Genomic DNA, 143733 nt, shown 5'->3' on the forward strand with positions numbered 1-143733 from the left:
ATCAAGGATCAGATCTCAAATGATGACTATCAGCTGCATCACACAGGTGAGTCACACCTGCGGTCACAACTCAGATACTTCACTTTCATACATTTACTGTTGAAAACACCTCACACAGGCTCACACCTGTTTCTCTCTTTATTCCTGATTTCTCATCCAATCAGAGATCAGATGAAGCTGAAAATCTCACCAATCTCAGAGTTGTGCGTGTTTCATTTTTAACTGTTTAAGCATGTTGCCTATCAGTCAGCAAAACTGTGCTCACCACCATCAGATAAACAGGAAGAAACAGGTTGAACAGAGACAAACTGCAAGTCAAGAACGACAGGAATGAAGCTCAGACACGAAGAAGAAGAAGACAGACTTCATTCTGCTGCTGGGTGTGAGTGTGACTCACTATTGACCATGAGCAGAAATTAAACCACGACAGCAGCTACAATGCAAACTGAAGACACGATGAAACCAGTAAAATCATCAATGGAGAAGCTGAAACTGTCTTCATGAGGACAGCGGATGTCACAAACTAAAACCTAAACTAAACTAAACCTGCATCAGAACTCTGCATGTTTCAGTACTGCACTGTAAGAAGTACGGTGACTCTTTATTTAATAAAAGCACCAGGAAATTCATAGAAAAATACTTACATCTACTGAAAATAAAACAAAGTACTATCAGCTAAAGGTACTTAACTAAAAGCACTTCTGATAATCTGTCCAGTGACTGAAACCAGATTGGTAAAGGTCAGTATATAATTAAGTCCATGGGATATATCTTGTATATATTTTTATTAAACGTAAAAAAAAAAAAAACTAATGTTTTTATGTTCATTGTAATCATGTCTTTACAAATTCCATAATTATTTATAATGGAAACAATCAGTTATTAGTAAAAAATGAATGAATATCACTAAAATGTCATTTAAAAAACTGTCAGAATTTAACAACCATCTTCTAATTAGCTAAACAATCATAAAATGAGCTTATTAAAAAGTTGTTTGATTGTGTTCTTGGAATAGTGGTTACCACTTTTGCCTTGCAGCAAGAAGATCCCTGGTTCAAATCCCAGAGTGGGCCTGGGATCTTTCTGCACGGAGTTTGCATGTTCTCCCTGTGTATGCGTGGGTTTTAATCTAAATATGCTGAGGTTAATTGATTACTCGAAATTGCCCATAGGTGTGAATGTGAGTGTGATTGTTTGTCTGTATATGTAGCCCTGTGACAGACTGGTGACCTGTCCAGGGTGTCCCCTGCCTTCACTCGAGTCAGCTGGGATAGACTCCAGCACCCCCCGCGACCCTAATAAGGATAAAGCGGTGTATAGAGAATGGATGGATGGATGTGCTCTTTTTAACAAGTTGAGATAATCATGACAGATATTTATTTTTTTGGCAACATGTCAAATTTTGTGCTTGTGTACATAGTGATAGGTCAGGGATCCTAGGTCCTTCATTGAGTGCACATCTTTCTTGTTTGGAGCACAAATGTCTTGTGTTGAAATTAACAATTCTTTTTTATAGAAAATACTAAATGGTATCTTTGTCCGAGAAGTCCCTTTCAAGTAAGTTACCCATTCCAAAAACACCTCTCAAGGAAGTGTGTTAATTCCAGATCACATGACCTGCTCCACATGATGTTACTTCCTCCTGAAGAAAAGACTGTTGTTCTTTCTCCTCTTTCTTGAGTATTTAATATAAAGTAGTATGTGAGTCAAGTGTGGATTTATCGCATGTCAACAGACACCTCAACAATAAACTGGACTGGTCACACAACATAGAGGTCCTGTAAGAAGGGCCAAAGTTGTCTCCACCTGCTGAGGAGACTGAGGTGATTTGGAGTGTGCAGGACTCTGCTCCGGACATTTTATGACTCTGTGATAGCGTCTGCTGGGGAGCGGAAAGGGACAGAAAGAGCCTGAACAGACTGGTGAGGAGGGCCGGTTCTGTCCTGGACTGTTCCCTGGACTCCAAAGAGGAGGTGGGTGAGAGGAGGATGTTGGCAAAGCTCACATCCATCATGGACAATCCCTCTCACCCACTGCATGACACTGTGGGGTCTTTAAGCAGCTCCTTCAGCCGCAGACTGAGACACCCACCCTACAAGAATGAGCGCTATCGCAGGTCCTTCATCCCATCTGCTGTCAGACTGTACAACATCAGCATCACTGGCTGATGCTAACATAAACACACAAGCTCAGTTCCTTGCACTGCTGTCATTTTCTGCACTTTTGCATTTTATTCCACACGTCACTTTTTGCTGATGTCATTTATTTATAGTGTAGTAATACTCTATTTATTCTTTTTCATCCTTCATTCTTGTATATATTTTTGTTATTATAATTATTATATTTACTGTATATTGCTGCTTGTCCTTCTTTCCACTATCTGTGTGTCATTGTTTTCTTCACAATGAAAACTGTCTCGGATAGCAGACTACTACACTGAAATATTAGATTGTATGTAGATGTATGATTATAAAATTTAAAAAAGAAATAGACGAAATAAATACCGAGGAAATTAAGAAAAAACTTATTTTTACAAAACAACAACACTATGAAGTAGGTGGAAAATCACTAAAACTTCTATCGTATAGGTTAAGAAAACAACAAGCAGATAGAACCATACACAAAATAAGAAACTCCGCAACAAAAGAAATAGAATCTTGTCAGGAGAAACTTAAGCATTGCTTTCTAAAATATTACAAAGCATTATATTCTGAACCACAGCTGAGCAACGACAGCCAAGTTGATGCCTTTCTGGCCCAGATAAACCTTCCAAAGGTCACTGATGATCAAAATGAAAAACTAATATCGAAAATAACCAAAGAAGAAATTTAATTAGCAATCAAGAAAATGAAAGGGGGGGGGGGGGGGTCGCCAGGGACAGACGGCTATACCACAGAATGGTACAAAACTATGCAGGATCAATTAATGCCGACAGTACTAAAAACTTTCAACTGGATTTTGGAAAACAAAAACATCCCCCCCTCATGGAGGGAAGCAGTGATTTCAGTCATACCTAAGGAGGGGAAAGATAAGCTTCTGTGCGCAAACTACCGCCCAGTAAGTCTCCTAAATAATGACTATAAATTATTCACGTCCATCTTAACTAAAAGAATAGAACAGATTCTACCAGTATTAATACCGTACACAAAGATCAAACTGGCTTTGTTAGACAAAGACAGACCCAAGACAATGTCAGGAAAACACTGCATGTGATGAGACATGTCTCACAACACAAATTGGAGACATTAATATTAAGTCTAGATGCAGAGAAGGCGTTTGACTCAGTGAGGTGGTCTTTTCTCTACAAAGTACTTTCAAAATTTGGCTTTCATCCGAGTGTAATAAACACATTTGCAGCACTATATAACAAACCAACTGCTAGAATCAAAATAAATGGTGGTTTGACCAACTCATTTATTTTAGAAAGAGGAACTAGACAAGGCTGTTGTGCATCACCACTTCTCTTTGCCCTTTTTATAGAACCTATGAATCAATTAATAAGATAAAGACCAGAAATAAAAGGGGTAACAATGCCATCAGGGGAACAGAAATGATCTCTGTTTGCCGATGATTTATTAAGTCTAACCCAGCCTACACAGACGCTTCCTAAGTTGATGGAACTGTTAGAGGAATTTGGTTCTATGTCTGGCTATAAAATTAACGTAAATGAAACTCAAGTACTGGCATTTAACTATAATCCTCCGTCCTCAATTAGAACTAAATACAACTGGAAATGGGACGCTGAGTCTATTCAATATTTGGGCATCTTTTATCTCGAGACTTTTCAAAATTATATGATATTAATTATGGCCCGTTGATCTCAAAAGTAAATTCAGATATGCAAAGATGGAATGTTATTCCCTTTTTGAGTCTAAGCTCCCGCGTAGAGTCAATCAGGATAAATATTTTGCCTCGGATGTTGTACCTTTTCCAGTGTCTGCCAGTGAAAATACCACCTAAACAGTTCCTAGAATGGGATAGATTGATAGCAAGGTATCTGTGGCAGGGGAAAAAAGCCAGAATCAAACTCAAGACACAACAATTAAGAAAAGATAAGGGTGGAATGGGCCTCCCCTGCTTAAAGGAATATTACCATGCAGCTCAACTGAGACCTCCAGTCTGTTTATGTTCACCAACCTACAATGCAGCATGGAAGGAAACAGAAGGAACAATGATTAACGGAATCCCAACAACAGCTCTGCTTAGTGATAATAAACTACAAGTAGAACAGAAGATCCCAGAAGACTCAATCTCAGGCAGTTTCTTAAAGTCCTGGCAAGAAATTATCAATAATTGCAATTTGAGAGATGTATCTAAAATTATGAGGTGGTGTGCCTACGATTCAGATTTCACACCAAATAAAATGGATGGCAGATTTAAAATATGGATCTCAAAAGGTTTGACTACTTACTTCTCATTTACCCACAAAGGGATCTTTAAAGGTTTTGAGTCCCTACAAAAGGATAATGGTTTGGGAAAGGATGATTTTTTTAGGTACCTACAAGTGAGACATTATTTTAACAAATATCTTAAAGGAAAGTTAGAAACAGGGGATCCAGGGTTCTTGGAGGTATTTTTTTTTTTTTTATCATTAATTAAACCCAGATCAGACATCAAAATAATCTCCAAATTATATAATGGCATATTAACATCAAAACAAGAGAACACAGATTATATAAAGAAGAAATGGGAGAAAGAAATACAGATAAAGATAACACAGGAGAGTTGGGAGAAAATATGCCAGCTTCAATGGGTTTCAACTGGTTCAGACATTTGGAGGGAATTCTGTTGGAAAAATACAACTAGATTTTTCATTACGCCCTTTCAGAAACGTTATCAGGGTAATGGAGACGCCTGCTGGAGACTTTGTGGAACTGCTGGAGCCAACCATTTCCATATCTTTTGGGACTGTAAGACAATAAGATGTTACTGTATAGAGATCCACAAATGTATTCAAAATGTATTCAATGTAAACTTTCCTTTCAATTGTGAAAATTTGTATTTGGGGAATATTTTGTTAGAAACGTGGAACAGCGAAGACAAAAAACTATTGACTATACTTTTGGCAGCCAGTAAGAAATCTGTCAGGAGAAAATGGTTGAGAGTAGAACAAACCACCATGGATGACTGGATTGATGCTGTGTATGAAATATATGTCAGAAAAAATATCTTACTCTCTTAAGGTTGAAAAAGAAAAGTTTTATAGAATCTGGTCCAAACGGGTATGTAAAACCAATCAGATCTGAATTTACTTGAATAAGCTTTTGTTCTGTACAAACCTGTCCACTTTCCTTTTATGTATATTTAGATATTTCGAAATGGTGCGCTCCCTAATTTTGTTCTGTTTTCTAATTGTTTTTCAACAAAATAAGTGTTAGTCCGAGGAAAAACAAAAAACTAGAAAGGCTATATGGAAAATTCCTGTGAACGGTATATTTTCAATTTTTTTCTTCTTCGATCTGTTCTTGAACATCTAAGTCTGTAAGATGTATTTGATGGAAACTTGCCTTTGTAAATAAAACGATAATTTAAAAAAACCCAAAGGTGTGTGTGTGTGTGTGTGTGTGTGTGTGTGTGTGTGTGTGTGTGTGTGTGTGTTGCAAAACATAACCACACTCGGGTAAAATGATCTCTGTTGCTTAACCCTGTAAGTACGATGAAGAAATGCAATCAATTCAGTTACATTTTTTAAATTTTATTTTGTTTTCTATATCTCTATACATGTTTTTTTTAATCAAAATTCATATTGTTGGTTCTAAATTTTTTCTGCAAAGTCAATCACTTCTGTGTTTTAAACATTTTAAATAAGTATTACTTCCAGAAGTGACTGACTGGCGAACAATTTCGATTTTTTAAAATGTATTTTCTTTTGCCAGTCAATCACAGAAGTGATTGAAAGACATACTCCAGTGCCACCACTGTGGTGTTGACACTAAAAATATTTAAACAAATTCAAACTTCAAACTTTATTTATTTGTATAGCACTTTTCATGCAGAACAACACAAAGTGCTTCACAAGAATTAAAAACAAAGTAGACAATAAATAAATGTAAAAAAAAAACAACTCAATTAAAGGGTGGTGTTGGACGATGCCGACGTCAGTGTGCTCATTGCATCAGGAACCGTAGGACTCGATAGCTGGACATTTGTGGTCAGCTGGTGGCCAGTCTGGGGGCCACTCATACTACCTGGGTTGCTGATGACTCTTGTCTCTTGGCTGGAGCAAATACTTTTCGCTAGCTGAGCTGCTAGCTGAGCCTCTAAGCTGTCTGCCTGGCTAAATACTGGAGCTATGTTGAAAATTCATTTCTCCATCACTCACATGTATGAAATGACATATGAAAACAAACCCCAGGTTGAAAAAACCGAAGTTCCCCTTTTAACAACATGGAGCTGGTTTGGGATGAACTGGACAGAAGAGGGAAAGCAAAGCAACTACAAGTGCCACACATTTATGGGAACTTCTGCAACAGAGTTGTGAAGAACTTTCTGAAACACATTTCCACATTTCCATTGTGGAACGAATGCCATAGGTGTGTTCACCTGTTTTATCTGCCAAAGGTGGTTACTTTCATTTGCTTATTTGGTCTATGCTTGAATTTCAGAGTACAATCATAACATGCATAATTTCCAATGGAAAAATTGGGGTGTTCTAAAACTTTTGGTGTGAATTTGATGATATAAATGAAATTGAATTATCAACAAAAATATGACACATAAGACAGCTCTGCACATTTATTTCAGCTAAAAGTAGACAAGAAGCACTTTCCACACACATTGTCTCTTAACTTGTAGTTCTTGACTTTGCTTTGAGTGACTTCACGTCCACACTTGAAAACTGGAGAACTCTTCTGTCATCTTGCAGGTCTGAGGACCAACATCCTACCTTCACTACACCACTGCTTTCATGTGGTTTGGCTGCTGAGAGTATGTGTGAGTAAAATGGAAGTCACTCCTACTCCTCCTCTGCGGCCTCCTAAAAAATATGAAATCTGGTTGGTTGAGAGCAGTGTGGGACGTCCCACCTTCTCCAGTTTCTCCCAGCCTGACCTTCGATCCCTCCTTCCCAGTATCAGTCCAGTTCTCTCTGCTGGTTGGATTCAGTTTAAAGCAGGAACAACTTGGAAACCTGCAGCATGCTGATAACAAACACACAAGTCACATGTATGGAAGCTCATTGGTGTCAAAATGTAAATTCACACTCATCCAGGTCATAGTAATCCTACATAGGAGTCTTGTGGATATTTTATTAGGGGCTCGGGCATGAAATGCCAGAGCACCTATTTTGCTTTGTTCGTCATTTTGTTTCTCATTTTTGTCGTTTGTCTTTTTTTTGCTTTATAACTTTTTGTCTCATTTTTGTTTTGTTTCACGTCGTTTCTCATTTTTTGTAGTTTTGTGTCTTGTTTTTGTCATTTTGCATCTCATTTTTCTAATATGTTTTGTCTTGTTTTTGTTGTTTTTCATCTTTCTTTGTCTGACTTTTGTCATTTTGAGCACAAAGTAAAATACTATGTCTTTCATTTCCAGATGACTAAATGTTTTGTTCCCTGTAGTTATAGATAACATTACAACCTGTAGTTGTGATGTGTAAATGATAAACAGAGGCATAATGTTGCTGAAAGTGCACTTAATTTTCTTAAGAAATTTCAGGTTGCTCATGATGTTCTGTAAAAAGTTAATTCTTTAAATGTGAACATTTTCAGAATGTACTTTTTTTTACATTTAAACAAAGAAAAAATTTGGAGTTGTGATTATTTATAGGTTATGCTGTGATTTTACTGGTCTGACCCACTCAAGATCAATTTGACACCCCTTCTTTAAAGCAAACTGGTTTCAGTTTACTTTCATATAAACATAATTTCTGCAAGATAGAACTGAAATCTTCAGCAACTTTTGCCATTGTTTTTCTTTTCGGCAGTAGTATTTAAAATACTAAAAGCCAATATTTTTATTTGTTCAGTATCTAACTAATTAATGTACCGTTATCACTCGGGTGTAAAAATATTTGCAGCTGCATCACCAGCATATGGATTTTTATTTTGTCACAGCCGAGCTTCCATACTTGGACAGAAACACCCACAGAGTCAACCCAGGAATGAATGGCAAACATCTGCTGCAGCTGTCCGTCACTGCGATTCTGCTCGACGCTCAGGTAAGCTGCTGCTGCTGCTAATACTAATACTTTATGTCTTTTTTTCAGACACATTCAGTCTTTCTCGTTGCTCAACACGTCCTCTCGTGTGCATGCAGCTGCCCTCATGAATCCTGGGAAACTTTCAGGCTTGCTGTTTGTTAACGTGGCAAAGAGACGGAGCTGCACAGATGTTTGTGTTTGCATCCAGCTGCAGTTTGACTCTGAAAGTTTGACAGTTTGAGCAAAAACAGTTGGATTTAGTGTCAACTTTCCACTGCAGGTTGCCGCGACACACAAAACTGTGCCTTTAGTTTTTAATCATTAACACTTTCAGTGAGGAAACTGGGTTAGAAGTAATTTAATTCCATCTCTGGTCTTTCATCTGAGCATGTTTATTGAGTAGTAACAGAACTTTACTCATGTATCATGTAGAGACAAGTATAGAAAGCAGCTCCAAGTGCTGATGTGGAACTTTATAACAGTGTCTCGTTTTTTCTGCCTGTAGAGATCTTTCAACCTGTGAATGATGAGTACAGTGAGTTTCATGCTTTCCTTTTAGTTTGAATTCTTCAATTTTGCTGCTATATAAGTGCCTATGAAAATAAATTGACTCTTTTTACAACCTTCAACTTTTCTATAAGAATATTTTAAGAAAGTTTGAAACATTTTTAAGACGATTTTGGGTTTAATTACAATCTGTTAAATTGATTAAGTGGGACGTCAGAACAAATGACTGAAATTATGCTGAAGAGAAGAGTTTGAAAGCTGTGAAACAGTTAAAATATCTGGGGCGAGTGCTGTTCATAAGAGGTACTGATACTTCCAGCCCATGCAGCGTCATGCTTTAGCTGCAGCACATTTCAGAGGGAGATCCTGCAGTTTGTACAGCTCTACATTCACCTGCCAGCTGCCACTACTTTAAAGATTTAGTTTTGTGTCTGCATGAGAGACAGGTTTAACACTTTTCCCCCATTTATGTCTGTTTCCATCTTTTTTGGTGCGAATTTATTAACCCTTTGGACGTCTCTATTCGAGGCCCAACACAGCCTGCCATCAGTTATAAAGTTACACAGCGCTGTGCATGGCCTCCAGGTGAAACTGTGATTAAAATGAAAGCAGCTTCATTGCACTTCAATTCTGTTGCATTAGATTTGGTAGTTAACTTTAAATAACATCAGTGTCACACCCATTGTCTTAAAGCTGTTATTAACTCTCCAATTACAGATTGGTTTAAGTTGATTTAAAAAAAAAAAGGTCGGTTTCTGCTGCAGTTTTTCAGATATCACTCTGATGGAGACACATACTATTTGAGGTTGCAACTGTTACTGTGTTGGATTTTTTCAAATGGAAGCTTCTTAAGAGGTTAAAAGGAGACAAAAGTTCTACAAAATACAGGATTATTCACAAAGAATGAACCGATTTCATTACGCAATATTTTAATAAAGAAAAGCAATAGAAAACTCCAGCCAAGTCACAAGTGTTCTACTCAGCATATTTCTGGAATTTTCTATTGCTTTTCCTAATTAAAATATTGCATAATGAAATCGGTTCATTCTTTTTGAATAAGCCTGTACATAAAAATGAGGGTATTTAAAAAGGTTCAAATAGAAATAACAAAGCAGGCATTATTCTCTTTCATAGTCATCATGTTTTTATTTCTTTCACCTTGACACATAGCAGACAGTCCACTAAAGCAAGGGAAACCTGAACCTTCAGAAAACTTACTGAAGTTGTTATAAAAGGTTGGCAGGGAAACAAACAAAATGTGGCCGGGAAATCCAGTTAATAAAAAGAGTGATAGGCCAAACAAAGTCCAACAATAAAACCCCAAAGACTGAAAAACAATCCAAATAGAACAAGGAGACACACTGGAACATGGTTGAGTGGCCAAGGATACAAAAGAGCACGAGCTGGATTCTAGCAAGTCAAGAGACAAACTGGTAAAGGACAGAGAGAAACACAAAACTAAACACACCAACCTAAGTAAGCACATATGGAAACATTCACTGAATCACGGAGATGGGTATGAGACAAAAACGTGAAGTAAAGCCAGCTAAGACACACAAGAATGTAAGTATGAAATTTAGACAATAAGTGACATTAAAGATTAACCAACACAGAAAACATGAGGAAAAGGAAAACACTGGAAAGGAGAAACAAATGAAAAATAAGCAATGTGACAACAGTCTGGTCTTTGTTAATCTGAAGTGACTGCAGACAGATTTCAGAAGTGGATTTGTATTTTCATCTGGTTTTCTCGGCAAGTGTAAAACCAGAAATGAAGCTTCTCTTTTGAGTGCTTCAGGATCTGGAAGAAAACCAGCAGAGGAGGCTGAACACTGTCACACTGTCCACGTTTCTTCTTCTGCTCGTGATAGTTTAACCAGTAAATGATCAGACTGAAGATCTGGTGAATGTATTGGTCTGTCAGTAAACAGCACCATGTTTAACCCTCTTGTCTTTCAGTCCGATCACGACTCTCATCGTGTGTTTCGAACCTCTCGTTTCTCTCATTTAGCTAATTCGGAGATAATTACTGATCCTTCCTCATCAGGTTCAGTCTGTCTCTGATTTTAGCTGCTAGTGTGAAATATAAACAAGCTGTTAACTGATGCTTTCTCTCTCTCAGTCATGTTGTCCTTGGCCACCCTCTCACTCCGTCTCGTGGCCTCTGGTTGCCAAGGAAGCAGGCGATCAGTAGCAACCGTCGTCTCCGGCAACAAGACATCCAAGTACGACCACATCCGAATTCTCTCATGTTCTCCCACTATCTCCTTCCCAGTACTCCCAGTCACACCAGACAGGCTGGAGCAAACATTTTCAGTGGATTAAACTTGTAAGTGGTTGACCAGAAGCTGATAATGGGTCTGTGTGTGCAGGTTGGTGAGGGATAGACTGAAGACAGAGGTGGAGAGGATGAGGGGTCAGTTCTCAGGGTTCAGGCCCAGTCTGGTTGTGTTACAGGTGAGTCCAGAATGTAACTGACAACAAAACAATGCAAAAGACTGTAGATCAGGGGTGTCAAACATGTGGTCCGCGGGCCAAATCCGGCCCTCCAGAGTGTCCAGTCTGGCCCTTGAGACGACTTTGTAAAGTGTGAAAATTACAGACACGACAAGAACTGCAGATTGTAAATTTGTAAATTTAAAATAATTCCTAGAACATGACCAGTTGTTTTGATCATAAAGTAAAATACCATTGGTCACTGTTATTTTGCTATATTGTGTCTTTTTTGTGTTATTGTAATGTTTTGTCATATTTTGTTGTTTTTTTTTGTCTGACTTTTGACATTTGTCTCATGTTTTTGTTGTTTTGTTTCTCGTTTTTGTCGTTTTGTGTTTAGTTTTTGGCTTGCTTGAGTTGTTTTTCTATTTTTTGTCGTTTTGTAATTTTTTTGTCTCGTTTGTGTCATTTGTGTCATTTTCTTCTCTTTTTTGTTGTTTTCCATTTTTGTTGCTTTGTGACTTTTTTGTCTACTTTTTGTTCTCTTTTTGTTTTGTTTCGTGTCATTTATCTCGTTTTTTTGTCATTTTGTTTCTCACTTTTGCTGTTTTGTATCTTGTTTTTGTCATTTTGTTTCTCATTTTCTAATATTTTGTCTTGTTTTTGTTGTTTTTCTGCCTTTTTTTTGTCTGACTTTTGCCCTTTTGATCATAAAGTGAAACAGTACATCGTTCAGTTCCAGATACCTGTCACTTTATGTTGTGTTCTTTTGTAGACATTCAGTGATCCGTAGGTTATAATGTGTAAAGGATAAACTGAGGCACAATGTTGTTGAAATTGAACTAATTTTTCTTATTTATAAGAAAAAGGGTTATTTATAGGTTATTATGGTATGATTTTACTGGTTCAGCCCACTTGAGATCAAATTGGGCTGAATGTGTCCCCTGAACTAAAATGAATTTCACACCCCTGCTGTAGATGATTCTATAGCTGGACGTTTAGAGCTCAAAATCTGGACTCAGTCTGTGTATCCAGCTATGAAAAACAACAGCGACGTTTATTTAACCTGGCGTAATGCAACTATTTTCATTTTTAGTGACCAAAATGAAAAGAAAATTCAGTCTTTGTTTTATTTTAATGACTGACCAAAACTGTGGCGTCAATGAAAATGTGTGTCAGTCAGTATAGCCTTCTTTAACCCTTGCCTCAGGTTAAATCAGGACCAGCTCTCCGTTTAAAGGGTTAGATTCTATCTGCCTATTAGTATTCCACCTAACAGGTTTCAGCAGAATAATTAAGCTGGTGTCGAGGAATACTCGCCTATAGGTCCTAACTGTCTTCTTCCAAATGTCTTACCCCTCTTACTTCAATAAATACTCTCTTACTAAGCAGCCCTCCTAAGTAGTAGAATTGATTTATTGACCACGTTTGTTAACGACAGCTTTCCTCTTAAAACTGTGGCACTTGTTGATATTCCTAGGTTCGTTTTAGAGGTTTGGATAACTAACCTCAGGGGTAATGTTTAAATAACTAGTTGGATTAAAGTGGCCTTTAAGAACCATTAGATTTAATGCACACAATCAGCTTAACTTTTTACCACTATGCAGAATAGGTGAATCATAATAATCTCATAAGACTTCTCTTTAAATGCAATATAGCGTTTTATTAAGCAATTATTAGCAGGGGCACAGCATTAATTCATGATTAAACAATTTAATTATTTCTGATTATTTCTAACTTAGCTAAATTAAACTAAGCTGAGCGTACCTAAGAATCTTCTCTAATTAGTAAATTTAGGAGAGAGAGCGGACAGCGCGGCCAAGCTGTCACGCCCGGTCTTGACCTGCATCTAGTTGAGCCACTCGATCGACCAGTAGACTCGGTACGAAGTCTTCTTTGTGGATGGAGGGTGTTCTTCCTAGGCAGGGGGAGTGGAGAGGTCCCAAAAGCCAATCGTTGGTCTGGCAGTTATCTTTAGTAGCAGCTGGAACACAAGTGCGGGTGTCTCAGCTGTCTTCTCAGTCGGATGGTGGTGGTGGAAAGCCCCCGTCTCATCAGGCTGTGGTGGGTCACTGGGTCCTCCAGCCCCTGGAGTGGAGCAGCCCTCTGCTGCTGCCTCCTGTGCCTCTCTGGATGCCATGGGTGCTTGCCTCTCTTCATCTCTTTGGACAACTGCAGACCTCTCAGGACTCTCCGTCTGGCAGAGTGTGGTCCTCGCTTGTTGAACAAAGTCAGAAAAAGACTTTGCCTCCAACGATGTTCTCAGCGAACTCTGGAGCCTAAGTCCTGCGTTGTCTTCACGTCTCTTGGGCAAAAAGGTCCGGTGAAGACTCTTCAGAACTCTGGCGATGCTCTCCGGCAGCTCCGGCGAGCAGCATCTCTCCCCTCCGGGGGAGAACTCCGAATTCAGTGTCTCTGACTCTCTCTTTTATAGTGTCATCCTCTAATACACACATCTCTGGCTAGGTACGCCCCTGACACCGTCTAACTCATGCAATCAACTTGTTATCACATACATCAGTAATACAGAAGTCATGGTTTTACAGCAAATACACAGCATCCACCTTCCGTTGTTAACACACACACACACATTGCTTGAGACATGTTGCCAAGACCATATTTGGCCACAGAACTTCCTCAATGTCCTCCTTTCTGCAGTGTCATGGTGACTTCTGCTTTTTGCCCTGCACACAGCTCAGAACAGCACAGATTACTTCAAGTCAAAACTCATTTAGTTACACTGAATCACTTCTTTAAATCATTTTTCTTAGCATGATCAAATAACTTATTTTAAATCATTCTCTTCTATAGCAATCATCATTTCCAGAATATATATCAGCCTATTAAAATCATTCTTGCATCAAGCATAAGCATAATCATGTGGTTAACTTATATAGTTTCTCATTTTAACTTTTCATTGGTTTGCTTAAAGCTTTTATTTAGGTGGTGGTTGCTCCTGGGATCTCAAATAACTAGGCCCCACTTGACATGTGTCAACATCATTTTTAACGGGTGCTTTCTTCCTTTATATTTAATCCGTCATAACAGTTGCTACAATCCAACCTCTAGGGTCGGCTGGGTGCAACAAAATAACCAGATGTAATTGGTTCAGGTAAAAGAATTTATCGCCCAGTAGCAAATTAACACAAAAGTGGTCACAAAGAACACAAGACTGGTGGGTGTTGCCAAATTCAAGAACAAAATTAAACCAAACGAAGGCTGACAGAATTTGGAAAACTATCTGAAGCACAAGCTAAGTCACTAAACTCCCTAGCCAAACTTAAATACAGAAGCGACACCCACCACAAGTAACCGAAACTAATACAAGGAGTGCACAGAACAAACTAGACAAAGCTGGTGCCTCGAAACACAGACGTTCTACACAGAGTACACGAAGACTGAAATTACTAAACAGCTTCTTCACAAAGTGTTTGGCAATGGAGCAAACATGAAATAATTACTGAAGCACAGTTCAGTTGCTTTACCGACAAAAAGTCTTCTTTTGTATTTATTTGTATCATGCTGGAGTTGCCAATTTTTTGCCACGGTTTCATACTTCGGAAATGTTAACTTTCGCTTACATTTCCTACTGTGCTACTTTATACAGTAGCATATAATTTGTCAAAATAGAATGAGCTTGAAAGAGTCATTTTGCTTTTTTTTTTAAGTAAAACTGACTGTTTAGATTAACTCACTTGTGTGTAAAATAGTCGAAGCTTAACTGACATAAATATATTCATTAGTAGCAGCCCTGCTCTGAGCTCTTCTTTGTGTTGAAGATCTAATCATGTTATTCTGGTGACGTCTAGTGCTCAAGTGAAACTATCTGTTTATCAGGTCCTGACTTTGCTCAGCAATTTAAATAATAATAATAAAAAAAACAAGAGGCACAAGCTAAAGCTGAATGTCCTCTCCGTTCTGTTGTGTATTCTGGACATCTGATCATGATAGCGGTCAGAGGAGTAGCTGGCTCAGTTTACAGTCGCAGGAACGCAGATCAATATTCTGTATGTTCACCTGCTGCACTTACTGCAGCTGCTCCTCTTCTCATGAACAAACCTTCAGCCCCACAAACCTGAACCAGTCAGATCCACCTGAAACAGCAGATCAAAACCCCATCGCAGTTCATCCATGGAGCTAAACGTACAGTCATGTTGATCAGTAACCACCCACAGAGACTAACAGCTGTTCACTGCTGCTTAAAGCATATTTACAGTTATAGTTTATCAAGAACATACAACTGAGATTGACACATCCTTCATGAAGGTTTAATGTTCAGATTGTGTTGAAACTGTTTGTCGATGTGTTGATTCAACAGCATCATTCTTCAGAGGAGGCTTGTTGTTGAACTGCATTATGTTGCACAGAGAGGTGTTTCTGTTATTTAGTGAACCCCCACTGATATAAATATAAATATCAGAAATATCTCTCAGTATATTGCGACACAATTCAAGGGCAGCACAAACTACAGCCTAATTAGTGTTGGAACTGTGGAATCAACACACATCGAAGACACTTTTTAAAAAAACATTATCATCACCTCTGTTGAAGCTGCAGTAGTGTTAGCCAGGTGTACCTACCAAACTGGCAAGTGAATGCATGTCCTTGCATTATTGATTCTCACGTTATTCTCAGCTTGTTTACTTTTCACACAAAAAAGGCGTTGAAGTGACTCAAACTGCACTGAAACTGAAAGTGAAACCAACCTGACTTTATGAAAATGTCACTAAAATACACCCAAAATTATAAAATGACTGGGAGTAAAACGCACATTAAGAGACGACAAAAATGATAAATTGCAATGTGCAAGACAAAAAGAAAAAGAAGGAGGAACAAAAAAAGACGTGTTGATCTATTGATCACATTGGATGCTAAGAAGCTCCACAGACGACACAATAAAGAAACATCCATCCATCCATTGTCTATACACCTCAGGGCTGGAGGGCTGGAGTCTATCCCAGCTGACTTAGGGTGAAGGTAGGAGACATCCTGGACAGGTCACCAGTCTGTCACAGGACTACATATGGAGACAAACAGTCACACTCAGATTCACACCTATGGACAATTTAGAATCATCAGTTAACCTCAGCATGTTTATTGTACTGTGGAGGAAGCAGGAGAACCCGGAGAAAACCCACGCATGCACAGTGAGAACATTCAAACTCCATGCAGAAAGATCCCAGGCTGGGATGGGAACCAAAGATCTTCTAGCTGCAAGGCAACAGTGCTAACCATCAATCCCCCATGCAGCCCAGTAAAGAAACACTTTGTAGAATTTAAATAAAATCTTCTCTCTTTACAAAGAGGTTCACAATGTCCACGCACACAAAGAACTAAAACCTGAAGCAAACAGGCTAAAAATGTTTGCTATGCTTTTAATTACAGCTGAATATCAGCTATCAATTCCAGGGAATTAGGCTGCACAGTGGAGTAGTGGTTAGCACTTTTGCTTCGCAGCAAGAAGATCCCTGGTTCAAGTCCTGGTTTTCCTGGGATCTTTCTGCATGGAGTTTGCATGTTCTCCCTGTGCATGTGTGGGTTTTCTCCGGGTAGTCCGGCTTCCTCCCACAGTCCAAAAAATATGCCGAGGTTAATTAATTATTCTAAATTGCTCATAGGTGTGAATGTGAGTGTGCTTGTTTGTCTGTATATGTAGTAATGCGACAGACTGGTGACCCGTCTAAATTCCTTCTGGACAGGTAAAATGTATTATTGTATTATACTGCGGCTGTAGGAAACTTCACGAGTCCTACGATAGTTTCTGGAGGGGGGCGTTTCTTCGTAAAAGTTAAGAGGGGGGAGATTAGAGGGGGGTGAGGGAGAGGTTGTATGTGCGCATGCGCATGCTACGTTCAAAGTCGTAGGAAATTAAATCTCCTCTAATGCCTTTAATCCTCATTAGGGTCACAGGGGGCTGGAGTCTATCCCAGCTGACTCGGGGCAAAGACAGCAACCAAGGCATCTGTCTTTAGGTCCATTTGTTGCTTGAGCTGATGCCATTGCCCAAATGACTCGCCAATAATCACTTTTTTTTTTTGCATTCTTGTGATCCAGTTGTCTTTTATTTTCTCTGACCTCAAAAACTGCCTGTCTTTTACTGCTGGGTCCCCCTGGATCTTTATCTGCCATTATGTAAAAAAAGATGAGCAAAACAAGTCGCCAGCTACCTACGAAGCTATACCAAAGCAACACATACACAAAACACGTAAGTCCAAGGCGTACGTAATCTACGTAACTAGGCCTGAGCCGGAAGATTTTTGATTGACAGGAAAGGGAGCAAAGCAAACGTCTCGGTCCGAGTGCGTTGATTGGCTGATGTTTTTCAGGTCCTGCCATGTCCACAGTTTTTTTTTTTGTTTTTTTTTTATTCTTTTAGAAACCATACATACAAGTCCACTAAAGGTCAGTATATTCATTTTATGTGAATCAGACAAATTAAACAGCAAAAACATCCTCCATAATGCCTTTAAGCGGTGTATAGATGATGGATGGATGGAATATTTACTATGTGAATACTACTAGCAGCAGGGGGAGCTAATTCTCCAGCCAGTCTCCTCTACAAAAGCAGGCATGAAGTTTGATCTCCTCCACAGATGTTGAAGTCACATGAGTCATGTACGCCTTGGTTTTGGTTTCATCCACACCTTTTCAGTATTAGACCAGCTGTTTCCAAAGTCACACACATCTCAGCCGAGCATGTTATTATTCATTCAAATTACAAAAAAAACAAAACGGGTTCTCTTCAAATCCCACTAACTTTAAACAAATCTGAATAAATCAAACAGGTGTGATGCTTTTCACACTCATCAGGACAAGCAGCTGCTACACTAAACCAACATAGTGATGCTGTAACATCTGGAGCATAACGAGTCTCCGCCCACGTTTAGGAGCCGGAGAGAGAAGCCTCATTAGGACTGCGGGAGGATGCTCTTCATTAACTGTCATGTGTTTTTTCTTATCAGTGTTGATTTCATGGATGATGCGACAGATAATCAGCTTCTATGGGCGTTTGGAGTCACTGCCGTGAAATAAAGTGCACGACTGAAGTGTGTGTGTTTCGTGTCCTGACGGTGTAAACTGTGTTTCAGGTGGGAGACAGAGACGACTCCAACCTGTACATCAGCACCAAACTGAAGGCTGCAGCCGAGGTGAGACATTAACGAGAAAATAAAAAGGTTATTGTACATTCATTAGGTTCAGGAGAGTCACAGAAGGAGAAGTCAACAAACCAAGTGTGATATGTGTAATTCCTCTGATCCAAACACCTTCAACCCTGAGATGTTCCTTTATCATCAGTGATATGCACTGTAATTTATTTACACTTTAAAGTGTACTTAAATAAAAGTAGAATCTAATTGTTTAGGGGAAAAAGACAAGAATGAACTAAATAATACAATGAATAAATACAAGTACAAAAATAAATACAAGCACAAAATGAAAAGTTTAAAACTAATGAATATTAAACACCTCAGAAAATATATAGATTACAATGGAACTGAGTAAATGTACATTAAATACCGAACTGAGCACAAGCTAAAGAAAGAATTCAGAAACAGAACACAGTTAAAATACACAAATTTTTATGTGTCATTAGACCTGAAGTATGGAGTCACAGGAGTGCCATAATAAAAAATAGATCTCTAGGAAATATATGTGTAAATATAAAGTGGAATAAATAAAATAATAAATGTATAAATCTTTTGAAAAATAATAAAATAATGAATAAATATAAATAAAAATAAAAATAAATAAATTTGTTTAAAAATAACTAAATGTATGTGTAAATATAAAGCGGAATAAATAAAAGAATAAATAAATAATCTGTTAAAAGACATGGAAATGTGTAAATACAAAGAGGATTAAATTAAAAGGTATTAAAAGACACGAAAATATAAATTTTGCTTTTTTTTGCTTAAAATTTGCTTTTCCCTTTGTTTTTCCTTTTGCTTTTCCATTTTGCCATTGCTTTTTAGTTTTTTATTCCTCCCTCTTTATATTTACACATTTGTTTCCAGATTTTGAAGCAGATTTTTTTTATTGGTTGATTAATGCATTCCTCTTTATAATTGCTCATTTATTTCCTTGTTTTGTAACAGATTTACTTTGTATTTATTTATTCATCTTTCTGTTTACACATTTATTTCCTTATTTTTATTTTTTTTAATTTTTTATTATTTTATTTATTCCTCTTTATATTTACACAATTATTCCCTTATTTTTTTTAAAACAAATTTAGTTATTTATTTATTTTCTCTTTATATTTACAGATTTATTTTTTATGATGGCGCCCCTGTCATTCCATACTGAAGAAGTTTCCACACATCTTAAGACCAGTCCACTCACCTTTCAAAGCAACACGAACCACAGAACAGACTTCATGTGAATGTTAAAATAATCATTAGCATATATACTATTTTATTTTTTCTTTTCTGCAGATTGGGATCAATGCCAAACACGTGCGGCTGCCGAAAACAGCGACGCAGGATGAGGTTGGAGATAAAATGTCGTCATCTCTCTCTCTGACGTCCAGCTGTGATTAAAGTCTGATGCCTGCTGTTGGCTGTCATTCTGCAGGTTCTGCAGAGCATCATGTCCGTCAACGAGAACGCGTCGGTCCACGGTCTAATCGTCCAGCTCCCTCTGGACTCCGTCAACCGCATCGACAACGAGCTCATCACCAACGCCGTCAGTCCAGAGAAAGACGTGGACGGGTGCGTGGTGTCCTACGGCTCTTGTCATGTCCTGGATGTTTTTGTTCTCTGGTTTCATGTGTGTGTGTATTTGTGTGTGTGTGTGTGTGTGTGTGTGTGTGTGTGTGTGTGTGTGTGTGTGTGTGTGTGTGTGTGTGTGTGAAGTCTGAGTTGTATTAATGCAGGGAAGTTGTCTCGAGGTGATCTGAACGACTGTTTCATCCCCTGCACCCCCAACGGCTGCATGGAGCTCATCAGACAGACAGGTCACACGCTGGAAACACTGAAAAACTTCAGCTTAGTCCAGACACACTCACTTAATTTAACCCATCGAACATGGCAGATAAGTTGTGATAAATTATGTCTATTTACAACTAAACAGCAAACGAGTGAATCAAATATGTTATCAGTGAATATCTGAGGGTGTTTGTTTCTTCATGTACTTCCTGCAGCATTATGAAGCAACTCTCGAGTTCAGGAAAGATTCTTAGAACATAGTTTTTGTCACTGAATTAAACCCAGCATTTTTACGGACCCTGATGCAACGACAGGACTCGTGAACCTGGTTTCTGGTGTCACATTGCTAGACTTTTTCTGTCCTCCATCCACCCCGACCTCCGCCTACAGACTACTATGATGTAGCTCATACAACACAATTTAGCTTTGTAAAAAAGTTGCACACCCAGATGTTGGTTTATCGACTGAAAGTTCATTCATTCAAGAGATTTCTGTCCTTGTGCTGAACATCAGTGGATATAATCCATTTATTATATGAAATGATTGACTAAATAAACAAAGCTGTGTGAAAACAAGGTGTGAGGGTTAACTGAGAGCCGCTGGTGTTTTTGTTCTTTACAAGTAACTTCCTTTGAAAGTGACTCATGTTTGGAACTTGCTAAAGACAAAACTGAGCCAAAAAAGTTGAGGAGTTTCAGTGCATTAGCTTCTCCTCCACAGGCTTTATGAAATGTCTCACTTGCTGTTTCTGTGCAGGTGTGTCGGTGGCGGGGAAACATGCGGTCGTGATCGGTCGCAGTAAAATCGTCGGCGCTCCGATGCACGACCTGCTGCTGTGGAACCACGCCACTGTGACCACCTGCCACTCAAAGACACCAGACCTACCTGAGCAGGTGACAGCATGCAGACACATTCTGGCTTTTTTATTGTTCACAGTCTACTGTTACTGTCAGCAACAGTTTGAACTTGAAAGGCTTTTCTTTCACTGAGGCTCTAACAATGATTAAAATTGGACCAATAGTCCAGCATAGATAAAATTCCTCTGTTGCAACTTTTCTGAAATGAAGCCAGCAGTGAGAGCGCCGCTGCCAAACACCTGCGACACTTTTACATCAAATTAGAAGAAAGAAGAGGTGAGCTACCAGCACGATGCAGCAGGAGAGAGCTGCAGCGGTTCAGTCTGCACACTGGGATGTTCACCTGCAGCGTCCTGCAAAAAAACCGACGAAACCTAAACCTCATACAGAGATAACGAGCATCACAACTGTGTTATCAACCTTCCTTGTTAATCCAGGCTTTCTTCATTAAAAGCATAACTCTTCCTCCACACAAAATCAATCATCGGCTGCTTACTTCACTCAGTGAAGTACTAAAATAGTACTAGAAATACTGCACAGAAGTGTTCTAACACCCCTGGGTTCCATTCTACACAAACTTGTGTGATAACTTAGCAAACTGGAGCTTTCTAGGTACCTCAGTTTGGAAAATATGAGCTCCCAAAGTTGGAGAACCTATACCTAAGTTATAACTTAGGTATACCTAAGTTATACCATTACACTTTTTGAAGGTAGTCACCTTTAACAACTGACATTTCAAAAAGGACAAAACATACATAATACTACCATTGGAATGACTACTAATACTTGTATCCCAATTTAAAGTACTGAAAAGCAAAAAAAACGATTTTGACATTACCCATTTTGAGTAAGAATATCTCAGTAACTACAAATATAACCCTGCTGCTTTTTTGCACAGTGATAGAAGACAGATGGAACTGTCTTGTAGAAAAATTTGGGTTCTCTGGTACCTGTCCCACACTGAGATTTTTGCCACCAAAAATAGCCAATTAAAAATCTCGTCCAACTTTGGAAGCTCATATTTTCCAAACTGAGGTACCTGGAAAGCTCCAGTTTGCTAAGTTATCACACAAGTTTGTGTAGAATGGAACCCAGGGGTGTTAGAACACTTCTGTGCAGTATTTCTAGTACTTTTAAGGTCCCAAACCCCACTTGTGAGTAGGTATCTCTTAATTTTTAGCATTTTTAGCAAACCCCCATAGCCTACAGAGTGTAGGGAAACACCTGGGGATGTTTGTGGGGCACTAGCTACATGCAGAGGCCTTGTTTACCAACTCACAGCTCTCTGGTATGTCTAGAGGCTGAGAAATAACCACTTAAAGATGCAAAAAACGTTGGCGAGGCTTTTAATAGCCCAATTTCTGAAAATTTCAGACCCCCACAACTCAGAAACTATTTGAGCTACAGGCCTACAATTTTGCGTAGAAAGTACTTTTGTGACTATCTAATGGCATGCAAATTTAGGACTAATTTGAAAATGGTGCAGCAACCACCATCTGGTGAAACCACACGGAGTGACCCGATGTTCATTTAGGTTTGACAGCGCTGTTAAATGAAGGATACGTGGAAGTGATTTTCAGCAAATTTAGCGGTTTTCCATTTGGTTTCATTTGACTCTGATGGGGCCCGTCCTGTGTGTGACGACGTGTTTCTGGTGTGTGCAGGTGGGTCGGGCTGAAATCCTGGTGGTGGGGGCCGGCAGAGCAGAGATGGTGAGAGGAGAGTGGGTGAAGGAGGGAGCTGTGGTCATCGACTGTGGAATCAACTACATCGCAGGTTCATTCAATCAGTAGACAGATCAGTAAGTCGGCTGTCTGGAGGCTGTAGAACTGTACTTAATCGTACCTGCGTGGCCTCTGACCTCTATGACAGATGAGACGAAGGCAAGCGGGAAGCGGGTGGTTGGAGACGTCCACTACGCCTCAGCCAAAGAGAGAGCAGGATTCATCACACCTGTTCCAGGAGGGGTGGGACCCATGACAGTGGCAATGCTCATGGAGGTTATTTTATTTTCATTATTATTAATAGCTAGTGGTAGTAGTTGCAGTAGTAGTATTAAAACTTCCTATTTGTTCTGTTATGTTTTTTCCACTATGCTTTCCTTCTCATCATTTCATTTATGTTTTTAAGTGTTTCCTGTAAATATTTTGAATTTTAAATATTTTTGACGTTTATTATGAACTGTCAACCCGGTCTCACGGGGATTCGTGAAACTGTCACGTAAGTTTTAGTTTCGGTTTCGTGCGCACCAACACGATTTCGTCATGTTTTTCGTGGTAATCACATCTGAAAGTGGTTTATACCGGCGGATTCATGACGATCTAAGCTGTCCATCGGCGTATACTGCTTGTGTGATCGCGTTTGCGGCCGCCGGCCGCCGGACATTCTTGAAATTCCTATGCAAATTGGTAAGTGTACCACCGGCTTATGGTTAGGTTATGGTTAGGGTTATGGTTAGGGTTATGTTTAGGGACAATGTCATGCAAAATATAGCGTTGGATTCGCCACGGTTTTACATTAAAAATATAATATACACATTCTTTTGAAATACGTTCTGAGTGGCACGAAAAGTCCGCCGTTTAAAATACATTGGTGCGCATTTCGTGGTGAGCGGCACGAAAAACATGACGAAATCGTGTTGGTGCGCACGAAACCGAAACTAAAACTTACGTGACAGTTTCACGAATCCTCATGAGATCGGGCTGGAACTGTAGAGTGTCAGTGCACCACTGCGAGTTATACTCTCGGTTGGGATGGCCTGCTTTAGCCACCAGAAGGATCCATCGTTGGTATACTGTCATATACAAGGCAATACTTGGACTACTGCCCACCTACATTTGCTCCTTAACTGCATAGAAAAGTTCTGATCTTCACGCGCTCCGTTCATAAGATTATTTCTTGCTTTATGTTCCATATGTCCGTACAGAACTGGGTAAAAAGACTTCTGTTTACTCTGCGCCTTTTGCATGGAATATGTTGCAGAAATACTGGAAACTAACCTCATGGAGTGCTTTTAAATCTAAACTGCAAGTTCTTGAGGCTGATACCACAACATGCTCTTGTTTTTCATAACTTCCTTGTGAATGAAAATAATTTTGTTTTGTTTTATGTTTGTATTTTAATTATTTTTCAGCTCTATAATTTTATAACTGTGTTTTGAATTTGCTGCTGCCTATCTTGACCAGGACTCCCTTGCAAAATAGGTTCTTACTCTCAGCGGGATTTCTTCTGGTTAAATAAAGGTTAAATGATTTTTTTTAAAAACAAGCACACATTTAAAAGAACTACAGAAAAATGTCCTCATGAATACAAATATTCCATTGTGTACATCTTATAAGTAATAAACACTAAAAACTAGAAAATCACTCAGACAGCGCAGTACTCCACCAAGGCTGCTCAGTCATCGTATGACTTCTGACAGATCTGTCCCAATAAGTCCGCAGTACTGGATTTGTAGTAGAATCACAATCATGTGATCGTCAGAAGGCAGCTGACATACACTCAACAAAAATATAAACGCAACACTTTTGTTTTTGCTCCCATTTTTATGAGATGAACTCATAGATGTAAAACTTTTTCCACATACACAATATCACCATTTCTCTCAAATATTGTTCACAAATCTGTCTAAATCTGTGATAGTGAGCACTTCTCCTTTGCTGAGATAATCCATCCCACCTCACAGGTGTTCCATATCAAGATGCTGATTAGACACCATGATTAGTGCACAGGTGTGCTTTAGACTGCCCACAATAAAAGGCCACTCTGAAAGGTGCAGTTTTGTGTTATTGTTGGGGGGGAGGGGGGGTCACTACTCTTCAATGGCTGTGCGAAGTTGCTGGATATTGGCAGGAACTGGTACACGCTGTCGTATACGCCGATCCAGAGCATCCCAAACATGCTCAATGGGTGACATGTCCGGTGAGTATGCTGGCCATGCAAGAACTGGTATGTTTTCAAATTCCAAGAATTGTGTACAGATCCTTGCAACATGGGGCCGTGCATTATCCTGCTGCAACATGACATGATGTTCTTGGATGTATGGCACAACAATGGGCCTCAGGATCTCATCACGGTATCTCTGTGTATTCAAAATGCCATCAATAAAATGCACCTGTGTTCTTGGTCCATAACAGACGCCTGCCCATACCATAACCCCACCGCCACCATGGGCCACTCCATCCACAACATTGACATCAGAAAACCGCTCACCCACTCGATGCCACACACGCTGTCTGCCATCTGCCCTGAAGAGTGTAAACCGGGATTCATCCGTGAAGAGAACACCTCTCCAACGTGCCAGACGCCATCGAACGTGAGCATTTGCTCACTCAAGTCGGTTACGACAACGAACTGGTGTCAGGTCAAGACCCCGATGAGGATGACGAGCATGCTGATGAGCTTCCCTGAGACGGTTACTGATAGTTTGTAAAGAAATTCTTTGGTTATACAAGCCGATTGTTTCAGCAGCTGTCCGAGTGGCTGGTCTCAGACGATTTTGGAGGTGAACATGCTGGATGTGGAGGTCCTGGGCTGGTGTGGTTACACGTGGTCTGCGGTTGTGAGGCTGGTTGGATGTACTGCCAAATCCTCTGAAACGCCTTTGGAGATGGCTTATGGTAGAGAAATGAACATTCAATACATGAGCAACAGCTCTGGTTGACATTCCTGCTGTCAGCATACCAATTGCATGCTCTCTCAAATCTTGCCACATCTGTGGCATTGTGCTGTGTGATAAAACTGCACATTTCAGAGTGGCCTTTTATTGTGGGCAGTCTAAGGCACACCTGTGAGGTGGGATGGATTATCTCAACAAAGGAGAAGTGCTCACTATCACAGATTTAGACAGATTTGTGAACAATATTTGAGAGAAATGGTGATATTGTGTATGTGGAAAAAGTTTTAGATCTTTGAGTTTGTCTCATAAAAAATGGGAGCAAAAACAAAAGTGTTGCGTTTATATTTTTCTTGAGTGTAATATTTACTTGTTGTCATAGCTACAGTGACGACGTGCTGCTATCTCAAAATGATACTTAAATCCTTAACAAATTTGTGGTTCCAGACTGTAAGTCGCATCACTGCTAAAATCTAAGCAGTTGGTCCTCGTGTCATTTCTGACCTTCCCTGAAAATTTCATCCAAGTCTGTTAGTCGGTTTTTGAGTAATGTTGCAGACAGACAGACAGACAGACAGACAGACAGACGGACACCGATGGTCACAAAACTTTGCTGCGTTCCTTGGCGATGTAATAAAACAGGTTATGCAAGTTAATATTAAACACACTATAGAGTCATGCGCTGTGTGTCTATTAAATAAATAAATACATAAATAAAACTGATTTATGTGAAATATTTAAAGTCTGAATAGTTCCCGTGATCACTAAACAATGTTGTGTGCAATATGTCCTGCGTCAGACTCTGTTTTGTGTTTAATTAACTCTTAGAATCATTGAGTTTGAATCTGAATCACTCATTTTCTAATGTTTGGAGCTGATTGGTCAACGGGCAGCCAATCAGAACACAAGAGTCAATGAGTGAGAAATAACAGAACCACAGAACGGAAGAAGTAGACAAACTGTGATGGTTTAAAGAGTTTGGGTGTGCTTCAAATTAAAAGCTGTGAAAGTTCAGGAGGCAAAATGATGATCTGTGCTGGGTTCATACATTAATATTAAAACTTGATTGATCCAGAGTTGTGGTCTGGTTTTGTTGCAATCATCAGTGTTTTAACTGTTCGTGTTCTCCTGGATTTCTTTGTTTCAGAACACGGTGCAGAGCGCTCAGCGTTTCCTCCTGAAGAGTCAGTCTGGAAGGTGAAACGCCGACACTGACAGGTAACCTTTTATGTACACATGATGCTGTCAGCTGAAGGGGGGGTGAAAGATATTTCAAATAATAATACTGATTACAGCGCAGCTGCAGCGCTTTCTAATTTGACATATTTGTAGATTTTGAGTTGTTCTAAGAATTGCATTTGTATCACACAGACCTTAGTTCAGGTTAATGAGACGCTTGTCCACATGGAAACAGCAGCAGGGAATCATCTGTAGAGTTCTTCTTTCTGCTATAAAAGTCTCACCATTTGTTTGTTTGTTGGTTTCTTCCCCTGAAGGCAGAAAGGTGTGTTCAGGTGAGCAGGAGGAATCAGTGATGGAAGACATATTCATGACATCGTCAGATTTGAACAAATACCCTGTCTCAGAGGCTGATTGTCGTCAGTTCTCTGTTCCACAGCTTCAATGACCTCCTTTTATTTTCTGCTTATTTGTTTCACATTCTCTTTTACATAGTTTATTTTTTAATCAGTGTTTTTCTGCTTCTGCTCTGGCCTCCTACATTCATTATACATTCTTGTGTTCTTCAATTTAATTGATTGATTAATTTATTATTCACATTAATCTGCACAGAAAACATGATTTAAACTAGAAGGCATGAAGTTTAGAGACTTATTTAGCTTTCATTCAAACAAAATAGCATTATATCTTTACTATTGTCACTTTTAAATGCACCTTTGAGTTTACATACTGCTGTTTACTGAAACCCTCCATGCTGTTCTGCTTTTTCATGTTTCCTTTCAAAATGATAAGCTGTGAAAAGTTTGCCTCTATAAAAGGCATTCAGGTAACGTAGCTATAGAGTCAAAAAGATGGTGCTCGGAGGAGGTTGGGGTGGATGGTTGGGTCAACCAGCTACGATGACATACAGTACTGAAGCCAAACCTGAACTCTCCCTAAAGGTCTCTGCACACTGTGGAACTCTAGCAATCTTATAAAGTCACAACTTGCTACACTGTACGACATGAATCTACAAGTCTTCCGGCATGAAGTTTGTTCATTGCAGATTGCACAATGAAAGCGCAGTTGAATCGCAGCCTTCGATGTACCTGAGTCGACATGAATGAGCAAGAATAAGTCATAGGCGTGCGCCGTCCATCCATGAAAATTAAATAACCGAAGCAAAACATAGAGAGTCACATTATTTATGATCTAGCTTACAGCCATGGCCATAAGTTTGGACACAAGTACCATGACGCTTGTGAATCTTAGAAAATACCACAAAATTGTCACTTACAATACAGTACACAACTCCTGAGAACTATATTAAGTTTCATATTTAAAAAAAACATCAAAAGAGTTTGGTGTCATTTTGTTATTCTTACCAAATTCGGTTGTGAAAGTACTGCATTTTTTTTGTTATTTTCTTCTAATATTATGTTTTGGGAACAAAGTTGTTCCAATTGTTGGAATTTATTGATAATATTATATCTCTTGTTGATTTGTTGACTAGTTAAACTGGTGCTGTCAAAAAATATTAGTTATGTTCTGTAATAGACATCAAAACAGACATAGTAAATCATGCTGTGTCCAAACTTATGGCCATGGCTGTAAGTGCTGTGGACACTATTTACAGCAGTGTGTGTGTGCGTTTGCTAGCTGCTAATGTTAGCTTACTAACTTGGGAACTGCAATTCCCCCGCTATATCCTTCCATGCATCGTCCTTTATTGCCCGGTTGTGGTATGAGCTGGAGGACACGCCAAAACAGTGTCTGCTGCCACAACTCTGCTTGACTGTCTTTGCTTAAATCCCACATACTTGTTTTGATGCATTTTGCCATTGTCACCACAAACCATCTATATGAGTTTAGCGCCAGTACATCAATTCATACTGCATTTCTGTTGGTTAGTTAGATGTCGTAGGTCACAGCAGTAGTCACACTGTGAGACAATAACCCCAAGTTTCTGACACTGTCAGAATTTTATTGCAGCTTGTCTTTGGTTGCAAGACCATAACAGCGGCCGTCCTTGAACCTGTCTCTCTGTGCGACGCAGGTTTAAAGCCAAGACCAAAGATATTGCCACAATTCTCTCACGATTGTATCTCCTTACCTCTGGGGCTTCAGGTCTGTGGGTTCTCTATAGCATCTTGAGACAGTTTGACCTGTAATTGGTGCTATATAAATAAGATTGAAATGAATTGAATGTTTTGTCTGGGACGGCTGAAAGTCGCACAGTGTGTAGTGGCCTTAAGGCTGCATTCAGACCACACACTGCACGATTTGGAAAATAATGACACATCACACACTAAATAATGTTATTAAGCTTGTCGTGCCAGAAGAAGCAGACAGGGAGTACCGCCTCACGGGATCTCACAGGGAAACAGATGTAAACAAAATGGAGACTGTGGTGGAACAATCTGCTGTAACATTAATAATATTTTAGCTCAAAAACATTCATGTCTTCTTACTTATGCAGTAGTTTTGAGTTCTCCTCACCTTATGTCTGAACTAAAGAATTCAAAACTACTACTACTAATATTTTGCCGTGAGAAAAGCAACAAAAGCAGCATGTGTCTGAATTATAAAATGTTTGGCAAGATGTGGTCTATGCGGTTAATCTACTCTTCAGCGAAGACAAGGGATGAGATTTTGACTCAGTTTTAATATCTTTAGATAATATTAGTCTCAAGGAGTAGATTATTTAGTGTTGGGTTAGGGTTCGGCTGCTGTGGTAACAGTAACCACCCTGATTTTTACTCCTCAATATCAAACATGTTTGATATTACTGAGGTAACCCCAATTCAGTTTGGGAGGTTTATGACTGTACCGATGAAACTTTACCAAATAAACTGGATCAGACAAAGATCCTTTGTCAGATTTCTGTTCAGAACGAAGATTTGCTGTAGTCTGAGCCAAGTGTAAACACAACAAACAGTTGATTTATAACTGTTTGTGTAGTTTATGCTGCTGCGGGTTTAACTTTATTTTCCTTCTTCAGAATCTAGAATGAACCAAAGCAAAGCCTCAGTTTCCCTTAATTTTTATATATAATAATGAAAACAAATAGTTCTTTTCTCATTTTAAAACTAATAAATCTTGTAATGCTACCTTAATAAAAGCTGAGCGATTTCTCTATTTCTTAATAAACATGCTGATTTCTCATCATGTGTGTTATTTCTTCAAGATTTAAGAACTTTATTGTCCTATACATAGCAATTGTGAAATACTGTCATATGTAAACAGGAGAGGGATATGTGAAAAGGCAGGAGGTATGTTCAAAATATTGCTTTTTATAGATGTTGCAGGTGAGTCAGTGATTTGTTAGTCTGATGGCCTGTGGATAGAAACTGTTTCTTATCATACAATCTACCGGAATCTGAGGCATCTCTATTTGGGATTTCACTTGTTCTAGCTCAAATCTTAATTCAGGCAAACAGGCATTTCTTGTTGTATCATCCATATATTTTTTTTAAATTTTCAGTACAGGTCACTGGGGGCTAAATCCAGAGTCTTCAACATGTGAAAACGTTTTTAAAATGATCAGCAGCCTGTGACAAATCAAGCTAAAATCCATTAATACAAGCATTTTGTGTCTATTCGTCTTCAGCTAAACAAACACAAAGAACGAATTTAATCTTAAAACCTGTAACTCTGAGAGAAGTCCAGTCGATCTGAAGAACTGAATTAATTTCTCAAAAAGTAAAAATGGCAAAACTCTTGAGTTAAATGCATTCAGCAGGATAAAGAATAAACAGTGTTTGACCTGTAAACTCAGCAGCTCTGTTTGTTCAGGGTTCAGTGGGCTTTGTCGTCGTCATGGAAACAGAAGCAGAGAACAGCTGCTCCCTGCTTTAAAAACAGTTTTATTAATTATTGACAGAAAATCTCAACGATCTGCAGAGTTTAACTCATTGTTATCTTCTAAATATTCTGTTTGGAATGTAACTTTTAACTCAAGTCATTCTGTATTTGTTTCCTGCCACCTTTTCAGTGTGACCAAAAAAAGTTATCATTTCTGTTGGCGTTGATGTTTTTAGTTGAGAGAAAAACTTCAAGGACAGTTAAGGATGAAAGCGAAGAGGAAAACAGAAAGAAATGAAGAGTGTGTGTATAGTATGGACATTACTTCCTCTTCTTCCAGTAAAACATAGCTCAAAATAAATCGTTAAGACTATGGCCGTTTCTCAGTGCCGTAACTGTACTCGTGAAACGTCATCATGGAGACTGAATCGGACCAGACTAGTGTGCATAGATATGAATCAGTAGATAGTGTTATGGGCTTAGAAAGTTCACAGCCTGACTGTGAGATCAGGCTCAATCTGCTGCAGCTGTGTGATTGAGCTCGTCTGTGTGTTGTTGTCAATCAGCTGGGCGGGGATATAAGGAGGGATCTCCCAGCTGCTCAGTTAGTTGTGGGTAGGTGACCTGGAAGGTTTGACACCATCAGTCAGCTGTCTTTCCAGAAACGTAAGTGTCTTTGTGTCATCAATGCCCAGAACCCGGCACTTCTTTCTTTTTGTTTTAGGGAATGTTTTTTTCTTTTGAGGGGTTTCAGTTTTTGTTTATTTCAACCACTTTTGGTAGATTTAGTGGGGGATAGCGGTATTTAACCATACCCTATCCTCTTTTAGACCACAGACCCCATTTTCTGTTTGTTTGTGCAGTTTTTGTTCGTTTCACTCATGAATAACCTTAGTTTATTTAATTTGTCTGAGACCTGGGGGGTGAAACGTAGCAATAGATATATACTGTATCTATGGCTGCAGTTTCCAGTGAAAAGGAGGGTTTTATTAGAGGAAGAGAAACGTTAGACCTCACACTGAAACAGAGCTAAAGCTCTCTTGAACAGGATTTATTTTAAAAGCTACATGTGTGACGGTAAAATCCGTGCCAGAGCAGACATCATTAGCACTTCCGCTAGGTCGGCTAACTTCCGGTCCCTCCATGGATGCTGTTGTCCGTATGTAGCCAGAATATGGATTAATTTTTCATTTGAGCTTGACAAAGACAAGAACAAAAATATTCAGAGCAAGTGGAGCAGCTAGCTAACACTTATTACAGTTTGATTTACATTTTCAAAGTCACATTTTTGAAACCATGGAATTTTTTCGTAAAACAAATCCTGGCTTTTATTTTGTCGGAGTCCCCTGGAAACATTGTTTATCCATAATTCCGCTAACTTGACTGAACGTGGGCTGCAGTTCCTGTTATTCAAACGTCGATATGATGTATAAATGCAGATGAACTTCATATATTTCACTATGCAGACATTTTTATTGATGTCCAGTATATTTTATAGACATAAACATATTTGATAGAAATATTAGAAATGGATATCTGTTTCCTCATAATAGTTGAGTTAATGTCATTAAATGCTCATCAGTGATTCATCTTTAGTGTGAAACTTTTGCTTTGCAGCTATATATATATTTTTAAATGTAGGTCATTTTAAGGGAAGACATTAAAGGATGGTTTTCTTAGGTAAATGAATTTAAGGTTTAATTGACTGAAATCTTTCAGTCAATGCTGTGTTTCTTTCGATTTGAAATATTTCGACTTAATTTATCCAGCTCAGGGCTGCACATGCCTGGGATCTTTCTGCATGGAGTTTACATGTTCTCCCTGTGCATGTGGGTATTCTCCGGGCCCTCCGGCTTCCTCCCACAGTCCAAAAATATGCTGAGGTTAATTGGTTGCTCTAAATTGTCCGTGGGTGTGAATGTGTGTGTGATTGTTTGTCTGTATATGTAGCCCTGCGACAGACTGGCGACCTGTCCAGGGTGTCTCCTGCCTTCGCCCGAGTCAGCTGGGATAGGCTCCAGCACCCCCGCGACCCTAATGAGGATAAAGCGGTATATAGAGAATGGATGGATGGAACCTGTGTGAGCTGTATGATTTTATCAGCACACGAAAATAATTAAGCCAACAACAGGAAAGTACCAAACAGAGAATCAATAAAACCCTCAGAGGACTCTTTAGCCCTTTATCGATTATAATCACGTTGTCTTTGTGCTCTGTAATAAATGGTCAAGATCATCTCCATGCTGCTCTGAAGGAAATCAAACAGAATCTCACAGCTGTCAGTCACTGAGATGACTGACAGCTGTGACACAAGATCAGATCTTCAGTCATTAATTAAACTGACTGATAAATAAGTGTGACAGTCAGTCTGACCGGAGCCGCACCATCAGTCCAATTTATGTTTTTATTTCCTCAGTAAGAATTATGTTTTATAGGTGTGGAGCTTCCTGGTTTGGGGTATTTTGTGTTTCTATGTTTGATTCTTCAGGACAAAAATGTTTTTTACTCTTAGAGTCTGCAAACAGTCAATGGTGTATCTGAAGATAATTCACCTTCAGCAGCTCTGACCTTTAAAAATCTGCTTCTTCTCCTTTTTCTGGTTTCTGCAAAGCAAATACTCGTCTGTCTGCCTTTTGTGATCAAGTAAAGCAGTAAAACACTCAGTCTGACAACACGTTTAATTCTCAGAAATGGACAAATATTCAGTTTGTGCTGTAATTTTTTAAACATTTTAATGTGAGCTCAATGCTGATGAATTAATGCTCAATGTTTTCTTTTTTAAATTAATACTTTAAAACTAATGTAAATATTAAAGATAAAATGTAAGATATGATGAACATCACATTTATTTTGAACAAAGTACTGCAAACTGAGTTATACACAAGAGAATATCAAAGCGCATCAGATCTAATAAGAAGCTTCAGCACCTGAAAGAAATTAGCTTTTAACACAAATTACTCAGTAAATATTAATTATCGCAATTTAATTATTAAGCAGATTAATGAGCTGAATCTATTTTTATGAATAATTAATCATTAAAAAAATTAAACTAAAACATGCATTTTTTTCATTGTACAGTTAATGATACTGATTTCAGCAGAGTTTTTACCCTGAGCTTTGACTCTCAGGCAGAGACTGACACGAACTTTTAAACCCACATGAACTGATCGTATGTTGTCCAGATAGCAACGTTTCACTCATAAAATAGCTTGTAGCAATAATTTGTTGTTAATCAGCAGCTTATTTCAACAAGTAGTAGTTACAGCATGGTTCATTTGGAGAATTTGTGTTCATCTGGTGAATCTCTGAATCTAAAATCCCTCCATGAATTTGTGATGTCTCAATCATTTGTGCTGACAATTGTTGACGAAATCCAAGTATTATTTTATTGGTTTTAATGATAGGCAAATAAAACCCTTTTTGACAGATATTATGTTTTTATGCAAATGTTGGGACAAAAATATCAGTGGGCCAATATTATCGGGCATCCCTATTATAGTCTCTATACGTAGTTTAGCAGCTGTAAGTGACAACAGCTCTAAATGTCACGGAGTCTCCAGTCGGATTCTGTAATCAACAGTCAAAGAGTTCATATAAAAATACAGCATTTAATTACACATGGCGGGTCCTTTGAGTGTTGTGCATTGTGGTGGTTCACTTGCTACCTGTAAGGCTCAGCTCAGGAAAAAGGTAACCGTACATATTTCTATCTGCCATCTACTAAGATTAGTCTCAAACAAAGTTTCTTCATCTTTTGATCATCACTTGGTCTGAAGTCCTCTCCTGCTCAGGTTAAAATTTGATTCTGCTGGGGGACGCTAAGGTTAAACCGAGAACATCTCATGGTCTGGGAACACCTCAGGATCCACCAGGAGATGAGTGGATGGAAGCTTAGTAAACATGTGAGCAGTGGTCTTCCTCTGTCACTCGTCTTTAGGCGTGATCTCTGCAGTCCTGCGGCTCTCGGTGGACATAGTCAGCATCACTCTGCTGCTCTCTGATCAGCTGATCCACAGCAGCCTTCATGGCAGCTCGGACTAGCGATCGAGCCGTCTGTAGCAGCTGTCGCTCGCTGTGTTCGAAGCCAAACACGAGGAGGAGGTGATTGTGGTTCTCTGAGGATGAGCTGCCTCCCCAACACACATCGTCCTCCACATCCTCCTGACCGTCGTTATCCGGTGGAAAGAGCTCGATCCTGATTGAGGGTCCATTAGTCGATGGCTGAAGACAATTGTAGGTGATTTGATCCATCTTCTCCTGAGGAGCCACTTCAGGATCACTCTCAGATGGAACAGTTGAGGCTGAGCGTTGATCAGTGAGGTGAAGGACAGCTTCAGGAGAGTCACAGAAAACCTCATCTTTCTCTGAACACGTGACCTCGACTAAAACAGACACCTCACTTGTGTCTGCCATGACATCAAGAACCTCGGTGGCAGTCTGGGTCATCTTTGATCCATCTGCAGAGTTTGGCAAATCATCCTTGGCGGATTCTGTTGCTAGTTCATCTGGACTCTCTGTTGCAGCTCGATCTTCCGTCAGCTGGACGCTCATCTCAGCCGTGACCATCACCACCTCCGGACTCCGATCATGTCCGTTTCTCTGCACATCAGTAGGACTGTCCTCTAAACATGTGGTCTCCTGGACCTTCATCATGTCCTCCATGTTTTCCTGCAGGACACCTGATGATCGTCTCTTTCCGTGTCTGTGGAAGAACTTCTGCAGTTTTTTCTGGAAGGTCACTGAAGATTCATCGTTGTTCTCCACCCCGTCTCTCTGCTTTTTCACTGAAGAAGTCATGAACCGTTTGAACAACGGCCATGTCCTCATGTTCAACTTCTTCTTCTCTTTAGGAAGCCTCTCACTGTTTTCTTCTAAGTTGTTCATTGGAGCGATGTTGGTCTTCTTTAGTGTCTCCTCTGGTGGAACCGAACCGTCACTTTCCTTGGGATTCCTCTTTCTTGTCCTGATGCAACCAACAGCTGAGGAGAATCTGCTCCACCACCTGCATCTCTTCCTGGTTCTGGTGTCGTCACCCTTACCTGAGGCTTGGCAGTTTGCTTCAGATGAAACCTCTCCCTCCACCGTTTCTGTCAGCTCAGCTCTGCTCTCTGCTGCAGCAACTGAACATTTTGCTGAGATTTCGTCACTGTTTTCCATCTTCTCTTTTTTAGCCCGGGTCTCAGCTCGATCCTCCCCTGTGCTCCTGGTTCTGGTTTTTCCCAGCAGCAGCCTTGGAGGACCCGTCAGCTTCCTCTTCAAACCAACTTTCTCAGCTCGCCGCACGCCTTCTCCGTCCTCCGTCGCCATGGTTCGTCTCCACGGAGAAGCTAAATGGTTTTTGTGCTTACTGGAGGCGTTTCAGCACTTCTGCCCACAATCAGCTGCTGATGAACCATCTGCCGCAGAGATTAAACACCTGGGAACCTGCGGAGACACACGCCAGATTACATTCATGTTGATTTATGACAGATGGGGCAGCAGATATTAAACTGCTAATACAAGAGTCTGAAATCTGTGTCACCCGACTGAACATCCTGCAGCTCTGACAACAGAAAGTGATCATGACTGAAGCACTTTCTGTTCTCTGAATGAAGCATCGGGATATGACCTCAAGTCAGCAAGAAAGGTACTAACCATTTTGTCACACACATTCAGATTTTAATCACTAATAATGAAATTCATGCAGGCCTGTAGAAGATTTTTAGAAATAGAATGACTCAGATTCATTAGAGTGTTTAATCTATAGAATGCAGCCGTATACAGTGGAGAGAAAAAAAATGTGAAAAAGTGGTTTGATTTCAATAAATTATTCTTGAATCTTGCATTTGAAAACAGATTGTGCTAAAACAATATTCAGTGTTTTGCTATTATCACTGATCAAGCTGGAAACCACAGAAAATTGTGAAATCTAAAATTTGTTGCATTTTTGTGTAAAGTTTTGTATAAAGTTTATGATCTGCTGCATGTAAATTCACTGTATGTGCGTATTGATCAGTTATTGATCCAATTATCACTTGTAGTGTGAAGATTCAGGGCAGTGCAGATAAGACTAAGAATGATTAATAGATGTTTTTCTATTTCACATTGGCACTTGATGACTCTATAGAAGATAAAGCGGCTCAAAGCTTCCATTAATTTGCAACTAAATGAGAAAAAAAACACGTTCCAAATAAAAATATTTATTTCAAATGAACTTTTACATCCAGAAAACTAAATTTATACAACAAACCTCAGCATGAATTTTAGAAAAAGTCAGAAATGGTGAACTGAAGATCAGATCCAGGTATTTATTGATTTATTTCCTTTAAAGATAAAATAAATATAATGTAGAACTTATCGGAGAATGTAGACAGTCACATAATAACATAATAACTGCTGCAGATTTTCAGTTTTGTTCAACAACAACTGTAGGTTTGCAGTCTGACTGGAGAACATTTATGTTGACTTTCATGTGCTGCAGACTGAAGTGAAGCTGGATGATGACGTTGTGATGCAGCGCTGCGTCCTGATTGGCTGATTAGTAGCGCAAGTGGGACATGATGATGAGTATCACTCACACTCTTCATCATGACAAGGAGAAACTGAATTCTCCTAAAATGTTCAGTAAGAAATCAGCAAATAGAAAGCAAAGATGTTGTACTGGCACATATGAAACACAAATGTATTGTTTTACAGCACAGCCTTCATGTCACGTTCTTCTAAAATGTTCTCTTATTATTCAGTCTGCAGCCGAGGCAATAAATACTAATTAACCCTGGAACAGCTACAACAGCACAATAACACTAAATTATTTAAATGAAAATGTCTTGTTATGGGGACACTTTTTTATTACCGTAAACACATCATATGACAGAAAGACGGACGGACCGCTGAGCCAGTGTGTGCTTGATTTTTATATTGGTTCAATAAATCTGTCAGTTTGCTGCTTCATTTAACTGGGTTTCATGTTTTATTCTCTTCTGCAGCTGTTCCATAAATTCACATCAATTTTTTTTTAAACATTGGTTCTCACGGTTCATTTCTCAAAACCATTTCTGCCTCTCCATACGTCATAATTCTTTATGTGGAGTGACCGTTTTAAACTCGACCAGATCTCGATGTCTTTATCTATTAAGACCATTAATCTTTAATATGATGAACAGTTTGTCGGTTCTTATTTCTGTCTTTTGAAGTGTGCCAGCTGGATTTCTGTGACATATAATTCCCCACATGTCCTCACAGTCAGTGAAAGCAACACACAGAAGGCTCATAATGATGCTTAAATCCCTAATTTTACACAGACTGTGCCTGAAATAGAAGCAAACGTGTTAATTGGTCTGTGGTTTCCAGCATGTATTATCACTCCCTGACATTTCATTTCACCTCTTCTGATTACAGCATCATTTATGAGCAGGTTACACAATTCTGCATTCTGAATAAATAATCTTTAAAAGTACCATTAAACACAGAAAGGTGATTACAGGTTCTGTATTTTACTCTAAACATAGAATCTGACAGATGTACAAAACTAGATGATGCAATCCAGTCAGCTTGATCAACAAGTCTTAAAATCCCAGAGTCTGATCAGTGTTCAATACTCTGCTTATCAGACAGCTGCTGCCTCAGATCACTCCTCACACAAACACAAACTTTAGAACTATAATCCATGAGATCATCTGCAGATGAAGTGAAGAAAACGTAGAGTGATGATGTCATCAGGCGTGCAGCGATGATGTCAGCGGGCAGGTAAAGCAGAAGCTGATGGATCAGAGAGGAATAAAAGAGAAAATCTCACCTGAGCGGACGCTGCTGATCAGATCTGTTTCTCTGAGAGACCACAGGAAGCACTGAGCGGATCGCTGCTCTGCTGCTGCACCGCCCCAGTTCCCATGGCAACTGCACTGATTGGCGTTTTGTTTTACACAAATTGCTTCTTCAATAAGATGGTGGGAGGGAGGGGGTGGAGGGTAGGGGGGCAGTGATCGCCCCCAGGGGTAGAAGAACAGGAAGCAGGATTGGCTTTTATTTCTTATAATGAGTTTCTGCCAGTTTTCTATCTTTAGACGGTCGGATCATGAGAGGAGAAACTCAGAGCAGAGGAAACGTTTCAACATGTGTCATACGTGTCGTCATTACAGAGAGGACAGCTGCACCAGAGCAACAGGAAGAGAGAAACACCACGACACGTTCAGCACGGAGGCAGAATTTAACAGAACTCACTGTTCAGGGTGGAGAGTCAATGAGGTGACCATGAAAACAACACAAAACAACAACAAAGACACAAAAACGACCCTAAAAATCAATCAATCAATCAATCAAAATTTATTTATAGAACACTTTACAACACTCATGTGACCAAAGTGCTTTCCAGTTAAAAAAAACATTAAAATAAGAAATAAAAGCAGATTAAAAGAAAGCAACAACAGAGCATATCAGGAAAATAAAATCAGATAAAACCAAATAAAATAAGATAAAATAGAATTAAATAAAATGTCCCCACATTACTGTGTATTAAAAGCCAGTCTGAAAAGATATGTTTTTAGCCGCGATTTAAACAAGCCAAAGTCAGTGATTGTGCGAATGTCAGGGGGAAGTTTGTTCCAGAGTCTTGGCCCAGCAACTGAAAAGGCTCGATTCCCCCAGTGTTTGTACCTGGCCCTTGGGACTTCCAGAAACACCTGGTTAGAGGATCTTAACTCCCTGTTTGGGATTCGGACAGAGAGACGCTCCATTAAATAAATAGGCGCCAGACCGTTCAGGGCTTTAAAAACAAAAAGTAAAATTTTAAAATCAATCCTAAAAGAAACTGGAAGCCAGTGGAGGGAGAAGAGGACTGGGGTGATGTGCTTACGCCTTGGAGTGTTTGTGAGGAAACGAGCTGCCGCATTTTGCACCAACTGGAGGTGGCTCAGGGCAGACTGGGAGACACCAACATAAAGGGCATTGCAACAATCAATACGTGAGCAAATAAAAGCATGAATAGTCCTTTCCAGGTCAGTGCGACTTAAAAAAGGCTTTACTTTAGATAAAAGACGTAGCTGATAAAAACCGGCTCAGACCACGTTGTCAATCTGTTTTGTGAAAGTAAAACTGTTGTCAAAAACCGAGGTTCTTTACAGATGGTTTTAGCTTTGAAAACACAGAGTCTGAAAATGCAAGAACATTGTCCCCAAATAAAATGTAGTCAGTCTTATTCTAGTTTAAATGGAGAAAATTTTTTCCCACCCATGACTTGATGTCATTGCTACAGTTTATGAGGGACTGAAGGGCACCACTTTTGTTTGGGAACACAGGTAAATACAGCTGTAAATCATCAGCGGAACAGTGAAATGTTAAATTATGCCTGGCTATAACTGACCCTAGTGGCAACATATAAAGGGAAAAAAGCAAAGGGCCCAAGATGGAGCCCTGGGGAACTCCGCAAAACAAAGTGACAACAGAGGAGGACAGGTTGCCAATAATAACAGAAAAAGTCCTGTTGGTCAGGTAAGACTCAAACCACTTGAGTGCAGTACCACGAATGCCAACAAAATTATTTAAGCGAGACAAGAGAATAGAATGGTTGACTGTATCAAATGCTGACGTTAAGTCGAGCAGTACCAGGACAACAGAACGCTTGGCATCAACTGACACAGCTATATCATTGTGTACTTTAAGAAGCAGAGACTCTGTGCTATGCCGTGATCTGAAACCAGACTGAATTTTTTCCAATATAAAATTGTTTTCTAAAAATGCCTGCAACTGTATAAAAACAATTTTCTCAAGGCAAAACATCACACAAAACAAGAACAACAGGACACAAAAAAGATCAAAAGGGACAAAAACAACAAATAAGAAAACAAAGCAACAACAGCCCAGAAAAGCCCAACCACCAATAGATTTAAAATGACCACAAAGACACAGAAATGAAGAGCACAGTAAAAAAAAAAAAAAAAAAAAAAAATAGACAAGCCACCCACCAACCCCACGATGTAGGAAAAAAATCCAAAACACCAAACAGGAAAACAAAACACAAGCAAAAAAACCCAAAATAACCGCAAACAGATCCAAAATGACCACAAAATACACAAAACAACAAAGACACAAAAACAACCTCAAACGAGAAACAAAATTGCCTGCAAAAAGGTAAAATGTCACACAAAACAACAACAACACAAAAATGATCAAAAGAGACAAAAACAAACAAGAAAACAAAACACAAGCAAAAAAACAAAAGAACAACCACAAACAGTCAAAATGACCACAAAGACACAAAAATTACCACAAGCAGACACAAAAACAATCTTCATAAGGACACAAAAAAGAATGACAAATAGACAAAAAAAAAGACAAAATCGACCACAAAGAGTAAAAAAAAAAACTATCCAAAAGCATATTGACCACAGATGCACACACAACCACAAACACACAAAAGCGATCACAAAAACAACCACAAATAGTCAAATGACACTGTACGAGCCAAAATAACGTTCAAAGCAGATATAAACCCGTCTGCAAAAAGACACGAAAATCACTACAAAGACAACAGAACAACGATCAAAAAGACGAAACATAAAGCTTTTAGTTTTGTCTTTTTCCTGCAGCCAGAAATGAACATTTCATAAATAAAGCTGATATGCACTTAAAGACACATCTGACCTGCAGTGATGGATGAAGTACTTAGATCCTTTACTTCGGTAAAAAACCATTGTGAAGCACTAATATTGTTCTTTGCCTTGGTTCTCATTAAAACCACAAACTGCTGAGGCTGACTTGTCTTGAGCTGATGAGGTTTGATGCTCAGTAACTCAGACATAAGACAGCCCCAAAGTGTGCAACTGAGAACTGCAGTGATGAACGTTTTGCTCCCGCTGGGAAAAACTATTGAATAAAGTCAGTGATTAGCTGCTGATTAGAGGAGAAGTTAGTCATGTTCACTTTATGAGCTCCTGTGGTTTTCTGTTGTTTCAGCTTGCAGTGAAATTATCAGCAAACTACTGAATTTGTGTCTGTTACTGAGACTTTTTCCAACACAAACCACAAAAAAAGTTGACTTGAACTGTTTTTTAAGAAGCAGGGCAAAAACACTGATGTAGCTTAACGGACTGATATATTGATCAGTGATCGGTTATTGATCTGCTGCTGCAGGCTCTATGTTCTCTAATGTCACATGTCATCGTCTATTTTTAAAGGTGTGAAGAAGAACCATGGCAACTTTTGTTTCTATAGCGATGGAGGGTAAAAATACATTCATCTGTCCCTAAGCAACAGCACGCCGACCAATCAGATGCTCCGACAGGTGCGAGCACCAGGAAACATCCAGCGACGGTCACAAACCTTTTATTCAGATTCTGACCTTTAGTTTAATCTTGTATGCTCACTGAAAGGCTCTCTGGGAAATGTAGTGAAACTCAAACACTAATATAAATACAGAACGTGGAGGTTAAAACTGACTGAAACTGTTGCACCAAAGTGAGCTGAACCTGAAAAAAATCAGCCTCCATCCAACATTATCTGCTGAGACAGGTGAGACTTTCTGAGCTGCAACATCATCAAACACAGGATCACTGATCAGCTGATTACAGAACGTGTGCAGACTGTTTACAGAACATCTCCTTATCACAGGACATCAGCTGATTGCGGAACTTAAACTCATCACTGAATATCAGCTGATTTAGAACATGAAATGACCACACAACATCATTTCATAGTGAAAAATCAGGTGATCACAGAACGTCAGCTGATCTAGAGCATGAAATGACCACAGAACATCAGCTGAGTACAGAACATCTCTTGAACACAAAACATTAATTTGCTACAGAACATCAGCTGTTCACAAAATGTCAACTGCTGACAGAACGTGGGCTGATCACAGAACAAAATATCAGCTGATCTAGAACATGAAATGACCACACAACATCATTTCATAGTGAAAAATCAGGTGATCACAGAACGTCAGCTGATCACAGTACACCTCCTGAACACAAAACATAAATTTGTCACAGAACTACAATCATGTTGTTTCTTCACCAATTTTCTTAATGAACTCAGTTGGAAAATAAAAACAAGCACATTCCTCTTAATATCCATTAAATAAATGTTTATTTAAAGAGACATAAAGCTGGAAAGCATGAGGTTAGTTACACACTTACAGTAACAACAGCGAGCAGTTTGATTCAGAAATACACTGAAACCTTTCAACATACAGCAGCTGTGTTGTCACTCCTCTCATGATGTTTTAAGGGGATAAGAACAGTTTTGAATTATGTTTCTTCAACTTTACATGGACAGATTATAAAACAACATGCCCAGAGAGGAACCAGACTCCTTGAAAGCAGAGCAACTGTCTGTAAAATGTCTTTGTGGCTTTTTGTTTTGAGTATTTGTTTCATTTTTAGTATAAAATGTACAGCTTTGATGGCATTTAAACTGTTCAAAAGACAAACTGTTTGGTTATTCAGATCTTTTGTGCACTGTAGAAGAAAGCTGATTAACTGTTTGTCTGCTAAGCATCAAACCAAACAACAATCTTGACAATCAGAGCTGAGAAGATCAGTTAATTATCTGACTGAACTGAATGTTTCTTCCTCATGGTTCAGAACATGCACCGTGCATCTTCAGGTTGTTCAGGTTATTTTCGGAGAATGCGTGACGCCGTGTCTGGATGAGTCATCGACCTCCGTCACCTGAATCTGCACAAACCTCCACCTGCAGCTCCAACCAAAACCAGTTGTTCAAAGTGACAAAGAAATAAATGAAATCTCATTTTGCAAACTTTTAATTGACGACTTATTCTTAAATTCTAAAATATATGCCTCAGATTTCATTTTTCTCATAAAATGAATTCATTTATTCATTTGCAGAATATTTTAAAATCTCTCTTTTTGCAGTATTTTGAGAGAAATGCTGTTAAATTCCTGATTGCAAGCTTAATTTCTCCTTTTATGCAACAAATTTTTTTCTACTAACTTATTATATAGTATTTTATTATTATTATTATTATTATTATTATTATTACATCTTTAATACATTAAAAACTTAACTATAGTGATAGAATTTTATAGTAACAATAAATATGTTTCACAATATTCTGAATGATTCTCACAGTATGAATGATTTTCTCAGAGTGGTGCTGACACTGTGAAGATATAAAGCTTTAATAGTGAAATAATAATTATTTTGACACTTGAACTTTTATCTGTGTGACTATGTTGAGCCTTGCAGTGAACATGTGGCTTTGAAACCTGACAAATCTCTGGCTGTTTTATTTTAAAAGAAGTTGTTGAATGCCTGCTGTCGGTTTTCAGGCTGGATACTCAGTTTCCCAGAATGCCTCTGCTCTGCTCACTGCTCAGCTCTCTGCTGACACCTGCAGGTCAGAATCTGTCAGTGTACAGAGAGATAAATTGGAAGTGCTGCTCATAAACATGGTTTCCTCCAGTTAATGAGATTCTGCATAACTTAATTGAACGTTATTAGAAGGAATCTTTGTCAAAATCTATGTGTTGCTTGTTTTTTCTGAGGTTGTGTTTTATCAGATGTCTTCTATTTTCCTCCATAAATGTCATATCATTCCATCACAGAGAAGCTTACTTTCATAATTAAAGTCATCAAATTTCTTTTTAATATAAAATGTCAGACAACAATAGTCAGATGCTGATCTCCCTGAAGACAAAGGGGATAACTGACAGCTTCATTCAAAGAAACAAAAGCGTTTGATCACCTGAGCGAAATAATCTGTTACGTATATTGGAGTCAGTTGGAGCCCCTCAAGAGTTTATTTCAGAACTACAGAGAAAAAAAGGTCAGGAACAAGCTTCTATGATTAAAGGGAGATTATTTCTAATGCAATTTGAAAACACCACATGAAGTTTAAGAATAAAAACTACTGATATAACAGAGGGCTGCACAGTGGTGTAAGTGGTTAGCACTTCGCCTTGCAGCAAGAAAATCCCAGGGTGGGCCTGGGATCTTTCTGCATGGAGTTTGCATGTTCTCCCTGTGCATGCGTGGGTTTTCTCCGGGCACTCCGGCTTCCTCCCACAGTCCAAAAATATGTGGAGGTTAATTGATGACTCTAAATTGCCCGTAGGTGTGAATGTGAGTGTGATTGTTCGTCTGTATATGTAGCCCTGCGACAGACTGGCGACCTGTCCAGGGTGTCCCCTGCCTTTGCCCGAGTCAGCTGAGATAGGCTCCAGCACCCCCCTAGTGAGGATAAAGCGGTGTATAGAGGATGCATGATATAACAGATCTATTTATTAGTTTTTCTGCAATTTTACACTTTCCTTTCATATTTGCAGCTTGTAATGTTTGGTATTGTGTTTTGTGTTTGTGCTGATATTAAAAAGCTGCTTGTTGATTAGAAAAGGAAACTCCAAATGTTGCTCTCATTTCCAGTCAAACTGCACATTTGCAATCTGTTGATCAAAAAAGACGTTTATTTACAAAACTTTACTGTTCCATCGATGAAAAACAGAGGTGTACAAAAAACATGTTGACACTGAAATTCCCATTGTGACTGTTTTACAGTGAAACACGGAGATGACGACGGCACAACAATCAGACATTCACCAATCAATAATCAATAACAGCTCAAGCGGGAAATCATTATCAATAAGTGCTGGTCATGTGACGACAGAAAGTAACAGCAGAGAACTTTGCCCTAATTTTAAAGGACCACACCACTGTTCTTATCTGGTTTGGCCTGTAACTCTTTCAAAATAAAATCTCAAATTGTTCTCCTGAGTGGACTTTTATTTTGTATTGCTCATATTTTTCTCCTTAGATGTTTCATCAGAAGGATTTTCCAGCCTAAAAACTTTAATATATTTTCTTAGAATTATAAAAGAATGTTTAAAACTGAATGCTTGTTAAATGTTTTGAACTTTTCTTAATTAAATCAATCCGACCCTGTGGACGTGCATTATGACCCACTGAGAGCATCATGCTGCTGACTGATTTCCTCTACTATGCATAATATTTTCTGTTCTTTCATTCTTCAGATATGTGCTGCTCTTTATTCTGTTTGGTTTAACATGCAAACCATGTTATTTGACTAATTGGGTGAGTATAAAGTTGAACCAACACAAAAGTTACTTAAATTCATATTCTTTCTTAGAGCCAGCAGAGGGCGACTCCTCTGGCTGCAATAAAAGTCTGACTGTGCATAAGTCTATGAGAAAATTACTTGATTTGTCACCGCAGGAAACATCTTCCTAACAAGTTTATGGTCTAAATCAATAGTTGCAAGTCCACTTCAATACAGAAGTATGGTAATATTTAGAGTGAAACAGATGTTATTGAGGGTGATGTTTTATTGAGAGGATACTTGGTATCTCCAGTCATATCCACCGCTCAGTCGTTACATCTGGTTCCAAAAGACCATAATGTTAACAGAATGAAACTACAGGAAAAACAGCAGTATGATCCTTTAAGGGAAGTGCCGCTCAGAAGACAAATCAACCAAAGAGTAGCCAAAACTGCTGAGCTCCAGTAGTTAGAGACTCAACAAAGGAACAAGGTTAAAAACAGCTGGTAAACTTTATGTTCTACACAGTCCTCTTCACTCAGAGGGAAAACCTGCCGGCTGGAAGTGACATTCACGTTATTCAACTGGTCTCAAATGTCTGCTTAAGTCTGGCTGGATGATGTTCACAGGCAATGTTTTGTTGATTCCATGTATGAACCGAGTTGAGCTTATTACCACAGACTGTACTGTAAACAGCTTTTTACAAGCCATAAGTACATTTCACTGTAACAGCGCCTTCTAAACCAGACAATGATGCAGATTCAGGAGAGAGGAGGTCGGGGCAGATAGAAGGCTCAATGTTTCAAATGTTTAAATCTGAAGCTATTTCTTTCCTGTTGCTTATAACTGTAACCATGGTGATGAAGGTCTTAACAGGGAGCAGATTGTGTATAGATGGGTGCAGCAAATTGTGTTGTAAACATCTGAAGTTGGTTTACAAGTTGGCCAATATTCTATCCCCCGACTGGCTCTGAGGTTTGGAGACTGGCTGATCTAATCTGGTTTAGGAATGACTCTGTATCCTCTAGGAGTAGCTTGAAATACTCTTGCTAACTGTTGCCACAGAGATCAGAGTCCAGACAAATAGCAGGAAATAGATGCTTTAAGCCTAGAATTGCAGCTTCTGAACAACTCAGGAGGAGTGTAGGATGTCACATTTCATACTGGGAATCTTTGCTGCTTCCTCAGATTGAAGTAACATACACTAAGTGGTCCACAGAAGGGTCAATGTTAGCTACTGCAGCAACACTGCGCTAACAGGGAAGGTGCCCCACCCATACTTTCCCTGTGAAAAAGGTTGCTGGTCTAAATCCCAAACCAGACACAAAACCCGTGTTTTCAACTGAAGCTCCAAAGTTAAGAACGGCTTCATGAAATGACTTCAGGAGACGCATTCAGGATGCCAAATCTTCTATCAGCCTTCAAATCTTTTAAAGGAGCAGAAATTTCCAGCTGATTAGATGGTTGAATTTAATGACCAAATAAATTGACTGAGTTTGGAGCAAACGGAAGCAAGGAGTCATCTGTGTCTTTGCATTTTAAGGTATCTCGAAGACTATCTTCAGCTTTGAGAGGTGGTAATTGCTGCTCCCTTCAATCTTAATAAAGTACATATTTCAACCTGAACTCTGGTCTTACACTAACCCAAGAAGTTCTGGTACCTAAAGTGAACCAAACCTCTACCACAGAACCACATCATGAACACATTTCTAACAGTTCATCTGTGGTGTTTTGTCCTGCTAGGAGCTGATATGACTCGAACCAGAGGGAGAGGCTAACCATACCACTTTGGTCCAGATCGAGGAAAAGTGGCAGTTTTGATTCAATGAAAATAAACACTTTGTGGGTGCCTCAACTGGTTGGGGAGGTGACCCATGAACAGGGGCTATAGCCCCCATTGGAGCTGCCAGGGTTCGAGTCTGACCCACATCCATTTGCAGCATGTCCTTCCCCCTACTCTTCTCCCCATGTTTACTGTCTGTATCTTCACTGTCCTCTACAATAAAGACAAAAAGGTAAAAAAAATACACATTGTGTCTCACTCTGGATTAAAACAGACCACTGTATGTCCTAAACCTGTCCATTATCCGTCGACCCATTCATTTTCTCGTTTATCCGAAGTCAGGTCGTAGAGGCAGCAGGCAAAGCAAGGTATTCCAGATGTCCCTCTTCAGATGTAACGTGGAAATTGGAGGAACTGCGATATGCCCAGAAAAGCCCAAAGGAAGGTGGGGCTGGAGGTATCCTAATCAGATGCCCGAACCACCTCAGCTAATCTTCCAGTTCCTTTTGATGGATCCAAAGGTGTTGCCATGTCAGATGAGATGTTTAATCCCTCTAGGGAGTTCCTCTAGGATTCAAACAGAAGGGCTATATTTGGCCTCCAAAGGAAGATGTGAACCACTCCAAGTGGCTCCTTTCAACACGAAGAAGAGACTACTCTCAGCTATTTCTGCATGTCTGAGCTCCTCACCTCTCTAAGCCTGAGCCCAGTCACCCTATTGAGGGAATTCAATTTGTCTGCTTGTGTCCAAAATCTTGTTCTTTTGCTCGACACTCAGAGCTCATGTCCACAGGTAAAGGTTAGATGTCAAGAGCTTTGCCTTACAGCTCAGCTCTCTCCTTTTCAGGACAGTCCAGTAGAAGGACTGCAATTCTGCTGATGTCTCCAGTCCATCTGTCCATCTCACACTCCATTTCATCATCACTTGTGAATAAGATCCTAAGATACTGAAACTCCTTAGCTTTGATCACCAACTCACCCCCAACACAAAAGGAACAACTGACCAGTTTCTGGCAGAGAACCATGATCTCAGGCTTGGAGGTGCTGACTCACATCCAAGACACTAAACATTCGGCTGAAAGCCACCTCAGTGTGTATTGAAGATTATAATCTGATGAAGCAACAGAACTATGTCATCTGCAAACAGCAGACTTGACTGTGAAGTTCCTATTTCTCAATCTGAACAGAACTAGAGAACTCATTCTTAATGCTGTGGTCACTGCAGTAGAGAATGAAAATTGGATGATCAGGGAAAAAGAACACTGTCAGCGAACATTTTCTAGTATCAAATAAAATAATCAGAGTTTCCTCACTTTGTCAATAGAAAACCTGATCTGGTCACAGTCACAATTCCTTTCAAACATATTGGACATGACTTCTAGAGAATAGGGCTGCAGATTGTCATGAAGCTTTGAGCTCTGCTTTACTGCTGCAAACAGCAATCAGACCGTCAGACCAAGGCACTGCTGCTTCTTTTAACATGTTCTCTCTCTGGTCAGCAGCTCTGAGAGTCTGCATAGTCTGAAGACACAACCACAGGTGGACTCAAAGCGTTACAAGCTTTACATTAAAGGAGCACATTTTACTACATCTTTTTTTTTCTTTTTCTTCCTCAGAGTCTGATGTTGCAGACATCACAGAAGGACTTCAATGCTGGCTGGTGTGGAAGATCAAGTTTAAAGTCTCTGCTGGTTATTTTTCATAGAAATAAACACAAACCAGTGAAATTAAAGGGTTTGACAATGGTCATCAAGATGTGATGTTAATGTTGATATTTAGGACTGTAGCTACTGATGGATTATTCTGTTTATTAACCAATTAGTCATTCTGTCAGAAAATACTGAAATGTCTCAGAGACAGAGTCAAACAGTCGAAAACCTCAAAATACTGCACTGACTTGACTAAAGTAGGAAACCAAGAAATTTTCACACTGAAGATGGAACCAGTTAAAACAAGCCATGAACTGATTTTCAGAATAGTTGCAATTATTGTTGCTGATCGACTAATCATTTAATCGACTATTCACTTAGACTCTACTGAAGTTTGTAGGATAAAACTCGTAAAACTGACAGTCCGACCCTCACAGGTGATGACCACAGCGCCACACTATGATCACGACTGATTGAAGCACACACACACACATACACACCTGCACATACACACACACACACACACCTGCACAGGTACAGAACCATCAGACAGCCGCAACAGAACAACAACACAGACCTCAGAGTCCTCTGCTTCATCTTTTCTCAACCAGACAACTGAACCACCTGTGCGCTCAGTCACACTAACATCCCTCCATGACATCATCTGTTGACATCACTCGACTGGCACGCCGTCCACGCTCTCCTGGGAGATCTCAGAGTCCAGGGAGTAGCAGGAGCTGCCATTGTCCTGAGTGTCTCTATTGGCCTCCTCAGAGAGGGCGGTGGGTGCGCCGGTCGAGGCTCCGCCCCCAGCCCCTCCCCCAGCCTCCGCGGCGCCCTCGCAGAAGTGGGCGGAGGCCTGGAAGAGCTGGCTGCAGAGGCGGTTGTAGCGGTGGTAGCGAGACGGCTTGCCGGTGTGGGTGTACATGTGCTCCTGCAGCTGGCTCTTGTGGGAGAAGCGCAGGCTGCAGACGGCGCAGGCGATCTTACGTTTGCGTGAGTGCAGGATGGCGGGCGTGGGGCTGCTCCCTCCTCCTCCTCCTCCCCCGCCTCCCCCTCGGCTCCTCCTCAACTCAGCAGCCAGCTGGTTGGCGAGCGCCTGGCTCTGTCTCAGCGCCTCCTCCAGACATCCTGCATCCAGCTGCTCCTGGGCTCCCGGAGGCCCCTCCTCCACGCCGGCGTCCAGCTCGCCGCCCTGTGACAGTCCCTCCATTAGGCGGGTGGGGTCGAGGGCGTGGCTGAACAAATGCTCTCGTAGGCCTTCGGGTGAGGAGCAGCGTTCCCCACAGCGGGGACACAGCAGGACTAGGGGCCGGTCTTTAAACAGGAGGCCCTGACTGGGGCTGCTGCTCTGAGATGGAGACCCCACCCCTGGACCCTCCTCCCCCTCGCCGTCCTCCTCCTCCTCCACCCGCTCCTGCTTGATGCGAGTCGAGATGTCCGAGTCGTCTCCGGATGCCACGGAGCAGACGTTGCGTAGCGCTGAGGGCTGATGGTCTGAAGGGACCCCCTCCAGCCCGACGGCTAGGGACAACTGGGAGTGGGACCGTCCACCCCGGCCTGAGGACCGCCCGTCCTCAGGGGCCCCGCGGGACACTGAGGTGGTCTTGGGGACTCCGCTTGCCTCCTTGTTGGCCAGCTGGGAGGAGATCTGGATGCCGTACAGGTTGGACATACGGACCACATCGGTGGCAGCATCAGCGGCGCCCTCACCGGGTTTTCGGCACAGCTGGTAGGCGTGAAGGAACTTGATCCCATCCTGCAGCCGGCTCTGGTCCACCGGCTGTTTGGGACACATTCCTGTGTACATGATGTGCAGCAGGTAGCTGAAGACATCTGGCTGGATGTCTGTAGGTTGGATCTTTATGCACTCACTGACGACAGACAGAGACACAGAAGAGTCAATAGAAAACATTATGTTTACAGGTCAACACTTAAAAAACCTGCCATTTTTCTGTGTCCCTGAGGTGAACATGCTCCATACAAGTATGCAATGTGCCATGGAACCAGGGGGCGCTACAGCATGAAACAACAAGAGCAGACTGAGCCCCCCACCCCAACCCCCGACCTGGACTGGTGGATGAAGATCATCTTGAAGTAGTTGGAGAAGGCGGCCAGCACAGCTCGGTGAGCTTTAAAGTAGACGTTTCCAATAGCGACGGTGCAGTCACACAGGAATCCAAACTCTCTCTGAACGTTGAGCTGCTGCAGCAGGAAGAGAGAGTGAGACGACACCTCCATGACCCCGTCTGAAACACACAAACACCAATAGCAGGAGTGTAACCATGGTTTCATTCTCAGGTGTTCAGTACAGGGTTGGTTCAGTCTGACCCTCTGTTCAGCATCTTAGATCCTAATTATCAAAAACACTGCATTACTGTATCTCTAAAGATGAAGCTGTTCTATGTAATGATTCATTTCAGTTCATTCTAAACATGTTGTCATTGGATGTTTACATTTTTTGAAATGAAAGAATACAATGTATTTTTATGCATTTCTTTTGTTTCTCTATTGAAACTGTTGAGAAATGGCATGAACAATAATGAAGAAGAGAATTACAAGGAGGAAGAAGTAGGATGCAGCTGGCTGAGACAACAGAATCCATTGGAGGGCAGAAACGTTTGAACACTGACCAGTTGCAGTGCCTTTTTTGGCTGCCTGTAGAGCCAGTCAGGTCTTTCTTTCTTTTGATTCCCAATGGAATAAAACCAGCCAACCATTCAGAATTCCAGCTGGGAAAATCAAGATATCAAGTGTGAAGATGGGGATGCTATTCCAAACACTGTGGAGCTGGAACAGATCGGCTTACACTGTGGAAAAGGACATGACTTGTGGGGCACAAAGGGGATATATTCTGTATATTTAATCAAGTCTAGGGGAGAACTATGAAGAGCGATCAGGAGGTACGTTGAGCCTAAAGTCAGAGTTTTCATTAAGGTGGCTCTATTTTAGCCTGTTAAGTCGCCATGGTAACAGATGCTGCACAGAGGTTCTGTTCAGTTTTAGATTTACATCATCTGTAAGAAGTGTCTCCCCCTGACCAAATCATTTCCAGGTGATTCTCTCAGAGTGATACAGATTATCATCTGAAGGAACACATCCTATCTGCAAACCTGAATGAAGCCGTACAGCTACAACAGAACAAACTGTATGTGTCGCATTGCCAGGGGAACAAAATCTGTTTTACACTGCAGCTAATAGAGCACAGATTAGAAAACTGATCAGTCCTTTGGTATTTACTACAGAGTAAATCAGTAACATTAATGTCACTTTGATTTCCACCAGTGGTTCAATGATTAGCACTGTCACCTCACAGCTAGAAGATCCTTGGTTTGCTTGGAGTTTGCGTGGAGAATCATGTTTAAATGTCTGGAGTTTAAGAGCTCTGATATGCAGCCATGGAGACAGAAATGAGCGGCTGCATTTAGAGTCGCAGAGTTAGAACAAATACATTAACTTAAAAGATTAACAGGTTTATATGAGGATTCCTCTCCCAACAGTAGCAGCACTTTTTATGGTGAAAATTTTGTATTTTCCTTGTAGTTCTCCACTAAACTTGCTCCTCTTGACTGAAGTACAATGTGATCCGTCCATTTTATGTTTAAAGAAGAATCAAAAACGGCCTCTTTGATTTGAGCGTGCACAGAGTGAGATAAGGAAAACCTGGATAACAAAGAACCAGGTGATGATGCCTGATATTTCTGCTGGTGTTTTAGGATTTGTTGAGTCGGTTAACTCAAATAAAGCCCGACTGTCACACTGTCGCGGGGCTGCACAGTGATGTAGTGGTTAGCACTTTTGCCTTACAGCAAGAAGGTCCCCGGTTCAAATCCCGGCCTGGGTCTGGAATCTTTCCGCATGGAGTTTGCATGTTCTCCCTGTGCATGCGTGGGTTTTCTCCGGGCACTCCCAAAAACATGCTGAGGTTAATTGATGACTCTAAATTGCCTGTAGGTATGAATGTGTGTGTGATTGTTTGACTGTATATATAGCCCTGCGACAGACTGGCGACCTGTCCAGGGTATCCCCTGCCTTTGCCCGAGTCAGCTGGGATAGACTCCAGCGACCCTAGTGAGGATAAAGCAGTGTATAGAGAATGGATGGATGGATGTCACACTGTCCCCTCAGCTGGTGTCCACTGAATGAAAAGCTGTGAAACTGTCCTTTAATTCCGGACTATAATGACGTCACATCTCCTCCATCAGTCCCCGCCCACTTTCATGCTGGGCTCAGGTGTAATTAAACAAGACCCTGAACACCTGGACACATGACCTCTGACCTCAGTGAAGGTCACCTGCACGTGAGGCTGCACCTGAGACACACACACACACACACACACAGATACAGGAGCAGCAGCGTGTATGTATCTGTGTGTTCAGATAACAACACACCGTGTCTGACCCAAACACACCGGAAACCAGACAAACCCGCGCGACCCACCGACACCACCGCTGCGCGCGTGCACGTCGTGTCGCGCCCGTCGGGCTGCAGCCTCCTCCATCCTTCTGTGTCTCATTCACACTCGGCAACACGCACGTCCTCATCACCAGCACGCACGCACACAGGCGCGTGCGCACGCCCCCTCCACCCGGCACACACCCTCTGTCTGCGCGTGTCGTGCGCGCGCGCCGTTAATCAGCCTCTTACCGCAGAAACGAGCAGATTGTCTTCGGGATCCGGAGCCGATTTGTTGCTGCAGAGGTGATCTCGCGAAGAGCCGCGTCACGTCTCGCGAGAGAAGGGTCAAAGGGGCTGGTCACGTGATTCGACTCTGTAACCCGGTAACATGTAATCAATAATCAATATCGGACCTCTTAAGACGTTAAGGTGTGTTTAATATATTTAAATACAAGCTATGAAAATCGAAAATACAGTTTATTATAGAAGGGACAAGAAAATTAAAAATCTCTTCAGTATAATGACATGAAATATATTGATAATAATAAAATAATGCCCTTATTAAGAATAATGACAAGATAATTCAGATAAGTCTGCAGAGCAGGAATATAAACCTGTTTGATGTTCATAGTTTTCTACAGTAAAAGTACCGCCTAAACTTGCCACACTGAAATTGACTTTATTCTAAGAGCATGTTCTAAACTGGAGAAACGATTCAAACAATTCACTTCCAATGTTACAGAAGTCCAACAATTAAAGCATGAAAGAACAAAACTAAAGACTGAAAAATAATAAATATTTAGTGAAAATAGGATTGAAAAAACAACTAAACACAGAAAATGCCGTGGGACTGGAAACATAAGACTAAGAGGATTTTTTAAGGTGGCTGTTACTGATTTAGCTTATTAACTCTGGTCTCCTTAACTCCTGAACCAGGACTCAGGAAAACCCTGGCCAGCCAAATGAAGATCTGAGAGTAGGGGAGCAAAAATCATTTTTAAAAAATCTGAAACAAAGAAAAGTTTTAAAGATGATCAGTAAAATTTTCAATTCGTCTGTAAATTTTAGCAGCCGATTACTAGAGAAATACTGTCAGACGTACTGATGATATTTGGTGATGTACTGATAACTGCTGGTTGCAGCTTCTCTATGATTAATGATAGCAATAGCTTTTAGGTCTGCTTCTTTACACTCAGAAAAATAATCTCAGTATGAACCTAAATAAAAGTCCAAGTTCTCTCAAAATCAATCTGCAGAGACAAAAGTTTCTCTTCTTCTTAGAAAGTGCTGCGTAAAATGAGACAAAGTGAGATATCACGGTTTAACAGCTCAGATCTGAGTCGCGTTTTCCGGTCCTAAAAGTTTGGTCAGAGTGAGCCCTCCTCACTATTTCTTGCTCTCTGATGGATCCGGTTGGCACGCGCATAGACATATCTATGGGCACGCGGCCCTGGTCCTCCCGCATCAAGTTAAACAGGAAACATAAGTTCGCATTTCCTGTGAGTATATATTTTTAAATTGTCGTCATATTTGCATAAAGTTGTATGAATAGCGTATCCTATATTTTAAAAAGTTTCTTTTACAGTTGTAGTAAGATAAGATAAAATAAGATAAGATAAGATAAGATCAACTTTATTCAACCTGGATGAAATTGTTTTGCTAGAGTACAATAAAGAAAGGTTCCTGAAATACACACAATTACACAGAGGTCAGTAATGAAACAGAAATCTAAAGAAGAATGTAAAGTACAAAATGCAAAGTTTCTAAGTGGATGCCAAGGAATACTGTCTAAAAATTAAAGTGAATTAATAAAATAACACAAATATAAAATGTAAACTAACAAACTGATAACCAGGAAGTGAAGTGAAAGTAAATTCAACCCACAACATAAATCCAGCAGCAGTTTTTACTGTCTGAAAGTAAGACAGAGTTTGGAAGGGCTGATCGGGAGTTTTTAATTCAGAGTTTCATTTTTGAGGAAAGGTGAACATGAATTAGGTCCACTCAAGAAAAACAACAACAACTATGCACCCTGTTAGAAACAATAATTGCTAGATGGAAAGTGAGTGCAAAAAGCAGTCATGTCATTTGAAATTTTAAAGGGGACTTTTGCAGTCACTAGTCACTATCTGCATGCTGGTCAGGTTTTCTGGTCTTCATCATCAAGGATTTGTCCTGAACAGCTCAAAAACTTTTTGGGTACAACCGGTTAAACTCAATCATTTCCTATCCAGGCAGACTAGAAAATAAATCAGATTTTAAACCTGTTCTCCAAGTCGAAAAAGATGACCATTTGCATCCTGCATTTATATTTGTGTTCAGTGTCATTATTAAGATCTATGAGTTCAGACAGAGACATATTTCGTAAGACAAGTGTGGGGACATTATGAGATGTTTAGTGCAATATGAAGGAGAATAACATTACTGTAATTCTACTGTAACTCACTGGTCACTTGTCTAAGCAATGTGGTGACGGCCTGTTTACAGTCACTGTAAAACGTGGCAGCAGAGCTCAACACAGGGAACGGCTGCTCTACTCCAGTCCTGTCTGAATAACACCACCTTCCCATTTGTTGCAGAAATCATCCATCCATCTATCCTCTATACACCGCTTTATCCTCACTAGGGTCGCAGGGGGTGCTGGAGCCTATCCCAGCTGACTCGGGCGAAGGCAGGGGACACCCTGGACAGGTCACCAGTCTGTCACAGGGCTACATATACAGACAAACAATCACACTCACACCTACGGGCAATTTAGAGTAACCAATTAACCTCAGCATATTTTTGGACTGTGGGAGGAAGCCGGAGTACCCAGAGAAAACCCACGCATGCACAGGGAGAACATGCAAACTCCATGCGGAAAGATCCCAGACCCAGGCCGAGATTTGAACCAGGGATCTTCTTGCTGTAAGGCAAAAATGCTAACCACTACTGTTCCAGAATTCAGTTCTGCTGATTACTTCTCACAACCACAATCTGTTTTATTGACAAGTTGGTTTTCACATGCAAAGAATATGACTTGGTGGTGTCAAAATGTGTAGATTTCAAAATGCAAGTGGTGCAAAACAAATAGAAAAAGTCACAAGTCAAGAAAAAAACATCAAACATAGCATTAAAAAGGCATTATCCTTTATTCTGCATATAAGCACCTCAGGGCAGAGAATGAGCTTCTGGTAAAAGTTCCACAATCCAGGCTACAAACAGACAGTTACAGCTCCAACAGTGTGAAACAACATTCTACTAACTGTCAAAAAAAATCTTTCAGTGTTTCAGTTTAGATAGCTTTTAAAAATTCTCCTGTACAAACTGGCATCTGTATATTTTATGTTTTATTAGTATATTCTTTGTTAATCTTCTTGAAACTCCATCAATCCAAATTTATGTGCAGTTTTTCACTATCATGTTCAATAGGGCATTATAATTTCCAATACTGTCATTGTCAGCATTACATTACATTTTTTGTTTTATTTATTACCTTATTTTAGTTTTTATTAATTTATTGTACATATTATATTATGTTATATATTGCTATTCTATTAGACAGTGCATTTTTATGATGCTACTGTAATTTTTATGAGCAATATCTGGCCCATAAATGTTCTTCTGTATTAATTATTATTATTATTTTTAGACCTGTAAATAAAGTGTATTATTAACAACAACAACAATAATAATAATGAATCCTCGATAATATTTTGTCTCTTTGAAAATAGTTCACAATAACAATAGCAACGGCAGAGCTCCTGTCTTATTGTGGAGGTCGTCCCGTGGAGCGGAAGTCCTGTGTTGTGTGTTCCTCGTTGAGTCCAACTTGACGGAGCGGCAGTCTGTGCGGAAGTTCTTTCATCCTGCAGGGGGAGAAGAAGAAGAGGCTGCCGCTGCTTCGTCTCAACTTTCCGCCCGAACACAACAAACCGTCCGGGGAGGAAACTCCGGAGCCCGGGAACATCCGCACACCGCCGCCGACAACAGCAGCTCTTCCGCCGGCCTCCGGTACACACGGTGAGTCGACGGCTGTCTGGCCGGCCTACGGGGCCGCCTGCCCGGGAAAGTACAGAAATCCCCGCGGCCTGCAGCTCTCGGTGCTAGCTGAGTGCGGGTGGCAGTGCGGGGGTGGCGGGGCTGTTTGCGGGAGAGATACCGCTCAGTGGCGTCAGTTCGCAGCTTCCACATGTGCCGCTAGCGGTGCGGATTTCATAATAAAACGCCCAACTATGAAATCAATGTTTTTGCGCGTGTTTTGGAGTCTCCAAGTTCAGTCTAACGTCTGTTCTCAATTGTAATGTTTAGCAAATCAAACATAAATCTAGTTGGTGAACAGTCAATCATCATGTTTAGACCTCTTTTTGTTTCTGCCATTGCCTATTTTTCTTTGCCTTTTTATTTTGGAAGTGCAGCCGCGCTTCCTTCGCCGTGGTCGCTGCTAACAGTGGCTAGCTTGCCGCAGCTAACCGCCGTGGAGCTATAATCTCCATTTTAGCTCGGCGGTGTGTCCGGCCTCTCCCTGCTGTGAGTCCCAGCACAGCCTCCCTTCCTCCAGGTCTGCTCTCGCCGCTTCTCTCTGGCTTTATCCATTCTCACGGCGGGTTTCCCGGTGACCGAGAGCCGCTGAAGGTCCCACCGTGGGGTCTGCGGCGGCCCTGCGGGGGCGGGCGGTGAGTTACAGTAAACGGAGTCGGGCTGCTGGTAGAGCCCTTATTCAGCTGCTTTTAACAGACTCTGGCGGGACACGGTGAACAATTTACTGTAAAGTGTTCTTACTGCGGACTGTGGACACATTTGAGTTTTTCTCCATCAGGGCCGGACTCACCTCTGAGGGCTCAAGGTGTTGTTGGGCCCCTGTGGGTCACCATCAGACATGAATCCAGTTAATTACCTCCATCAGGATGTTCCCCTGTAAGCTGGACCTGACCTAAGGAACAACATTTCATTATTTTGCCCTTTTTTATTGACTGAAAAATCAAATCAGTTGTCAGTGAAAACAACAAACATATTGATAGTGAAAGATAAATGGGGCTGCAGCCTCACAGTTCTTCAGTGATGAAATTAAATGAGATGTTTTGGGTTAATTATTTGTCTCACACTCTAAAAACTATAGTCATAAAACACAATCCATAAAGTGAAAATGAACTAACAAGTTTACACCATTATTATGAAACCATGTAGATAGAAACAGATTAAATCAATAAAATATCACTGACAGAGGTAGTTTCTAGACATATCAGTGCATCTAAAGTGCTTATTTGTAAGTTACTGATTCATTGTTTGGTTTGTATAATATTATAAAGCCTTGCAAAAAGAACCTCAATGAGAATCTCAGGTGTCCAGAAGTAAAAAAAACAAACAAAACAAAACTGCATTCTCTATAACATAATCATGACTTATTTTTTCAATATGACAAAATCTAGATACCTTTTCCTTTTGATCCTGCGGATAAACTGATCTGAGAGATTTATCCGTATGTATTTCAGAGATTTTTAGACTGTCGAAGGCAAAGATCCTCCGTCACGTGCAATAAACCTCCACAAATCCACCCTGAAATCGGAGAAAAAGACAGCTCAGAGTCTTCCTCTTTTTTAGTTTTCTTCAGTGATCCATACCACCTGCAACTAGGAGCTGTTCTCACAGAATCTAGCTGCTTTATTTACAAAATGTAAATGCATAGTCAAACTTTCTGTGTCCATGGCAACATAATACCTCCTCTTTGTGTAAATGTTTCTGACTCTTCACACAAGTGAGTCTTTTTATCATAATTACCAGACGAGGCCTCCCTTTTAGTTTTTGTCTTTTTTTTCTTTTGGTGAATGCATCCTGAAAATGAAAGAGTCACATCAGCATCATATGATAAAGAATGTCTGCAAATCTTCTGCAGAAATCTCTGAAGTGACTGATAAAAACGGGTTGTAACCAGTACGTTATTGATCATTAAAATAGCTGCTGATTAATTTTCAGCTGATTCATCGTTACAAAAAACATTGTGTTTGACGCCCACAGTGTTTTGATTTCACCCTTCAGGTCTCGTTTCTTTACTGTCAGATGACTCACTACGGGTTTTATTCATCACCAGTGTCTCAGAATCAGAGCAGAGGACTTCCACAGGTTTTATACCACATTAAATATGATATACTTTCATTAGGAATCTGCTTGATCCAAATGCTGAAGCTCCTGATTCAAAACTATGAAGTTGAATCAAAGTTCAGATCAACTTGTGGTGTATTGGAAAAGATGTCTCGCTCGCTTTTTAGATTTTAGGTCATCTTCAAACTGAATAAATATCATTATTATTTACAATAGCTATGTAATGTTGCTGTGCAGTGGACTGGTGCCGTCCTAAACCTGAATAGTGTCGACGCTGATGCACAAATATGCAGCGATGATCGGCACTGACTGAAACTTCAGCACAATAGGTGTGCGTGCTGTTATCGGTTCACACACTTCAAATCTGAGCAGCAGAGTGGTTTTCCTTCATTGTGGGAAACACATTGACTCATCTTTGTCCTTTACCACTGCAGCTGAGCATCAGATTAGAAACTAATCTGTTTTAGATGGATTAGATTTGTGTTCTGCACACTGCGACTGATTCTCGGCCTGATAGATGTCAAATTAGTTTGAAACTTGAGTGTGAAACTACGGTTTAGATTCGTTTACACCTAGCAACCTTCAAACACAAGTAACCGAAGAGAGCAAACTAAGCTAGATTGTGTGAACTAACAAAAAAACTGAAATGCTTGATTAGTTATTTTTCAGGCCTAACTCACTGCGTTCAGAAATCCCTTGAATTCTGTTCTCAGGAGCAGATGTGTTTGTGCTGATAAAGTTTGATGAAACAGGAGCCGATAGACTGAAGTCAGATCTTGTAATGATTCAGGTCTGATCTTGATGAGTCATTACAGGACAGAGAGCTCGCTCAACACAAGCAGCCAAATGTTATGAAATACTCTGCAATGCAATAAAAGTCAACCACAGAGAAACCTCACAGCAGAAAGAATGCGGCCGTTGACTGTCTTCCTCTGTTGTCTACAGGGCGATGGCGAGGCCGAGCCACAGCGATCACGTCCTCCAGCAGCTCAACAACCAGCGAGAGTGGGGCTTCCTGTGTGACTGCCTCATCGCCATCGGTGACATCTACTTCAGGGCGCACAAGGCCGTCCTGGCGGCCTGCAGCTCCTACTTCAGGATGATGTTCATCCGGGACCAGCAGGGGGCTGGTCGTCTGGACCTGAGCAACATGCAGATCAGCGCCGAGTGCTTCGACCTCATCTTGCAGCTCATGTATCTCGGACGCATTGTTGTGGGGAGCTACGAGTTCGAGGAGCTCAAGGCCTCCATGGCGTACCTGCAGATGTACTACATCCCAGACTCTCTGGAGGACCTCAGGGACATCAGGAGCTCCAACATCACCCCATCCTCCTCGTCCTCTTCGTCCTCCTCGTCCAGTTCCTCCACCGGACCCGCGGGCGGGAAGATGATGTTTGGAGTTCGTATGTATGAGCAGCAACGACCTGCTGCCCCAGAGGGAGAACGTTTACCGAAAGCTGTCACCACCAGTGCTGGACGTCCAGCTGTTCCAGCAGCTGTTAGCAGGCCGGTGGTGGCGGAGGAGGTGGTGACGGCTCCTCTGATCGTGGCACCGCCTGTAGCAGACGGAGCAGTCGAGCAGCCATGTGACTTGAGAAAGAGATCCGGTGGCAGAAGTTCCACTATCAAAGACCGTCCTAGGTTTGGCCGCACCTACACCTGTGATGACTGTGGCTTCGTCTTTAGCTGCGAGAAGCTTTTAATCGAACACATCCTGACCTGTACGAACCGGAAGGCCTACCATCCGCCCAGAGGTAACGTGGAAGGTGACAATGACTCCAGTAAAGCTGAGAGCTCCGCCTCCGAGAGCATAGAGGAACACAGGGTCATCTGTAAAGGTGAGGACGACTGGCCTGAGACCAAGGCCGACTCCGACCTCGCCATCAGGTCGGTGGCAGCTGGCACAGATGGAGAGCCCGGGTCAACCAGGAGCATCAAGACAGAGCCAGAAGAAAGCATGTTCCCTGAGATAGAGGTTGTCCGGGTCGGTGAATACACAGCCAGAGACTGCAACACACGATTCAGTGACGCCACACGTAAAGACATGAGGGAGAAGACAGGACCGGACCGTGAACCAGAGCCTGGCGTCTCAGGTTTGGAGAACAGCAGCGAGCCTTTTGAAGGCCAAATGTCGAGCAGTGATGATTCAGGAGTCCCTACAAAGCTTCGTAAGGTCAAAGATGAGAAGCAGGACATGGACTGTGCGCCCTGTGAACTGTGTGGTGCTCTGTTAACTGAGGAGGACAAGTCGGCCCACTACCTGTCCAACCACATGGGTCATATATGTGCCTGTGGTAGGTGCGGTCAGGTGCTGATCAAAGGCCGACAGCTCCAGGAACATGCAGAGCGTTGCGGTGAATCCCATGGCGGTGAGTCGGACTCACACGGAGAGGACGAGGCCTCCCTGCTGGAAGAACCGCAGGGGATGGAGGAGGGTCTGCTGGAGGCGGCTGACCTGGCCTGCCCTCACTGTGGCCTGCTGTTCCAGAACGAGAGCCTGGCGCTGGAGCACGCCTTGACCTGCCACGACCAAGAGCTGTTCCGCCCAGTGATGCTGGAGGAGGGCAGCGAACCAGATCACCGCCGCAAACACTTCTGCAGCATCTGCGGGAAAGGCTTCTACCAACGCTGCCACCTGCGGGAGCACTACACTGTCCACACCAAGGAGAAGCAGTTCACCTGTCAGACCTGCGGGAAGCAGTTCCTGCGAGAGCGCCAGCTCAGGCTGCACACCGACATGCACAAAGGCATGGCACGCTACGTGTGTCCGGTCTGCGACCAGGGAACCTTCCTCAAACACGACCATGTTCGACACATGATCTCCCACCTGTCAGCCGGAGAAACCATCTGCCAGGTGTGTTTCCAGATCTTCCCTGGTGGAGAGCAGCTGGAGAAACACATGGACGTCCACCTTTACATCTGTGGCGTCTGTGGAGAGAAGTTTCGCCTCCGTAAAGACATGAGGAGCCACTATAACTCGAAGCACACCAAGAGACTATAGGAACGATTCAAACGTCCTCTGCATTTATACTTGTTTGTTACTAAAAGCCATAAATGTGAGAACAAATTATGCACTTGAACACCAAAAAGACAACTTTTAAAATCTGCACTTTTAAAGTATATGCATAACCTAAACAGGTGTTCACACTGCGAGCAGCACGGCTGGTGATTGGTCGCTCTGTTATGACTGATGGTGGCCTGAGCCTTTGATTGCAGCTTTGATTGAAGCTTTTTTTTTTATTATTTGTTTAGCTTTGATCAGGTGATGGGAAGTTCTCATGGTGCTGAAACGTGCTCTCACTGTTTTGAATCAGGATTGTACAAGAGGTTTTCTTCCTGTCATCTGTCAGATTGAAGTCAGAATCTATTCCTGTTGATAAAACAGTCACACAAGGCGAGAAACAATCAAGCTTAGAAAGCTGATGGTGGAGTTAGACACCTGGCAGACTAAGTAGATGTACGTTTTTAGAGTATTTATGAAGAAGCTGGGATTTTATATGCAGTAAAAAATGTGAGATTGTTTTTTTTTTTTTACATTTCAGGTTATTTGACCACGTTAGTCTTTTGTTCTCAGATTCTAAAACACTTCTTTAAGCCGTCCAGAACCAGGAATGAAACAAGAAGGTGAGTAGAAGCTGGAACCAGTTAGCAAATTGTTTACGATTATTGTTCTGTTAGAACTGTACCAAAGTTGAGATGGTGAGGTTTCCAGCCTACCTCTCCATCTGGTTCACAGTCGTGTTGCTCACAGTGTGAACTTGTGGTAAGATCGGCAGTGAACTCCAAAAAACAAAAAAAAACTGACACGTCTTCAGCTGGAAATGCCGCCACTTGTTACACCTGATTTTTTTATAGGGTCCATAGCAGACAGAGGAGCCACAGAGCCAAGAGTACATAATATTAAATATCTACAACCAGAGTTAAAATGATGACTTAAATTTGGAAGTTGTCGTACCTGTGAGAAGACGCCCAGTTGAGTTTGTTTTTGGAGTGAACTCCCCGTTTCAGAGGGCTGCGGTGCCTCAAACTTTGAGTCGACGATTTCTAGCATTGATGTCAGCTTATTTCCCAGAATACTAAAGTTCCTGTAGGTGAAACACGGTGAGATTTACTTGTTGTAGTTAGTGAGCACAAGACTGCATTTTGATTTAGGAGTCATTTTTTTGTGATTTTATTTTTTTGGGTTACTGTGCAGCTTCACATTCAGCACTCGCTGTCCAACATGCTCTGTGATTGGTGCCTTTACTGTAACACTTCTTCCTTCTTGTCTTATATACAGCGATGCACGTTGGGGTGGGCAGGCACAGCTACCGAACCCTCCCCCCCTTCAAAGTGAATCTATAAATGAAAAAGTCCAAAAAACAAAACACTAGAAGCAGTCTGCTCACTGGAACCAGCTCGGCACCAACCAGCCAGACTTGACTGTTGGTTTCATTTTCTGTCACACTGCGACTTACTCTAATGCCTTATGAGTCATGTAACATTGTGCTCCCATCATTATGGCTGTTTTTAGTTTCTTTTTTTAATACCACATCATATATGAGCTAAACCAGTTTCTACCATTAAATGAACATATTATACTGGGTATCAACATCTCCAAACCTGTACTGAACCTGAAACAAACTGACTCAGCTATTCTGAAGCTTCGAAACATTGAACTGAAACCAATGCGAAAACCAACTCCAATCCCACAGTGACCAGTTCAGTTTACCGGCCTGTAATAAGCCAGTTTACAGTCAACTTGCACCGTTCTACAACGCATCCAGGCATTTCAGATTCTGATTAAGCCGGTGTTCAACAAAACCAGATCAGACCCACTCAAACTACTTCCAGAACCAATTCCGATGTGGCCGAAACCCGTTCAGAGAATGCTCCCACCAGTTAAAATGAGCCTCAAACAATACTAAACCAGTTTGCATGTTAGCAATCCCAGTACTAACCAGCTCAGAACCAACTGGCCCATATGTCCTAGAACAAATGGAAACAACTTCAAAACCTGTCTAAACCGGCTCAGAACCAGGACAGACGGGTTGAAAACTAAACCTCAATGAACTAGCTAGTCCATGTTCATCAGTGTCACCGCGTCCGTTCTTCAGGTTTCTGCTGCACTCGAGGAGCTATAAATGCTGGTACCACAAAGTCCTGGATCCTGGTGGATTGTAAGGCGGTGATGGAAACATAAGAATGTTCCTTTTAAAGCTAAAAAGTCACCTTAAATGATGTTCAGCGGGTTGTGTCGATGTTTGTTCTGAAGCTTCTTCTGCTTGGTGTGTTCAGCTGGTCTTGTTGCTCTGAGGTTTCTCCCGTTGATGCTCGGTTAGTGGAAGCTCTGCTGTCTCAACACAGGCCTTTCTAAAGCTCTTAATAAACCAAGTGAATTTCTGTTTGTGGAGAAACGTCTCAGCCTCTGTTTTCAGTGAGTGTGTTGTAACAGTTTATTAGCTGGGTGAAGATTCTCGTCATCAGATGTTTATTGCATGGAAAACAGATATCAAACATAAAGCGCTAAAACCAAATGAAGTTTTTCAGTTTAACTCTCAAACGTTTTGGTCGGTGCTTTTTACCCAAGACTGGATTTTTGAACAGGCACAAGGAATCAGTCAGAGCAGACTTAAAACTTCTAACTGGAAAGACTCAACCAACCACAAAGAGGCACAGAATAACTCGAGACAACTACAAAATGACCACAAAGAGATGCAGAGAGACCACACAGGAATTCAAAATGTCCAGAAAGAGATGGAAACTAACCACAACAAGAGAGAACCGTTGCAAAATAGATGCAAAGTAACTACAAAAGATGTTTATCAGCCACAATAAGATCGAACCAATGACTGCAAAGATGCTCAAAATATTCAGGAAGGGATGCAAACAGACCAAATCGAGAGAGAAAAGGGAAAAAACATGTAAATTGACTATAAAGAGTCACAAAAAAAGGAGGAACGAACAGACTGAAAAGAGACAAAATGAATACAAACAGATGCAAAATTATGGCAAACCCACATCAGAGTCATTTGCGGTCATTTTGTCTCCTTCACTCTGATGGTCTCCTCCTCTGCAGGATGGATTGGGGTGTTGCCTCATAATCCGTATGTGACTTTACTTGAATTTCTTAGGTAAATATACATCCTTGCAGCCTCCAATAAATGAAACATTTTAATTCAGTTCATTGGACGATCAAATGTGTCTTGAGAAGTTTAATTTGTTGAAGAAGTTCGGTTTGGTTCATTGGTGCAGTGTTCAGAATATCACTGGAATCGTGGTGTGGTTGGTAGGACTTGCCTGAGGGGTTGAACAGCTTCACTTTGTAGAGATCCAACACTGATAGAACCGGGCTTAGACCAGACCTGCTCCAGGATCTGCTCTTTACTTCAGTGTTCAGGAAAGTCCATCAGCAACAATTTTATGGTCATGTACTTCACAGTTGTCTTTTTTTGTTGTTTTATTTTTAGTTTTTAGATTTAAACCCCCAGTAATGTCCACTTTGGCTTTTAAAACATCATGTTACTCTTTTCCCTCCAGCCTTCCTGCCACATTTTGTTGCATTTACAGTTTATCAAATTCTATAAATGTGGACTTCCTTCTGGACTCTCATGAGACTACAACCTGCAAATCACTGTCTGTCCACATGGGGGAGCTGTAAGACTGTTCAACCTTCCTGTTTCATCAGTCCACCAAAGTTCACTCAATATTTTTAGGTGAAGATAACTAAATATTGGAGAACTGAAAACAGAAAAAAAAAATCAGAGGAGAATCTTCTATTATACTATAACTCCCTGAAGAGACAAAATCGAAACATCATTCACAATGTGCTGATTTTAACTATGAGTTCACAAGACAAACACTAGAGGACAAAGTCCTTTAGCTCTTATTATAAATTGTCCCTCCTGTTTGATCCAGAATGAAGCCCAGCATCAAGACAGTACGAGTGACCACAGCTGCTGTTTGTGATTTTGATGTTACTCGTGAAGAACCGTCGGCTTCAAATATGTCAGTAAAGCTGAGTATATAATTTAGGAGATGAAGGATGAATCAAACCTCATCTGATGGGATTAAAATGAGCCAAACTGCAACCAGCCAGAAACCTTGTTAAGCTGATGGACTGCATTACACCTTCCTGTCAAACACTCAGCTTCAGACAAATCAATCTGCCTCATCAGGGCTCAAACATGGACCTGAAGTTGTTGGGGGAGGAACATCCAAGGGCACAGTTCATTGAAATCTTTCGTCCCTGTCATTCTTTTCCAAATATCGTCTGTTTCTGACATGAAACATGAAACAGTGGGATGATTGGAGCACCTGAAGCCTGAGTGCACAGCTCATCATATTTACAGGTTAAAGCCAGCAGCTCTCTGCTGGTCAGATTACAGTTTTTCTCAATTGATAAGACACTGTTCCTGAAAAATAACACGTTTCCCAACACACTGCACACTATTTGTTTTATTTGAACACAATTCACAAAGCACTGCACACTTTAAGGTGTCAAAAGTGCACTTTATTGTCAAAAGGCTATAAAACTGGCCAGTGGTTCTAAAAACAAACTGAAGGCTCTAACAGAGACCACGCACTGTAAAATTACAATAAAGCCTCTAAAACAGATGCTGCTGGCTCCTCTGGAGTAACATTGACAATGTAGAGGTTTATTTCCTGATTTTACTGTGACGTTCACGCTGACACAGTTTAAAGGACTGTCGGCTTCAAATATGTCAGTAAAGCTGAGTATATAATTTAGGAAATGAAGGATGAATCAAATCTCATCTGATGGGATTAAAATGAGCCAAACTGCAACCAGCCAGAAACCTTGTTAAGCTGATGGACTGCACTACACCTTCCTGTCAAACACTCTGATCGATCAGCTTCAGACAAATCAATCTGCCTGATCAGGGATCAAACATTGTTGGAGGAGGAACATCCAAGGGCACAGTTCACTTAAATTTTTCATTCCTGTCATTCTTTCCGAACTACATCGGTTTCTGATATGAAACATGAAACAATGGGATCTGAAGCCTGAGTGCACAGCTCATATTTACAGATGAAAGCCCACAGCTCTCTGCTGGTCAGATCAACAACTGAAGGATTACTGAGTGAAAAAGTGACTGTCAGGACACTAAATCCTTCCATCTGACACTTTTCTCACAAAAAGTAAAGTCAGCTGAGATATTTTGCCAAAGAAAACATTGAAATCAAGGATACTTTCTCATTTATAATAATGATCAGAATGAATATGTTTCTTAAAGGGAACTGTTGAGGCACTGTTAAATGAGATCACAGCTTTCTTTAGCCATTTCTTTACACTTTTGATGCGTGTTTGGGGACATGTCCCGTTGGAACACTGAGCTGCATCCAAGTCCCAACCTTTGACCTGATGATTTTAGGTTTTCCTTAAGAATGTTAAGGTAATCATCTATCTGTCAGTCATAGAGTCCCCTTGTAGGAAACGGGAAGATCACTGGGCAGCTCTTTCAGTGACCGACTGCTTCACGAGTGATGTCTAAAGGAGAGATACTTCAAGTCCTTCCTTCCTGCTGCAGTCAGACTGTACAATCAAGCTCCCAGTAGTTCAGTTCATCAACTAACTGTACAAAAAAAATGTACATAATGACACTGTGCAATTTCATAAAAGCTTTTCTGTCAATATTTGCATTTTTCTTCTACAAAGAGAAAATACCTACATCTATGCACTGTCTGCATTGTGTGCTGCTCTTTTTATTATTCAAACTGTTTTTCTGTTTGCTGCTGTTACACCGTAAATTTCCATCTATATATCTATCTATCATCTATCCATCCATCCAATAACCTCATTTACTTTGTGTAAAGCAACGGTTCCGCTAGCCTCAGAGCATAATACTGCCACTGCCATGCTTGATGATAGGTTTGGTGTTCTTGGGTTTAAAGATCTCATCTTCTCGCCTCCAAACATAATTGTGTTCATTGTGGCTCATTAGCTCATTTTAGCTTCATCTGACCACAGAACTTTCCTCCAGATGTGTATGTGATCAGCAGCACATGGAAAAAGGCATGAAAATAAAGACTTCCTTCTTCCATGGCTCCTCTCAGCCTACAGTGATATCTAACCCATTTGACTGTGGGCTTTGACACCTGTGTTCCAGAGTTGCTTTTGAATGATTTTTGGTTGACTCTTGACCTTCCTGACCGATTGTGTCTCAGCAGCAGGTGATAGGTTGCATTTTCTTCCTAATTGTGGCAGTGACATAACTCCACCAAGCACTTTGTACTTGCAGTTGTTTGCACAGATAATTTTGGTATCTGTAGCTGCTTTGAAATGTCTCCAAATGACCTTCTGGATTGTCCAAGTCCACTATTTGCTTTTTCAGATCTGTCTGAGCTCCTCAGATATTTCCACTGTTGTGTCTGTGGTTGAATCTAATGAATGAATGAAATGGCCCTATTTACAGTTCTTCTCAGTTGCTTTGGTACATTTCTCAGATCAGAATTGAAATTCTGAAAACTGCTTGTTCAGTCTTCACATTATTGTGTCACTTGTGCACATCAAAAAAGCAGTTTCTCATTTCTTTGAACAAGTTGCAAATGTGGAGGAGGTGTAGGAAGACTGCGCTGTAATTCCCACAGCACTGCATGTACAATTTTCCGTAAGGAGATTGTCCTATATTCACATTTCTTCACATTTTGAGCAAGAGACTGGCTTTTGCAGGTAGTGCGTGGTGTTCTGCTATTTGTACGAATTGTTTCAAGAAATGCATTGTTTTGCACGTCGAGGATGATTCGAGAAATGTACCGAAGCGACTGAGTAAAACTGTAAAGGGATTGTCAATTGCAATCACTTATGAGAAGTAAAGAGGCCTTGCTACTAAGAAAATTTGATGAACCCAACTGTCTACATCACCATGCATGTATATTTTTGACCTGGAAGATTTAGTTATATTCCTAGAAGACTTATAATAACGCTGTGTGAGAACCAAAATGATTGTTTTTTGTGATGACACCTGTTTAAATGATTCCATCGTAGAAAATTCTAAGTTACAGGAGTCATTGGAAACTCAACACTTCCATGATTTACACGGTTTTTACAGGTGGATGTGCTTTCAGGATCTGTCGTCCTCATTTCAACCATGGTGTTTTCTTTGACCCCACACTGAACTTGTTTATTCTGCTTTTATAATGTGCATTGGCTTTTTTAATCAGCACTTTGTGTGCAAACCCTGAGGTCCCTATTTATTTTACAGATAGGGTTTATCAGTTAAACACTGCATGGTCTTCTTATCCTCATGCAAACTTTTATAGTTCTGTTTCATTACGTTTCATTAATTCCAACTTTGATGAAACATACTTATGATTATGCATTTAATAAGTTCACAAATGTGAATATAGGGCAAAAAATCTATTTCAGAGAGGCTTGAGCAGGACCGGAGTGGGACTCGTTTTCAGCCCTGGACTTTCATGCCTCAGACCGGCCCACTTTAGATCACAGCCTATCACTGTTAAAATCATGTAATTCTAGCCTTGTCTTGTAATTCAGTGTGTTTTTCTAAAATATTTCCAATTCAGTGCAAGTAAGGGCTGCTTCACAATGTGGAGATATTTCAACATGAGTGCACATCTCCACAATTATTCTTTACAACAATATATAAAATGTTCAAGGATATCCAAACCTTAAAAATGAAATAAAAATATTAAATTAAAAAAATAAAATAAAAGTTGTTGCACTTTCTAATAACACTATCATCTCTTTTTCCTCTGCAAGGAAACAGTTCTATCACAACTTAAATTTCACAAATATGAATTTTAATCTCCAACACTATTCTTTACAACATCACAATGTCCTTTTTAGCAATATCAAATATCAAGCAAATTAGTGTTCACAGATATCTAATCCTCATGAATAAAGAATAATTATTATACTGTTGTCTGCAAGTTTGTTATTCACAGTATAACATAACTTTCTAATGATGCCATTATGGTCCGTGTATATTTTGGTAATTGGATTTTCCATTCTGAAACGGATATTGAAAAACAAAAGAGTGGTCATTTGATTTTCGTTTTAAAATGCAAAAAATAAAATTGAAATACAAGGCATTTTTCCTATTCATGATCGAAAGAAGATATACGAAATTTTAAAAATGCTTTGATTTTCATTTTATATTTACAATAACAAGAAAATAAAATCAGTAAGAGACAGAAACGAAAAAAAGGTCAGTTTTTTCATTTCCTGAGACCGGAAATGGTCATCAGCAAGTGTGGAGCCAAACAGAGTACGATGCATGACTGTATGTAATTTTTTTTCATTAGTTTTCATGGTCAAAATTAGAGATCTGGTGGACGATCTTAAAATAAATCAATATTGAATTTTTTATAGAGTTAAAGTTTTGCGAAGTCAGGAGGCGGGGCCGGGGCTACTTGATAAACAGTCCGGTCTGGACTACAGGAAGTAATTTTTAAAAAATGAAAATTCCATCATTGTTTCTTAAATTGCATGTTTTAAGGTTTCAATTACTATGAATAAAATATTTTTCTTCTATCACTCTTGGCTTTATTGGATTGTTAAAAAGTTCCCGTTTTTTTGTGTGTCACCCTGTATATCCAAATTAGTTCAGTGTATTTACATTTTATAGAAGATTTGATTTCTTAATCTCAGTACTGTAGAGTCTGACCCTAAATATTATAATAATGATGTCAATTTAAATAAATAATATTTAGTGCAGAGTCATAAACTTTAATCAGCTAAACTTGCATAATAAATATCACTGCACAATCTTAACCTGAACATTCATCATTTTATAAAAGTAGCATGAACTTTATTAAAACTGGACAACACCAGTAATGAAAGTAAATGTTTTTATCTCGTGTTGAAGTTAAATTTAAAGTCAATTTTAATGAGAATGTGAGAATGGAGATTTTCTTTCCTTTATAGAATATTCCCTCAAAATATTCTGTTTGTTATTGGCTTTTGAAGAATTTTTTTTTACTTATTTATTTTTAGATACCTCAGACTGATGCACTTTGGTGGTTTGCAGATAATTTCATGTACAATGACAGTCAAGATCTTCGATTCTAACATATTTTGCTAAAACAAGAACTGCAAACCTTCTCAACCATCTCTCAGTCTGAAAAAATTCCGCTGCGACAAAGAATTATCTGATGTAGTTATGATTACAATCTTTACTGAACCAGCTCTGCAATTATTAAAAATCTGTATATGGATATGATTTTCTCTGATGGGACCACTAAAAGTGCATACAATAAAGTAAATCTCTTCTGCATTGCACACATACACTTTTGCATAACTCTGGACGTCAAAGTAAAGGCAGACAGATCCACTGATCAGCCACAACATTCTGACCACCGACAGCTGAAGACAACAACATCCATCATGTAGTTCTAATGCAACGTTCTGCTGGGATACCTTGACGTTCATGTTGATGTTTGGACACGTACCACCACCTAAACACTGCAGGACAAACAACCCCCCAGTCTCCATGGCAACAGCAGTCCTTGACTCCAGCTGCCACCCTCAGCAGGACAAACTAAAACTGCTCAGGAGCGGTCCGAGGAACACGACAGAGCTGTTCACCAGGGTTCCACACTCCCCACATCCAGATATGATTGAACATCTGTGGGATGGTCCAGGATCAGCCTGGTCTAGATAGGACCCACCCTGCAACCCACAGGACCCACAGGACATCCTCAGAGGTCCTGATGAACCACTGGGTCAGAGGAGTTTTAGCAGCATAAAGGGACCAACACAGTATTAGTCAGGCGGTCATAATGTTATACTATTATGTCATGCTGATTATATGATCAGTAAATGCTACTATCAATTATAACGTCCACATTGATCAGGAAAAAACGAAACTATCAGTTCATTCAGAAACTGTGGGGTTAAACCTCAAAACACAGACCTCAACAGCAGTTGGTTTTCAAAGCAGAACACCAGCCGGTTTTCACTAAAGAAGCTTTCAGAGCAACAATTAAATGACAGTTTTGTTCTCATTAAGTTCACAGTGTCAGAGTCAGCCAAAATAACGCATACACACATCAAAAAAGATTTTTTGAATATAAATATTTCATTTGTAAAAGTACTTCTGTACATTTAGATACCTCTTTCAAAGTTTGATCAAATCATGATAACTGTGTCCTGTTGTACGATGTTTTCCCAACAGATGGCATTACCCTCATGAATGGAGCATCAACAAGAACACAACAGAAATGTCTGGAAGCCAGTGGCCTCCTCTTTGAGCACCTCTTGTAATTGTAGAGGCCAAAGATAACTTATTAATCTCATGGTGTCTGAATTAATTTGATATTGAAATATTTATGCAAGTTTTTCTTTTCCTGATGTGTGTAAACATTATTTTGGCTGACTCTGTATGATGGGTTTCTGACAGGTCACCAGTCAACATCTTTTTGTAATAATGACAAACATACCTGCATTCTACAGGAGTGATTTTCCTCATGTGCAGGTAAAGATGTGAGGAGTTTAGAGATGACAGGAGCAGGAGTCATCCTCACTAATTCAGCTTCCACCTAGAAACAGAAAGACCACAAACAAACACACTGACAGACTTTCAAATGTTCAACCTCACAGCCTCAAAATACCTGTTCAGGAAGCGTTGTGTTTCTAAATTCTGCTGAAAGCATTGACAGACATTCTTTTACAAGGTTGTGTAAAAAGCAGCCTGTCCTCTGAGCTACTGAGAAATCTTCCTGAACAAAGTTTCAACGTGTAAATCGGCTCAACAAAAACTAAAGCCTCAGTCAGAGATAACAGGTATCGCAAATTATAAACAACTTTCTTTGTTAACTCAGACTTTCTGCTTCAAACTCACATAAAAAGGGGAGTTTAACTCATTAGGTGACTGAAAATGAATGGTTTGTGCAGTTCTAGATCCAAAAGTAGGAAGTTTCAACTCATGTTTTACTATAAATACATGCAAAAATTAACAAATATAATGGCTGGTTGTTAGTTTATTCACTGTTAATGTCACTTTATATACTGGATTGAACTTGAGCAGTGGAAGAGAGAAGGAATTTAATGAAATTATGGAGATTCAGAGAGGTAATGTTTCACAATGTTAAGGGTCTAATTCAAACCAGCTGAATGTGAAACTTCAATGCAGCTGAACGGATTTCAGTTAACCTTAAAGTAAATTAACTTTTTAAAAGCTAAAATACACAGCAGAGAAATACAGGTTGAGAAGTTCATTCTAATAATGACGGACAGGTGAGGCAGCAACTAACACAGGTGTTCAGCGGTAAGTTCGCCACCTGTGTTAAATTAGCCCGCTAGCTAACTTAGCCGCTTAGCTAGCTAACACGTCTGGACCAACTGCTCAAACACGACAAAACAATTCTTCACAAGTCGCTGACTTAACAATACAAAAAAACAATGCTAGTGGTTAAAAGTATTTATCTTCTTATCGTGTTTTACTCCAAAAACAAGGTCATCAGCAGCCAGAGATGTAGACAGAAGATTAGATAGGCTAACGCGCTGTCTTCTATACATACCTATAGCCTATAGTCTATGCTCTGCAGAGACGTCATAACGATTACCCATAATTCCAAGGGGCAGCCTCAGACGAAACTAATCCAGCCGCTCACACGAAAACTAAAGCAAATAAAAATGTCAAACCACCGTGGGGTGGTCAGACTTTCCTGGGAGATTGTGTCGCACGTGGAAATGCCTCCAAAAACATTTGAGGATACCATGAGTGAGACCAACATCCGGTCAGTTGACTATAAATACAGCTGGAATGCCATGCAACTATTTGAGACGGGTTTGACCGAAACCTTAGCCGCCGAATGAAAAAAAAATACCAGGGGGACTTCTCGTGTCAAGTGCACGTGGCATGAATTGTCTGAAACTGGAAGTTCCGTTGAGACTACTCCGGGGCTTCACGTGGCTACTGCTAGGTTGAATTTCTGCCTCACCATTTTTTTACAATTTTATTTTTTTTATTGTTGTTTTTTATAAATCTATATTTACATCCAGCGGATCTGACTGTTTCTGAAATGGAGCTCAATCACTGTTTGAAAATGCTTCATGAAATCACCACAATAACAGCCTTTTCTATTTATACACTTTTTTGGATCTCATCACACATCACTCACACTTTTGGAAGCACATCAATTTTGCTCATTCTGTCCGTGACGGTGGATCACACGCTGACACTTCAGCTCCAGCATCTTCCACAGTCCCACAGTCCCTTGTCCTGCCTTCAACAGCTCCACTCGTGTTTGTCATTAACTGGGTGCAGATTTACTTTTGTTACAGTGCAAATGATCTGCTGATGGATCATTTTCACTGGAACAAAAGTTCAATCTGTGGAATAAATGCAGCTCCAAACATGTGGAAACATCAAGTCAAATGCCCCAGATTTCAAGAATGCATTCGTACAGGAGGACGCCATCTACAGGACGTAGTTTTTCACAAATGAAAATTCCATCATTCTTTCTTAAACGGCACGTTTTAAGGTTTCAATTACTATGAATAAAATATTTTTTCTCCTATCACTCTTGGTTTTATTGGATTGTTAAAAAGTTCCTGTTTTTTGTGTCACCCTGTATATCCAAATGAGTTCAGTGTATTTACATTTTATAGAACATTTCATTTCTTAATCTCAATACTGCAGGGTCTGACCCTAAATATTATAATGTAAATTTGAATAATATTTAGTGCAGAGTCATAAACTTTAATCAGCTAAACTTACATAACAAATATCATTGAGGATGGGAATGTTGTCTATGACCAGAGTCGACTCACAACCTTCAGCGGCTTCCTTGTGTACCCCATGTAGGTGGAGACTGAGAGGGTGGAGAGGGCCAAACCTCTTCTTCACAAGACAATTAAGTTAAAGTCTGGTGTCCTGGGAACTAACCTGGCCAAATTATGAAACCTGAGGAGGCTTTATGTTACCATAAAAATAATAAAGATGAATTCATAACCTCCTTTTGAAATGCTGAGTTATTTTGAGCTTTTCTGCAAAAAACAAAACAAGTTAAATCGAGGTATTTCTTGTTTAACTTCATTAGATATCTGCTGTTTCCTCCCTCTTACCCAACTTTCTCTGATGTCAATCATCTTGTAGATATTGTAGAAAGAAAGAAATATAAATCAAACTTCTGCAGAATCGTCCACGATGACGAACATGGTTGCACATTTACACGACCATTCAAAAGTTTGGGGTCACTTAGAAATGTCCTTATTTTTGGGGAAAAAAAATCATTTTTTTCAAATGAAGATAACCTTAAATGAATGATACATCATTCAGACATTGTTAATGTGGTAAATGACTGTTCTAGCTGAAAACAGCTGATTTTTAATGGAATATCTCCATAGGGGTACAGAGGAACATTTCCATCACTCCTGTGTTCTAATGCTACATTGTGTTAGCTAATGGTGTTGAAAGGCTCACTGATGATTAGAAAACCCTTATGCAGTTATGTTAGCACATGAATAAAAGTGTGAGTTTTCATGGGAAACATGAAATTGCCTGGGTGACCACAAACTTTTGGATGTTAGTGTATGTCCACATTTCAGCGTCCGAAACCTAAAGAGATTTTGTACCCTGTCATATTTGCACTCACTGTCAGCACATTTCCAATGTGAAATAAAGTCCTGCACCTCTGTGGAAACAGCAGCGCCGTGGGTAGGTGTCGAGAGAAGTCAAAAGTGTCTTTTGTTCAGTGTGACCAAGTTAGAATGACATTAATCACAGTAAAAGAAAGAAAAAACAAAAGCTGAAATTCTTTAATTATTTATTTTATAATTTTTTTTGGGAAAAGCAACTGGAATCAACATGTACAACATTTTTCCAAGTGCCCACAGGTACTACCAAAACAAAAAATGGTAGCATGACCTGCAATAACTATGTTACTGATTGCATTTTTCCATGACTGGTTTCATACCTGAATCACTCATGGCTCATCAGTTGTGCCAAAAAGTGCAGTTCATTATTATTTTTAGGAGGAACAAACAGTTTATTTGAATGAATTTTAAAATAAGACTAAAAGTGAAGTGCAAAGATCACAAATTATAGATTAGCATAGATTCAGTTCACTTTCCTGATGAAATTAATCGACACACCTGGAAAGCTGAAGATCCAGCAGTTGCTCCTGTTTTTACAGTTTCTCGCTTGAACTGAATGCTGTAATTTTATTCAAAAAAAACAAAAAAGAAAACAAGTGTTTCAAACCTGTCAGCAGGTTTTGGGGCTCAGAGGGTCGAAAAAGCTTTTAGATCAGCATGTAGGAGCACATCTGCTTCATTACACAAGCCTTTTAGTGCAGGAATATAGGTTTAACAGCTCAGTATGTCAGAATCCAAGTTGCACCTGAACAAATCACCAGTTTTAGAAAAAGCATTAGGAGTAAAAATGCAAAACCAGTCCTATCTTCCTCTGAAATGCTGTGCAGTCTAAAGTAGCATCGTATGGAAATACTTCCGTGAATGCAGCTGTTCGCCTTCCAGAAAGAAACATAAACAGGATTTACAGGTAATTAACTAAAACATGAAAACAGTTCCTGCGATGAAACCAAACTGGCTTCTTGTCCTTCCTGTGATCATCCAACAGGAAGTTTTTGTCCACATCAGATTTCTCTGGCAGACAGAGAGTCGCGTCTCAACAAAATAAAGGACAGATGAGTGCTGAGAGGACAGATTCAAATTACAGTATGTGGAGAAAACCCACACATGCACAGAACATGCAAACCCCACGCAGAAAGATTCCAGGCCGGGACACGAACCGGGGACACGATGTTGCCAGCCACTGAAATAAACATTCATATCAAAAAGGAAAACTCATCTGCCAAAATAAAGAAATTTTTGTCCTTTTCCTTTCCAAATGAAGAACTCTGCCAAATCACTAGTTACAGTTGTTTTTTAAATTAATGGATTATCAGATTTCAAAGGGTTGGAAACAAACCAGCAGTAAATATGTAAAGATGCAGAACCCTGATATACACGCTGCTTCATCTTGTTCCTCAGAAACCGAGCAGCACTGCACAGCAAACAGGATTAGTTGATCAGTCGCAATCAGGAAACAATTCTGAAAACTGAAAAGTCCTAGTTTTTAAATTCTGGGAGCAGTTGGACAGTTTTCTCATTTTCTGTGATCATAAATTTTAAAATTAGGGGATTTTTGTGATTGTTGGTTTGAAAAAGGGAGATAATTGTTTTGAACAACACAGCTGCAGACAAAGTCTTTGGTTCAGTAAAACACTAAAATGAACTCTCTGAGGACACAAATGAACCAGTTAATCACACAGTGAAAACAGAAAACCTTACAGTTTTATTTTATGACTGCAGAATATTTGTCACACTGTAGACTTGCGATCACATTGTTTTAGTTTCGTTAAATGCAAAGTCACCAGATATTTATTTTATTAAAGTACAATGTGAAAAATTGAACTTGAAAAGACCGGCTTTACAGATTTCAGTACGCCAATATAAAGAAAAAGAAGTTGTTTGACTTAACATTAAAAATGTGTCAAGCTTCCAAGTTTTAAGGTCGTTTTTACAGTTGCTAACATTAGTGTAAACTCATCACAAAAAACTGTGATGATCTGGGGGGTTGGGGAAATATTTACAAGCCTTTCTCTACATTTTAATTTTTTCTGCAAAATATCCTTCTTTAAAATAACGCAGTTCTTCTGGAATATTATGACTTAAGAAGCCATAGATGCTGGTATCCAAACAACAGCAGGTGCTGCAGAGATGGTTTTAATTTGGTTTATGGATTCAAACCTAAAACACATTCGACCTTCTCGCACTTTCAGAAAAAAAACTGATGGAAAATAAACAGCTCAGCAGTCACTAAATAAATGCTAATGTCTTGCTTAAAATGAATGAGATAGATTTAAAAGTGCATATAATTTAAATGACAGCGTTCTGACATTAAAATTGTTAAAATAATAAAACTCTACAAATAAAAATCTACCACTCAATTCTAACTTATTTTGTAATGGGATGTACTAACAGTAAATAAATAAAAATAATAAGAATGTGTTTTTTTTAAAAGAGGATACTTAATAATAATAATAATAATAATAATAATAATAATAATAATAATAATAACAATGTTTTAGATCAGTTAAAAGTCAGGCCCATGTGCCAAATAAGTTTTGAAAAGTTTTAAATAAAAAAATTTAAAAAAGTCCATTAAAAAAGGTTTACATATCAATTTTAATGATGTAACTGTATATTTTTAAGACACTCAAATCTTCTCTTTCAAAAAATGTTTTCTCTGTTGTTTTTTATATAAAAGTAATGCTGTCATATTTAGATCATGGAGTCCTATTCTGACAGAATCATCAGTAAATAAGTTTTCTCAGGACAGTTTTCTGTTTTTTTAGTTTTACCGACAGTCACTTGAACAGTGCTCATATTAATAAACACAGTAAAACCACCTCGCCAATCCACAACCTTTACTCCTCCATCCCGAACCCGGAGGACTCCATCTCCGTCCAGCCGACCTCAGACACCGGCTGTCGGCCCACAGCGGCTCGGTGGGTCGGCAGGTTGGACGGATCCTCCGCGGTGACAGCGGGCGACTCGGCGGTGCTCAGAGCCGAAGAGGTGAAGTCCTGTCCGGCTTGAGAAGGCTCGGTGGGTCCGGTAGAGACTTCCATGGACCCGGTGCTGTGAGTTATACTTTGAGTGTCAGCAGGTGATTGATTATTGGTATTAATTGCATCAATCATGTCCTTATCAATAGATCTATTATTACTGACATCACTGATCAAAAAGTTAGTTTCATCAGCATCACTTTTACATTTTGTTTTATTTCTAAGTCTTCCTGCAGCACCAGCAGTTTCAGCACCACTTAGTTCAGACTCGGAGGTGGTAGATCCATGTTCGGTCCTGGTCTTGGTGCGGCTCAGTCCGGGTCCAGCGGTGGGTTTCCAGATGAGGCTGTAGTAAACAGCGAGGACGACCGCAGCTAGAGACACGGACATCACGTACACCATCACGGTGGCCAGCCTCACCCACTTCTTGTTGGCTTTGGCCACCAGCTTCGCCTTCTTCTCTCCGGTGTAGGTGGCCGGTTTGCCCCGGTCCGCAGGGCCGAATCCCGGGGTCCAGGTCTTCGGGTCCCGCATGGTGGAGGAGGAACAGAGTGGGGGTCCGTCACAGCAGAGCAGAGTATCTGCAGGCCCGGCAGAGATTCGTCAGCCTCCCGGTCCCTCCACCATCCCGGTGTGGAGCCACAGCTGGACTCCACCAGATGTTTATAACAGGTGTTTAGTCTGTTCCGATTCCCCGGAAAAATCTGACTCCCCCTTCGCGTGAACGCGCGCGACCGCTTCACTCTGTTTAGGGTACGATCTCCCCCAAAGACATTAGACACTGTTGGTGCAGACATACGGATGAGAAGAGAAGAAACCTGACTCGTCATATTTAACAGGAAAACATGTCTACTGTTTGCCACTTTATCACACTTAACCTGAAACCAGTAGAAAACAATGACAAAAGTAAACGTCCAACAGAAAACCCGTCAAGTGGCCACGGAGTGAAACGTTCACGTGAAGGGGGAGTCAGCCAAGTTGTCACATGAGGGAATGGAATCAATCACAATGAGGAGACTCCTTAATCCCGGAGAGAGAACCAGGCAAGGTCGGTGCACGCAGTCCTTCATTTTATCAGCTCCACAGGATTACATCTTTGGAAGTAGGAATGGTATGAATTCTGCATTCTCACCCTGACCTGCGAGAGGCAGCAATGTGCCGCAAACTCATAAGAAGAGGAAGAAGAAGAAGAACCGTTGTTCCTGTTAGCTTCGACCAGCTTCCATGATTCCCATCTATGCCAACTGCTGCTGTCCAGTCCTGATGTGTGGAAGTTTCTATAGACAGTTGTGTTGTCGTGTCTCAGATTAATATGTTATCACTTTAAGATGATTTCAGTCCAGAATCTGAGAGAGTTGATCAACGAGCGACTAACTGCTGCTGCTGAAGAAATATTCACACTGTTTGAAAAAATCATCTTCCAGTACGAGGAGGAGATCGATCGTCAGCGTCGACTGCTGGATAACATCTGGAAACCAGAGATAAAGTTAAACACAGCAGGTTTGTAGAACTGTGATGGTCTGAATGAGCTGATAGAAGTAAAGTGAGGAGCTGCGGTTAGTGTGGATGAAAAGCAGGATAGCTTTAAAATTTCTCAACTGACTCCACGCTGGTGTTTAAGTTTCAGGGTTTGAAATAATCCCAAAGAAATCAGGCAAACATCAACTTACTTACTTTGGTGGCTGAATATAAATTATTGTGATAATGAACTGTGAAAGTCACGTTTTCCTTCGTCCATTTATAATATAATATATGTTGATTTAATACAAATGAAATGTACAGAAGTCTTTTTTCTTTGTGAAAGCTGCCTAGCATTTTAGCTTTTCTCGTGCTCCACGTCAAACCCAACTCATTCACTCTGACACACTGACAAATATATCTGTTACTGCATACAAACTGATCCATTATTCGTAGTAACTGGCCATTAAGTGTCCTAAATATCAGTATATTTCCACAATGTGACAGATCTTCTGTACATTTCATGAACATTAAAAAAATGTTATATACGGATGAGAGAAACAAATTACCAAAGGAAAACAGGCTAGAACCATGCTGGGAAAACGTGACTTTAACAGTACCTAATGACAAAAATAACTTATGCTCAGCCACCAAGTATTTGAGGTCATGTTATTCCAATTATTACTCACAACTAATCATTTCTGAGTAAAACAGAACAAAATATAAATGAAACGGAGACACTGGCAGTCAGTCTGCCTTCTGTAATTTTTACCACGGTGAAATGATAAAGGTTCACTGCAAGACAGACAATTTGTAATTACACATTACATTTATTAATCCCAGGTAATACAGCAGTGTAGCATGTTGACATGACATATGGAGACTATCGTCCAGTATAAATAGGACAGAATAGAAGTGTGGGGTAGTATTTAAACAGCTTCCAATAGAGTACAGCAGTTGAAAAGGTAAATAAATACTTAGACAGGTAAGAGTCAACGTCAAACGATATCAGGTGGGAGGCGGTGGACAGCCAGGGTGGATCCCCGGTTCGTCACAGAACAAGCCTGAGACAGATCGATACCTCAGCCTTCAGAAAGGACAACAACAATAATGTTAGCAAAATGTGACGTTGACTTGCTGTTAATCCCTTTTAAACCAAGGATGCAGCTACTTTTTGGAGATTCTTTGTAGGCAGGTGAAATCCTCAATTATGTGTAATTTAATGTATATGATTAGTAAAGTCTGTGGTGGCCACTTATTAAGTACTCAACACAATGTTGTATTGTAAAAATACAACCAAAGGACGCCCAGATAACTCAACGGGTTGAGCGGGCGAGGACAGGCGCAGCGGCCTGGGTTCGATTCCCGCTCACAGCAGCTTCGCTGCATCTCTTCTCCCTCCTTTCCTGTCTGTCTACACTGTACTGTCTAATAGAGGCTTAAAAAATACAACCAAAGACAGTTGTTCAGTAACGAGTACCATGTCTATTTCCAGAAAAATAAGACGTTATGTTTTGAAAAAAAAAATCTGTCACATTTTATCATATAAAAATACAACCAACAATTCCTCCAAAAAGTTTTCAGGTGACATGCAGACTGTGTTCTTCTCCCATCCCTCCCCCTTGCCCTCCTCTGTCCTTCTCAACCCGCCCGGCCAGCAGGCAGATGGGTCCCCCCTATATAGAGTCGGGTTCTGCTCGAGGTTTCTTCCCTGTTAAAAGGGTGTTTTCCTTGCCACTGTCGCCTTTGGGCTTGCTCTGGGGGTCAGGCATATGGGTTCTGTAAAGCGTCTTGAGACGATTTGACTGTAATTGACATTATATAAATAAAATTGAATTGAATTGTTTACCCAGAGAAGACAGCAGATGACAAAAGAGAGTGACAGCAAAATCACATCAATGCAGCATGGCTCACAAACAGTATGAAGCGGAGCAATTTTAATTGTAACTTATGTCAAAAATCTGCCATGCTGCACAGAAGACATTTGCAAGTTCTCTTTACTTGTAGCCATTGGGTTGTTTCCATAGATGTGCAGGATTTTATGTTGCACTGAAAAATAAGCCCACAGTGAGGAAAAATGTGACAGGAGCAAAAACTGTCCAGACAGTGCTTGGGCTTCGGAGGGTTAACCATATTTGCTCAGATGTGCGTCACCTTTAGCAACATTTTTCTTTTGTCATTGCCTTCCAGAGGTTTTACAGCAACATGTCAAAGAGGAGAATGTTCTTGCTGACCAGAATCTCTGCAACCAGGGGAGGAACTCCAGTCTGGACCAGGAGGAGCCAGAGCCTCCACAGATGAAAGAGGAGCAGGAGGAACTGTGCACCAGTCAGCTGGGAAAGCAGATTGTATTGAAGCAAGAGACTGATACCTTCCTATTGACTTCAACTGATAAGGACAGTGACCACAGTGAACTAGAACCAAACAACGACCAGCTCATCTCTGACAGTTTACCAGTAGGTGAGAGCCCACATCGGGAAGGAAGTCAGCATGTAGACTCAGGAATAACTAGAAATGCTGCGCTGAAGCCAAAGAAGAGTCACAACCGAAAGAGCAGGCACAGTAAGAATGTAGACAAGTCTTCATTGTCAGGAATTCACCATGGTGCTAATGCAAGTAGAAAGTCTGTAAAATGTGATGTTTGTGGAAACACCTTTAAGAGTAAGTACCAACTGAAGAAACATCACCAAATCCACAAAGGTGTAAAGCCATTTGCTTGCAATGCATGTGGAAAAAGTTTTAGTGGGCGGTCTGAGCTGAACATCCACATGAGAACTCACACAGGTGAGAAGCCGTATTCTTGTAAAACATGTGGGAAAAGTTTCAGTCAAAATAGTAGCGTGAATATCCACATGAGAACTCACACAGGTGAGAAGCCGTATTCTTGTAAAACATGTGGGAAAAGTTTCAGTCAAAGTAGTAACCTGACTGTCCACATGAGAAATCACACAGATAAGAGGCCATGCATTTGTGAAAGATGTGGGAAAAGTTTCAGTCAAAGTAGTCATCTGACTCTCCACCTGAGAACTCACACAGGTGAGAGGCCGTATTCTTGTAGAAGATGTGGGAAAAGTTTCAGTGAACGTGGTAGTCTGACTATCCACATGAGAAGTCACATCGGTGAGAAGCTGTAGTCCTGGAACTTTGGTGGGAACAAAGCTTGAAACAACACACAGTCATTCACATCGTTCAGCGTAAAAGTAGGCCTTTTAGATTTAAATCACCTTTAGACCGCTTCAACAATATTTCTGTGAGTTTAATACATGTCGGATAGTGACACATGGAGTTGTAGGGGGGGTCAGATTTTTCTGGGCTACTTAACAAAATCTGACTTCCCCTACAACTTCTCTCCTGTAATGACTTGATACTTCACACAGCAGCAGCAGCAGCGGTGCAGATGTTGTAGCTGAGAAAGTTTGGAGGTTGTCACTTCTTGCATTCCCAAAATAGTAGGGGAGTCAGATTTTGTTAAGTGACCCTACAAAATCTGACTTCACATTTTATTATCCCCCGCCTCCACGAAGTGGAAAAGGGGGATATAGGTTTGGCCTCTGTCCGTCCGTCCGTGCTTCCGTGCGTCCGAGATGAAGGGGACAGCTTTTCTCGGAAACTATTACAGCTAGGATTACGAAATTTAGTGTGTAGCTTCACACCATGGACACCTTGATCAAGTTCGAAAATGAGACCTGTGCGATAATATTTAAGAGTTATGGCCCTTGATCACTATTTTGGATATAGACTCATAGACATCACATGTGGCGGGGGATATTGATGACCATGTCGTCGTGTTTCATATCATACAATCTGCACAGTTAACTCAACCTGCATATTTCTGTTAAAGTCCAAGTTTTGAAATAGTCTCTCTGTTCTTAATCTGCCATACTGTGATCATTTAGCCCCTTATTTTATTATTCTGTTCTTACAGACTGTAATTTACTATTTAAAAAAAAAAACAAAAAACTTGTGATTTGGTGTTTTAGCTGTTGTAGCAAATAATTTCCCAGGTATGGGATAAATAAAGAATTTCAATTCTATTATATTGTTTACTGGCCCAATAAAAATAACAAATGACTTTATACTTAAGAACTATACTTATATTAAAGACTTTATACATAAATACCAGACATATTTTGATGCCATATCTTGCATTCTTAGGGGAGTCCAGTTTTAAGTAAGGAGATGTAAAGTTTTCTCAGTGAATAAATATTTTATTGACACGTGTAGAACACTGATGGAATATGAACAATATTTGGTGATTACACCCTGTCCTGTCCTAATGTCCTCATAGGAGTGAAGCTGAGAGTAGCGTAGCATCTCCCCCCGATGCCATTTAGGGTGCGCACATACGGATGAGAAGAGGAGGAGAAACATGTCGCCTAATCATATTTAACAGGAAAACACGTCTGCAGGTCGGTACTTAATCACATTTAACCCGAAAACAACAGCAAAAACAGTAAACGTACAACAGAAAACCCGTCAAGTGGCCACAGAGTGAAACGTAAGTCACGCACGTTCACGTGAAGGGGGAGTCAGATTTTTCCGGGGAGTGTGAAAATTGCACAACACCTGAACACGAACCGTGGAGCCCTGAAACACACATTCATATCAAAATATGCTTTGTCCTCACTCGTTACAGTTGTTGTTTTTTTAAATCATTGGATTATCAGATTTCAAAGGGTTGGAAACAAACCAGCAGTAAATATGTAAAGATGCAGAACCCTGATATGCACTCTGCTTCGTCTTATTCCTCAGAAACCAAGCAGCACTGCACAGCCACCAGGATTAGTTGATCAGTCGCAATCAGGAAACAAAACATTAAAACAATAAAATGTGAAAAAAAGACAATCTCAAATACAAACAAACAAACAGAAAAGAGCAGTAACAGAGCAAAACAATTCATATTGTCTATTTTTAACAGTAATGCTCACATCTGAGGGCTGGATGTGCAAAATATGGTATTGAAAATAATTACTGTTGTTATTAATCTAAAATATGTATGTTCATGAGTTTCCACCATCTATGAACTTTTTTTCTCATAATGTGGCCTCTAATCTCGATACAAGATCAAGAAAAGAACATTACTGAACTGAAATCATCTTTGAGCCCTGCAGCAGCATTCCTGTAGTTCATATCATGGAGCTGAACCGTCACCGTGTTACATGCACTTGTTATCTTTACATGCATGTATGCAGGCCCTTAAAAATAAATATACAATAAATGTAATCCCTCTCTGATTCTCCACGTGAAGTTCCTCTCTGTTACTGTAGTTTAAAGGAGCAGAAATATTCCGAACAAGGAAATAATGGCCCGTCCTTTCAGTTTTGGAGGCCTAATAAACACCCTGTAAATGTGGGAGACTTACACACGTGGACAAAATTGTTGGTACCCCTCAGTTAAAGAAGGAAAAACCCACAATTCTCACTGAAATCACTTGAAACTCACAAAAGTAACAATAAATAAAAATTTATTGAAAATGAAATAATCAAAAACAGCCATTACTTTTGAATTGTTGATTAACATAATTATTTAAAAAAACAAACTAATGAAACAGGCCTGGACAAAAATGATGGTACCTCTATAAAAGATTGAAAACTATTTGACCAGAGTGACATGATTAACTCAGGTGTGTCATTTAATTGACATCACAGGTGTTTCCAAACTCATAATCAGTCAGTCTGCCTATTTAAAGGGAGACAAGTAGTCACCCTGCTGTTTGGTGAAAAGGTGTGTACCACACTGAACATGGACAACAGAAAGCGAAGGAGAGAATTGTCCCAGGACATCCGAAAAAAAATTATAGACAAACATCTTAAAGGTAAAGGCTATAAGACCATCTCTAAACAGCTTGAAGTTCCTGTGACAACAGTGGCTCATATTATTCCGAAGTTCAAGACCCACGGGACAGTAGCCAACCTCCCTGGACGTGGCCGCAAGAGGAAAATTGATGACAAATTGAAGAGACGGATCGTTGGAATTGTATCCAAAGAGCCCAGAGCAACCTCCAAAGAAATTAAAGGTGAACTCCAAGGCCAAGGTACATCAGTGTCAGATCGCACCATTCGTCGTTGTTTGAGCCAAAGTGGACTTCATGGGAGACGACCAAGGAGGACACCACTGCTGAAAAAAACTCATAAAAAAGCCAGACTGGAATTTACAAAAATGCATGTTGACAAGCCACAAAGCTTCTGGGAGAATGTCCTTTGGACAGATGAGACCAAACTGGAGCTTTTTGGTAAGGCACATCAACTCTATGTTCATAGACTCAAAAACCAAGCATACGAAGAAAAGAACACTGTCCCTACGGTGAAACATGGAGGAGGCTCAGTAATGTTTTGGGGCTGCTTTGCTGCATCTGGCACAGGGTGTCTTGAAAGTGTGCAAGGTACGATGAAATCTGAAGACTATCAAGGCATTCTGGAGAGAAATGTGCTGCCTAGTGTCAGAAAGCTTGGTCTCAGTCGCAGGTCATGGGTCTTCCAACAGGACAACGATCCAAAACACACAGCCAAAACACCCAAGAATGGCTGAGAGAAAAGCGTTGGACTATTCTAAAGTGGCCTTCTATGAGCCCAGATCTGAATCCCATTGAACATATGTGGAAGGAGCTGAAACATGCCATTTGGAGAAGACACCCATCAAACCTGAGACAACTGGAGCTGTTTGCTCATGAGGAGTGGGCCAAAATACCTGTTGACAGCTGCAGAACGCTCATTGACAAATACAGAAATCGTTTAATTGCAGTGATTGCCTCAAAAGGTTGTGCAACAAAATATTAAGTTATGGGTACCATCATTTTTGTCCAGCCCTATTTCATTAGTTTGTTTTTTTAAATAATTATGTTAATCAACAATTCAAAAGTGATGGCTGATTTTGATTATTTAATTTTCAATAAATTTTTATTTATTGTTACTTTTGTGAGTTTCAAGTGATTTCAGTGAGAATTGTGGGTTTTTCCTTCTTTAACTGAGGGGTACCAACAATTTTGTCCACGTGTGTATCTCCTAAAGAGATCCTTCCAGCCTCTCAGCAGGTGAATCAGAGGTTGGCACCTTAATTCAGTAAGTCCAAATCAGTTTTAAGCAGATAATTAGTTTTAATAAAATGCATCCCCATAAAGTCCCCCTCCTGTCACTGATTAAATCACAAAAACTCCTCACTGTGTATCAAAGTTACATATTGATATATTTATTATGGATCTAAAAATGATACAGAAACACTCACCCTGCAGTTTAACAAGATTGTTTTCTAAGTTTTGTTCAGAAACTTTGGCTGTCCCCACCTGTCATCAGTACACTGCAGCTTTAAGGTGGAAATACTCAGTTATAGGTCTGTTTTATAGCATATGAGAATTGCCACATGGACATGTTAATATTGTGAATTTCTTTAGTAAACTGTGGACATTTAGATAATTTGTGGTGCCTTTAATGTGTTCAGCTGCATAATATTTCATTTGGTTGACATCATTTTTAGGGCACTCTTGTAGACTTGAGTTTTATCTATGAATCATTGAAGCAGTAAGTAGGAAACCACATGGTCAGCGGGAATTTATTTCTCTACAGATTAATGATAGCATGTCATAATCAATTGTAACAGATTCAGCAAAAATATCAAAAACAAGATGCTGTCTGTACTTGAATTCAGGAACTGATTATCGTTGGGATGAGTCTTAAACATCACAGAGTTGACAAACATCAGATGAAATTCATAAAAGCAGCATAAAATCAAACATCACTGAAACTTGTATCGGCTAAACTGATGCTGAGTTTAGGGGTTTTCGGTTACATTTAAATTTTCTCCTAAACAGTGGAAAATGCTGCTCTCTGATTGGCTGTCAGGAGTCTTGAATACTTCAGGTAAGCAGTAAACTGAACATGGCAGTTAATCAACTTGGGAAGCTAACACAACCTTAATCCCATGGCTGCTAAACTGGCAGGTGCATTGTGAACAACCCGCAAAAGCAGAATTTGTGTTTTTAGTTCCACGTGTGAGGTAAAGCTTTGTTAAAATTTTAAAAGATGAAGATGAACAAGCTTTAGATCAGGAGGAGATGTACAGCTCATTATCAAAGTGGCTGCAGAAAGACATTAAACATAGAGGATCTAAACTCAGATATTCGTATGTTTGCCCAGAAGGCAGAAGACAGAACAGACTCCCAGGTGTCCACAGAGAGACAACAACATAAAGAAATTGTATTCCCCCCCCCCCCCCATCTTTCTCTAAGCAATCTGTTTCCCACCCCACAGAACATTTAAGAAGCAAGAGTTCTTCTTTTATGACATTTCTACCTGACAGTGACATACAAACCATTTGAACCCTTCGAGGACAAATTTCATGACTCCAGTTTGACTTCCTCAAACCTCATTGTTGATGTCTTGGCTTTCAGTTGGGCATCATGTCAAATCAACAAAGTCTCTGCATAATTACGTTTCTATACAAGTAATTCTCAAACATGTTTTGTGAGAAACATACTATGTTCATTTGTAATGCATCATAAATACTTCTCTAATCAACATATCTTTGCCACTGACTTTATTGCTTCATTGTCACTTCTCTTCAACCAATCAGTCATATATTAGATGAGGTGGGACTCATCACCCTGGTAACCAAGAAAAAGAAGGAAAAGCTTAAAAAATACATTGAATCTGTCGTATTTTAAACCAAGCCATGGCATTTTCCCAAATCCTAACCAAATAATTTTGATGCCTAATTTTCACCAAGCTTCGAACATGTAAAAGTGTCCAAACAAGCATGACATTTTCTTAAACTTCACAGTGCAGTTTTGGTGTTTAAACCTAACCAGAAAGTGACTTAAAACCAAAAGTAAACAAACCCAGACAGGCAGGGTTGGTCAAAACAGGTGAGAATAGTTTTTCTTGAACACTCAGACTACCCAGTTTCAAATGGTAAGTGGAATAATTAGTTGCTTGTAATGGTGATAAAACACGTGTTGCTGTTGGTTTCAGGTTTGACGGCAGCTTTGGGATCAAACATCCAGCAATAGGAACACCTGTCAATAAAAACAGAGTCCTGGATATTAAAGAGAAGCACAGAACAACAAAAAAACATACACTTAGATGCTATCATCATCAAGGTCTTTCTTTGCCCATGTTTAAATATAAAGGATGCAGTTGTTTTATTTTAATTACATTTTTTCATTATTATTTTTTGCTTTTAATGACACATCACGACCTTCATCACAGGTTGCTGTTTAATTTGTCATAAACTGAGACCAAACTTTGTCACACCTTAAGTACGCAGACCGCTTAGCATTTGCAACAAGACTTTCAATTTGGTTCATAATTAAAATAAAAGCTAGTAAGTTAAGTTTTGTTGTTGTCATTTGTAATTTGTTTTACCATCTTAAACCGTTAAAACATCAGAAATATGCTGTTAATGTTCCAGAAGTTTGTTTGTTGGTGATCACAGTTTAGTGCACATGAACTCACTTGTGACGTTGACTTTCTGGGATCTTGTCACTCATCCAGGCCCTTCTTGGAGGCTCCGTCCCTGGTCTTCGCCCTCAGCTTATTCACTTGTGACTCAGCTATGTCGGCCCTCTCCTCAGCTTCCTCCAGCTCGTGCTGCAGCTTGCGGAGTTTAGCCATGTTGCTGTTGGCTGCCTCCTCTGCCTCCTCAGCTGCATGTTTGTAGGACTTGACCTTGAGCTGCAGCTTGTCCACCAGGTCTTGAAGGCGAGCCATGTTCTTGCGGTCTTCCTCAGTCTGGTAGGTGAGCTCTTTGATTCGCCGTTCATACTTGCGAACCCCCTTAATGGACTCTGTTCCTCTCTTTTGCTCTATCTCTAGCTCATTCTCCAGCTCTCTGATGCGAGCCTCCAGTTTCTGGAGCTGCTTTCTGCCGCCCTTCATAGCGATCTGCTCAGCCTCGTCCAGACGATGCTGCAGGTCTTTGATGGTCTGCTCCATGTTTTTCTTCATGCGCTCCAGATGTGCGCTGGTGTCCTGCTCCTTCTTCAACTCCTCAGCCATCATGGCTGCATCTGTGATGGCCTTCTTTGCTTTCTCCTCAGCATTGCGATTCTCCTGTATAGCCTCCTCCATCTCATTCTGCAGGTGGAGGAGGTCAGTTTCGTGTTTCTTCTTCTGGTTGATCAGACTGGTATTTTGGGAGTGGAGGAGCTGCATCCGCTCTGTTGCATCAGTCAGCTCCTGTTCAGCCAGTTTCCGACTTCTCTCCGTCTGTTCAAGAGCGGCCCTCACTTCTTCCAGCTCAGCCTGGATCAGGTTGTTACGCCGTTCAAGCAGACCGATGTTTTCTCTCAGATCATCATTGCCGTGTTGGCTATCGTCCAGCTGGAGCTGAGTGTCCTTTAGGAACGCCTGCAGGGTCTTGAGCTGTTTCTGGGCATCAGCTGCTTGCCTGTTAGCTTGGCTCAGCTGGATCTCCATTTCATTCAGGTCACCCTCCATCTTCTTCTTCACTCTAAGGGCCTCATTTCGGCTCCTGGTCTCAGATTCCAAAGAAGACTGAAGAGAATCGAGCATCCGTTGGTAGTTCCTTTTGGCCTGCTCCATTTCCTCATCTTTCTCAGCCACTTTGCGCTCCATGTCAGCCTTCACTTGGTTGAACTCTAGCTGGGCTCGGAGGATCTTGCTTTCTTCGTGTTCTAAAGAACCTTCTGCCTCCTCCAGAGCTGACTGGAGCTCAGCCTTTTCTTGTTCAAGCTGCTTTCTGATCTTTTCAAGTTCATGTGCACTCCGTCCGCCTTCTCCAAGCTGATCAGTAAGGTCAGAGATCTCCTCTTGGAGGTTCTTGTTCTCTCTCTTCATGGTCTCAAGTTGATCCAGTGATTCCTCATAAGCATTCCTCAGTTTGAAAAGTTCAGTGCTCAGAGACCGAGCCTCCTTCTGGGAGGCCTCTAATTCACATTGTGACTCTTCAAACTTTTGCTTCCACTCTACCAAGACTTTGTCAAAGGTTCTTTGTTTTTTGTCTAGTGCTGCAGATGCTGCATTAGATCTCTCAAGGTCCAGCATCAGGTCTTCAATCTCATTTTGAAGGCGGTGTTTGGTCTTCTCGAGAGATGAACACTTTGCGTTCACAGCCTCGATGGCTTCCTCGGCCTCCTGCAGTCTCTGAACCAGCTTCTTCTTTGCTTCTTCCAGCTCCTCTGTTCTTTGGATCCCATCAGTTTCATATTTAGTCCTCCATGCTGCAACCTCAGTGTTGGACTTGGACAGGGCTCTTTGCAGCTCAGCTTTGGCTTCCTGCTCTTCTTCGAACTGCTCTCGGAGCAGATCACAGTCATGACGGGCAGACTGAACAGCATGGGCGAGGGCATTCTTGGCCTTCACTTCTTCCTCCAGCTGTCTGCGTAGATCTTCAACCTGCTGGTTGTAGGAGTTCTTTCCTCTGGTTAGTTGTGATATCAGACACTCTTTTTCCTCCAGCTGGCGTCCAAACTCACCATTCTCTGTGAGAAGCTTGGCTCTCTGGGTTGTCAAGTCATTGATGCTCCGTTGAGCCTCTTCATATTTACACTTGTACTCATTCATGTTGTCTTCCATTGTGCGGCACATCTTCTCAATGTTTGACTTGGTCTTCACCACACTCTCCATGTTAGAAGACAAGTCATCCAGCTCCAGCTTCAGCTCACTCTTTTCCTTCTCAAGTTTCTGCTTTACACGTTGCAGATTATCGATCTGTTCTCCCAGTTCAGCAACACTGTCGGCATGTTTCTTTCTCAGAGATGCAGCAATAGACTCGTGTTGGAGGGTGGATTCCTCCAGTTCTCTGCGCAGCTTCTGAAATTCAGCATCTCTCTTCTTATTCAGTTCCACCTGAGCTGATGTGGCTCCACCAGCTTCCTCCAGACGTTCGCTGATGTCCTCCAGCTCTCGGAAAGATCGGAGCGCTGCTTCTCCACTTTGGCCCGGGCTGCACGCTCAGCATCCAGCTCTTCCTCAAGCTCCTCAATTCTTGCCTGGTTTTCTTTCAGCTTCTTCTGTAGCTGAACCGAAGCAACCTGCTCATCTTCGAGTCTTGAAGTTACTTGGGTGATCTCAAAGTCTTTTTTCTTCAGTTTTTCCTCGAGCTGTTGCTTGTCATTCTCCAAGTCCATCAAGCTCTCCTGGGTCAGTTTCACGTCTCCTTCAAGCTTCCTCTTTGAGCGCTCAAGGTCCATTCTGACTTTTTTCTCTTGCTCCAGTGAGCCCTCCAGATCATCCACCTGTTGCTCTAGTTTAGCTTTGGCTTTTGTCAAGCTGTTGGCTTTATCTTCTTCACTCTGCAGGTCATCCAGTGTCTGCTGGTGAGCTTCCTGAAGTGCCTTCTTCTCTTTGGTCAGCTTCATGATGTTCTCATCCTGAGAAGCCATCTCCTCTGTTAGGTTTTTCACCTTATTCTCTGTAGCATGTTTCTCTTTTTCCACCTTGGCTAAAGTTAGCTCGAGGTCATCTATATCCTTCTTCAGCTCAGAGCATTCATCTTCAAGCTTTCGTTTCTTTGCTGTAAGATCAGCGTTCAGCTCCTCTTCATCCTCCAGTCTTTCAGCCATCTCTTTCAGCTTGGCCTCCAGCTGAATTTTGCTTTTTATAAGCTGTTCACAGCGTTCTTCTGCATCTGTTAAAGTGTCCTGTTCAGATTGAATTTGAAGAGTCAGATCATTCTTCTCTTGGAGAAGAGTCACTATTTTCTCCTCTAGTTCCTTCCGTCTTGCTTCTGATTTCTCCAGAGCTTCTTTCAACTTGTTGAATTCATCCTTCATGTTGGCCATCTCCTTCTCAGACTCAGCACTCTTTAGCAGAGGTTTAATTTTAAAGAAGAGCTTCATCCATGGCCAGTTCTTCACACCCAGAAAAGACCGAAGGTTCCACTGGATGACCATTAGAGCATCCCTACGTTCCACAAGCTTAGCAAACTGTGCCCTCATAAGAATGGCACGAGCATTGGCTTGGATCCTGGTGATGATTCGAGAGAGCTGCTCATCTCGCATCTCCTCCAGAGTTCCTAGCAGACCGGCTTTAAAGAAAACCTTTGTGTGGCCAAACTTGTACTGAGTGTGGTCAATGTCCAGGGACCCCAGCAACTTTTCAGCACTTTTTTTGCAGTCAATGAACTGACCTTCTGGGATGGCAGAAGCATTCAGGATCCTGTAGCGCTGCTTAAAGTCACCATAAAGGACCCTGTTTGGGAAACCCTTCCTGCAGATCCTGATCCCTTCTAGGACACCATTACACCGCAGCTGGTGCATCACAAGGCAGTTGTCCATGACTCCTGGAGTTTTCTTCTCATTAGGAATCAGACAGCGGACAAAGTGGGGATGAGTAGTCTTCAGATTATTCATCAGCTTGCTCAAGTTTTCCCTGTGAAGAGCAGACACTGTCTGAAATGAGGAGCCTTTCTTCTTGGCTCCTTTGCCACCTCCTTTGTCTCCACTATCAGCTCCAGAATAGCTTGAAAATAGCAGACTAAGAAGTTTAAGAGAGGATTTCTGAAAAAGACCAACCACAGTTTCATTCAAGGGGTCTTTGTTTTTGACCAGCCAGCCGGTGATGTTGTAGTCCACCGTGCCAGCATAGTGAACCAGGGCAAAATGTGCCTCTGCTTTTCCTTTTGCTGCCCTCGGCTTCTCAAACATTTTGTTTTTGCCCAGGTGATTGTCATAGAGCTTTGACTTGAAGGTCTGGTCACTGGCTTTAGGAAACATGCATTCCTCTTCTAATATTGACATGATGCCCAGAGGCTTCTCAATCAGGTCAATACAGGCCTGCAAATCCATCCCAAAGTCAATGAACTCCCAGTCGATTCCTTCTTTTTTGTATTCTTCTTGCTCAAGAACAAACATGTGATGGTTGAAAAACTGTTGCAGTTTCTCATTGGTGAAGTTGATGCACAGTTGCTCAAATGTGTTGAAATCAAAGATCTCAAATCCAGCGATGTCCAGCACTCCTATGAAGTACTGACGGTGCTGTTTAGTGTCCAGTGACTGGTTGATTCTCACCACCATCCAGTTGAACATCTTCTCATACACTGACTTAGCCAGAGCACCGATGGAGTAGTATACTTGGTCCACACTTTGACCTTTGGTGACATATTCATTCCCTACCTTGACTCTGGGATGGCACAGCCCTTTGATGAGGTCAGCGGAATTCAGCCCCATTAAGTAAGCTGATTTATCTGCCGCCTCTGTCCCGTCAGGTTCAGCCTGCTCCTCTCGCTGCTTCTGTTTGAATTTCATGTTTCCGTAGTGCATGATGGCACCCGTCAACTTATAGACGCCCATCTTCTCCTCTGAAGTGAAGCCGAGCACATCGAAGGCACTGTCAGTAGCCATCAGTTCCTCTGCATCATTGATGGAGGCGACTATTACCTCTCCTTGGGAGATGTAGGAGTAGTCATATGGGTTGTTAGTAATGAGCAACATGTCCAGCAGCTCTGGCTTCTGATTGGACAGAATCTGGTAGAAGATGTGATAGTTCCTCTCAGCCTTGAGCTGAAAGGTGACACGTGACTTCTCCAGCAGGTATGTCTCGATGTCAGCAGATGACAATTTGCCACTGGTGCCAAAATGAATTCGGATGAATTTTCCAAACCGAGATGAGTTGTCATTTCTTACTGTTTTGGCGTTGCCAAATGCCTCCAGCGCTGGATTCGCCTGGATGATTTGATCCTCCAGTGTCCCCTTGCTGGTGTCTTTTTTGCCTCCTCCCCCGACTGCAGCAATGCTGGCAAAGTACTGGATGACTCTTTTGGTGTTCACAGTCTTTCCTGCTCCGGATTCTCCAGTGATAAGGACAGACTGGTTCTCCCTGTCAGTTAGCATGTACTGGTAGGCATTATCAGAGATTGAGAAAATATGAGGAGGAGCCTCACTTCTCTTCTTTCCCCTGTAGGCTGACACCACCTCAGCGTCGTAGACAGGGAGCCACTTGTAGGGGTTAACAGTGACGCAAAAAAGCCCAGAATAGGTGTAGATCATCCAAGCTGCATAACGCTCTTTGAGGTTAAACAGCACAGCAGGCTCATGGAGAAATGTGAACATTGCCATGTCTTCAATTTTATCGAACTTCGGCGGGTTCTGGGGGTGAACATCGGAGTCCTTTACTGTCACCGTTGTTCCATCATCCTTCCTGACAGTCACCTTCCCTCCATCTTTGCTCTGGATTTGTCCCTTCACATATTCCTCTTTATCGTCAACTACAAAACATTCAACTTTGATATCAAAAGGTCTTGTCTGAGCCTCCAGACGCTCCTTGTCTGACTTCCTCAGGTAGGGAGCAGCCTTCCCAAACTCGGCCATCAGGGCATCACCCATGGTTGAGGGTGGAAGTCCTTGACAGTCAGAAGACAGAAAAAACAGAGAAGAGAGGGTGTTTACCTGCTGACGCTGATGAAGAACTGCAGTCTGTTCACACTCACAGGAGTTTATAAAGGTTCCCTGGGGACCAAATTAGGACATAGCTGCTGAAAAGAAAAAACAACCTCACTAAATTTGTCCCGGGATGTGAATGCACCATGAGGGCAGATTCAGGACCTTTGGGTGTTAAAGTCCATTTTAGGAAAAGCAGAGTTTCGCTGCTTATCTGCCTGCTGATAGAGTCTCCTGACACCTCTCCATTTAGACTCTACTGTATCCTCACTGCAGCTCATTTCTTCTTCTGTTAAACCATTCAGCTTAAGCAAAAAAAAAAAAACCTAATTTCCAAAAAATCGCGTGTCTCCAGTGATTTTAGGTCATTCCTTATATGTTCATTGGCTTATTTGATTCTGTTTGACACAAAGAAATGTTGATCCATTAAAAAAAATATTTGAATGCCTCCTAATTTATACCTAACCCATTTTAACTCATTTTGAATAAGAACTACAGTAAGTGCAAAAACACATATTGTCTGCAGACACTGAATAGATAAATTAGATAAAACCTAAACCTAAAATGAGTGGATGTGTGGTACTGCAGAAATAAAACAAGAAATCAATTCAATTCTGCCCTTAATCGCTACCAATATAGTTAATTTTTATTTTAATTATATATTTATATCTTTATGTATTCATATTTATGCCATGTTTTGTTTTCAGTGCATTCATACATCCAGTCATTTAGTCCTTTATTATCTCCTATAATTTACTCCCTGAAGTCATTCTTTTATACGTAAAGAGCTAAAATGATGGCATGGAAAAGTAAAATAATGTCAGTTTAACCTGCAATAAATTATAAGCTATGAGTTCAAATGCCAAACTCACATTTTAATGTTGCTGAAAAAAAGTTGTGTCCGACTTTGTAAATTTTCTTCCTTCACATTAATTTAAACTTAACCACACTTTTAAGTTGACCAGAAATACAATAAAATATCAGAGTCAGCTTTAATAATGATTTGTGTATCTTTTATATGGACACACAGAAATTGATTTTAATCATTTAATGTTTCCAGACCTTTAAATGAAGCAGCAGATGTGCTGAATCTGTCAGAATGCGTCTGAAATTTCACTGTCATGGTGATTTGTCCTGCTGTGCTTCAACAAACACTCAGTGAGAACTCGAACAAAACGCGTTTGAATGAAGCAGCGAAGGTTTGCTGCAGTTTTTGGTTTGGATGCGACTTGCTGTTAATCTGTGATACGAGAAGTGTGCTGTGATGTGCTGAAGTGTTTTTGTCTGTTTATCTCGGACAGCCTGGACTCTCCGACTCGCAGCCTACAAATAGAAACCAGACACTTTTTATCTGAGACATGTGAAGATGCTTCAGCCTGCAGCAGCACTTCTCCCTCCAGTCTGAATATCAGGGCTCTGATAGGAGTCTGCAGTACAAAAACTGCAGACGTCGTCAGACCATTAATCCTGCAGTTGATGATTTGGATTTAAATGGTTTTAGTCTGTTTAATTTAAAGAAAACTTTGTGTGTATCAGCTAAATTTAAAAAAAAAATCAGCACAGATCATCTGGTGTTTCTTTGCGATTCAACACTACACTGTTCTTGATCATTAGAGGGGAAAGATGACAGAACCTGGTCTGTTGTGAGGATCAAGATTAATGAACTTGAAATTATATTTCTGTAATTATCTTAATTCAGGCTGGAAAATTTCGGCTGTTGTACCACCTTGCCACCATCGTGAACCATGTGTTACTTCTGGTTTGGAGTTGGTTTAGCTTTCCATAAACCGGTTTGCTTTTCCACAGGATAGAGAGCAGCCAAAAAGCCACATCATTATTGTACTTGTCTGTTCTAACATCAGTTTTACTACTTATAGTGTATTCTGTGTTTCTGTAATGGAGCACAGTGCAAACTAGATGAGCCCTCAGTAGAGGGCAGAACCACACCCTCTGCTGGCGAAAACCCTGTCCTCCCTATATACAACTGATGCAATATGTATCAATTTAGATCATCGTACGTATCTCCCTCCCTACTTGATCTGCTGACTTGTAACTCCACAACTGAGCAGGGGACCTTAGACTGATCTTCAGTGCCAAGTTTGATTATCCTGACTTCAGCGGTTGCAGAAATATCGGACCGGACATAGTCACATACATACATACATACTTACCCAGCCAGATACCACACCGAATGCAGTAACCCCGCCGACGTACCCATCTGGCGTGGTTAACAAATGGTGAGGCCAGTGAAGCCAGTATTTGTGTCTCCTGTCTCGTTCATTTGACGTTTTAATATGATGACGTTTCTAAATGCCTTTATGGATGGCAGCTGATGTTAAATACACTGATCCACACGGAGACAAACAATGACCTCACACTGCTGCTTCAGTGTTATATGAATCAACCAGAGCTTCAATTGCAGTTGTTGTGGTCAAAAGCAGTTGTTTGGTTGTCAGAGACGTGATTCAGCATCAGGTACCGGATCTGAACCAGCACTCGTACTGTACCGGTGGAGGTAAGATATATGGGAAAAGCAGCATCCATGATCACAGTTAAACAGTAAATCTGTAAGACGACAAGTTAATTCAGCTTACAGAGAAATAAAAATGGCAAATGAAATACTTCCAAGAACCTCCAGTGTGTTCTTTAAGTACCTGTTTGATTTTAACATTTTAACAGACACTCTATAAAATTGATATTAAATTAGAAGCTGAAAGGTTTTTGTAAATGAAAGAAAGTGGTTTGACTGTAGGGAAAAACACAAGAAGTTCACACTACTGCACAAATGTACTAAAAATGAAGGAACTGATTCCAGATTCCTGTCATTTGGAGGATTAGAAAGAAAGCAGTGAACGGACTGTGACATTTTAAATACATCAGGTTTATTATTCCAAACATGTCACTAATGTGTGCAAGGTCACATTCAAACTGTGCAAGTTTTCAAACGAAATCCATCTCTTAGTGTACAACAGGAACAGCGAGGAAGAGCTTCTCATCATCGTCACAAGAAAAAATGCTCAGTCTGCGCATTTATGAAGAGAAACATGCAAACATGGTCTCAAGATAAGATGAATTCTACTTGATGATCAAGCAAAAGACATCAAATAAATCTGTTTTTGGATGTTTATAGACCAAATGATTAGTCAGTTAATTCATTGTATAAATAATCGAATTAATCTGAATTTAATTAATTACTCGCTGTTAGATTATTTTATATGTTGACACTGTTGGTTTGTTTTCTGTTGGGTTTCATGGCGCAGACATATTGACATGTATTGATTTAAAATAAAGCTCTGATACAGAGCTTCTTCAATTTAAAGCATCTTCTGCTCAGCTGAGAGAAATACAATCTGTCCTTAATTTTTAACATTTTTTTTTACATTTATACATTTCTGTGAAGTTGCTATGACAGACGTTCTGACCTGAAATGTGTCTGCAGCTGATCTGAAGTCAGAATCAGAATAAAACTGATTTAAAACAGAATCCTGCATTCGTTTATGTTTGGGTTTCTTCCATTTAAGGCTTGAATTTTTCTTTAACTCTAACTTAGAAATTTCCTTATTGATGTTTTTATTTTCATGATCTGTCGAAGCATGAATGAATCTGAAATGTTCAAAAATTAAATTCCTGCATTTTACTGTTAAAAAACTACAGAACAGGAGGTGAAAGTCGAACAGGGAGCAGCACACAGCAGCTCAGGTACCAGTAAAAACAGGTTGGTCAAGTTTAAACTTCTGTTCACTCACAGAAAACTGTGGACAAGCTGTCAACGTAAAAGGTGAACGTCAGCTGCTTCAGATTAAACAAACTGTCCTGCAGCCGGAGGTCAAAGTTCATGACCTGAAGTGACCTCTCAGACCTGCCTTCAGGCTGGGCTCACTCACCTGATTGGCTGAAGGAGCTCTAACAGTAAGCTGAGATGGGAGGGGCTCATACCAACCCTGATATGTGATTAGCTGCTGCAAGCTTCATAACAACCAATCAGAAGTGGGCTAACGTGTAACATCTGTAACAACGAAAAGGACTCAAGCTGAGCCGCTGCAGCCAAAATGGACTGAGTGTTCATGTGAGCATCAGAGACAAACTCAGGTGAGTCTCAGGTGAGCATCAGACGAGCATCGGGCGTTCAGCAGAGCGACATGCGTTTGCGGTGCTGCTCCACCAGTGGCACCAGGCAGCGTGGCGTCCCGGCCTGCAGCAGGAACGGGTGCTCCAGCAGGTCGGCGGCGCTGCTGCGCTGCAACGTGTCACGAGTCAACATGCAGCCTAGGAAGTCCTTCAACACTGGAGACACCTGGACACAGACAGTGACATCATCAGCTACTGATCACTACCCCACAATGAAGAGCGAGCTAATTAGTTAGTCCAATAGTATGTGTCTGCAGAGCCGGAGGCTGCACGGAGAGGGCGGTTTGTTTTATAACATTTTATTGGTTTAACGTTACAAACATTTATATTCATGCATGTCAAGGAGTCATAGTCATTTAAACTGTAAGTTGTGCACTACAATCATCATCTATTGTGGTAACTTATAAAAAATGCTCGAAATGTGCAGCCCTCTCGGTGCAACCCTCTAGAAGCAGTCTCCGGCTCTGCAGGCATACTCTGTCAGTTAGTATTGTGATTAAATCTGTCTGGAGTCACAGTCATGAGTGTGTTTCTGACCCTCCGGATGTTCTTGACGTTGGGCGCTGGTTCATCTCTCAGCTTCTTCATGGCGATGATGGGCGTGTCGCTGAAATATGGCGGCTCTCCGTCCACCATCTCCACCACCATGATGCCCAGAGACCAGATGTCCACCTAAAACACAGAAGTCATTCATGTTTCTACATTTAATGTTCCAAGCAACTCCTTCAGCTGAATTCAAGTAATTCATGCAATAAACCTTCAGCACTGAGTAACTTTCACCAGATGAGTGAGAATGCTTTTCAGAGTCACTGAGGTTTCTCGGTTTATCTGGAGGTTTCCTGGCTCCTACCTCAGTCCCATATGGCTTTTTGGAGATCACTTCAGGAGCCATCCAGTACGGAGTCCCAACCAGAGATTTCCTTTTCAGGACGTCTTTACTGATCTGAGCGCAGAAACCAAAGTCTGACAGCTTTATCTGCAGCAGGAGGCAAGAGGAAGAAGGAATCAGCTGTTTTTATATTCTTTACCATCACTATTGTCCCTGTGTATGGGTCGCCTGCTAGTGATGCAGGTTGATGCTCATACATTCCATCAGACCGATATCTTACACAAAACTAATCGCAATGCAGTCTATATCTAACTCCTTTGCTGCAGCATTTGGTAGCTTGTCTTGTTTTAATCTCTATTTCTCCCACACGGTGCATCCAACCATTCTGCCGAAGCCACCCTGTATTGTTAGTTTGGGTGAGACGTGACGACGCCCATCTCAAGTTCTGATCAACATCCAGCCCTCCTGTGATCCATGGTTTGTCTCTATGTATATTCAGAGCCAGGGAACAATCGACTTTCACAATAACAACAATTTTTTAAAAAAATGCACGTTAAAAACGCATTAACATTCCCAGCCCTAGATACAATATGATATAAAAACCAAATTTACCTGACCAGCTTACATGTTAAGGTCAGGACTCTACAATGTTAGCGTTGGGGGTCATTATGTGACTGATTTTCTCACAAAGACAGAAAAATCAATAAGTTACCCTCCCGTCCAGCGTGAGCAGGATTGAGTCGCTCTTGATGTCTCGGTGGATGACCCCCTGGGAGTGGAGGTAGGTCAGCGCCTTCAGGACGCCTTCACACACCGTCGCTATCTGCTCCTCATTCAACCTGAAGGACAAGGAAACACTGAAACACTGAGAACTGTAGTGTAATATTTTTTGGGTACAATGTGCTAAAAATAAGAGATGACAGAATTATGGCAAAAGCTATTAGACTGAAGACCATAAGTAAAACATGCACTCAAAACATAATGGTGTAAACTTAAGGTATTATTACATTTAGCATATATTGGAATAATATACATGAAAATTTATCACAAAATAATGAGGGTAAGATGTAGAGCAAAAAATCTGAACATGTTCCCTGTAAAAGATGACCTGATGGTAACTTAATGCGCATGTCTTCTGTAAAGTAAGATCTAAGGTGAAATATGATAACATGACATCATGATCTGACCAATAGATTGAGAAAAGTATGATGGTGTCAACACTGTCACTCCTATTATACGCCCTATAGGCGTGGAAAAATGACCAACGCTCACAGCATAAAAGACATGCACAGCTCAGTATCTTCAGTTCTTCTTGGGGTGTTATTACTGCTCAGAATTACTCCTGGATTTTGTCGACAAATAAATCCTGCTGCCCTCCAAATGCTGACTTTTCTTGGTGATTTTCTTTTGAAGATCTTGACACCGTCAAGTCATAGACTCTGGCCTTGATGTGTAACTTAGTTTACACTAGGGTGACCATACGTCCTCTTTTGCCCGGACATGTCCTCTTTTGAGAGGCTGTCCGGCCTGTCCGGCCGGTGTTTACAGAGTCCTTCAAATGTCTGGGTTTTTGATCCCCTAAATTCCACATAACGCGAAACCGCCGCGCCGCGCCCTTGAATCGTACTGCGCAGCACTTAGAACCCATTCTCTTCTATCAGACAATTTCCACTGCACACGCTGCGGAGCGCCAGCGCCGCGTCTCTGAAGCGCCGGCGCGCGCCACGGCGCTGGAGATTCGCTTCCTCGCAGGCTGACAGGCAGGTAGGCACACTGCGAGAGAGCACTCGAACCGAAAGAAAATGCCGAAACGCAAATGTCATTTCACTGATGAAATGCGAAAAAAGTACCCCTGTTTTCGTCCGGGTTGTGTCAAATGGGAGGCAGAATGTACAGTCTGCAAAGCTGGGACTTATGTCTCTGTAGCTAATAAGAAAAGGAAAAAGAAGGGAAAAAAGGACTGTTGACTTGAGGTATTATTTCTATATTTTTTTTCATTTGTCATTAGACACATTATTTTGAAGAATGGCCTAACTGAACATTGAAAAATAGGCTACCTCTCTTTTTTTCTTTTTGTTTAATATTTTGAGGCATTATTTCTATTTTTACATAATTGATAATTGGGAGGTTATTTTGAAGAATGGTACTCTACCTCACTTTTCCTAACTGAGGTGTAAGTGTCAGACTTAAGAGAGATGATTATTTCTTATTTTGTTAAACATCTGAATACATGTGCTCCTACACAACTTGAGTCAATAACTATTAAAGACTAGAGCATGCCATATTTGTATGTGACTGATTATATTGTTTAGGAGAATTGCTTTAATTTAATAAATATATTATTTATAAAGCAACTGTTTGTGAGTGTTTTGGGCTATTTTTCTGTATATCCAGGTAAAGTGTTATTTTCTGGGGAATTCAGAATATCTGTTTAACTGAGTTTGAAGCACAGAAAGCCCCCTGACCCACGGAAAACCCCTAAAAATTGGGGGGGGGACTGAAAATTTTTCACACGCGAGCTGGAAGTGTGTCCTCTTTTCAGAGAAACAGAATATGGTCACCCGAGTTTACACTTCATCAGAACTTCCATCTAACGATGGGCATGTGTGAGCGTGTGTGTGTGTGTGTGTGTGTGTGTGTGTGTGCCCAGGTTCTGGCTATACTTGTGGGGACCAAATGTCCCCACAACTATAGGAAAACCAAAAAACATGTCATTTGTGGGGACCTCATTTGGGTCCCCATGAGGGGAAAAAGTGTTTTCTTGGCCATGTTGTTGTTACTGAAAAAAGTCGAGTGCAAAAACGTTTCTTTAGGGTTAGGCATTGTTTTGGTCTGGGTTAAGGTTAGGGTTAGGGTTAGAGGTTAGATATGAATGGGAGTCAATGGTAGATCCCCACAATGATAGGAAAACACAGTCTGTGTGTGTCTGTGTGTGTGTGTGTGTCTGTGTGTGTGTGTGTGTGTGTGTGTGTGTGTGTGTGTGAGAGAGAGAGAGAGAGAGAGAGTGCGGTCCTGTTCACCTGGTCTCACTGACGATGTGGGTCAGAGCGCCACCCTGCAGGTACTCCATGATGACCCACAGCTCCTCCTCCACCAGTGCGCTGCGGTACATCTCCACCACGTTCTGGTGCCGGTAGTCCCTCATGATCACCACCTGGGACACACGGGGACAGACACTATCTGTTCATCCAGCTCCACTCATCACACTCCAGCAAACAACCAAAGGTGAATATCAAAACACATGAGCACCCGTCCACTCCCATACCGATGGTCTGACTGTCAATATCATGTAAAGATCAGGATAACTATTTCCAGTTCAAGCCCCCCCCCACCCCCCCACCCCCCACCCCACCTGTACCTCATTGAAGAGCAGCTCTCGGCGCTGCTGCTTCCTCAGGTCCATCATCTTCACGGCCACCTGTCGCCCGCTGTGCCTCTCTCGGGCGATGCACACCACACCTGTGGACCCCTCCCCAATCTTCACAAAGTTCTCCAGCGTAATCCGTGGGTCGCCCGGATCCACCACCATCTGCAGCGCCGCCTTGAACTGCTCGTGGGTCACCTTCTGAGGACCTCCATCAGGTCCTGCCTGCTGGGAGGAGGAGGAAGGCTGACCCGGGGAGCCAGCAGGGGAGGGACGGGGCAGGGAGGGGCCGCTCTGAATCGAGGGGTTTTGAGTTTTTGTCGGGACGCAGAAGCTGGAGGAGGAGCGGGGCAAACGCTGAGGTGCCCCTCTACCTGTGATGATGGGACTGCTGGTGCTATTGGGGGGCGGGAGAAGGAGGCGAGAGGTGGGGGAGTTGATCTGGGGAAGAGCAGGAAATCAAACGACAAATCATCAGTCACGTCTTTGCAACATATTTCACTGGTGCCACCCTTTGTTCATTCTTAAAAAGTACAAAAGCGATATGATGCATCCAGTTTTAATGCTAAGCTAAGATGGCATTTTACTCCAGACTTTATGCGAAACTAGATTATATGTGTTATGTCTTTAAGTGACCCGTTTTCCTTTGCTTTCTTTCTTCATGGTCAGAGAAGCTAGTTGCTTTCTTGCTTTTCTGACTTTATGCTAAGCTACGTTAGCTACGTTTCATTGCTTTCTGGATTTATGCTAAGTTAAGTTAGCTCTCTTTCTTTGTTATGTCTTTGAGCTAACCTAAGCTAAAGTTTTCCTTTGTTCCTAGTCATTGTGCAGAGACAAACTAAAGAGCTGCAGCTTCATCTGTATCTACAGACATATTTGGGAATTTTATGTCACAATGTGGAACTGTTCCTTTAAGAGAGCAGCCTTACCTTTAGGTCATAGGAGGAGTGTGGTCTTCTGGGAGTTTCTCTGGAGGAGGACAGCAGGTCTGGCAATTGACTGGCTGCTGGTCTGAGCCTCGGATGACCCCTGCTGGTCTCCACAGTCTGCTGGTTGAAGTGACATGAAGTCGGCCTCTGTCGTATCGCTGCTCCCTCACTGCGGGCGTACTGTCCAGCTGACTCACCTGTCCTCTGAGGTGTGCTGGGCGTGGGGGACGTGGCCTCGGACTGTGAGCCCATCTGGCAGGTGGACTTTGCTCTCTGCAGGGCTCCGTTCAGCTTGGGGCTGCCGCTCTCGCTGCGCACCTGTCGGATTCGGTCCTGCCAGTAGGTGGAGCTCCCGCCGCTCTTCACGCTGTTGCCATGACGATTGAGCTCCTCGTACTGATACGACTCGTCCTCGGCCAGTTCTCCCAGTTTGCCCAGTGAGCGGGCCCGTTTCCGTGCCGACGGGCTGCTGCGACGCAAAGAGTTGGAGCTGGAGACGGACAGACGGTTCATCTCCGAGATCACATGACTGATGTAGTCGCCGTGACCGATGAAGCTGCCGCGAACGATCGTCTGCAGACACGAGCAACAAACAAAAACTCACCACCTGCCACATCACAACCTGTAGTGCGCCCACTGTTATTACCCCCTGTTTTCACCCCATTTTTACTAGCCCTCTGTGAATTACCCTGTTACTACCTCACTGTTGTCTCTGTTATTACTTCTCTGTAAATACCCCTCTGTTAATACCCTACTGTTACTACCCTTCTGTTGATTACCTTTCTTTCATTACTCCTCTCCTATTACCCGTCTGTTGCCATCCTTCTGTAATTACCCAACTGGCACCATTGAACCACCAAGAAGAAACTGAGCTTCGGTGACAGTTTCTGCACATTAAACCAGTTTCAAGTCATCATCCACATGTTATCATCTATGATCAATAATCCTGATAACTCTGCATTGACAGCTTCATGACAAAGGATTCATTTGTAATATGAGTTTATACATGAATGTATCCCAGCTGACTGAGTCTGATTTATTCTGTGGGAAGTGAGTTTATTTCAAGCTGATGTTACAAATGTTAGGACAGTGTAGGATTTTTAATTCTAATTGTAGCATGTAATGTTATCTTTTCTGTTCTATTATTACTTTTTAAGGGTATCTTTTGTTTCTAATGGTAATGTTACATTTTGATGCTAGTTTAATCTTTTTTCAATGCTAGTTTTGGTTTATAATGCTGTTACCTTTAAATGCAAGCTTCAGTTGCTAATGCTAATGTTACCTTTTAATGCTAACTTTATCTTTTCAGTGCTAATGGTATTTTTCAATGCTAATTTTAATTGCTGTTGCTAAGGGTTACTTTTTAATGCCAAATTAATCATTTTTCAATGCTAGCTTTAGTTTTTAAATGCTAATGTTACCCTTGAATGTTAACTATATTTTCAGTGTTAATGTTACTTTTTCATGCTACCTTCAGTGTTTAATGCTAATGCTATGGTTTAATGTTACGTTTGGCTTGTAATGCTAGTGCCATTTTATAACTTCAGTGCTAATATTACTTTTCATTGCTAACTTTAGTTCTTCAGTGTCAATGTCACTTTTATTACTAACTTTAGCTTTTTAATGCTAATGTTATTGTAGATGTTTCATATCATTTGGAAACAGAGCCTGTCCACCAGGGAGCAAAGATGGGCTGATTTTGACTCTGTGAAATGTCCTAGAAAATCAGACGTGAGTCAGTGAGGTTTGTACATGCCCAAGAAAATATTCAGAATGTTGAAATCCCAGTGATGAAAATGAAGCAGCCAAAGTGTTTCTGGGTCATGAGCAAATGACATGAATAATTATTAACAGTGGTTTTTCATGAGTAATTACAGCTGTAATAGCCTTGAGGCTGACATAGTGTCAATCTGCTGTCACACCCTCAGCACTGATCATTTCAAGAACTCAGCAGACAGTCTAATTTTATTCTTTACTTTGAAATCATCAACTTTCAGCATCAACAAGTTAATTCATCATATAAAACGGCCCTTTGAAGAGGCCAGAAAACATCAGTGGCTCTGTAACAGCTGTGCAGTTCCATCTGCTGAGGAGGACCATGGGATCCTAACGTTAACTATACTCTAGCCCTACATTGGTATTCTTCATCAGTGTTTCCCTTACATTAGCAGAGATTTGAGTGCACTTTGGTGTGGATACATAGTAGCTTAGTTTATTATAATTTTGTTAGTATTTTTTTCTATCTATACTCTGATAAAGGGAGATATATTTCCCTAAAATTCAATAAATTCATTCCATAGAGGAATGAATGTATTGACTTTCCCTATGGGGATCAATAAAGCCATTCTATTCTATTCTATTCTATTCTATTCTATTCTATTCTATTCTATTCTATTCTATGAGATGTGTTGGATCCGTTCTAGACAGGTTGCAATCAAAACAATTGTTCAGAGGTCCAAAGTGCAAATAAATAAACTCAGGCATATAAATATACTATATAATATAAATATAAATAAACGAACACATTAAAAAAATAACACAATTAATCACACCTTTCTCAGTTCCCTAATTTCTGGCACAATAATTTCTGGTAACACTGAAGCACACTCCAACCCGGTAGGTGGCGGTAATGAAGCTAAAATCTGTTTGTGAATCAGTGCAGAAACGTCAGACCAACATGGCAGCTCGGTCGCAAACTTTCTCGTTTATTATGAAAACTGTTCAGCCAAATGTATTTCTGAAAGCATTTGAAGCAAAAAAAAAAGCACCTGAATCAGTCCTCGATTTAGTTAAACGACGGCTAGTTTAGACGTCTAACGAAAGTTTCGCAATATGTTGGACATCTGCTGCCCGGGCCGTATCTGCATAAATGCAACTACTTTATTCAAATGAGCTCCTTGGCGACACACCATACGTTAGCTATGACAGCCCTGGTGCCGGCAAACAGTGTAGCCAGCCCACAATAGACCACTTTTCAAGACATTGACAGTGCTTACATAAAGTCTTAAAATGTTGAATATAATCACTATAATTGCACTTTGAGTTTGCAGTAATCTGTGAATGTAAACAAACATTTTTTGTTGTTTAAGTTCACTTACATGTCTATTCACCGAGTCAGTCGTCAACAAAATTTATTTGAATTGAAAAACTATGCTTGTTTTGTCAATTATTGCTATTTGACAAAAACGTGATTAGTCACGAATAATTAATTACAATGTCTGTAATTAATTAGATTAATTCTTTTAAGCGTCCCACAACTAAAATAAACAAACTGCACTACACGGCCTATGAATGGTAATGTCAGAGTTCTCACATCGATACATTCAATACTTAAAGCATTTCAAGATGATTCAAATATGGCCTCTGACCTTCTTTGGTACGAGTTCAACCTCAGTGATCCTGGAGGGGTCCACCAGGGGGCGGGGCCTCTTCAGTGTGTCGATGACGCTCTGCCACTGTGGCGGCAAACCCACATAGCGTCCTGTGGTAACATCGAATGACGTGTGGACGCGGTGCTGGAAGTCCTGCGGCGCCGAGATCTGCAGCCTGCGCTTCTTCTTCCTGCGGCTGAACATCGCCACGACAAAGCTGTGACGCTGGTGGGCAGATGATGAGACCTGAGGGAAACAACCGGAAGCAGCAACCTTAGCGCAGGAAGAACAACACCACCAATGCTGCTGATCAGTCCGAGACATGGCTGGAGTCCCATAAATGCAGTGAAATACAAATTAAACACAGTGAAAGCACAAAGACATGCTGTGAAAGAGTCCTGACACTGACAGCTCCTCTTCCTGCTCAAGTGATTCACCTGAGCCCAGTCACATGACCTCCTCCACCCTCCTCTGTCAAACACAAACCGACCAAACAGCCCAGGTGAGATCTCACTTGTCTGCATAATTACCAATAATATTTCTTTAAATTACAGCAGGTGTTTGTCCACAGCACACAACAACATTTCACACATTGAGATTCAGAAAAATAAACTTGACACTGAATCTGGACAATATGTGTTAGAGTTTGTTTGCAGATTTTCCTTTATGACTCTCAGAGGAAGGAGGTGAAATCTGGATTTGTTTACGACATATCTATGCACACACATTTGTAGATAACCAAAGGTTTATCTTCTTTTCCAGTATGCTTAATGACTGTAACAAAAATGTAGTTTCCAATAAAATTGGAAATTAAATAAAAGTTGAATGTTAGGTCATTAAACTTTACTTTGTTTTCCTGCTGTCTTCCTTACTAATATAAGGAGGTTTCCAAGTAGCTTGTGTGTTAGTGTCTGTTATGAGCAGATAGTGTGATAGCTTGTGCTTGCTATTGTTCTGAGCAGATTATTCAGAGTGAGCATGTGTTAGCTCCTGTTTGGGGTGGATCGCTGACAGTTAGCATGCATTAGCTCCTTTTATAAATAGACAGTTCAGTGTTAGCTCCTGTTTTAGGATATCAGTTACAGTTAGCATGTGTAGCTCCTGTTCTGAGTGGACAGTTTACAGTTAGCATGCATTAGCTCCTTTTATGAATAAATAGTTTACAGTTAACATGTAGTACATGTGCTCTGAGTAGGTAGTTAACAATTAGCACAGTGCCATTTGCAGTTATTTCTAATCTAATCTGAATTAAACTGTGAATTTATTTTCACTGATCACCAGTTTTCCCAAACTTTGTGGCCCACGAATGAAACTTGAGATCACATTAACATAATGTTATGTAATGAGTCTTTGTGAGTGATGAGAACTGAACTGATACAGGTCAAACAGGGTCATTACATTAGATCCATCAGCTGATCCAAAGAACTCACTGCTCAAAATCATCATCATCATCATCATCATCATCATCATCATCATCATCAATGTTAATGTTTCAAAGAAAGAGGCACTGAAATGAATTTCGTAATCATTATGAACAAGAGAAAAACAATCAGGAGACAGATTAAGATTTCTTAAAAAAAAGGTATTTTTCCTGCTTATAATTTAATCTTTTTGTATGTTTTCTATCAGTTTCACACAGACTGCAGGCTGCCTCCACTAGTTTTATCATAAGCCTATGTTAATGCTAGTTCCAGGTTCTAATCCTAATTCTCATCTGAACTTGGTTCTCACCTGGATCTGTTTTACATCTGAACCTGGTTCTAGCTTGGATCTAACCTTATTTGAATCTGCTTCTAAACTAAACCTAGTTCTAACCTCAACCTCATTCTAAAGTGAACTTGGTTCTAACCTTCATCTGGTTTGAACTTGGACCGTGAAACCAGATCTGGACCCTCACACAGGTCTTTAAAGGTGTCTACATAGATCCCCCACAAAGTGTAAAACTCAACTGGGTTCTCACAAAGATGAAAACACACACAGACACACACCTCCTCTCTCTTACCTGAGTGCAAGTCGGTGTCTCTCTGCTGCAGGTAGACCAGGTCCAACCTGTCCAGATCAGATCGGTCCACCTCGACCTGGAGGGAAACACAGAGACAATGAAGCACAGAGCCTCCTCCACCTCCTCCTTCGCTTCATCATCCATCCATAATCATCATCATCATCCCTCCCTCTCCTCCTCCTCTGACTGACCGGATCAGATCATCCACATCCTCCTCCACTCCCACTGAACAAACATGAGCAGGAGGCTGCTGCAGTTCAGTCTGTGAGCGAGAATTTAAGACCGAATTATGATGCTATGATTGAATTGTCAGTCTGTTGATTGAGTGGACAAAATAATGGGAACATGTTTGGGCAGAATGCGGTCCAGAGTGAACCTGCAGCAACCGTCAGCTGATAGGACTGTATGTACAGAGGGAAGGTCTGAGGTGTCTGCTGACACTGCAGGTTATTAGTTTCTCACTTTCCAGCTGCTGTACATCTGGTGATGTCAGCCAATCAATGAATGGCAGCTAGACCATCAATGAGGAACATCTTTTGACTGCGTTTTAACTACAGAAACATGACTGCATTCATAAAGACACTGACTGACAAAAAGGAAGTGGTTCAGGAGTTATTTTGACTCCTTAAGATTTCTGTAAATTCATCTTTCCTGCCAGGCGAATCTCTCTGTTGTCCAGTTGTTCAGATCAAGCTCAATGATTTAGGACATTCTGAGACTGCTAATGCTAATTCATTTACTGCAGAGCTGAAATTACTGTTGATATGAGAATTAGTGGTGTTATATGTCAGTTCTGGCTAACAGCTAGCATCACACATGACAGCAGCAACAGGTTTAAAGTAGAACACGGTGCAAAAAGGTGGAAATCAGCCTCGTGTCCAAAGCTGACAACTCCAGGCACTGCTAAAATGGCACTGCTTCAATCTTAATTATAGAATTAAAAGAAACTGATGTTAGCACAAGGACCAAACATTCGTATAAAAAGCCCAAATGACACATTTATCAGAGCCAGAATCTGTATAAACAGAAAGAATGTTGTGATTTTCAACTTTTTGGCAATCGTTGAACAATAAATCATTTGTAGTGTGCAGCTCTGTCAGAAAAATTGACCAAATATAAGCTAAAAATTGTGATAATTCATAAAAATCCCTTTATTCTATATGCCCTATTTAAACACATAATCAAAAAATAATACCTAGATTCTGCAAAAATACACAAAAAATATGTACTCCATGGCAGAAACTAAAGTCAAAAGTGACCCAGCTATGACCAGCAGTCAAGTGACAAAAATCAGGGACTATTTGGATGAACTGCAGGCTGTGTTATTACAGAGCACAGAGGAGACGAGCACAGAAACAAAATGAAAATGTAAGTTGTAAACTATCTATAGTATGTACACTCACTATTTTTCAGGATTGGGAACACCTGTGGATGCTTGGAAATAAATAATCAAAGGATTTTTCTTTTATTGATGGCATTGTAAATGCGTCAAAGGACAGGTATCTGCTCCTTTGTGCAAGGAGGAACAGGATGAGCACCGCAATAGCTCTACAAAATGACCTCCAGCAGACCACTGGTGTGAATGTCTCTGACCAAACAATCAAAAAGAGATGTAATGAGAGTGGTCTGAGGGACCAGCGTCCTCTAGTGCCCGCTGTGCTCGCTGACTGGCACTGTGGAGCTTGGCTGACATTTGCCATAGAACACAGGAATTTGCAAGTCCACCACTGGTGCCCTGTGCTTTTCACAGATGAGAGCAGGTTCACCCTGAGCACATGTGACAGACATGAAAGGGTCTGGAGAAGCCATGGAGAACGTTATGCTGCCTGTAACATTGTTGAGCATGACCGGTTTGGTGGTGGGTCAGTGATGGTGTGGGGAGGCATATCCATGGAGGGATGCACAGACCTCTACAGGCTGGACAATGGCATTCTGACTGCCTTTAGATATCAGGATGAAATCCTTTGACCCATTGTCAGACCCTGCATTGGTGCAGTGGTCCTGGATTCCTTCTGGTGCACGACAATGCCCAGTCTTATGTGGTAAGAGAACTCATGCAGTTCCTGGAGAATGAAGGAACTGATATCATTACCTGACCCCCATGCTCACCTGACCTGAATCCAATAGAACACCTTTGGAACATTATATTTTGTTCCATCTGACACCATCAGGTTACTCCTCAGACTGTCCAGGAGCTCAGCGATGCCCTGGTCCAGTTCTGGGAGGAGATACCCCAGGACACCATCTGTCATCTCATTCAGAGCTTGTCCCGGCATCGTCAGTCATGCATACAAGCACATGGAGGCCATACAAACTACTGAATACCATTTTGAGTTGCTGCCAAGGAATTTCAGCAAGATGGACCAGTCTGCCACATCAGTTTTTCACTTTGATTTTGGGGTGTCTTGAATTTAACCCTCCTGGGGGGTTGATAATTTTCATTTCCATCAAAGAATGTGGCATCTTTTCATTCCAACACATTATCCAGTCCATATCAATGCTAATATCCAGTTTGTTTTTCCCCCGAATTGAAATATGATGCATTTTCAAAGTGTTCCTTTAATTTTTTGAGCAGTGTATTTATAGGAGCAGAAAAATGCTCTCACAGTGAATAACAATGTGACAGAAGCAAATAAAACTCACATAAATTGGGGTGCAACTGTTAAAAAGTTAAAGAAAGGCTGAATGTGTCAAAAAGTAATTTTTTCCAGTGGAGTGGGAGGTAGTTAGCTTAGCTTTAGCACCTCCTGCCGATGGGCTACTATGGAGAACACTGTATCCAGAAATACATTTCAGCTGCTTCAGATGAAATTGAGAAATACACGTAGTGAGTGGGGGAATCATGTTACAGCTAACTAGCAAATTTAATTTGACTTTCTAATGTGACATAACGAGGACCAACTCAAACTGCTCGTTCACTCTGTCAAAAAATTCTGAAAGATAAAAGAAACGAGTACATTTAGCAGGAAGGATCAGCATCATCCTGATCTCCAACCAAGACCAACTCTCTGGATCTTATTTAAGTCTTTACAGTGAGTAAAAGAAGCAGATGAATTCACTGAACAGCTCCTGTTTGCAGTGTATCATATATGTACAGACAATTATTACTGTTAATTCTCTGGTTTCTTTAGTGGATATCTGGAGGCTTGTTTTATTGGGCATGAGACAGAAAGGTATCCTTATAAAGTGGAAGTCATACTGAATGTAAACATACACATTTCCTGTCTGTTAACGCAGATTTCACTGAGGTATGAATGACCTGCAGCCCCCTGATGGAGCATCTTTGCCTCCCTGATGGTCTAGAATACAGAGCAGCTGGAAACACCTGCAGGATTAAAGAAAAGCAACCAAAAAAAAGACATAGTGGTCTTGTTAGAAAACAGATTACTTTAGCAACGTTAGTGAATCCATCAACATCAGCTGCAGTTTTCACCTCAACAGTACACGAACTGTTCCTTTAAAGTTCTATATTTCACATAGAAAAATCAAACAGTGGACACCTAATACACACAGTGTGTTCAGTGAATAGAGTGTCCGCCTGTAGGCTGGGTGGATTTAAAACAACTGGTTTCAGTTACCATCAAGAACAATCTACCCCAGTAGACAAACTGAGAGGATTACAACCACTAACTCACCAACAGTTCACTGGGAGGCATGTAGAAACATTTAGTAACGCTGTGTCATCCACTCAGTTTTATTCTGAAGTCAGATTAAAGGTGAGACTTTCATGAATAAGTGTCATTATTTTCTGAAGCCTGAAGCGCTATCATGTGGAGCTGATGGCATACTTTTGGAAACTAAAATTTTATGGTGAAAAAGAATGAATAAATTATACAGAATTTTAGCTTTCATGTGTCATAATTACAACTTTGAGAATTTTCAGTCAGATTTTAGGTCTTTACACAGGAATAAAACCTCCTCTTTCAAAGTTACTGGTGACTAGCTTTTTGCAGCTAACAGGGAGAAAGCACAATTTTTATTCTCTTAGACCTCACCACAGCCCTTGATGCAGCATATAATCCTTCAACACAACCTTCACTATCTTTTTAGTGCTACGAGGACGACACAAAGATATACGTCCTCCTGACTCCTGCTCAATCAAAAAGCCTTGCTGCACAAAATTACCTTGGATTGAATAACTCCAAATCATACAGCAAAGTGTTCAGTCTCCCAAATCATATCAGTTCAACTAAGAGTCAGTTTTCGTTGTGTGTCGATGTGAAGCCTGCTTTCAAAAACTTTAGATCGATATTTGATTCAGATCTAACCTCTGAACCACAGATCGAACAATTCATCAAGTACCGGGGTTGTTCAGTTCAGAACTATCTCCAGAATCAAACTGATGCTCTCAGATTGTGACATGAACAAAGCCACCAACAGAATTACATTTTCCATGCTCGAGTACTTTAACTCACTCACTGTCACTCTCTCCTCTCCAACGAGGTCAGAATGCAGCATCTCGGCTTTTTGTGGTCACATCATTCCAACCTAGGCCTCAGAACTGATTTAAAAATTTTACTGATCACTTTTACAACATGCCACAGTCTGGTCTAAAGGTACATAGCAGAAAAGTTGAGCCCAGTACGAACCAGTTCGTAGCCTTGGATCTAGGATCAGGCCCTTCTGACTTATCCAAAGTTAAGGTTTACATCTGAAGGTGGCTGTGCTAAAGCGATCAGAGTCTCTCAGCTGTGGAACAACTCGTCTGAAGGTACATGTTCACCGAATCTGTCGACTTTACTATTTTTGATTCATTGTGTATGAAAGCAGCCATGCTACTTTATGCAAAACAGGGGTGCCACTAGCTAACTAACTAGGTGTTGGTAATCTGAAATGATGGAGTCTATCCATCATTATTCCATGAAGGTGAAATGAGCATAATCTCTGCTTCATTTTGCCACAAAGAAAAATAAAGATAAGCATCAAAAAAGTTGATGTTGGAATAGAGATTTGCTTTGTGAAGTTATCTATTTATCTATACTCCAGTTCATGTTCTCACATTTCCTGCTCTCTGCTTTAGTTATTACTACATATCTTATCATCCTTTATATCTCTACATGTGTTTTTGTGTGGACACAGTTGTTCTGGGAGGAAACAGCAGTGGATCCTGAGAAGACAGTAAAACAGCCTTGAATCTATATAAATAAAGTTTATTATTGTTATTATAGTTGTTAGCAAATGAGCGATTAAACAGATCAGCTGGCAGTCTGGGAGTCCATGTTTACATGCCGATTAGAGGTGATAATGTGGGGTTAGTTAAGGTGTTCGTTGGTTAACGTCCCTGCAGAGCAGCTGTGTGTTTTAAGGGTGTGACTGACATACCTGAGCAATCAAAGCTTACATGACCAGACAGCTCCACCATGACTCCTCGGTCTGACTGTAAACCAGCAGAGCCTGACTGGAACCAGACTCACCACCAAGCCCACAAGCAGCTATAAAGCCCTCCACTGACCCCCTGCAGTGGCAGGGAGGAGGTTGAGGTGGATGTCTGGGTCAAATGTATTGTAACCATGACAACCAAGGTCCTCTAAAATTAATGAAGACTTACTTGAATACAAACTCGATCTTTGAACTCAACTATCACATCATAAGAGCATTAGTCATCACGTGGTCAGATCAGATGATCAAACTTCCTGTTTGCTCCTTCAGGTTGGAGGACTGGTTGATGTTTTAGAGCCACATCTGTGGAGCAGCACAGCAATCCTTGATGGATCTTGTCCAGGCTTTAATCAAACAAGTGAACTGTAAGCTTGCTGGTTTGTAATGGTCCCAGCAGACACCTGGAGTCAACATCAGTGAGTCAGTCTGGATCACATGAGTAGACAGGGAGATAGCCTTAATCCATATAACAGCTGTGGCAAGACCTCCAAGATGCTCACCAACCTACCACAAGACTGCAATCCTACATTTGACTGCAGAAGAGCTTCAGGAAGACTTAGCAGACTCTGGAGTGGTGGTGCACTGTGGACCGTCAAGGAAAAGTCATCAGAAGAACGTCTTTCCTGCATCTTCACTACAAAACTTAGCACCACAAGTTTTCAAGTTAATGTGTAAAAAAGAATGAAGCTTTGGGGATACAACTTCTGTAGACTGATGTAGTTTAAACAGAAATCTTTGACCTCAATGAGTAAGCAGTTTCAACAAAAATATTACAAACTTCATGAAGTGAAGATGAGCTGCAGGACTAGCATATTAGACTAAATACTTTTCAAAATGTGTTCCTAATAAACCGTCAACTGAGTGTGCACAGAGGACAGAATAGATGGACTTAAGGAACCCATATTATGCATATTAACATGTTTATATTTATATTTTAGGGGTTTACTAGATTATGTTTAAATAGCAGCCTGTTGTGGCGACAATACTACATTTACATATTGTTCAAAAACACAATATTTTTCTCAAACTGTACATAAGGCCAGTAGTTTTAATGCCTGGAATTCATAAATGCAACCCTACTGTATATGAATAGGACAGTGTCCTCAACTGGACAAAAAAGTAGTAGAAAAACAACTACGTGTCCGTGGTGCTATCAGATGAAACAAAATAGCAGCTATATAAAACATTGAAGGAAAAGGAGAAACCATCCATCCATAATCTATACAACACCTAATCCTCATTAGGATCATTGGGGAGCTGGAGTCTATCCCAGCTGACCTCGGGTGAAACCAGGAGACACCCTGGACAGGTCGCCAGTCTATCACAGTCAAGTCAACTTTAATTAGTGGTTCCACAGACTGGGTGCAGCTTCAGAAAAGGCTCGGTCACCTCTGTTTCTTAGCCTGGATCTGGGAACTTTAAGGACCATCTGACTGGCCGGCCTCAGCGATAAAACTGAAGCATAGACAGTTAAAAGCTTGGATAAATAAGAAGGTGCCAACCCATTTCTCACCTTAAAAACAAACAATACAATTTTAAAAAACAGGGCTACATATAGAGACAAACAATCATACTCACATTCACACCTACAGACAATTTAGAGTGACCAGTTAACCTCAGAAGGTTTTATTTTTAACAAGCTGGAGAACCCAGAGAAAACCCACACATGCACAGGGAGAATATGCCAACTCCAAGCAGAAAGATCCCAGGCTGGGACGCGACCCAGGGACCTTCTCGGTGTACAGCGACAATGCTAACCACTGTGCAGCTCAAAAGGAGCAAACAGCAACATTGCACACATAATAGAAAGATCAACAATCTTGTGCCTAACTTGTTATTAATAAACTGCTGCATTTTGTCAAAAGGAAAAAAGAATAATAAAATATCTGCATAATATATCAGCTACACACGTGGACAAAATTGTTGGTACCCCTCAGTTAAAGAAGGAAAAACCCACAATTCTCACTGAAATCACTTGAAACTCACAAAAGTAACAATAAATAAAAATTTATTGAAAATTAAATAATCAAAATCAGCCATCACTTTTGAATTGTTGATTAACATAATTATTTAAAAAAACAAACTAATGAAATAGGGCTGGACAAAAATGATGGTACTCATAACTTAATATTTTGTTGCACAACCTTTTGAGGCAATCACTGCAATTAAACGATTTCTGTATTTGTCAATGAGCGTTCTGCAGCTGTCAACAGGTATTTTGGCCCACTCCTCATGAGCAAACAGCTCCAGTTGTCTCAGGTTTGATGGGTGTCTTCTCCAAATGGCATGTTTCAGCTCCTTCCACATATGTTCAATGGGATTCAGATCTGGGCTCATAGAAGGCCACTTTAGAATAGTCCAACGCTTTTCTCTCAGCCATTCTTGGGTGTTTTTGGCTGTGTGTTTTGGATCGTTGTCCTGTTGGAAGACCCATGACCTGCGACTGAAACCAAGCTTTCTGACACTAGGCAGCACATTTCTCTCCAGAATGCCTTGATAGTCTTCAGATTTCATCGTACCTTGCACACTTTCAAGACACCCTGTGCCAGATGCAGCAAAGCAGCCCCAAAACATTACTGAGCCTCCTCCATGTTTCACCGTAGGGACAGTGTTCTTTTCTTCGTATGCTTGGTTTTTGAGTCTATGAACATAGAGTTGATGTGCCTTACCAAAAAGCTCCAGTTTGGTCTCATCTGTCCAAAGGACATTCTCCCAGAAGCTTTGTGGCTTGTCAACATGCATTTTTGCAAATTCCAGTCTGGCTTTTTTATGAGTTTTTTTCAGCAGTGGTGTCCTCCTTGGTCGTCTCCCATGAAGTCCACTTTGGCTCAAACAACGACGAATGGTGCGATCTGACACTGATGTACCTTGGCCTTGGAGTTCACCTTTAATTTCTTTGGAGGTTGCTCTGGGCTCTTTGGATACAATTCGAATGATCCGTCTCTTCAATTTGTCATCAATTTTCCTCTTGCGGCCACGTCCAGGGAGGTTGGCTACTGTCCCGTGGGTCTTGAACTTCTGAATAATATGAGCCACTGTTGTCACCGGAACTTCAAGCTGTTTAGAGATGGTCTTATAGCCTTTACCTTTAAGATGTTTGTCTATAATTTTTTTTCGGATGTCCTGGGACAATTCTCTCCTTCGCTTTCTGTTGTCCATGTTCAGTGTGGTACACACCTTTTCACCAAACAGCAGGGTGACTACTTGTCTCCCTTTAAATAGGCAGACTGACTGATTATGAGTTTGGAAACACCTGTGATGTCAATTAAATGACACACCTGAGTTAATCATGTCACTCTGGTCAAATAGTTTTCAATCTTTTATAGAGGTACCATCATTTTTGTCCAGGCCTGTTTCATTAGTTTGTTTTTTTAAAATAATTATGTTAATCAACAATTCAAAAGTAATGGCTGTTTTTGATTATTTAATTTTCAAGAAATTTTTATTTATTGTTACTTTTGTGAGTTTCAAGTGATTTCAGTGAGAATTGTGGGTTTTTCCTTCTTTAACTGAGGGGTACCAACAATTTTGTCCACGTGTGTATGTGGTGCCCCGCTGTGGAAATAATCAGTATTGGTCAGTAGTTCAGTAGTTGCTAGGTCCTGAGAATGCAGAGTGCACAAAATTTTGCTGTGGACTTTTCCTTTCACTGTAATTTTGAAACTGTTAAGATGAAAAGAAAACAATCAAACTTGTTATTCGAAATCATATTGTCTTTGACTCACTAAGCAAGAAAAAAAACGATGAAATAAATTTTACTGTGAAAATAATAGTTTATTTAAATGAACAAAAATGTAAATTAAATTACCTTAAAGTTAAAATAAGATGGCGGAAGAGCCAACGATGATCATGTATCTACAAGAGGAGGAGGGAAAATGTTTGGAAGCTGAGCATCATGGAGTATTTCTGCTGTCGTGTCATTGTTTCACTTTGAAGTTCAAACATCTCACAGGGGAAAATAACGAAGCCTCAACTGGAAATGTCCACGTAAAAACTGAAATAATCAACATACTCGAGCTGCAGTCTGTGTACAGACACAGCAGAGTGAGACAATTGACTCACTCTATCTCTTAACACTGACTCACGTCTGAGAATCAAGTTTCTACCAAACTTAAACCGAGTTGCTCAACAGCAACAACAAGAGCAAATAAACAATGATGTGAGGACACACAGAGGAAACATGTTGCTGTTGTCAGATCAGTTACACTTTCACACCAGACTTCCATTCATTAGGATCAACTTACTGCAACACACACACACATATACACACACAGCCAGGCGTGAGGTTGACCTGCTGCTTTCAGATACGGAAAAGGTTCTCTAAGAACCCAATCACGGTTCTTCAGTTGGGGTTTGTTCCATGTTAAAGAACATTCACAGAGTGCTAAAGTGAGTCCTGGTTCTGATCAGACTGAGCTCTTTAAATCTGATTCTGCATGTCTCGGTATACACGACACATTCGCACCAAACTCCATCCAAATATCAGCCAATTTAACATGTGTCAGATAATGGGGTCAAGTGCGTCATATTAAATTACAGAGAGAACAGCAGACGGTTCCTCTGAGGAACAAAGTAGCAGTCGAGTTTATAAAGGCTGTTCTGAGTGGAACCAGTGAACCTTAGAATTCTTATTTCTGTTCATTTAGTTTGTAAATGTCCTTAATCCTTGGTAAATTTATCAATATTTCCACATGCACTAATTTTTCCATTGTTCAAAATGTTATGTACTTGATCGCAAAGGTTGTAAAGAGACCCTAGAACTGGGTTCTTTACAGATATAGATCATATATTATGAAAGCTAGCCTGCTAGAGACTTATAACATGTCCTTTATAAAACAGTATTGGTCCACGTAGAATCCTTAGAACCTGTTCCTGTAAGGCATCTGGAGAACAATGCTCTTTAACGACACACATCACTGATTTATTTTCCAAAACCTGACTGGAAAGACTCTTCAAAATGTTCTTCATAGCACAATAAAGGTCTATCTGGAACCGTTAAAACCTAGTTCTGTAAGGAGTGCTCTTTACGGACACACATCATTTCTTTATTTCTGATGACCAGACTGCTCAGACTCTCTAAGTCATTCTTCTGTCGTCACAATAAAAGTCCATGTGGAACTGGTGGAACAGAGAACCTTCAGAGAAGTTCTGTTTACAGCCATAGTTCTGGTATTTGACAGATGCTGTTACTGTGGATGTCTGGACTCAGCCTGGTTCTGTGGAGAACATGTTAGTTTACACAGAAGCAAACACTCACCTGGCAGCAGAGTCCAGGTGAAACGGTTCCTGCGTCGTTCTCCTCCTCAGACTCTCTGCTGCTCTTCTTTCTCCTCCCACTGTCTCTCTCCCTCCCCCACCTTACTCGTCTCCGTCTCACCTGGTTTCAGGTGGAAGGAGGAGGGGTTTAGTTTGACTGAACATTTTCAAATTCAAAGAAGCTTTATTGGCACATCTGTAGGTCAACAGTTGACCAATCAGTGACAGCCAGTCAACGCTGCCGAACATCAGGGATAAAACTGAAGAATTCAGATTTCTTTGGACATACTGGTTCTTCTCCTGTGATCACTGAGAAGCCTCAGCTCTGTTGATACATAAACTACAGCAGCAGGTCACATTAAAGCTGTTAAACAAGTTTTCAGCCTGTTAAGGTTCTGAAAACATCAAAGCATGGGAACAAACTCAATTCTTGCTAAGGTAAGCTGGATATAAATGATCAAAAAGATTAATAACGGAGCAAAAAGACAAGAAACATAAAACTCGCCTAAAGCAGTGGTGAAGGAACAAAGACTAAGATGTGCAGAGCTTTCTCTCTCTCTGCAGGCTGCAGCTTGCCTCCCTCTCCCCTCAGGCTGAGGAGGACGTGACTCAACAGCCAGACTTCATTCATTTTACTCTAAATTTAACTTGCAGGATTAGACACCTAAACTAACCAGAGGATTGTGTGTCGAATAAAGCAGGTTTGAATTTAATTCAGGTTTAATACTTGAACTAAAACAATGTCAATGACTCACTTCACTTCGATGTAAATATAGTCTAACTATCCTGTGTTTACTCTTAGTGATTTTGTTATGGAGAAAAAGTTGTATCGGTTTGTTTCTGCATTGTGTTGTATGAGATAAGATAGAACTTCTAATTCCAAAGGAAATTTCTTATATTAATCGTTTGTGTTTGATTTCTTGTTTTAGTCAAATGTTTTAAATTATTATTTCTTTAACCTGCCTACAAGCAGCACCTTAAACAAGACAGTGAAGGTACAGACCCTTAAAAGTGAGCTCATGTTACAGGATTGTTTTGCCAGCACTGACTGGGAAACTTTAGAGCTGCAGTTAATCTCTGGATTGAACATGGAGCAGTATGGTGCATTTAGTTCCCACTGCACAGATCCCCACATATCCAATTCAAAAGCCTTGGATAAATAATCAGGTGCGACACATGCTGCATGCCCGCACCACCTTTAAAATCAGGCAACGAAGAGGAAGACAGGATCACAGAGTACAATCTCAGGAAAAGCATCAAACAGACTGGAGGGTTTCTTCTCTAAGACAAAAGGAGCAGGACGTAACACAGAGATAACAAACAATAAGATCTCCCTGCCAGATGAAGGGAATGTATTTGATGCTACCATCGAGCAACCACATAAGCCACACATCTCTCCAAAATATGCATGTAGACCAGCTAACCCACCGCTCGCAATGTCATCTGCTGACTATGAAAAGCGCTGAGAAAAATCAGCCCCACAGGGCAACTTGTCCAGACAACATCCTCACATGGGCCCTGAGGGTCTGAGCTGCAGAGCTCTCTGGCGTCTTCATTAGCATTTTTCAACTCGTCTCTTACACAAACCCCAACTTCATCCAGCTTTATAACAACCATCATCTTTATAAACCCCAAGAAAACCCAGTAACCAGCTTGAACGACTACAGATCCCACACTGTGACTATGAAGTCCTTTAAGAGGATCCTACTGGGACACGCCAAGTCACCAGCTCTCTTTACACTGGGCCCCCATCTGTTTGGTTTCCAATAAAATAAGGATGTCTGTATTAGAGTTCCTCGTCTGCTTATCATAGTCTTTCAGAATTGGAAATATCAGAATGCTTTTAATAAACACCGGCAGCCCTCATGGTTGTGTATCAAGTCTCAAATTTGCAGAAGTCGCAACAGTCCTAGGTGTTCACAAAATGACCAATGAGGCAGGGAGGTAGAAAACCTGCTGCTGTGGCGTCAAAACAACAGGAAACAATGCGAAAGGAAGGAGAAGGAAAGCTGACCTGAGGAAGGAGAAACACCACCAACTTATTGTGCATCAGTGAGAACTTCACCTGAACCCTCCACATCTCCCTGCTGACCAGAAAAACACAGCAGAGCTTCTTCTGGTGCACTAGTATCATCTCAGTATGATACAGCAGCGGCACACAAATGGACCAGAAGCAGAGAGTGATCACGTCACATCACAGACACAACCAGCTGGACTCAACCCAGTCTTCACACTGGTAAATGCACATTTTGACTTTTGAACTACATTCTTTCTGGTCTTTTAGCACCATTTTTCGTATATTTAATTTGATTTGTCTGCCTCAGTTTGCATAAATAGATGCGAGTGATGAGTGAATACTGTAATTAATCATGACACTAGATGGAGACAGTGAGCTAATTTCACTGCGCTGATACCTTGTTGATTTCTGCATATGATGAAATATCTTCAGCTTAACTGGGGAATTCTTTCTGTAAATTCTATTTGCTGGACCCTTTTTCAACATTTTTAACGTATGAATCACAACAAGCTCACCAGGTGAGATGAATCGTTTCCAACATGCGAATTTAATGCTGCTTTCAGAGCGCCCCCTGCTGTTCATAACTTGCTCTTCTGTGGCTTTAATTTGATCATTCTCTATAAAACCAAGCAGAAATCCAGTTACGATTCATTCCGATGATCCCTTCACGTCCTTTGAGTGAAATTCTGCTTCATAATTTTTATACTCAGGGACAAGAAACATAAAGCGTACACATAAAAGTCATATTAAAAAGTTTACTTTATTTAATGTAGTAACAATTGAGAACACCGATATAAAAACACACAAAAAACAAGTGGACGGAGTGAGCACCTGAAGGTTCAGTGGAAAAGTGTGGACAGCTGCTCCTTCAGCTCTGACAGGACAGTCAGTGACGACTGACCCTCAGCGTTCAGCAACGACCGGAAAAACCTCCTCCACATCCTGGTGTACCGGTCACTGCAGAGACACAAGAGTGTACACATCAAGGTAAGTTCAGCATGAAGTTCAGTCCAGTTTAACAGGGGAAACAAATCAGAGGCCAGTGAAGTGTACCATGAAGCAGGCCTGATAAAACCAGGCTTTGTTCGTGTAAGCTGGCTACACAAAACCTAAAACCCCAGTCAGCGAAAATCAAAAAGGTCAGGCTTTCTACAAAAACTGTGAATGTTCACATGAAAGAGGTGTTTAATATGTCATGTGACTCTTATTCTGCAAAAAATGGACCAATGGTATGCTGCCTACTTCAGTCAATAGGTTGTTTTGATGGAAACAAAAAGAAATCTAAAAGAATGACATCAAAAAGCGCTAATCCGATGCATATTTTACTGATCAATGCAGTCCCTTATTTCTAACATGACAGCTGGTTCTCAACTCAGTAAATCAATCCAGAGTTTCTGAATCTGTTTCTACGTGTGTTCACATGAAGAGCTGGTGTTGGCACCAGATGTTCAACCACAAACATGTGACAAGACGAACTAACTACAATCTAAACTATAACCAACATGAGGAGTTTATAAAATATAAACACAGTTGTCCAGACATTCTGCTCCAACCAAAACCACGATTAAAGCAGACTAAAAACTGCAGACTGTGTGAATGTAACTTAACGTGCTTATCGTCTCATATAAGGCATAATTGGAGTCATGTTGCATTTATGTATGAATTGTTTAGGTGAAAGTTTCTTATTCAACATGTGCACTTTGGGCGCCAGAAAATTGGAAAATGAAATTGCAGGACTAATCTCTGCATGCGACTCACAGAAAATAAATGATTCTGATGAAATGTATAAAAATGACACTGTAATATTTTCTTTGGGTTAAATAGTCTTGGGAGCAAGTGAAGACCAAATATAAAAACATCCTTCAAGCTGATAGGGAGATCTACTGCTAATCCTATAAAATCAAGAAGTACAAGGCTTTAGTGTCTTATTAATCTGTGTTGTGTGCATTGATACATAGAAGCCTGTAGAACGATGCGGTGGATTTGAAATTGTCGCTCTAAAAAAAACCCCCAAACAACTCTTGCCTTCTGCAGAGACCCTCTAGCAGTCCTATCTGCACACTGAACTCCGCGGTTTCTTTGAGGACTGGTGATGGGATCGGTCAGTAGGCAGTGTTTTAGTACACACTGAGCTGTTACCTGGAACTTAATCTGCTCCAAAGGATGTTAGAAGTTCATCATAAGGTGACGTACCCTAAAAGGTCAACCCCCGTCACACTGCTGAAAACCCAGAGCTTAACCTGAAGTTACCTCGCTAACCTCAAAAACTGCTTCACAGTACGGGCCTCAGATGTAACCAGTAAAATAAACCAGGAAGTACCAGGATTCGTCTCCACTGAACTGCTCAGCCGTCCAGCCACACGCGTCTTTCACCGGGACCATCTTACTGTTGGTCAGCAGGAGGTGGACAGTTTCAGCCACACCCATCAGGTCCACCTGGTAGACAGAGACAGAGTTAGCATCAACTGATCTCTGTGAAGGAGACGGGCTCTGTAGTGAGTAGACAGATGTGTACCAGCTGTGGAGGGGAGGTCGGTTCCAGGAGGCCCAGACTGATGTAGGTCTGAGCTGAGGGGAGCTGGTGAACTGATGTGACATCCTGCTGGAGGTCCAGGTCTACAGAGGACGACCAGTCCACTGGAAGAACCCTGTCAGACATCGTGATACCTCTGCAGGAAATACGTGAAACCGTGAAGGAATCAGAATCAGAGTAAACCCTGCCTCCCCTCCCTGTGTGGTGTGAGGACGTACGTGCGACAGCAGGTGAGGAGGCTTGGCTGCAACGCTGCATGCAGCAACCTGCAGGAGTGCAGCTGTGACACCAGCTGCAGCAGGCTGATGGCTTTATAACCGACTGACAGCTCACTGGGATCACAATCTGTCAGCTCCTAATACGAAAACACACAGTTACACTCAGGATGTAGTTCAGGTTCGCTGTAGATTTACACGCTACAGAGACAGACAGTGACTCACGGTGAACATGTGATCAGGTGGAGGCGTGTAGACGGTGATGCAGCCGTCTAGGAACAGGAAACAGCTGACGAGGGGAAGACCGTCTGCAGCTGATGAGTTCTTCTTCAGGCGAGTAAACTGATGAAAATCCCAGGGAATGGAGCAGCTGCCCACCTGCACACAGTTACATTTCCACAGGTTCATTCACAGTCTGGTCCCTACAGGATTAGTCAGCTGTGCTTAAATGTACAGTCCCACCTTTAGGAGGACATCGTTGTCATCTGTGGCTCCCTTAAAGATGGAGAAGCTGCCTCCATCTACAACTCTGGAGTCGATGAAATACACCTCGCCCCCTAGTGGACACAGCATCAAAATGTCATTAAAGGGTCTAAAAAGAATGCAAGAATATTCACTGCTGTGAAGCTTTTGCATTTCTGTGACTCTGTATTTTACAGGTCCTTGTACCCTGGAAACTTTCCTGTCTGTTAAGATTTTATGATAATTAGAACTAAATATCTAAATGTTTCCAACAGTCTCATTGAGTTTAGTGCCAATTATAGGGGAATAGAGAAAGTAAATAAACCAGCAACAGTTCTGTGTTGTTCTTGTTTTTAATCTGCTTTGTTATATTTCATTTTTTTTCTTCATGATTTATTTTTCTCATTTACAGCCTAACATTTCATGTCCAGATTCAACTCTGAAAATATTCTTCTCATTGTTATTATTCTGATACTACAAGCTGGACATTTGTCACCACTTTAAGGAATTCATTCGGATTCAGAAAACCTTATTTGTCCCCAGGGGGTAATTAAAAAGGCATTTGAAAGGAAGTTGCTGGCATTTCAACAAATATTTAAAACAGCTGTTAGCTGTAGGTCTAGATATATGAACCAACAATCCAGATGTAGTACCCAGCTGCACACAGTTGTGCTCCTCCACAGCAGGGAGGGGGCGGGTCTCTGAGTGCAGGTTTGGAGAGGAAGTGACATCACTAAGGTCCAACAACCGTCGCCGAACATCCAGGTGGCAGGGATCAACAGCAGCTGCAGCTGGAACAGAAAGAACAAATTTGCAGCTCAGAAATGCTTTTTTTAAAAGACCATGTTTGTGAAATCATCGCTACATATTCTGTTAAATAACTTTCTTATTTATTCCCTCAAGTTGTTTTTGAATCATTACAAAAATGAACCAATGTTTGAGTCAGGAAATCTTTTCTTTTAATGCTTGATTCATGCCTTCAAGTGAAACTCTTGACACATTACAGTTTTTAATTAGTGAACAGTTTATTGGTTTGATTTTTTTACTTGAATAAAGACTACTGACCTGGTGATGCAGTGTGATCCATCTCCTCCTGCTCCTCTGGGTGCTCCTCCAGTGGACTACAGGTTCCAGTCGACACTCCTTCCTGTGAGGCAATTACACTGGTCTCCTGAATGGGACTCAGCTTCTTTCTGGTTATGGAGACTGGTTTCTGGGAGAAGGTCGGAGGACTTGTGTCGTCGCCGGTCGCTCCCTGGCGATCTGACAGCAAGTTCACAACATGAACGTATGAATGTAGACAGACATTCGACTCTCCGTAAACAAAATATTCTGATGAATCCGTTTCATCCGAGAGGATTTACAAGAAATCTGCTTTTAAAAAATAAATAAATAATTGAAATGACAGATGAGGTCATGTGATCCGATGATTTCCACCTGTTTCAGCAGAACTTCACTGAAAACAGCTTCAGTGCTAACATGAGACTGTCAGGAGACAAAACTGAACTTCTGACATCATATGTTTGCTTATGCCTGATAAACTTTTTACGGAATCTGAAATCCCTTGATTCCCTGATCAAATCTCATATTTTACCTCAAGTTATGAATACCTTCAAACAAAAGATTCAGATTGAAGATCAGCTGTTGGATGAAAAACTGTTCAAAAAGTGGTATTTAATGAATCACTAATGAAGTCCAATTAATGAAACAACTTGGGAGTGACCCAAGCAGCAGGAGAACAATGAATGGCTTCAAAAAATTTCACCTAATGTCATCCGAGAAAAAACAAACAAACAAAAATGTCCAGCAAAGATTGCAAAAATCTACTTTTCACCAAAGTAAATATATAAAGGGAAAAACAGTGGAAGAAAGCATAGAAATAAAACCCTTTTACATGCATCCTGCTGTTCTTATCCATGTCTGTACAACAACTTGCTCACTTAAATATCTGCAATAAGCTGCAGGAAAACAATCCAAGGTCTGCCATCTTGTTTGTTTTTTCTGGATCTGCATTTACTGAGAAAAGAAAAAGTTTGATGGGTAGAGCAAATAGGTGGACATGTTGCCTGGTTAGTAGGTTGGCTTCCTGGCTTCCCCTTCAAGAACAGGACTGGTTCATGGACCAGATTCTCACCTGGCTGTCGAGGATGCTGGATCTTCAGACAGAGTCCTCTCTCATCAGGATGCAGGAAAACATCGTCTGGCAGCTCGTCTGTAGACGGTTGGAGGTTTCTGCTGGATGAAAGTCGGGTGATGAGTTCTGTTACAGTCGATGCAAACTGAGACATTGGTTGGTGCATTAGTTGTGCTCTTTACCCAGAAGGCTGTGCAGCAGCAGACTGGGACTCGTCATATATCTGGAAGGAGGCAGCAGCTGGAGCTTCGCCTGAGTCACTGCTCTGAGAGGAGGCTCGATGAGGCAGCTGCAGGAAGGACAGAAAGTACGACAACACAACTCATATGTGTCGCTTGTTTACAGTCCAGGTGAGAACATTTTTTTTCATATTGAAGCGTACCTCTGGCTGACTCCTCCTGAGCGCCAACAATCTCTTCTTCTCCTCCAGCTCTTGAGTCAACTTCTCCTCCTCCTCCATCAGATGTTTCAGCTTCTCTGAAAGAAAAAGACTCATCGATCATCCAACTGGCACAAATCTGAACAGAAACTGATAACATGTAGTCGTCTGTCCTGCAGATAGTTCACCTTCTATGGTCAGTGAACAATATCCCCACAGCTAGTGACCATCTCAGTAAATGTTCAGTACATAAAAGATACACTGAAGATAGTAAACCTCCAACGCAATGTCCTGCTGTCAGTAAACAGCTCAAATAAATGTCATGTGGTCAGTAAACACCTCTGAACAAGCTGCAAACAGTAGATGTCCTACAGACACTGAGTGATATGTGGACCTTCCAGTAAATGTCCTGAGGTCAGAGAATGCACAGCAATCAGAGAACGTCTATCCCGCAACCAGCCGTTTTCCTGTGGTTTATAAATGCCCTGCAGGCAGTGAACACACCCTCCATCTCCCTCTGTTTTCGCTGGTTGTATCTCTCGGCTCGCAGTTCCTCGAAGCTCAGCTCCTCTCCTCCTTCTCTTATCAGTAGATCTTTACAGTATGCACTCCTCTTATTGGCATCGCCTTCTTCCTGAAGGCCCACGCCTGCATTCGGGTGTGCCTCACTCTGATAGGCCGACCTGCAGTCAATAGGACAGAGAACAGTAGTTACTTGTGCACTGAATAAACATTTATACTTTTAATTTATTGTTTTTATTTCAAAAAGCTTTTTTCTTCTGATTTTTCATGTCATGTGGGAACACCATCTTCTGATGTGATTATTGATCATTTGAGCTCTTTATTTACTGATATAACGCCAAACACTTACTGCATGTAGGCAGAGGATCCCACCTGCAGCATCAGTCCCTCCATCACAGCTGCACCTAGATCTGAGGGACAGGAGCCAATCAATCACCACTGCAAACAAAGTTATATTAGTAACAAATTAATTGAAAAAAATGTAAATAATTCATTATTTATCTTTTTTAATGTATTTTTATGCAAATGTGAGGATCTTAAAACGATTGCCATCTCCTCTTTGTTAGAAATCCCTTTTGACTCAATATTTGTGCTCTATTAATCTGCAGATTATTCCTTATGTGACATGTGTGACGTTCAACAATTGAAAAGGGTAAAACAAACAACAAAATCAGTTTGGTGCCACCCAGAAAAAGCTGAATGTAAGAAATATCTCAATTTTCAAAATAATCACAGATGAATTCTGTGGCAACTGACAAATTGAACCACCGCTTCTGAATTCAACCACACTTAATTAACAAGGATCATTTTATTATGTCTATATTAAAAAGCTGTGATGACTAAATTTATGTCAAATGTAAACCTTTAAAAATTCCTGTTTTTCTCTTTGATTTCAACTAAACTTTTTGGTTCTACAGGTATTTCCACAAAAACAGAAACACTGGTAATGTGAGACTGCTGTGATTTACACCTAAAGTCAATGAGTCTAATTTATAAATTGGAAAACAATTCGCAACTGAAAACTGGATGATCACTTGAGCTGTTCTTTGTGTGATATGTTTTTAGCTCCTGAACTTATTTGGCTGAAACAAGACATCTTACAATAGTCTTCAGACAAAACGACCAACTGATCAGCACATAAGATTTCGGCAGATTAACAACAGAAATTTAAAATAATCCACGTCGCCCTATTTGACATTTTAAACAGTAAAATATATATTTAGAGCATTAGAAAATATAACCAACTGATCTGTATTTACAATCGAAACTCCGTGAGTCGCTGTTCACAAACTTAAAGTTCGTTTAAACCAGGTAAGACTAACTGGAGGATTAGTCAGAGTTTAAAACGAGTTTGTATCTTCTTTTTCTTGAGCCGGGTTACACACTGGATTATGTTGTTTCACGTAAGGTCTCAAACATTTCTATAATTTAAACACACCCTCGCTGAAAGCCAAGTTCTCCCTAAGTTCTGGGAAGACGTCAGCTAATATTTCTAACGTCGTCAGTCAAACTCTTTAACATTAATGAAAACTATGGAGTTGAAGAAATTCAGTTTCCCTTCATGAACAAATGATTAAATCAAACAAACTTTTGTTTTCTTACCTGAAAAGCCACAGAAAGTCACGATCAAATTAACATTCAAATTGAGCTGCTTTTAAACTCTGCCTCTGACTGGACGATTTGACGGAAGCTGTAAAGCGTCACTTTTTGGTCCCGAGTTGCTGTTCCTACAGCGCCCCTGCTGGTCGGAGGATGAACTGCTCACTGCCGGTACTGCAGCTTCCACACCATTGCAATGATTCTAAATGATTATATCCCATTAAATGACTGTAAGCTGACATAATAACATGTATGAATATTTATATTTAATTTATGTATTACTGATTTAAACACTGAATATATAATTTATGATTGTGTGTTTGTTCTTATAACAAATCTAATGCAACATGCACAAATTGAAGCATTTATGTTCCTATTTTACTTATAATCCACACCTCACTGTGTTTACATGCTACATAATCTGGCATTTATTAGTATTTTCTAGCATTTAGTTAATATATCTTATTGTATTCTGTGTTCCACCATAAGTTTGTTCAATCAAGGATCATACCTAAAATCACAGGACAAAGCAGGCAGTAAATAATGTGTATCAATAATCTGTATTTTCACTTATGATACTTTCTTCTTTCAGTGTGTGACCATAAAATCGCACTGTTTTTAGAAGAGATATAACATAAACACGAAACATGTTGCAGATTTTTTTCCTGTTATTTTCACTGTTTTTGAATGTTCCAATATCCCACCATTTTCATGTATTTTTTTGGCACCCTTGCTTCCAGATTGTCACCGTTTCTGTGGATTAAAGAAAAACCCAATACAGCCTTAAGTTTTGTTTAGATATTTGGAATACAATTTAAGTTTTAAATATGTGACTAAATAAATAATAGTCTAATAGAAAATAACAAAACGGTATTTATTGTTTTTGTTCAATTATGAACACAAAGTTTAAGAGCACAACAATTGAGTAAATTCTGGAGTTTGTCCTGAAATTAAATTCCGTGTTTTGACAGACTGATCAGCTGAGCCGAGGTGAGGACACACCTGAGCAACGTCAGAGCGGCGTCACTGAGACTGTGGGAGGGTGCTGGTTAGTCTTCCTGTCAGTGAGCAGGTGAGACACACCTGAGCAGCTGGACAGGGCGAGGAGCGGCTCAGAGTCCACAGACTAAACTCTCCCATTTCTCGTTTCTTAAATTTGGACTTAAGTGACATCGGAGCGTCGGGACGCCATAAAGTGCTTCCTCGCACCTGAAAATGCCTTCATCCACCTCTTCATCCTCCCTGCGGCCTTTCCTCCTCTTCCTCCTGCTCCTCCAGCTGCGGCCCGGCGAGGCGGCGGAGGACTGCGACGCCTCTTTCCGCTCCGGTGAGGACAACTTCGTGCTGGACACCGAGGACGCGGTGAAGGAGGGAGCCGCTCCTCTGGCCACCGCGCATGTGCAGTCTCCGGAAGAGTGTCGGAGCGCGTGCTGCTCCAACCTGCGCTGCAATCTCGCGCTGCTCGAGCCGTGCGACTCGAAGGAAAACTGCACGTGCGTCCTGTTCAGCTGCGTGCACAGGAACCGGTTCGTGTGCAGGTTCGTGAACCAGGTCGGATATCAGAGCTACATCCGGGAAACCGTGTTCGAGAAATACCTGGCGGGCCCAGGTGAGTCTGATTGGATCAGTATTCCCGATCAATCAATCATTCAATCAGTGACACACAGTTATGAGTGAACACCTGATAACAAAGTCTGAGTGAGCAATATCAGTCAGTGGGTTAAATATGATAGGATCAATACTACTATCATTATTGAATCAATCAATAGTTTGATATTATGAGATCAATTGATTACAAGCGGTGTTTAAAAAAACAAACAAAAAAAATAACAGTGAAAATTTGTGTGTGCCATACAACAATAAAAATAGGATACTGACCACAAACTGTAAAAATTGTGACAATATCATGATATAAATTAACTAGAATTATTACATCAGCTCATTTAAATACAGAGATATTGCATGTCACACAGTGTAAAAGAAGAAAATACTATTTGTAAAATACAGGTTTTTGGGGAAATTATTATTATTATTTTTTTTACCTGTTTCTTTTTAGCAGTCAACATGTAAATTAATATGTTCTTTTCAGTGATTTTATTTGATCTCGCCTGTAATTTAATAAATTGAAAAGTTATATGTATCAAGTTTTCAAGTAGCAAATATCTGTAACAAGGTTTGGATGACTAAAATACAGCAAAATGATGTGGACTTTTTTTTTAACATTTAATATGGAAATTACTGAGATTTTACAAATAATTATCTGTAATTTAAGAAAACAGGAAAAATCTATAAAATAGCATTAAGTAGGAAACAAACAAACATTATTATTGTTAGTAGTAGTATTAGTATTATTTTGATTGTCACAGGTATTGCAGTGCAGGAACTAGGTGAGTACAGTACATTTAAAAGCTGTGCTAAACACAACGCAATACAAAAGATCTATAGGAACTAGAATTTAAATATCATCCACTTCGAGCTTTCATTTCTGTAAAAAAACACTTAAATATAGGCTTACTTAAAATACATGCAAACAAAAATACAGTGGTATTTTTTTTACATAGTCTCAAAATTTATCATGAATCATTGTGTAAAAATCTTTTTTGTGTTTCAAAATATGTGGCTGCATTAGACAAATACAAGCAAATACAAATGATGTTTTTTTTGTCATTGATTGTTTACAAGAAAAACTAACAAAACTAAATTCTACAAAAATGACCCATAACTCAAAAAATCTTATTTTTATGGAACAGACCAATATTAAGATTTTATTGGTTCTTTTTTAGGATTTTTTTTTAGTATTATGGCTGTGATTGTACTAAAAGAAATTGCAATTGGAGAACTAAGAGTAATTCTAATGCAATATTTCACAAATGTATGGAGTGTCTGAAAACTTTCTTCCACCACTGTAAATGATGTTCTCCACGGCCCTAATAGGACTCTGGAAATAAGCAGATTTGAAGGAAACTTTTGCAAGAAATTAACATCAAAATACAGTGTGACTGAATTATCAATATTACACCTGAATCATCCATCCATTATCTATACACCACTTAATCCTCATTGGGGGCGCTGGAGTCTGTCCCAGCTGACGTGGGGTGAAGGCAGTGGACACCTGGACAGGTCACCAGTCTATCACAGGGCTAAACAATCACACTCACTTTCACACCTATGGACAATTTAGAATCGCCAATCAACCTCAGAATGTTAGCGAAAACTCTCACGTGCCCAGCAGAAACTCCATGCAGAAATCACTACATGTATATTGTATCACACATTTCCACACACAAAGGTAATTCAAGCTGATTAAAAGCCTAAATACGAAAGAAAACTAACAAGAAACAGGAAAATTGAAATGAGAACAGTCTGACAACACAAATACACTGTAAAAATGTACAGTATTACAGAATTTTTATGTCTAATGTAAAATAATCTTCAAACCTTTAACTCTGAATAACTGAAATAACTGAATTACCTAATTGCCCCTTGGGGAAAAATAACTTTTTTCTGATTCTGAATCGGCATGAGCTGCAAAGAAAATTGAAGTTTTCTGAAATAAAAAGACTTAATTGTGATTTAGAAACCAGGAAAGACATTTCAGAACCTGCCTGAATTTGTCAGTTTTCCTCAGCATCACAGACAGCTATTTACATACACTCTGGAAATGAGACTGGCAGTTTTGAGTAAAAGCCTACATTTGATCGAATCTCAAATGTTTTGTTCTCCTGTTACCCATTTCAGTCCTTCTTTATAAATGTTACATTTGTTTGGAACAAATGGCCAGAAGGTTCTGGGACAGATGGCACTTTTCTTACTTTACTTACTTTATCCAGCAATAGTTGTCTGTACATCCGTAATGAACTGCAAACTGAGGCTGCTGCTGAATAATTCTGTTTCTTTTAATGAGGCAGTTTGACTCGATGTGAGCATTACCAGGCTAAAAATGGGCTCAGCTTGTGTCCTATAACTCTGAATCCACAGCCGGGCTCATGGGATTTGTTCATTCAATCCAGAACATTTGAGTTGTTTGAACCTTTTGTTCTGAATCTGTTAGATGTGCATGAAAAACATTGTCTTAATAACTAACTTAATACCTCAGGTAAGCAAGCGCCGCCCATTGCCATCGCAGGCCGTGATGTCGTCATTCAGCCCGGCGAGACGGTGATGCTCAACGGCATCGAGAGCCTGGCGCTGAACGACGCCCGCATCACCGACTACAGCTGGAGTCTGCAGAGTGGAGACAGTGGAGTCAAGATGGAGGTAAAGGTTTCTGCTACAGGGGGCGGGGCTTAACACAGGTAGAGGTGATCAATGGGATAAACATCTACTGTGACTCCAACAGCTTCAATGAACCTGTCTTATTATGTTATGTTACGTATAACGAACTTGCTACAGCCCACCAAACTCCATTCACTATTCTTACAAGTTTAAGTTTGTGTTGCTTTTCCACGAGAGCAGTCACTGGAAGTTAGAACTTGGCACATTGCATAAACACAGGTGTGTATGCAGGTAAATTCAGCCTCTGTGTGATACTCTCCGAAGCTCACATTTTAATTTGAATGCATCTCTCCCCCTTTTCAGCCATCAGAACTAGTTACTGAGAGTCACAGATTTAACTCTTAAATGTTGTTATTTTTGAATGGGATTCTGCAGAAGACAGATCTACCTGACCAGGTGAAGCTCTCCAACCTACAGCCAGGCTATTACGTCTTCCAGCTGACAGTCACCGACTCCGACGGCCAATCAGACAACACTAACGTTAAGGTCCTCGTCCTCAGCCCAGAGATGTCCAGCTGTGAGTGCTCATGGGAAATGTAGTCCTCTGTAGTTGCTGACTCTGAATCAGATCAGCAGTGAGCTGTTTGATCAAAAGTATGGCAATAAGACAGAAAGATTTTATTTGTTGTTTTTGTCCCTGAAACAGACTTTATTGATCAGTTACACTGTGCTGTATTGATAGTTTATTGATCTTTGAGCTGCTTTATTAACAATTTATTAAATATTTAACTGAATTGTTAACACTTTTTTGATCAATTAAATACTTTAACAATTTATCAGTTAATAGCTGATCATTTAGATGATTTATTGATGAGTTGACTACTTTATCATCAGTTCATTGATATATTTACAGCTTTGAGTACTTGATGGATCTGTCAGCTGCTTTATGAACAGTGTATTGATCAGTTAACTGAATAATTTCCTGTTCATTGATAAATGAACTACGTCATTAAGACTTTATTGATCTATTTGTCATTTAACAATTTATTGATAAATGAACTGCAGTTAGTTGCTTCGTCATTACCTCATTGATCCGCTCACTGCTCTATTAGCATTTTATGGATCAGTTAACTGGTTTATTGACACTTTATTGATCAGTTAACTGATTCATTAATCACTTCTGTTAAGTAAACTCCTTCATCAACATTTTTTTTTCTTCATTTTACTGGTCTTTTGACAGTTGACAATTAGTTAATACAGTTTATTGATCATTTATGTGCGTAATTGCCACTTAAAGGATAATTTTATGCTTTGTTAACAGTTTTTTGATCAGATAAACAGAATCAGCTGATCTGTTGTGTTGATGTGAACCAGTGTTTGTGTTCTCGCTCTGATGATCCACACCTGCCCTCAGACTGGTCGGACTGGAATACCTGACACATACATTCACACGTGAGCAGCAGAAACTAAACCTGCTCTGTGAGCTTTTCACTTTGTCGCCTTGACTTTTTTGTGGGCTTCTTTCAGGAGATTTCAGCTGAGCGACTTATTAATCGTCTATCATGAACCAGTGGTTTATGGTAGTGAGTCAGAGCTGATCTGAGTGCAGCTGTAGTTTCAGGTGGTAAAACTGTTGCGCAACATGCAGCCAAATGTCAGATAGTGTAGTGAGTACACACTGGTACATGGTTGCCAGTGTGCTAAGAAAATGGCACTCCCTGTAACACACAAATGCACACACCCTGCTGTGGGTTAATGTTTATGTTCAGCATACAGAGGGATGTCTTCACACCGTGTCTTATGTTTCAGTGATGTAACCGACCCTGTCCTCTGTCTCAGTGTTTTGTGGGGCTCCCGTTAAGGTTGGACCGTGTCGAGCTGCGTTTTCTCGCTGGAGGTACGATGCTGCAACAGGCAGCTGTGAGCAGTTTGTGTTCGGAGGCTGTAAACCCAACAAAAACAATTATCTGTCCAAAGAGGAGTGTGTGTCTGCCTGCAGAGGAGTCACAGGTACACGCAGTATACACATACTACATACAGTACATGGACAGCATACACACACACACACACACACACACACACACAATACAAATACAGTACACACACAACACATCGCACACTGAGGTGTCAAACATGCGGCCCTCCAGAGGGTCCAGTCTGGTCCATGGGACGACTTTACAAAGTGTAAAAATTACAGAGAAGACATTAACCGCAAATTGTAAATTTGCAAAACGATAAATTTAAAATAATTTTTAGACCATGACAAGTTATTAACTAAAACACTAGATTGTTCATTGTTCTTTTGTCATTTTGTGTTTCATTTTTGTAATATTTTGCCCTGTTTTTGTCGTTTCTCATGTTTTTGTCGTTTTGTGTTTTCTTTTTGTCTCACTTGTTTTTTTTGTCATATTTTTGTCATTTTGTGTTTTGCTTTATTCATTGTTTTGTGCATCATTTTTGTTGTTTTGTGTTTTTTGTCTCGCTTGTGTTGTTAGTATATTTTTTGTCACTTTGTAACTTTTTTGCCTAATTTTTGTCTCTTTTTATGTCATTTGTCCAATTTTTGTCATTTTGTTTCTTGCTTTTGTTGTTTTATGTCTTGTTTTTGAAATATTTTGTCTTCTTTTTGTTGTTTTTTTGTCTTTATTTGTCTGACTTTAATCATTTTGATCATAAAGTAAAACATTGCATAGATACACACGTGGACAAAATTGTTGGTACCCCTCAGTTAAAGAAGGAAAAACCCACAATTCTCACTGAAATCACTTGAAACTCACAAAAGTAACAATAAATAAAAATTTATTGAAAATTAAATAATCAAAAACAGCCATTACTTTTGAATTGTTGATTAACATAATTATTTTAAAAAACAAACTCATGAAACAGGCCTGGACAAAAATGATGGTACCTCTATAAAAGATTGAAAACTATTTGACCAGAGTGACATGATTAACTCAGGTGTGTCATTTAATTGACATCACAGGTGTTTCCAAACTCATAATCAGTCAGTCTGCCTATTTAAAGGGAGACAAGTAGTCACCCTGCTGTTTGGTGAAAAGGTGTATACCACACTGAACATGGACAACAGAAAGCGAAGGAGAGAATTGTCCCAGGACATCCGAAAAAAAATTATAGACAAACATCTTAAAGGTAAAGGCTATAAGACCATCTCTAAACAGCTTGAAGTTCCTGTGACAACAGTGGCTCATATTATTCCGAAGTTCAAGACCCACGGGACAGTAGCCAACCTCCCTGGACGTGGCCGCAAGAGGAAAATTGATGACAAATTGAAGAGACGGATCGTTGGAATTGTATCCAAAGAGCCCAGAGCAACCTCCAAAGAAATTAAAGGTGAACTCCAAGGCCAAGGTACATCAGTGTCAGATCGCACCATTCGTCGTTGTTTGAGCCAAAGTGGACTTCATGGGAGACGACCAAGGAGAACACCACTGCTGAAAAAAACTCATAAAAAAGCGAGACTGGAATTTGCAAAAATGCATGTTGACAAGCCACAAAGCTTCTGGGATAATGTCCTTTGGACAGATGAGACCAAACTGGAGCTTTTTGGTAAGGCACATCAACTCTATGTTCATAGACTCAAAAACCAAGCATACGAAGAAAAGAACACTGTCCCTACGGTGAAACATGGAGGAGGCTCAGTAATGTTTTGGGGCTGCTTTGCTGCATCTGGCACAGGGTGTCTTGAAAGTGTGCAAGGTACGATGAAATCTGAAGACTATCAAGGCATTCTGGAGAGAAATGTGCTGCCTAGTGTCAGAAAGCTTGGTCTCAGTCGCAGGTCATGGGTCTTCCAACAGGACAACCATCCAAAACACACAGCCAAAAACACCCAAGAATGGCTGAGAGAAAAGCGTTGGACTATTCTAAAGTGGCCTTCTATGAGCCCAGATCTGAATCCCATTGAACATATGTGGAAGGAGCTGAAACATGCCATTTGGAGAAGACACCCATCAAACCTGAGACAACTGGAGCTGTTTGCTCATGAGGAGTGGGCCAAAATACCTGTTGACAGCTGCAGAACGCTCATTGACAAATACAGAAATCGTGTAATTGCAGTGATTGCCTCAAAAGGTTGTGCAACAAAATATTAAGTTATGGGTACCATCATTTTTGTCCAGCCCTATTTCATTTGTTTTTTTTAAATAATTATGTTAATCAACAATTCAAAAGTGATGGCTGATTTTGATTATTTAATTTTCAATAAATTTTTATTTATTGTTACTTTTGTGAGTTTCAAGTGATTTCAGTGAGAATTGTGGGTTTTTCCTTCTTTAACTGAGGGGTACCAACAATTTTGTCCACGTGTGTACATGTGACTAAATGTTTCATGCCTTTGTAGATCCACTGCGGTCTGTAAGTTGTAATGTGTAAATGATAAACTGAAGCATAATGTTTTTGAAATTGAATTTGTTTTTCGTAAGAAGTTTCAGGTTGTTCATAATGTTTTTTGTAAAAAGACAACTCCTTAAATGTGAACTTTTTTTGCACTAAAACAAAGGAAAAATTTGGAGTTGTGCTTATTTACAGGTTATTATGCTGTGATTTTACTGCTTCTGCCCTCTTCAAATCAAATTGAGCTGAATGTGGCTCTTAAACTAAAAGGAGTTTGACACTCCTGACATACACAGTATACACATAGTATCAAGAATAAAGAATCTTTGTCATTGTTTTTCCACACAGCGAAATTATGATTGGTGACTCCCAGCTATAGATAAAAAAATAGAAAATGTCATACTATATACAAATAAAATAAAACATTTTTTTTGAAATCCTCACAAATATAAATGTAAACAAGTTAGAGCACATGAGCAGTAATAAAGGTACATTCCCATAACGGGAGTCACACATACACACACACACACAGTAATAAAGGTACATTCCCATAACGGGAGACACACACACGCACACGCACACACAGTATGTGCACGAAGTACACGCACAGTAAACACATCAGCTTTAATCTGTTGTAATGCTGCTGATGCATGTTTGTGCTTGTTTGTCCACAGCGATGGCAGAAAGGAGCGTCACTCCGCCCGCTAAAGGTCAGTCCCACAATGCACCTAATCACCTCCCCTCCACAGCCCAGATGTTCTAGATAAATAAGCGTGCATTTGTGTGTGTGTGTGTGTGTGTGTGTGTGTTCAGAGGAGTGCGGTTCGACATGTCGTCCTGATCAGCTCATCTGTGGCAACGGCTGCTGTCTGGACAGACGTTTGGAGTGTGACGGTGTGGTGCACTGCAGCGATGGATTGGACGAGGATCACTGCAGCAAATGTAACACACACACACACACACACACACACACACACACACACACACACACACACACACACACACACACACACACACACACACACACACACACACACACACACACACACACACACTCTCACAGACAGACCTACAAGACTAAACACACACCTCCGAAGAATAACTGATCCTTTTCCTCCGCCTCAGTAAATCAGACCTTCACCCGCCTGCTGGACATCGATGTCAACCAAAGGAGAGGTCAGTGTTTATTGATAGCTTTTCTCCTCTCTGTGCATGAATACATAAAGTTTACAGAAGCTGGAAGCTAACAGTCTGTATGCTTATAATGACTGCCCCCCGCCACCTGCTCAGCTCAGTGCACCGAGCCGCCCCGCACCGGTCCATGTCGGGCGAGTCACACCCGCTGGTACTACAATCCTCTGTACAAGACGTGCTACACCTTCACCTACGGCGGCTGTGACGGCAACGGAAACAACTTCGAAGAAAGTCAAAAGTGCAGCGAGACCTGTGAAGGAGTGACTGGTATACAATACACACACCAAATACTGTACAATATGATACCTTGTAGTATAAAATAATTCCAATGAACACCATGTAGTACCCTTTAATACCAAATAATGGCCCTCATTGCCACACTGCAACCTTTAATACATGCACTACCATTGAATACAATACCTTTATTACAATGTAGTATCGCTTAATACTTTGTAGTACCATTAACCATTACACTTAATGCTGTATATTACCTTTTAATACTACACATGACTATTTATTACTATGTAATACCCTTTAATACCACGTAGTACTCTTTAATGCATGTTTTACCTTTTATAACACTACAATATACCCTTTAATACCATGAAATACCCTTTAATACAACATAGTACCCATTAATACATGCTGTTGCACCATTATTACCATGTAATACTATTTAATGTCACATATTATCTTTAAATACCAGACATGACCAACATAATACGCTTTATTGCCATGTAGTACCCTATGATACCGTGCCATACCCTTTATTGCCATGTATGATCCTTCACTGCTATATATTACCTTTTAACGCCAATGTCGCACCATTTATTACCTTTACTGCCATGTTTTGCCATTAATGGTGTAGTATTATTGCCACATATTATCATTTAGTACAATATGGTACTAGTTATTTCAATGATACCCTTTAATGCTGTGTAAGATCATTTAATACCATGAAGTACCTTTTAATGGAGTGTAGTACCATTCAGTACCACATAGTATCTGTAATGCCAAGTGCACCCTTTAATTCCATTTCATACCATGTAGCAGTAGTACCTTTAAATGCCACATAGTATCACTAACGTATAGTTCCAGTTGGCGTTTTTTGATTGTGAGTAGTTTAGTTCAGAAAACTGTGTTTACTTTACACTTGTTTGTGTCTCTGTGTGTGTGTCTGCAGAGGAACATGTGTTTTCCAGAGGGCTGTTTGAACGTTTTGAGAAGGAAGAAGATAATGAGTCAGGTCAGAACCTCTCGAACACTTCAGTATTTAAAGGATTGTTACCTGTAAGAGTCACAGAATTAATCTCCTCCAGCAGTACTGTCAACAGTGTAATTTGTAGCAGTATTATAGTACAGTTGATCCTTCGTTATATTAAAGCGTGGCAGCTGACAGTAAGTGACGTCACTGTCTGCTCCTCAGGCTCCGTCGCGCTGGCCGTGGTTCTGTCGGTGGCCATCTTGGCTCTGTTGGCCATCTTGACCTACTGCTTCCTGAAGGCCCGCAGGAAACGCACCCATAGGCCCGTGGCCACAGGCCCCGCCCACGTGACGCTGTCGGATCCGGATTCACCCGTATACAACAGCACCACCAAACCTGTGTGATGTCAGCACCACGCCGGTGTGACATCACCGCTGTGGTTACCATGGAGATCTGCCACCAGCTGCTGCCTGACATATTGTTTTATTCTCATCCAGCTTCATTTCTTCTATTTTTTAATGTCACTTTCCTTTAAATGTCCCACAGTTTTTGTTGTTGTTTGTGTTTACTTCTGTTTTCCTTCTGATTCCTGATTTTTCCTGTTTCGAAGTTGTATTCAGTCAGAATGTTGCTACCTTTAATGTCTGTATGAGAGGATTTTATTGACTATTTAAAGTTTTTGGGGGAAACTGTTCAAGAGAACAAACTATGTTGGATTTTATTTTTGATTTACAAATGATTCAGAGTAGCAGGTTAGCCTTGCTAGCATCAGAGCACTGTTTCAGGTGAATCATTTAGGTTCTTTTCTTGTCATTCCAGTCTGACAGTTGCTGTTTATGTTCTCCTAGGTTATGCAGCAGCTTTTTTTTTATTGATCGTATTGTTATCAGTGAGAGCTGGACTGGATTTTATTGATCAATTTTTAACAGACATCTGCTCGCTGGGTTTCTGCAGATCTGTCCTGTTTGAATATACAGTATGTGATACCTGATACCAGTTTTGTTTGATATATTTATGAATTCAGTGTTTTTGGGTCTCAGGTTGAGTTATTTTAATGTAAGTATGAAGTTAAGTGTGTTTTAATTATCTCAGGTTTTTAATATATGCAGTCATGTTTTTAATAAAGTCATATGGAATGAAACATGAAATCTGTTTTGAGCTGTTATTGCAAACATGGTGACTTTTATTTTCATTTGAGCTGATATGTTAAATTTCTAACTCCAATGCGTCACTGTTTGGATCTGTTAAGATGCTATAAATGAATGTCATCTTGAAATGTATAGTAAAAATAATGTGACATGGAGTTCAATGAGGAATAGAGGATGGATAGAAAAGTTTTACAATTCCACTTCTCTACAGCGCCCCCTGGTGTGCAGGTGTGTGAACACCAACATCCGCAGTTTGTCCCCATGGGAAAGAAGCAGCTTCTTAACCCAAACTAAAGTCTGCATCATTGAAATGCAGTTCTTTAATTATTCGCAACTTATAGACAAGAAATATGTGAAATTAGAAGTTTTTTCTGTTTAGTTTTATTGTTTTACCAACTGAAAGCATCGGGTGGATATTAAAGGATGTGAAAAGAATTGTACCTTCATAACAAAAATATAACCTATTATAACAGCAAAATGAATATCGCCTTTAGTTTCGGGTATTAGTCAGTACCCTGCAACATTTTAAAGTGAAGTAATCTCGATTTAATGGAGAAATGTTGAATGTAGATGTAAAAATCTGGGACAAAAGGCTTCAGAAACAGAACCAATTGAAATTTATTAACAAACAAGAAAATATTTGGTCATTTTACCTTAAATAAATATATTAATGAGGTAAGTTACAAAGACACATTTATAGGTGTGCAATGTTTTGACTGGATGAAGTGATTAACTGTATGGTTAGAATTTAGTGTCTATCAGTCTGAGTTTATGCAAAGTTGATAAAACAGGTTTTACCATTTTTGTTCCTTCAAAAAAAGATGCAAACCTGCA

At 40.6% G+C, this 143733-nt stretch overlaps 9 protein-coding genes across 12 annotated transcripts; 4 read left to right on the forward strand and 5 right to left on the reverse strand.

The window, feature by feature from the left end:
* The first annotated feature begins 8066 nt into the window (after positions 1–8066).
* LOC110966618 (C-1-tetrahydrofolate synthase, cytoplasmic-like) lies at positions 8067–29802 on the forward strand. The gene is made up of 12 exons (XM_022216052.2): positions 8067–8155; positions 10767–10869; positions 11017–11101; positions 18169–18228; positions 19516–19569; positions 19655–19791; positions 19936–20036; positions 20764–20900; positions 22529–22640; positions 22737–22864; positions 26627–26697; positions 26976–29802. Exons 2-11 carry the CDS (start codon positions 10769–10771, stop codon positions 26678–26680), a joined length of 969 nt encoding a protein of 322 aa, XP_022071744.2. The 5' UTR covers positions 8067–8155; positions 10767–10768; the 3' UTR covers positions 26681–26697; positions 26976–29802.
* Positions 29803–33101: 3299 nt separating this feature from the next.
* Positions 33102–38336, reverse strand: si:dkey-1h6.8 (uncharacterized). Its single transcript, XM_051936554.1, has 2 exons — positions 38216–38336; positions 33102–35865 (listed from the first exon to the last, which is right to left on the reverse strand). The coding sequence occupies exon 2, from the start codon at positions 35746–35748 to the stop codon at positions 34375–34377; it is 1374 nt and encodes a 457-aa protein (XP_051792514.1). The 5' UTR covers positions 35749–35865; positions 38216–38336; the 3' UTR covers positions 33102–34374.
* Positions 38337–44822: 6486 nt separating this feature from the next.
* zbtb25 (zinc finger and BTB domain containing 25) lies at positions 44823–53705 on the reverse strand. The gene is made up of 3 exons (XM_022216056.2): positions 53510–53705; positions 50931–51111; positions 44823–50736 (listed from the first exon to the last, which is right to left on the reverse strand). Exons 2-3 carry the CDS (start codon positions 51101–51103, stop codon positions 49536–49538), a joined length of 1374 nt encoding a protein of 457 aa, XP_022071748.1. The 5' UTR covers positions 51104–51111; positions 53510–53705; the 3' UTR covers positions 44823–49535.
* A 3394-nt stretch (positions 53706–57099) lies between these two features.
* Positions 57100–64734, forward strand: zbtb1 (zinc finger and BTB domain containing 1). 2 transcript variants are annotated; one of them, XM_022216054.2, is made up of 2 exons: positions 57100–57262; positions 60284–64734. In XM_022216054.2, the coding sequence occupies exon 2, from the start codon at positions 60288–60290 to the stop codon at positions 62337–62339; it is 2052 nt and encodes a 683-aa protein (XP_022071746.1). In that variant the 5' UTR covers positions 57100–57262; positions 60284–60287; the 3' UTR covers positions 62340–64734. The 2 variants fall into 2 exon arrangements, with proteins under 2 accessions (XP_022071746.1, XP_051816657.1); XM_051960697.1 differs by lacking the exon at positions 57100–57262 and adding an exon at positions 57649–57915.
* A 15306-nt stretch (positions 64735–80040) lies between these two features.
* Positions 80041–85576, forward strand: LOC110966623 (zinc finger protein ZFP2). Its single transcript, XM_022216057.2, has 2 exons — positions 80041–80377; positions 82526–85576. The coding sequence occupies exons 1-2, from the start codon at positions 80206–80208 to the stop codon at positions 83467–83469; spliced, it is 1116 nt and encodes a 371-aa protein (XP_022071749.1). The 5' UTR covers positions 80041–80205; the 3' UTR covers positions 83470–85576.
* A 4232-nt stretch (positions 85577–89808) lies between these two features.
* myh6 (myosin, heavy chain 6, cardiac muscle, alpha) lies at positions 89809–95612 on the reverse strand. The gene is given in 2 exon segments (XM_051960789.1): positions 89809–92198; positions 92201–95612. Coding segments are annotated over 2 exon segments (5802 nt in total).
* Positions 95613–98665: 3053 nt separating this feature from the next.
* On the reverse strand, positions 98666–123579 carry LOC110966626 (serine/threonine-protein kinase PAK 6-like). Its single transcript, XM_051960790.1, has 11 exons — positions 123457–123579; positions 120926–121045; positions 110290–110365; positions 108285–108533; positions 104917–105489; positions 103982–104428; positions 103644–103777; positions 101336–101462; positions 100645–100770; positions 100332–100466; positions 98666–99960 (listed from the first exon to the last, which is right to left on the reverse strand). Exons 4-11 carry the CDS (start codon positions 108489–108491, stop codon positions 99793–99795), a joined length of 1917 nt encoding a protein of 638 aa, XP_051816750.1. The 5' UTR covers positions 108492–108533; positions 110290–110365; positions 120926–121045; positions 123457–123579; the 3' UTR covers positions 98666–99792.
* Positions 123580–123682: 103 nt separating this feature from the next.
* Positions 123683–132096, reverse strand: bub1ba (BUB1 mitotic checkpoint serine/threonine kinase Ba). Of its 3 annotated transcripts, none has more exons than XM_051960792.1 (14): positions 131995–132096; positions 129536–129596; positions 129169–129347; positions 128668–128762; positions 128468–128574; positions 128286–128383; positions 127217–127414; positions 126805–126942; positions 126152–126246; positions 125915–126067; positions 125693–125829; positions 125457–125610; positions 125262–125377; positions 123683–123898 (listed from the first exon to the last, which is right to left on the reverse strand). In XM_051960792.1, the coding sequence occupies exons 1-14, from the start codon at positions 132020–132022 to the stop codon at positions 123781–123783; spliced, it is 1677 nt and encodes a 558-aa protein (XP_051816752.1). In that variant the 5' UTR covers positions 132023–132096; the 3' UTR covers positions 123683–123780. The 3 variants fall into 3 exon arrangements, with proteins under 3 accessions (XP_051816752.1, XP_051816751.1, XP_022071750.2); XM_051960791.1 differs by having other exon boundaries at positions 128286–128386; XM_022216058.2 differs by lacking the exon at positions 131995–132096 and adding an exon at positions 130789–130871 and having other exon boundaries at positions 128286–128386.
* On the forward strand, positions 131707–142882 carry LOC110966621 (kunitz-type protease inhibitor 1-like). The gene is made up of 10 exons (XM_051960793.1): positions 131707–132394; positions 134882–135042; positions 135436–135577; positions 136840–137010; positions 140028–140063; positions 140167–140295; positions 140479–140529; positions 140644–140814; positions 141731–141793; positions 141974–142882. The coding sequence occupies exons 1-10, from the start codon at positions 132001–132003 to the stop codon at positions 142153–142155; spliced, it is 1500 nt and encodes a 499-aa protein (XP_051816753.1). The 5' UTR covers positions 131707–132000; the 3' UTR covers positions 142156–142882.
* The last annotated feature ends 851 nt before the right edge of the window (positions 142883–143733 follow it).

The sequence above is a fragment of the Acanthochromis polyacanthus genome, chromosome 16 (assembly GCF_021347895.1).
Source record: "Acanthochromis polyacanthus isolate Apoly-LR-REF ecotype Palm Island chromosome 16, KAUST_Apoly_ChrSc, whole genome shotgun sequence".
In the NCBI taxonomy this organism is placed as follows: Eukaryota; Metazoa; Chordata; class Actinopteri; family Pomacentridae; genus Acanthochromis; species Acanthochromis polyacanthus.

Coding starts and splice junctions, on each gene's coding strand:
- LOC110966618 (XM_022216052.2), top strand. CDS start 10,769: ATGTTGTCCTTGGCCACCCTCTCACTCCGTCTCGTGGCCTCTGGTTGC. Junction 11,102..18,168: donor CCAGTCTGGTTGTGTTACAG/GTGAGTCCAGAA, acceptor ACTGTGTTTCAG/GTGGGAGACAGAGACGACTC. Junction 19,570..19,654: donor AAACAGCGACGCAGGATGAG/GTTGGAGATAAA, acceptor GTCATTCTGCAG/GTTCTGCAGAGCATCATGTC.
- si:dkey-1h6.8 (XM_051936554.1), bottom strand. CDS start 35,748: ATGGCGACGGAGGACGGAGAAGGCGTGCGGCGAGCTGAGAAAGTTGGT.
- zbtb25 (XM_022216056.2), bottom strand. CDS start 51,103: ATGGAGGTGTCGTCTCACTCTCTCTTCCTGCTGCAGCAGCTCAACGTT. Junction 50,737..50,930: donor ATCTTCATCCACCAGTCCAG/GTCGGGGGTTGG, acceptor GTCTGTCGTCAG/TGAGTGCATAAAGATCCAAC.
- zbtb1 (XM_022216054.2), top strand. CDS start 60,288: ATGGCGAGGCCGAGCCACAGCGATCACGTCCTCCAGCAGCTCAACAAC.
- LOC110966623 (XM_022216057.2), top strand. CDS start 80,206: ATGATTTCAGTCCAGAATCTGAGAGAGTTGATCAACGAGCGACTAACT. Junction 80,378..82,525: donor GATAAAGTTAAACACAGCAG/GTTTGTAGAACT, acceptor ATTGCCTTCCAG/AGGTTTTACAGCAACATGTC.
- LOC110966626 (XM_051960790.1), bottom strand. CDS start 108,491: ATGTTCAGCCGCAGGAAGAAGAAGCGCAGGCTGCAGATCTCGGCGCCG. Junction 104,429..104,916: donor ACTCCTCCTATGACCTAAAG/GTAAGGCTGCTC, acceptor GCTCTTCCCCAG/ATCAACTCCCCCACCTCTCG. Junction 99,961..100,331: donor ACGTCAAGAACATCCGGAGG/GTCAGAAACACA, acceptor GTCTGTGTCCAG/GTGTCTCCAGTGTTGAAGGA.
- LOC110966621 (XM_051960793.1), top strand. CDS start 132,001: ATGCCTTCATCCACCTCTTCATCCTCCCTGCGGCCTTTCCTCCTCTTC. Junction 140,296..140,478: donor CGAGGATCACTGCAGCAAAT/GTAACACACACA, acceptor CCTCCGCCTCAG/TAAATCAGACCTTCACCCGC. Junction 141,794..141,973: donor GGAAGAAGATAATGAGTCAG/GTCAGAACCTCT, acceptor TCTGCTCCTCAG/GCTCCGTCGCGCTGGCCGTG.
- bub1ba (XM_051960791.1), bottom strand. CDS start 132,022: ATGAAGAGGTGGATGAAGGCATTTTCAG. Junction 126,247..126,804: donor GCACAACTGTGTGCAGCTGG/GTACTACATCTG, acceptor TGTGTCCACTAG/GGGGCGAGGTGTATTTCATC. Junction 123,899..125,261: donor TTCAGTGGAGACGAATCCTG/GTACTTCCTGGT, acceptor GTGTCTCTGCAG/TGACCGGTACACCAGGATGT.